The sequence below is a fragment of the Peromyscus californicus genome, unplaced genomic scaffold (genome assembly GCF_007827085.1).
Source record: "Peromyscus californicus insignis strain IS unplaced genomic scaffold, ASM782708v3 Scaffold_18__1_contigs__length_77618521, whole genome shotgun sequence".
NCBI lineage: Eukaryota > Metazoa > Chordata > Mammalia > Rodentia > Cricetidae > Peromyscus > Peromyscus californicus.
In genome coordinates, this window is record NW_026294480.1 from 76388432 (window position 1) to 76532610 (window position 144179).

The following is a 144179-nucleotide window of genomic DNA, read 5'->3' on the forward strand; positions in this document are numbered from 1 at the left end:
ATGATTGGGAGGTCACCATGACATGAGGAACTGTAAAGGGTTGCAGCATCAGGAAGGTTGTGAACCACTTTTAAAGAGTTTTTGTTTGAAAAAATTATTTATTTGATTTATGTGTATGTGTCTGTGTGAGCACACATGACTGCAGTTCCTCTCAGAGGCCAGAAGAGGACTTTGGATCCCTTAAAGATGGAACCATGGGCAGTTGTGAAATGCCTGATGTGGGTGCTCAGAACTGAATTTAGCCTCGCTGGAAGGCTGGAAGAGTAGCAAGTGCCCTTAGCCACTGAGCCATCTCTCCAGCCCCATGTGTTGCTTTTTAATCTGACTTTGGTATGGAGGGCAAGGTGGATTTGAGTGACATCAGCAAGCTTGAGGGAATTTCCTGAGCGCTTGTGTGTGTATCAGCTACGTGACTACGGTCACTTTGAAAAATGACTTCAAATCTCTGCCTCCCAAACCTTTGTGAACTAACAGAGAAAACTAGTTTCGAGGCTGAAAAGTGATTCATTGCCTTTTCTAGAGTCAACAAGGTCAGGTACCACTCATGATCAAGAAGGTCTTGCCAGAAGGGCTGTGACCACATTCTCCAGCTCTCAGGTGAAGGTTATACCCCTGAATGAGTCTGCCCAAAGAATCCCACTCTCCTGCAATACAGCCAAGAGAATGATTAGAAATTGCTCCATGTTCTCAGGCTGATTGGGTTTATGTAATTAGAGGATTGTAGAATGCCAGCCAGACTTTTTATTACGCATGCCCCTTCCCTTCCTGAGGACTGTTTGCATAATGGAGATTTCCTGTCTGCATCTTCAATGTCTAATTCTCTTGGTTGCTCAAGCATTTGTGGCCATGCTTTACTGACTCATGCCCAGATGCCAGTGGTAAAACTGATGACTGCAGAATGAAAAGAAGTCAGCAAGGAAACCCCAGGACTTGTCCCTCAGCCTGCCCCATGGGCTCCTGCTGAATCTTCAGAATAAGTTGCTAACAGTAAACTTTAGAATTGATAGTCCCACTGGCCATTCTTCCTCATGTGGAACAGAGAAAAAGATATGTCACAGGGTACAGCCAATGGCAGTGGTTGTGTCAAACCTTCCTAGAGCCAGGCTTTCAGCTCTGCGCCAGCTGGCTCCCTAAAGCCCTGTCACTGCAGAGGCTTCCCAGGAAATAGCTGAGTCACAACTTTGCAGCTTCTCTACAATTATACGTGTTATCACCTCATCTGACACTGAAAGGGGGTGGGCGGGACATGAGACACACAGTAGAAATAAGCTCTTTGGTTCCAGGACAACTGCTTTCATGAGATGAGGGCTCCTTTGAAAAAGTCTGGGCTGATTTTAAAGACAGGAGAGCCCCTTCCTGTGAGGAAAGGCAAAGAGCGGAGGGTCTCACACACGGGCAGTCTCTCGCGCCTTCTAGGTGCTGTGCTTTATGTTGTTCTGGGCAGCCCAGCACACTCCTGCTCTTCTTTTCTCACAGCTTCTCTGCTGGTCATCTCTGCGCCTTTTATTTTTAATTTTTACAGACAGGCACTCATGTCGCCCAGGCTTGCCTTGAACTCTTTATGTAAACAAGGATGACCTTGAATTTCTGGTCCTCCTGCCTCTACCTCCCAAGTGCTGGGGTTATGAGCTTGCATCACCAGTTTCTTTCTGCTTCAATTCTTGTCCTTCAGAGTATCTTACTTTCCTTCTGAACTGTACACACAGTGTCCTCAGGTCATTCTCTTGGTACATCATGTCTCTGACCCGAGGTTCTTTCAAGTAGAAACAATGCCTTCAAATGTCTTATGTCCCTCACCTCACATTTTCCTGCCCATGGGTGATCTGCAGTACAGGGAGTCTCTGATCTGAGATCACACTCACTTCTTGCTTGTGGCAACCAAATGCCCTTTGAATGAACTCAGAACAAAACCCCTTCCTCCGAAGCCTATGCCAATGGCCCCTAGAATAGCCAGGATATGCAAACTAATTAAATTTCACATTTGACCTCTACCGAAACATGACTTGCTGGTTCATCTCCTATTAGATGACAAATCCGGATGCTTCTATTGCATGGTTGCTATTTGCCACCTGCTTCCTGGCCAGGTTTCCAGGTAACCTTAATGGTTATGTGCTTCTGGGGAAGGAGGAGTAGAAGATAACTCACCTCTTTGGTAAGTGGCTTTAGAAATATAACAGCAGTCACAAGCTATTAAAGAGCAGTCTCTCTCTGGCTGCTAAGGCCCTGTTTGCTCTGTGACAGGAGTCCCTCTATGGCTTCGACAGAAGGCAGGCTGAGAGGGTAGAAGATTGATTTCTTCTTTGTAGGGCCTTCCATCTGGGGTGTGGGAGGGAGACTGCTTGGGGAAGTGGTGAACAAGGTTTCTCTCTCCATATGCTCATCAGGCATGTGTGAAGCTAGACAAACTCCCTTTCCATAACTAATTCCCAAGCTGTGGGGTGGACAGTTTATCTTCTTGGGCCCTACAAAGTGCCAAAGACCTTGAGGACAAGGGGTTGAAATGCCTCCAGCCTTTCTGCCCACTCTCATTTTTATTTAAACATTGCCAGGGCAATGGGCCCAGATCACGTGCCTGTTTTGATTCGCTGGAGGCACCAGGTGACTAATCATCCAGGCCTGCTTTGGTGCAAGCGAGGCCAACTGAGACCTGCCTGTCCAATGGGAGGGAATCCTTTCTGGGGCTTTCCTTCCTGAGAGCAGTGAGCATGGACCTCATGTTTATAAAATCCAAGGTTCTATGGCATCTTCTTGTGAGTGTAGAGAAAGATGGGTACGTATAAGGTGCCCAGTAGATCTCATTTTTGTGATATATTTCTTTGTCATTAGCTGCTAATAGCTGATAAATTGATCTCCAATTTCTCTATCATTTTCTGACCATGTGGCACTGCTTAGGATGACAATGGTCCCGCCATTTATATACAGTCACCATGTTGCCACCCTGTCAACCCCGCTGCAGGTCTTGCCCATAAGCTCCTCCATCTTTTAGTGTATACTGCTTCTTCTTTTTTTTTTTTTTTTTTGGTTTTTCGAGACAGGGTTTCTCTGTGTAGCTTTGCGCCTTTCCTGGGACTCACTTGGTAGCCCAGGCTGGCCTCGAACTCACAGAGATCCGCCTGGCTCTGCCTCCCGAGTGCTGGGATTAAAGGCGTGCGCCACCACCGCCCGGCGTATACTGCTTCTTATAGCTGATGGAGAATTCTGTTACATAGTAACTACTAGGTCTTAAACAAAAATGTCACTGTTCATCTTATATAGTACTTCTATGTAGGACCCAATTAGAATATGTATGTATGGCTTTTAGAAGACACAGAAGTGGGGTCATACAAGGTTTTACATATGTGAACCATAACTACATATGTATTTGGTGTCCACTGATTCTATGAAAATCAGGATTCCAGGTTGTCCTCAAACTGAAGAAAGAACTTCATTAATTGGATTTCAGGACTCTCAAAGTACTGGACTCATCATTTTATTTTATTTTCTTCTTCTATTTTTTTTTTTCGAGACAGGGTTTCTCTGTGTAGTTTTGGTGCCTGTCCTGGATCTCACTCTGTAGACCAGGCTGGCCTTGAACTCACAGAGATTCTCCTGGCTCTGCCTCCCAAGTGCAGGGATTAAAGGTGTGGGCCCCCGGCGCCTGGCCATAATTTTCTTAATTATTTGGAGTCCTTCAAGGGTGGAATAATAGGAACCTAATGGTTTGTGTTGAGGCAGACTGAGGCTTGACAAGGTCAAGGACAGGTCTCCAGCAGGATTTAACTCAGTCCTATCGGTGTTAGTCAGTTTCCCCGGGGAGCTCAGAGAGCAAAAGCCCACCAGACTCTAGAAGGATCTGAGAGTTCTCACAAATCAAAACTATCAAGGTTCATTTTCTACTTCCCTTCCAATCACAACTCAGAAACAAAGGCTATTCAAAGCCACAGATAAATATTAAGTTCTTCAGTGGTGGTTACTTGGTTGATGAAATATTTCCAACTTTGCTCCCATGTGTCGCCATCTTGAGCCTGCACTTGGCTTGCTAGCTTAGCATAGTAGGCAAGGCGGCTGCGGAGGTGACATTGGAGAGGACGTGTGCCCACAGCTGGGGACAGCTCTAGCTAGCCCGCTTAGCCAAGGGCCAAAGAGAAAAAAGGAACTGTTACAGCAAAAGCTCCCGTGTGGAGCTTCTCTATGCTATTTCAAAGCATAGAGAAGAGTTCCTCTCAGTCTCTGAGTGTTGGTGCGCAGTTTATGATTTTACACATTTGTCTTCTGGCTGGATGGCTGCAGGCAAACAGACAGCTCATTAGGAAAATAACCAAAGAGCTAAATATAATAGAGGAAGTAGGCTAGGCAGAACCTGGGCAGACAAGAATGGCTCACAGGAGACCAGAGCCCAAGCCAAACCAGTGTGTGTGTGTGTCTCTGAGACCAGCTATCCAGGGCTTTGTCAAACCAGGAAGGGAGGAAGTTTCAAAGGACCTTTTGTGGAACACACAGAGCTCTGGCCCCTGAGATTCAAATCAGGATCTGGAAACTTGTGTAGCAACCACCTGCATAATGCTTAGAGACAAGCCAGAGTTTGCCCGCTCTACCCCGCCCACCTCCGCCCCACTGATACTACCTTTCTCTTTACGAGCTCTATGGTTTCCCTATTGCTAGGAAAGATCGTTTAAAATAAAATGAAATCTCCCAATTGCAATATAAAATATAAAAGTTATTGGCTTATATACACAAAATGAAACATGGTAGATAATATTTTTTGTTAGGTGTTTTCAACAAACTATATAGGAAATATATTTTTAAACTAATGCATTTTGTTTCTATTATAGATTATACTATGTGGAAGTAGTAAAAGGAGTGCTTTAGAGTACAGAATAATATATATAATACATATTTATTCACGGGCTTCTAACAAAATTTCAAACTCTGTCTGTCTGTCTGCCTGCCTGCCTATCATCTCTAACCAAAACAGACATATGAATAGATCACCATTAAACTTGGTCAAATTTGAAGTAAAACTTAACTTACAGAATCTTATTTATTTTGACCTCCAGTTTCTCTTGGTAGCTCATACCTTCAATGCATAGTATTGTTTTTTCTTTTCTAGAAAACGGACAGCGATGCTTTTGTGTTCTTTCCTATCTTCTGTATTATAAATGGTCTCAGAAAACCCAGGCACTGTGTCGATGCTTACAGTTTTGCTCCTTGGTCTCACTGAGTTGTCAATCAGTACACAGTTCTTGTTTTGCTCAAGCAACTTAGTTTTATTAGAGCACAGCACCAAGGGCTCTGGGCTCTGGGCTCTAGACTGGATGCTGTAAGGAGACCATACCAAAGAGTGGATGACCTCACGCCATGCTCGCTCCTGTCCCACTTTCTCTTCTGTGGATGGTCCTTTGGGTTCTCCGAGACTCAGCTTTTGCAGCTGCTTACCTTACAGAGTTGCTATGGACATCAAACAAAGGAATGGCTGTCAAAACACTGCTCAAACCTAAATTATGTGTTATTATTGGTAAAGTTTCTATTTTCTACCAGGACAAAGGACATTGGTAGTCACTCATTTGGTATGTTTTCTTCCTATTCTTGACATTTATTTAACATGCTTCCCCTTTCTATTTTTGTACATGGTTCTCTTAGAATTTTTATAAGTTTAAATGCTTCTGTCATTATTGAGTCAGAGCTGAGTCAGCCATTGAGAACAAGGATCAGCTGAAACTTGGGCCAGAATTGCCTCAAATCCCCTAGGATCAGACTCTATACAGTCAGTGCTTGGTGGAGACAAAGAGTCTTGCTTCATTGTAAAGTGCTAAATGAAACCCCGAGCTGAAGTTATAAGCACAAGATACTAGGGTATATAGCTAGCGAACTACATGGACAGCCCCTTCAAAGTCAGAAACATCTAGAACAGATGCAGAGGGCAACTTTGAACCTTCAGGCCTGGCAACCTATAATCATCCTTGAAGACAAGAGGATCATCATCTCAGCTGAACAAAAGAAGCCAACCAGTGAATCAGACCTATGGTTACGCAATGGCTAGCCTTGCAGTTTGGAAAGCTTGCTGACAATAGGTGCGCTCTCTCTCTCCACCCTTTCATTGAAGTTTCTTGGCCCAGGAGGGTTGAATCTCTGTTCAAGGCCCATTTCTAAACTGAATTCCTTAAGCATTGGTCATTATTACCTGTCTTGTTTCTATTGTGACTGATGTATTTATAAACCAGCCGTTCAAATTCATCTGTGAAGTCTAACTGGTACTGAGACTCTCAATCTTTGGTTTGGAACCATGGACTCATTTTAAATATGATGTAGCCTTTGGCTCCCTTGCAGAATGATGATGTTGTATGCTTAAAAGAACAAGGCAAAACACACAAGACCTCAAGAAAACCAAGTACGTATATATACTGGTCTACTGGTATGTTTGATAAGTATTTCATATTCAAAATATCGAAGGAATTGTTTTACATAGTTACTTTAAGGTGTTGGTAGCAGCTGTTAGCACCAATAACTATGGTAGTTTGAGACTGAAAGTGGTTCTAAGCTTCATCTACAGCTAGTAAAGACATTTAGGTCCTTTCCATCTCCAGAGTTATGGACTTTCAGACTTCTTCCTCATAGTTCTCTTTCATAGCTATAGGTACTAGGGTAAGCACCCAACCACAGTGGCTTCCTTGCTGCCCGTCCAAAGCACAATCACACGGACAGCACTGCTTATGTCTTCTTGATATATCTACTTTTAAAACCGAGGTTTCAAGGTTGGGGGTGAGGGTCACTCAGTAATATTCTTGCTATGTAAGTTTGAGGACCCAGGTTTAACCCCTCAAACCCATGTAAGTCAGGCCTGGTGGGACACCCTGGTAATCCTATTTTAAGGGATATGGAGATAGGCGGGTTCCTGGAACACATACACATACCAGCTTTCACAGTTTATCCTCAACGGGCCGGCTTTTGTAAAACAGTTTAATGGCAAGAACTGGCAAAGCTGGAATGCACATGGCACTTGGACCAGGGCTTTGCTAAGATGACCAGATATCCAAAACCGACGAGCAAAGTTTGACATTATTTTCACAACCTCTTGACTATGAGGGCATCCAGGCTTTTTAAAGGAAGCCGAGAAGGTTGGCACAAAAGTGGGCCAATAGCCAGCTGAAAGTCAGCTGAGGTTCACATCCATGGGTGCTGTGAGAGTGGGGGAAGGAAGAGATGCGAAATGTCTGGGCTCAGGCATGAACCCAGCTTGGATAGACTTTTGCATAACTTCAGCCCCACGTCCTTGACCTGGGGAGAGTGTGGGCTTGATGAAAAACTACCTTACCAGCAAGGAGATATCACGTGGTAGAAATGCAAATTTAAAAATGCAAGAGTGGTAGCTCATACCTGTGACCCCAGCACCTCTGAGGCTGAGGCAGCATGACTGACATGGGTGTCAGGGTGCTATGACCACAAGGTGGAGACATCCTTAAAGTAAATAAACAAGTCTACAAGGGATGGCTTTATTCTGAGGACTCAAATGAGGCAAAGGAGAAACTGATTTTTACATTAGGCAACTCAACTCAAATAAAAGCAAAAGGACTTAATGGCTTCCAGAAATCACACGCTTTAACCTGTTTAGTGGCAGAGTTTTAATTTTGGCATAGTTCTTAGGAGAGATTGTTATCAATGTCTTTTTAAAATATGTCTAACTTTGTCAGTAAATTATATTGTCATTAGCTAACTTTAATGCACAAAGATAGGTATGTATGCAAAATATGTATCATACACATACTTTATGGTTATTTCTGTGAGCATGTTCATAGGTCCATATAAAAAGAAGCTAGATAAACATCACTTTAGAAAATGGATGAAAGGGTACTAAATGGAAGGCATGATATCAGAGTGCTCATGCTTCCTTGTTTGTCTCTGAGTCATGAGCACGTTCTTTCTAGATAAATATCCGAGGGAGCTACAAGGCTCTGATAGAGGCCGAGTCAAAGCTACACAAGGGACCAGAAGGTTTAGGAAATGTGGAAAGGAAAGCATGTCCAGAGAACAACAAATCTACTTTGGAAAGAAGCCCTTCTCTGAACTGGAGAAGAACATATGAAGCGTTGGCCACTGGCTCTGGATAGTGGGTCTCATGGACTACTGCAACTGTTAGCATGTTTCCTGGATGCCATGTGCTTCAAAGGCGTGTGAGTGTGTCCTATCACTTTCTTGTGATGTCTATCCTTCTGAGGAGCAGTATGTTCTCGTTCGTTCTGAGCTTGATGGTCACGGCATCTTGTGGAAACTCCCTAGCTCTGCTTAGTGCCATCCTGTCCATTCACATGTGCTGAGCCTGATCCTGGAGTTGCTGCTACCCCTTTCACAGAGGTTTATGATTAAAGCCCCAGCCATGGCTCTATACAGAGACACAATTTCCCATTTTGAACATGGGAAATACAGCATCATCAAATTTCGCTAGATCTCGTCTTTGTAACGTTGTCAATGGAACTGTAAAACATTTAGGATTTTTTGCTCTCATGAAGAACGTGTTCCCTGCTTTGCTTTATAGAAGTCATTTCCTTCCTGGAACATAAAAAACAAAACACTGCACACAGCGTTCTGGGAACTGTGGGAGGATTAAGAATGACCTTTAGCTGGTGAGTGAGGCAGCACAACTCCAGAAGATTCTGACCTATTTTCTTTTCATGTGTATCATGTTGCACCTCTGTGGAAAACACGGGCACAATCCCATGCCAGCCTTGGGCAGGTCCTTAGAATTCTCAGCAGACTGGTCTAGTTATGTAAAGTCCAGGGGAGAACCCAGCTAAAGTCTGCGGACGGCGTCCCCTGTTCAGAGTGGGGCTTGATGTCCTTTAGAAAGAGGGGACATAAACTAATGTGCTGACATGCTGATAATACCTTTTTCTTACACTGGGGAGCACTTGATAGCTGGAAGAACACTTTTACAGTAGTGTCATTTGAGCCTTCAGACAGAAGCTTACAGAGCAATATGACACTTAGGTGCTACACAATTACATAACGTAATTAACACAGGAGAGCACTCCTTTTTCAAAAAACCATGTATATATCAAATAGTTAATAAAATAACCTGACAATTAAGGGATGGATCATGTTACACAAGTCAAAAGAAATGAACATTTAAAAATATCCGCTGTGCTGTGAACTGGTATGAAACAGACACATAGACCAATGGAGTAGAGGATAGGACCCACAGAAGAGCACACCAAGTCACAGCCACCTAATCGTTGCCAAAGGTGCCAAGAACACAGATAGGAAGAAACAAAGCCTCTTCTACAGATCGTGTGGGGAAAGTGGGTGTCCACAGGCAAAATGGTGAAACCAGATCCACCCAAAATGGATCAAAAACCTTAATGGAAGACTTATCTTCTAAACTAAATTCTAAAATTTATCGAGGAAAATACAAGCAACATACTTCAAGATATAGGCAGAGGCAAGGATGCTACAACAGCACTGGAAGGAATCACAAGGACGGACAGGGAAATCAAAAAGCTCTCATCAGCAGAAACCCACAGAATGGGAGAAAATCCTTTGCAGCTACTTCTGAGCTGGGATTAATATTCAGAGTTTAAAAATTAGAACTCTAAAAATTAGACTCAGAAAGATAAACATCGGCTACATTCTCTTATTTAGAGAATGCAGATTTAAATTATACACATGTACATGTCTGTATATAGAACATGGAAGTACAAAGTAGACTACCAGAAGGGAGGGAGAAGGAAAGGGCCATAGAGTCCGTGTGACATGAAAGCAGAAGGGGTACTGTTTGGGGGATCAAGTGGCTAAGCAAGGAGAAAGGGGGCTCTAAAGGGGGGGGAGCAGTGAATAAGAAGAAAGTCTAATGATGTGTGTGTGTGTGTGTGTGTGTGTGTGTGTGTGTGTGTGTGTGCAAATGCCGCAATGAAGCTGATTTTTTGTATGACAATCCAAAATTAATAATAGTTAAAAAATACCTGACTACTATGAGCCTGGCACTGCACAGGGATTTTGACATGCATTGTTTCCTTGATCTGTAAATCAGGTTGGCAGTGGTTTTACCTAGGGCCCATGATTAATGGTATGACCTGAGAGGCAAGTCCAGGGTTTATATATCCTCCAAACCTGCCCTCTTGCCATCATATGACCTTATATCAGACTACATGATGAATAAATACTACTCATGATTTCTTCTGTCTTTTAAAATCCCTCAGCTTAATGGGGTCACCCCGTGTCTAACTTTCCGTAGATCCTTTTACCATGCCGTCATTATCTTCACAATCACTGTCCCAACAGTGGAGATTGATCCTTCACTGACCCACTTACTGTATCTTATTACGGTGACTTGTAAATTTTTCTCCTTACTGATGTTACCATATGTTCTTTGAAAGTAGGTCTTAAGTCTTTACTCATTTTTCATCTTTAGCATCATTCTCCCCTCTCCCCGCCCCGCAGTACTCTGTATGTATTTCTCTCTTCAATAAGTGTTTTGAAGAGAAGATAATTTCTTATAATTCACGGATTTTATGAGCTGGAAAGCCTAGAAAAAAGATTATTCTACCTAAGAGGAGGAGGAGGAGGAGGCAGCATAGAGTATGTCTACTTTACTCGTACAAAACCCATCACAGGGTCCTCTTTCTCTCCCTCCCTCCCTCCATATGTGTGTCTGTCTGTCTCTTTCTCTTTTTTGATACAGGGTCTCATGTAGCTCAGGCTGGCCTCAAACTTGCTATGTAGTCAGGGATGTCCTTAAACTACTAGTCCTCTTGCCTGTACTTTCTGAGTGCTGGGATTACAGGTGTGTTTCATTCTAGTTATGTGGTGCTCTGCATGAACCCAGGGTTTGACTAATGCTTGGCAGGGTCTCTTCCAACTGAGCTACATTCCCAGCACCCACAATGATTTCTAAAATATGAAATTTTGATTTAAAAAGTCCATCTACAAGAAAACTAGGAAATACCTAAATGTCTAACCACATAATCTGTCCAATATGGTGAACATGCAGAAAGATGAGGGAGGCGTGAGAACTAGGACCTACCTACAGACTCATCTGAAGGGTGACAAGGGCCCCAGGATGCCCTTCTTTAATACAGGGACCAGGGACACAGATAGACACAGGAGGAATGCAGAGCCTCCCCTGGGACCTGGTTCTGTTTTGCACAGAAGGAAAGGATGGCCAGACAGATGGCAGGAAGTTATTGGGCAAGATATGTTTATTTTCTCTGAAAATAGACAGCCTATTTAGAAGGTTAATGGGAGTATAAAAAGCGGAACAGCAGACAGCTTTGCACCGGCTGAGCAGATTCAAACCACAAGCAAACTAAACAAAAACAACAAAGATGTACAGCTGGTGTGTCTGTCCATCATGATCCTTACTGACTGACAGCCTGCCTGGGTAGGCACTCCTCTGCAGGGTCAGAGAGTGTAGCACATACTGCTAACCATTTTGTGGGCAGTAAGAGCCAATCTGCAGACTGCAGCCCAGTTTGCCCTGCTGACTCATCTCCACAGTGTTTCAACCTAGCAAGCCAGGAGGACCTCTCTCCTGTAGAACTCAGCAATGCTTCACATGTACTCACAGATGTCAGGAACGCCAACCTCAAATGAATGCAGAGTCCCCGAACACTGATGTAGACACTCTGTGCTTCAAAGGATGAAGGATAAACTCTTAAACTTTTTTATTACATTTATTTATTGGGGAGGTGATACATGTGCCCCAGTGCTTGTGTGGCCATCAGAGGGCCTTGAACTTGGGTCATTAGGCTTAGCAGTAAATAGCCATGACTGAGCTATCTTGCAAGCCCAAATAAAATCTTAGGAAAGACTGTTCCAGAAAACCAGAGTTTCTTTTGCATATTTGTCTATGTTCTCAAAAGAAAGAAAGAAAGAAAAAAAGCCCTCTATCACTGGCCCATTTCCCCCACCTTCAGGTAATTACTTAGGTAAATGTTTTCTACCAGCCTGAGTTCTGTTCACCTCTGGAGTGATTTTCATCTTATCTTACTCTGAATACACTAGGGATTTAAAAACAATTTTTAATGAAAATACGATAACACCCGGGTTTGTACATTGCATTTTCCCTTAGTTTTTGAGTGCTTTTCTCTTGTATTAAGTTGGGCTTTAAATTGCTAATGGGTTAAATGAAATTAAATGAAACACAGAAGTAAAGAAATATATGAGAAATACAGTGAAAGGAAAATAGAGAAAAGATAAGTAAGGTAAAAGAATGATGAAATTGAAGATAATGAAACCATCAATGTAATGAAATCACATTAGAACAGATTTTATGGAAAATGCACTCAATGGCTGGAGTCAGACTGCAGAGGATAAAATAGCTTTTAAGCAGGGGGCAAAAAATGAAATTAAGCAAAAAGAAGATGACAGCTGTTACATACAATCACCTGCCAACCAGGAATAATGGTTATCTTTGAAATAGAGAACAGGATAAGGAAGCAGGGAAGAATGGCTGAAGTAAAGTCAAAACTCCACTGAAGTCAAGTATGATGCAACTGTGCACATAAGAGGTCTTAGGCGTCAAAGCCCTGACTGAGATACCCAACAGGGAGGCACATACTAACTAACACCAGTAAGCTCTGATGCACAGAAACAATATAAGGATGTTGTGAATAACTCGGAAAAAGCAAGCTTCATATAAGGGGAAGAAGAACAGCTTGATCTTGGGTTTTTCAACAGAAACAGTCAATTAGTCAAGTGAGGGGGAGGGATATAACAAAACTTTGGTAAATAATGAGTTAAAATACAGTCTCAGGGAAGGGGACTGTAAAGGCAGAGCCTTGGGACATTTGAAACACAGGGCAAAACAACCGCATCCAGAGTCTTGGTTAAAGAACCAAACATATTACTAGAAACCCTAGACCTATAAACACCATGTAATATGGACATGTTATGTAGTACAGTGTAGAGACCCAAAGCCTGGGTAGGGAAATGAAGCAGCCTCCATTTCTTCCTCCCAATTCACTGTGTGGAGCCATAGCTGCCTCTGAAGTTGCCGAATTCAAGAAACAATCTTAATTTCTCACATCTAGAAATTAACAATGCTGTATTAAAAGTTTTTTTTTAATTTGGAAGATTTGAGTATTCATTAAATAATCTTCATAATTTTAGGTTTTTAAGAGATTTTATGAGGCAAAGTAGGGCAGAGACTGTACAAGGGGTCAGCTATTAAATGTAATACACTTAGATACATGAGAATTCCTCTGGATATTGTTGCTGAGAATTCCAGATTTTCATAATTAGGACTAAATAGTCTAAATCTCAGGAATGATTATAATATTAAAATAGGCTATAAATCATGAAAAAACATGCAGCTGTTAAAAGAATAAACCAGGTCATGAGGGAATATCACAGAATAATGTTCAGGCATTGTTAAGTAAAAGCTTACATTTGATATCCTATTTTGACAATAGAAAGGAAACTTCATGGATATGTGTTCCTGTAGTTACTTCTAGCATTTGACTCCGGTGCATTGGAGTGGGGAATTTCTACTTTTACTATGCCCAGTGTTTACTGTTTGGGATTTTGCACAGTGCCTTGCCTTTCCTTTTCTGTTTATTCTAATTCTTTCCTTTTGTTTGTTTGAGACAGGGTCTCTCAATATCTGGACGGCCTGGAACTCACAATGCAGACTAGGCTGGGCTTGAATTATAGAGATCCACCTGCTTTTGCCTCCCAAGTGCTGGGATTAAAGGCATGTACCACCACATCCCACCCAACCCCTCAATTCTTAAAGATTATGTTGGCTACTCTTTTTCCTTATCCAGATTTTCATTTCTTGCAATTTTTTAAAATTTTGAAGTATAATCACATATTTTTTTCTCCCTCTCCTCTCCCCAACCATATTCTTTGATCTTTTTCATGTTCATGGCCTTTTTTTATTGTTACATATATATGTGCACAAACCTAAAAATACCACCTGCTGGGTCTGTTTACTATTACATGTATGCATCTGATTTCAGGGTTAACCATTTAGTATTAGGGGCTCATCCTGGGATGACTTGTTCTCCCTCCCATTAGTTACCTGTAGTTCTGTTTAGGGGGGGGCACCATGAGAGTTCCACCTTTCATGTTAGCATGTGTTATTGTTCAGGTCTATTTAGGCATCATATTGTTGAGGTATCATGGGTATACCTTCCATGTCATTCTAGGAGACACAATTTTGAAGTAGACTTCTTAATCCTCTGGCTCCTAAAATCTTTCCATTCAGTCTTTTGTGATGTTTCCCGAGCCTTAGGCATGGGGCTGTGTTATAGCTGTAGCAACTGGGGCTGGGCACCCTAGGACCAGTTGCTCTCTGCATTTAAGCAGTTGTTGTTTTTATCTGCAGCAAAGAGAAGCTTTTTTGATGAGGACTCTTTTGATAAGCTAGACTCATCTGTGGGTGTAAGGATACATATTTATGATACAGTTAGGAATTATACTAGTTTAGTGAAGTAGTGCTAGGCTCTTCTCTAAGATTCATGATCTCATTAGCCCTGGATAGTTGGCTAGGTTTCCAGTACCATAATGATTTCCCTCCTGTTGAGCATGGCTTACATCCATTAGCGGCTCTTGGTCACCTCCAAGATAGAAGTGCTACTACTGCACTCAGGGATATCCCCATGCTGGCTACTGCTGTGCTTCACGAGCATCAACAGCTGGGAGAACCGATCCCCCATCTCTAAGCAGATGCACAGCACTTTCCCATACTGTGAAAGCTAGTCCTAGGGAGGAAGTTTTGGGTCAGATCCAGTCCAGAGCACACTTCTATCAACAGACTAAAGAAGGCAAAGGCTATGTTTTCATTTTATTCTAGATCACCATTAAGTCATGGGCTGGGAGTTAGAAAGGCAATCAGGTCAAACCACTTTGCTTAAGAGCTCTGTTAGCACATTTCCTGTCCCCATCCTGACCGAGTTGCTGGGAGATACTCAGGACCTGTTGTCCAAATCTGACCCTTTTGCCCTGGCCTGCTTTTGCTGTCATGGGGTGCTCTGACCTGATAGGCCTCCAGCCTCATTATTTGATTTCTAGCATATGCTTTATTTACCTTGGCATTCGGTTTTGATACCTGGTAGTTGTTTTTGCTTGGCACTGCCTTTGGGATTGCAGGCCTTTTGAAGGCAGTGATTATGCTGTGTGTGTCAGTGCGGCCATAGGGCAAATGTGTCATGTTTCAATGGACGAATGATTCTCTCCACTAAGGCAAGAGTCCTAGAGGCAAGCTGTCATACTTCTCAAAGCTGATTACTTGTCTTGTTTCCTTCCTTTTGGCCTCGGGCAGGCAATCAGAGGCAGGACCCTGACTAGGCATATTATAGATTGCTGCTGTAGGGTATTCAGTCCACAGCTTCATACTTTCTTCAGAAATAAGAGATCTGAAGAAAATAAGAATTCTGAAGAAATAAGGAAAACTCTTCAGAAATAAGAGTTCAAGTCTACTATTTATTTTTTAATTAAAAACAAAACATGTGGGCATAGGGCTGCCATCCCAGTCCTAAAGAGAGTGTAGCTGAAGGGCTACAGTGGATCCAGCAGAGAAATGCTCGGCATGTGATTTAACCTGAGTCTGTATCCCATGTATTAGGTTATAAACCACTGGCTTTGGGTCCTTTCATCTTGGTCCTCTCTCTCTCTTCTTTCACTCTATCACCCTTTCAATATGAAGACAATTTCTCAGCCTAGGGACAGTTACACATGGTTGCAGCTGTGGAGTCAGTTGGGAAGCAGATTCTCTGGACAGGTTAAGGCCAGAAACAACTGCAGCTTCAGCCAACAGCCTGCCTCACACCTTTCTAGGGACATTAAGCTGGAGCCAACCAGCTAAGCTGTTTCTCGAGTCCGGATGCTCAGAAACCACATGGGACAATAGATGCGAACTATTTAACCACAGCCATGTGTTTGTAAGTAACTAGGCATTTGTGGAGAACACTCAATGATAACGAAGAGGCAATTTCAGAAAAACCCTTGTAATCACCATCATATACAGCCATTGCAAATTTTAGGTCACCACCACGCCAGACCTCATAGGACACAGGAAATGGTGCAACTGATCATTCTGGAGTTTCTCTGTGATGCAACTTTTCCTTTTTTCTTTTTAGAGAAAGGAAACCCAAAAAAGTACAAAATTTTTTTTTTTAAAAAAATTACATGAAAGCTATATATCTTTAATCTCCTACCTAGGGTTTAGAATAGCTAACAATGAATACTGCCAAGTAAGAAAGTTAACAAAATGAAGACTTCATGGACTACAGTTGTGGGGTGAGAAGAGTATGCCACTTATTTGAGTATGGCGGTCAGCTACGCTGTAACTGAACGCAGAGCAACCATCAAGGCAAAGGAGCAGCAGTGGAGAGTTCTGCTTCGGGCAGAAGGGGTTCCAATATATAATGCAACAAACGCCAGCAGCAGTGGCCATACTTGGCACCAACAGGTAAAAAACCAGCCGGCCATGGAGGGTGGCATCTCACTTCTAGGCAGGGCACGACCAGGTGGGGTGAGGGAGGTGGATGTGGTTACTCACTAGCAGGAGTCCTAGAGGGCTGTCAGTGACCTGTGGAATGGCCTCAGGGGAAGGGTTGGGAAGCAGAAGAGGGCTGCAGTCCAGAAGAGGCAGGTGTTCATCCTCCGAGAGGGGACAGAGCAGTGGGGAGGACGTGCCCCAGAAAGTTTACCTCCTGCCGAAACGGTGTACTTCAGTTTTCCTCAGGAAAAACTAAACTTCATAGAGGAAGAATGTTGGTGGCCTGTGAGGTGTTAGTGGGTCCCACCTTGGGGACTGGCACCGAGTCAGAGGACAAACCCTGAAAGCAGGCTTACAGGAATTGGGGTCTAGTAGAGACACTTGGCCTGTATTCTTGCCTGTCTCATCCAATATAACCCTTTGGGGCCCATTTCTTCTTCGTAGGTCATTCCACCTCACACTAAAGATGGTTTAAAGCAAGAATCAATTGATGTCCGAGGAGCACTGTCAAAGTGGTAAATAAATACTGCCATTCCCCTCTTCCAAGCCTTTGGCATTTTCTTCTTGCTTGGTTACTGGTATCCTATATTCCCACCAATAACATAATCACACAGATGGCCCAGCTCCTGACAATAGAGAGAATCGGTGACAGTTTTAATGATGCAGGCATTCTCTTTTTCTGTGTGGCCTAGATTTCTTGCTCTAACTCCAGAAGCATCTACCTAGAGAAGGCAGCAGCAGAGCTGGCTGTTGTGTGCTCATTATGCACCAGGCTCTCACCTCGTGGAAGACAGGCATCATGACCATCCCTGGGAAAGGAAGTCACCAGCCTTCCCCTGCCCACATCTTTCTATGTGAAGCCTCTTGGGCCAGCTGAGGTTCATTGGCCCATTAAAATGATAGCAGTCCATTTTGGAAGCTTTCCTCTGCAGGAATTAGCAACACAAGAAGGCCACCTGATAAGAAGCTGAAGTACCCAAACACCTCTGATCAGGCCAGAAAATGAAGTGTCTGGCCCTCAGGAGAGCAGCATTCATGTCTCTGGCTTTACCTCTCCAGAAAGGCTGAACAGAGGTGAAGCAGCTCTAGAGGAACAAACCAACAGCAGGAGGAAAAGCCTGCCATGGCTTGTAGACAGACACTGGGTGCTAACAGCTTTTCCAAGTGGTCTCTTTCTTCCTGGTTCTCCCTTCCCAAGCTCCTGCCATTAGCTTCATGCCGCTTCCTTTGCCTGGTGTGCATGTTCCTTCATTGCTCAGCCCCTTATTTCTATTCTCAAAGCCGAACCCGATTGTGTCACATTTACTACAGTCGGAATAATTTTGCAGAATTCACATTTGTCTTGTCCAGTGATGTTTTCCTGTTCCCAAACACAAAACTGAGGACCACATAAATATTTGAAACACAGACTAAACTAAAAAATTATGCAACAAGGCTTATCAGAGGACTTCCTGACAGTTTTTGTTGATGTCCCAAGATGACAGCATCTATCTCTGTCTAACTCCATAATAGAAGCTAGACTCTGCACATTTAGAGGACTTGGCAGAGGGTGTATCCCTCCCTTTCACTTCTGGTTCCTCTCATTGGTCTAAGGAACAGAGCTGAAAAGTCAGTGAATACTAAAGACTTCCTAAAGGTTTCCACAGACAGTGGAAGGCATGCTCTTTCTTAAGAATGGAAAAGCTTCATGATGGCCTCTAAGAATGATTGGTGACTCCTCAAGTTGGGTGAGGGACTCTGAAGTTTGGTGTGCGACTCATGCTTTGATGTAAGTCTATAGCACAGTAGTGATGCATCTGAGAAGTTACTGCATCCTTAGTGAGGGCCAAAGTACTTATCTAAGGGTGAGAACCTAGATATCATTTCTCTAGTTTACACGATGGTCTAGTTATTTAAAAAGAGGTCTTAGATGTCTAGTTTCCTGCCCCCCAAAGCCAAAGATAGCCTATGAGAGGAAGATGCAGGGTGTTGGGGGAGGAGGGAATGGGGACTGCCAAGGATGGCCAAAGGAGGGGCTTGGCCAGCAGCCAGAGGCAACAGAAAGGTCTGAAATGCCCAAGAACTTGACAGTATTTGGATGAAACCAAGGGCAATTTCATAGCTGCCATCCAAGACCTCTCCTGCCCCATGGCTTCCACCTGCCCCTTCCTTTCACCCTGCTGCAAGCTGAATGGGAAGAGGAGAGGGCATGGCAAGTAGTGCTTGGCTGTTAGCCTAAAGCAAGCTGGAGTTGGAAGAGAGGAGAGGCTCTATTTTAAACACACTATAAAAGTTCTGGCTATTATACAAGACTGGACTTATAAGGTACTGAAATGAGACCCATACTATAAGAGACTAGGTAGCTGCTCTGGAGAAATTATGGGACCTGCCACAATTTTCTCTCTGAAGGCAGCTTACAGTGGGGCACGTGAGACCAAGCAAAGTTGCTTTAGGATTACAGTATTCAGTCACTCTAGTTCAGTTCAACAGTGTTTGCTAATCCATCCCAAATCATCATATCCTATGTTGCCAGAAAGGCCAGAGTTGAGGCAAATTGCCCTGGGTCACTTGTTGACAATTCCAGAATTAAGGTTCATGGCAGGATGTAGGCCTACAAAGCATTCCAATTGCTACCTAAGCTTTTGGTGTATTGCTTTGCAGTCCCTGTTTCTGAGCTGGTGGCCTTCTTACTATCTGTAAGCCTTTATCTTTAGTCAAAGACAAATAAATAATGTTAAGCTATGCATATGGACAGAGTGGAGGAGCAGAGTTGTTCATTCAAGCAAGAGAAGGGAGGAGCAGGTGGGAGGTGGTAATTGGTTCCTGCAGCGATAGAGGCTTGTCAACAGCACAGAAGGGAAGGATGAGGGGGGATGCTGCAGTGGCATGCCAGCAGTCCCTAGTGTCCCTCACAGCTGTTCTTAGATGCAGTCTATAGTCTAGGTGTCCATAGACCCCTGGAGACCCTCTTGATTCTCCTAGGCAAGTCTGATGTAAATGAACTCCTTTTGTGAGAGAAGACTACAGATACAAGGAGTCCTTTTCCCAGCAGCCTTGCCCCAAGGCATCTCACCTGCCATGAACCCTCTTAAGGACCCTCTACAAGGAGGTGGTAAGAAGCACTGTGCTTATAAATAAAAAGGCTTTTTAAACTCTGTCCTTTTTGTGCAAGTTGGGAATTCTTTTTGACCATTAGTACAACGAGAATCACACGCAACAAGTCACTTAGAAAAAAATGACTTTAAAAAAAGATTTATGTGTACCTGTGAGTGCCTGTTCCACTGGATCACAATCTGTAGTTTGTGAGTAGCAGAGCCTGGATTCTCAGCCGCCCTGTCTAACTTAACTCCATGCTCTGCACCACTGCAGCCAAATGCCTGTGCTTGTCTGGGATACCTCCTGTGTGTGTGTCAGCTTCCAGTGGCAGCCGTTCCCCTACCTGGGGCCACATCTTGCTCTGCCATGGGCTGTCACTAAGCTTCATCAATTACAAGTTGAAGGCAGTTTTTGGTGAATGTGACTGACGGGTTTCACTATCTTTAGCCTTACAGAAACACCAGAGTCCTCCTATTATCCTCAGAGTGTCTACCATTTGGAAGGCTGAGCAAGTGCTAAATGTAAAATAAATGTCAATAAAATCATGTGTTGAATTTAAAGAAACATTGCTAGAGATGCTGGGATTATGCTGGAAAATTAGCATACCAACTTTAGACTGTTATCTTTTACCACGACCTTGAGAGATGAGAGAAAGCTACTGAGAAAAACCATTGGGCCAACTAGATAGTTCAGCAGGTTAAGGTGCTAGCTGCCATGCCTGATGACCTAAGTTCAATGTCTGGGACCCACATAGTGAAAAGAGAGAAATGACTCTTCAAAGTTGTCCTTTGACTGCTACATGTGCACCTGTGGGAGCACACACATGTGCACACACACATAAATGTTAAAAAAAAATTAAAAATTTGGAAAATAAAATCAGAACCTATATGCAAGTTGCAAGTGTGGCCAATGAAAAAATAGCCCCAAACCATTTCATTTCAGATTCCAAAGGAAACTGAATGAATGGAAAGTATAAATGGAAAGAAATGCCCCCTTTGAAAATATCCAGTTAATCACAACAAAAGGAAGGGCCACAGGCAGCAACCTGCCACTGTGACCAATGCCTACATCCCTACATCCTGACTTTGAGAAGGCAGCAGTAGGGCATAGCCTCCTGGATGACCATGGACTCTTGGCAATAATCCTTACCTTTTCCACTTCAGTGTTAAACACGACCTCTGTGAAGAGTCTGCCTTGCTCATTCTTCCAATACAGCATTAGTGAGCACCATTTCTATGTCATGCCCTAAGCCAGAGGCTGCAGATACTGTAATGAACAAGACAGTGTCCTTTCTGTTGGAACTTAAGAATACAACTAGTATCCAGTTATAATTGTGACAAGTGCCATGAAGGAGAAACAGAATCAAGAGAGCATATATCAGTGTGGAAGGTCAAGCAGAGAGAGTCAGGATAAGGATTCAGCAGAGTGAGGAAGTGGAGCATAGAGCTAGTGGTCCAATGGTTGTTCTTAGCCTTTTAGGAAGGCCTTGGGATGGGAAGAACAATTAGTACTGGACAGCAGGAAGTGAGAGTGGTGAGGCAGAGCAGGGCGACCATGTAACAAACACAATTAGCTGTATGCCCATTGGGGAAATACCAAGTCTGAAGGCCAGGCAACAAGTCCTAGGCCGGCTAATGCAAGCAAGCCAGCTAATCATGTGGGCTCATTTTCAGGAAGCTCTCTCTTGCATTTCAGGGACCTAGACAGGGAGTACTTATTGTCCACTTACAAGCCCCATGTTGTAATAATAATCTAATCATAGTAGGAAAAAGTAGCCTGGTGGGTCAGTTGAATCAGGCAGGCAGAAGTTGAAAATGACATGTCTTGGATTCCCAACTTGAGAATTAGGCAATCATAAAATGTCAGAGCTACCTGCTGTCCTCCCAGTACAACCTCTGAGAAGTGAAACCAGAAGCACAGGTAAGGATAGGCCTAGCATTCAATAAACCCCAACACTCCACCTCCCAACTTCAAGTCTATCTGCCTTGCCCCCTCTGCAGTCAGTCAAAATGGATTGACTCTTGTATGAAAAGCAATGTTTCCACAAACATTCTCTGTATTGGGCAGATATTCAATAACCTAATTTAGGTGGCTACTTTTCACTGAATTCTCCAAAGTTTTATGTAATGAAACTTCCACCACAGCTTTACTTTAGGGTTGAGGACACAAAGATGTCTGATGGTGAAGGGTTGCTGACAAAAGGATGACTTCAGGACCCTCATTTCTCTCTGAGGAACCTTGTAAACTCAGAGTCACTGCTGACCCAACAGCTGCGGATGTTAATGTCAGTGCTGAACTGAGGCCTTTCCTTTCTTCTGTATTATTTCCTCAGAAAACGTTTAGAAACTAGAGTATAGATTAAACTGGGGTAGTCTTATACCTAATCCAAACTGGACATCTGTTAAAGCTGGAGTCTATAAATTCAAGATTTCATGATTAAGGGACTTAAAATTTAGAGCTACACACCCAAGGCAACGGACTTGTTATACACCAGCTTGCAAATGTCACTGCAGGAACCTTGTGAAAATGCAGATACCTGGGCCCTCCCAAGGGACTCTAGTGTGGGTATCGTAAGCCATCTAAGAAGCCCCCTTTTGAGAAACATAGCAAATAGCAGCAGCAATCTCTGGTTAAAAGGCAAACATGTCACTAGAGTATCCCATTGAAGTCATTACCTATAGACTCTGTATGTCCCTCAGGAGACTGCTGTGGTAACATGAGGCCCTAATTTAGCCACAACTCAGCTTTTCTTTGTAAACTCGAAAGTTCGAGATATATGTCCATTTAATAATGGTGTACCAATATTGAGGTCAAAGAGCACCAGGGATCTCAATGGAATTCTCTAGAAGGACCATGCTACACAGAGATGAAGTTTGTGTAGTGGCGTCTTGAGTTACAGAGTGAACGTGATCTTGTCTTAGGAGTTAGAAGGCCTCTGCACTTTTAATACATGAGCCAATTTTTAAAAAAATTTACTTTATGTAAAAGATAATTTTGCCTGTGTGTATGTCTGTACACTGCTGTGGGATGTTCTGTATGGCAAATGTGTTGCTGATTGGTCAATAAATAAATCACTGATTTGGCCAGTGGCCAGGCAGGAAGTATAGGCGGGACTAACAGAGAGGAGAATTGAGAGAACAGGAAGCTGGGTGAGGGAGACACTGCCAGCCGCCGTCAGGACAAGGAAGATGTAAAGTACTGGTAAGCCACAAGCCACGTGGCAAGGTATAGATTAATAGAAATGGATTAATTTAAGCTGTAAGAACAGTTAGCAAGAAGCCTTCCACGGCCATACAGTTTGTAACCAATATAAGTCTCTGTGTTTACTTGTTCCGGTTTGAGCGGCTGTGGGACTGGCGGGTGAGAGAGATTTGTCCTGCCTGTGGGCCAGGCAGGAAAACTCTAGCTACAGTACACCATTGTGTGCTCCTGGACTGAAGTCAGACAGTTGTGAGCTGTCATGTGGGTGCTAGGAATTGAACCCGGGTCCTCTGGAAGAGCAGTTAGTGCTCTCAACCTCAACCTCTGAGATTTCTCTCCAGTCCCAGTTAATGTTTCAGAAAAACTCCAGAGAAGAAAGTTAATCAACGTATTCTGTCACATGACCTCAATACTAACATTTTTTAGTTTACAGTGATACACAACACAGTTACTCACTTTTTTTTGGATGCTGGAGACAAACATCTTTATTAAAGATACTACCAAAATTTTGGCAAACATTTCAAAACAGATTTGTAAACATAATGCTTCCCTTTTCAACCGGCAGCACTTTGAAAAGACAATACAAGACAACACAACCTGAATCAACATTAGTTCAAAATCCTTATATTCTGACCACATAACTTATGTTCCCACATGATAAGACGAGATAGTTTAAATCAACGTTAACAGATAAACTCCATGAAATGAAAGTTTGTGCTGTTTGATGAATCACAGTATGTTATGGTTAAATATATCTACTCTTTTTTTATAGTCCTGGTATCCAGGATGAAAAAAAATCTCTTAAATATACATCTGATGTAGGTAATAGCTTCTTTGCATATCTCTCTTCAAAAAATACTTTATAGCAGTATATAAATAGGTTACCTACACATTTAATTTTATCATTTTGCCCCAAAACTATAGATCTGTTTCATTTTTATAACATATCAATTTTTTTGCCCAACATTAATAAAGCTGACAAACTGTTGAAATGGAAATGCTTTGTCTTCTACAATAGAAGGAGCAATTTGACAGAAACAAACAAACAAACAAACAAACAAACACCAACAACCTACTGTAACACTCATCAGTTGTTTAACCTGAGCGTCCGGCCTACTGAGGAGCAGCCTTTTACCTTCATACAGCTCACATCCACATCGGTTCTGCAGACATACAAGCTGAACACAACACGCATTCTGACGCTGGTAGGCCACAGTGTGCTTCCTGTGGCTGTTAGCACAGGGAAGCAGTGTAGCTATTGATTAACCACACGATGTACACACTAGCAAACACCTTAAGGCAGTCATTGCAATGGGGGGTTTTACTTGCAGGGCAGATTTAACACTCTAGAGCCAGTCAGCCCATATGTATGTATGTATGTATGTATGTATGTATGTGCATAGGAAACTACACACATATTCACACAACTTTCTATTTTTCAACCCTCCAAAACAATGTTTTGATTTTTTTGAATTTTGTGCATATGTCTAAATATTCTACCATTTAAGGCAAAGAGTTTGCATTAAGAAAGGTCAGAAAATAGGCTTATGAAAAGCATTTCACCTTGCACATTACTGTTTTGTTTTGTTTTGTTTTAAACACAAGCAACTCTTAAGTGTGGACATTGCATCCCTGATACCTAAAAAATCATATCTAATGACAAACACAAGTTTTCAAGGAAAAATTGATTTAAAGTATAGACACTGGATCCCCAATATCTAAAAAAATTGCTTCTATTAAAACAAATTTGGGGGTGGGGGAGAGGCCCAGAAAAAGAAAGCAGCTTCAAAATTCAAGGAAGCAAAGTAGAATGAAGAGACAAAAAGTAACTCAAGTTTACTAATACTGAAACTTCCCATAAGCAAAGTTTCATCTTTTAGATCTAGAGCAACTCATCTGGAATTTTAAATAAATAAGTTTAAGTTTATTCACATCTTCTGGTCCAAACAGAGTTCTAGTGCCATGACTCTGCTTGCTGTTGGTCAAATTCACCTATTAGTCTTTTGATGTGAGCCAGCTTGTTATGAAGATACTCGCATCTGTATTTTTCTTCATGGTAATTGGGACTGGACTGCAGACAAAGAAAACAGTGAGGAATTAGGTCACAGAATCTATAGTGCTTCTCACTGCAGGCCAGGTGGCACAGTGGTGATACCCACCTGTTTGATCTTCTGATATTCTTGTAAGACTTCTTCATGAACATTCTGCAAAATTAAAAATTAGAAATGAGAAGAGAAGACCTTTGAGGGGCAGTACAGTATCTAACCGGCATCTGGCAAGGTATGGGAAATATTGATGAGGAGATGTAACTTGGGACATTTTTATGGAAGGCAATTTGGCAGAAGCTATCAAAATAGCAAATGCAAAATTGACTCAGCAGTTCTACAAGTTCTGCAGGTCTATCTGCCTGAGCTTATGATGCAGACAGACACAAGGCTAGCAGCTCTGCCTAGCAAAGGACAATACACACTATGGGAATGCCACTCTGGCTACACAAGGGATATCAAGAGGACAGTGAAAACAAACAAACAAGCAAGCAAACAAAAAGTGCTTTCTGGGCTGATGTAAAAATTCTCTATGAAGCATTGTACCAGTAGAAAGAAAAATCAAAGTACAAAATAATATGGGTAGTTTGATACTATCATTAAAAGCAAGACACAGTACTATATTTTAATTATTCAATAACTTAAGATTTCTTCTAAATTTAATGAGAGCAGGAAACACAATAACGATTTAAGTTACTAGAATGTAACACATTGGCGTCTCTTACAATTGCAGAAAACATACTCTACTTAGTTGTGTTTTGTATGCTTCACAATACATTATATATTATAATGGAATACATTTTCCCCCCTATTGTGCTTACTTAAGAACTATTTCAAGTACATTTGTTTCCTAAAGCAAGACAGCTTGCTCTAAGGCTAATGGGATGGTGAGAAATGAAAACCAGTCCAAGAACATTCCACCTACCTGGTACTCTTTTGAACCTGGAGAAAGGCGTTTTCGCTGTGCATCCAGTTTAATAAACCTCCTGGCTACAGTCTCCATCCTGGCATGCAAAGCTCTGTACTCGTCATACTCCGCATTGAAGTCATCCTTGTAGTTCTGGCGTTGCTCATAGGAGACAATAGCAATGTATTTTCTAATAAAAGAGAGAGAAACAGGATAAACGGAAAGAACAGGCATGGAGGCAGGGATCTGGGACGCCGTCTTCTTGCATGTGTCTCCAGTGACTGAATGCCACTCTGCTCTGGTTTGTTGCCAGGGCACCCAGAGAGCAGCCCTCAAGAGTGTCCATGGAGAAGGAATGTGGAAAAGATCCTAGCGGCAATGGAGTTCAAAGGGAACCACGGAAAATGAAAAGTGTTCTTTCAGACTTTACTACCACAGCGGAGGAGACCGAGCCATCTGTTAGCCGTCACGGAAGTGCAACAAGAGAATGCCACACTGCCACTGAGCACTCAAGTCAAGGCTGGGCCAGGATCCTGGGCTTTACTCTCTCCATTCCTTTCTTGACATTTCTAACTAGGCAAATTAAAGAAAACATTTTTGACAGAGAGTGGGGCCCTCTACCAAAGAAAGTTTCTCTAGTTTTATATATACCCCCCTTCAGATAAAGAAAGATTTATTTAATCTGGGTGCCTGCATGTATGTGTGTGTACCACATGTGTGCCTGGTATCGCATGGAATCTAGAACAGGGCACTGGATCCTCTTCAACTGGACTCATAGACAGCTATAAGCCACTGAATATGAATGCTGGGAACTGAACCTTAGTTCTTGAAGAGCAGTAAATGCTCTCTTAACCATGGACTCATCTCTCTAGACCTCCCTGTTGGGTTTTTGGAGAGATAGCCTCATATTGTCCAGGTTGGCCTCCATTTTACCATGTAGTTGAGGCTGGCCTTGAAATCCCCATCCTCCTACCTCTATTTTCTGAGTGCTAAGATTACAAGTGTGCACTGCCAAAAGCAGAGGATCCCTCCAGCACTTTCTAACACTAAGTTACACTTACACAACAGAAGGCCAGCACTGTGCTGCTGAGTCTAATTCACTGTCTTAAGAGGATGCCGCAAAGCTGCGACTAGTTCTTAGAATCCAGTAAGTAAAGGCCATCTTCACCATATGCTGGGTGATTCAGAGGAAATCAGTTACAAGATCATTTTAACAGTAAAACAAGCAGTATCATTAGTGCACATTCTGCCTTCTTTTTTGCCCTCTGTTTTCCTGCCAGGGAAGGCCCAATTTCCTTGATTATTCTGGGTAAAAACTGAGATCGGGCAGCTGGTGAGCACTGCAGGATCCATCCTGAGGTGCACACTTGGGCCTTCTGGTGGTACATCTTGGAACTGGGGCCTTTCCAGATGGTTTATATAATCCTACCAGTTTTATTTAAGTTGCTGTATCACAGATGCCTTGCTGGGAAAGTGAGAAAAGTGACGCGCAGTGTGCAAACTGAGCGGCCTCATTAATATTTTTATTTCTGCTGAGTTAAGACAGTGTGGAGGTTGGGTCTTCTAAGTGTAACTGAGACAGTGGTAGTGTGCTGATTTAAGCTGCCGGCTGGTCTCAGCTGCAAAGGAATGCTGCCAGCCACACGGGGAGTGGTCCTCCCCAGACATGCTGTCTTATAACACAATGGAGGAAGCCCTGAGGGTGAATGAGGATCCTGGGAATAAGCATGTACAAATAAAGACTAAGCCAATCTTGAAACTCAGGTTTAAGTCATTGTGTAACACATTTATTTCACCTTTAGTATTTTATCTAAATCTAAACTTGAGTTAAAATCTGACCTTTAGTATTTTATTTAACAACTTTGTTAAGGAAAAATACCAACTAGGCCAACAATTGTGTTGCTGTTTGATACTGGCATTTTAACAACCAATATTTTTAACAAATTCTTAGGATTTTGCAGTTGGTTTTCAATGAGGTGACAGAGTAAAAATGCACAAATACAAGCAACAAAAGCACTCTTGGTATATAAAAGTTAGTAATATTGCAGTTACATATGAATTATTCAAAGACTGACCATGGATGGAGGTTCTATTGAGTCTCCTTTTGGTTTTCTTATGAGATAAGTTCTGTGTTCTGGAAATGTTCCTGCTATTTTAGAAATTAGCTGTACTGGTTGGTATAAAACTTAAGCTTTTAGTTTGGGTAGAAGATAGTGCTTTTATTTAAGCAAATTAAGCACACAAGAAAAGCCTTAGAAATGTGACAAATATACAAGGCTTCACTCAGGCGGAGGACCAACACTTCTTAGTGATTATACTTTCCTGCTGAAAGCCTACATAAACACATCAGGACTAACCTAAAACACTTCTTAAAAACAGTCAGCCAGTTAGGCTGGCAAACATGGCAAGAGCTTTGAATCCATGGCAGAAGTTTTAGGATACACTATTTTATATATATCACTACTAATAAAAGGATTTAAAATCTATCACAGGAGAATGCTGTGCTACTCCAGGGCTCAACTTTCACAAGTCTAAGGAGAAGCAGGTGGGTGAGAGGGTGAAAGCCCTCAGCAGTGGGTCTGTGGGTCTGTGATGGCAGGCTGGCTGCTCACCTAAGGCAGAGTACTGAGGAAGGTTCCTCAGGCCCCGGTTAGCTGAGGGGTGATAATTAGCACCATGTTTTCTCATTCTCCAGCAACTGTAGCTTTCTATTGGTGGTATGTAGAAGTGACAGCTTTGTCCAGCTACATTGTTCTCTCCTCTGCAAGAAGCAAGGTTCAAAGTATCTCCTAACTTTGCCTACTGTGAGATGGCACGAAAAGAAAAAAAATGTGCAGATAGCTCGATCATATCTTCATGCTCTATGCTGTACCTAGTTTGCAAATTCGTTTCATTTTGAAAGCTATCTGCTATCAGAGATTTTTGCTTTGCCATGCTCCCCTTTCCAGGCACTAGCAACTTAATTATTTTCTTCTTACACAAGTCTTTTATTGTATGAAAAAGCTAGAATTATATGTCCAAGTTATAATTTCTGTGATAAGCACTTACAAAAACATTCCCAGCTCAGCATTTAGCAACTTGTTGTCACAAGAAAAACTTATACCTGGTACTAGAGTGAAATGAGCTAACTTATTAGTTTTTCCCCTTAAAATTAATTTGAGAAAAAGACTTTTATTTACATAAAAATGAACCTATGCCTGCTCTGTATTGTTCAGCGCACAAGTCAAGCACTCTACAGCACTCTGGGCCCCTCTAGGGGCTGTGCGTTGATGGACTAACTGTCAGCTTTGGAGGTTATGATGCTCAGCCTGGCCCTGGAACAAAGACAAGCTTCCCTGTACTTACAAACCAACGGACACTGCTCTGAGCAGGAGGCACAACCTGCCCCTGAAGACAGCGGTGCCCTGGAGTCAGCAGGCTTAGTGGCAGTCTTCCATTGCAGAGGTGGCTTCAGGACTCATATTTCTGGAATTTCTTACTTTTTTGATTTGCAAATTATGGGAAAAGAATTTGCAAACTTTCTAAAATTAAACAGCTCTGTCCATTGGCAGATGGAAAACTTACATCAAATAATCTGGGAGTTCAATTGTTGAAGAAGGCTCCATGGAGGCAGTGCAACCTTCTTTAACTCCTATGAAGGGGAAAAAAAATCAGAGCGTTCATCAACCAGAATGGTTATCAAATGCCTCTAACTTTCAAATAGATTAGAAACATCTGGAACACTTTTCCTCAAATTCTTTTCTTCCACCTCAATAGGCAAGAGCAACAAGGAACACAATGGAACACAACAATGGAGGCCTGTGAGCAGAGCCAGCAGAGCTGACGCCAGGCTTTGCACGCACCCCGGCTACTGCAGTCTCTGCACAGCAAAGGAATTCCATCTTAACCCAAGGTCAAGCTGCTATTCTTTCATCAACAGTTGTGGCATCTGCCTGGCAATTCAAAGACTGTGGTGGCAGATGCAGCCAGACAATGAGAGATACAAATTTTACAGCAACATCTACTCTTCATGAGATTCAAACAGGGCAGAAGAAATAATAAGTCAGGTAGCAGCCTGTTTGAGTCAGTGTATTTTTAGGTAGTGGGACCAGATAGGACATTTTCCTATCAATTCACAACAAGGCATTAATGAATGTGGATTCATACTTCTCTTACCTTTGGCTCTCACAGTACTAGACAGAGTTTAGGGAAAACAACAAAAAATGTTTAGTTACTCATGGCAATGCTGTTAAAAGTGGGTAAATTCTCAGTATTACACTGCTTAACATACAACTTCCAGGGGCTATGTTTAAATATTTTTATTAATGTAACTTTTTTTAATTCAAAGCACACTTAATAACTCAAACTTTTAATTTGCTGGCAAAACATATGTCCACTATAAAACAAATGCGAATATCTGACAATTTCTCAGTCTTTTGAAAGATAAAATACACTAAATAAATTACATAGCCTCAGTGGGCTTATTGTTCACTTATACAAATTTGACTCAGGTGGGCCACAAGAGCCTGAGTCTTCAAGGCAGAGCATCAAGTATAGAATCCTTCTTTGCCATAAATGGCTGACCAGTTCTAACGGGTACAAAGGACGTGGGTCTGGACCTGTCTTCCACTTGTGATGATCATACTTGGTTCTGAAACGTTTCCTACATACACAAAAGAAGGATCTAAAGACAGTAGGTCTGTTTATCCAGATCTCTAACCCTGAGAACATACAACTTTCTGTGGTAGTCTCAGCACACTGGATCCAGTTCTCTTGGTACTAGAATGACTCAGATCACCCTATAAGGATGTAAGTGTGGGAAGGAGAGGTACTCTGGAATCTGGCTTATTAAATGTAAACATGAAATTTTACTTCAGGGTTTATCCTGACTTGACAAACTCAAGTACAAAGAGTGGTGTAGGTGGGGGGAAACATCTTATACTTGGGCCATTATCTACTATTATGCTGATCTACACACTTCAAGAGATATGCTTTGCTATGCAATACACCCAATCCAGGTCAACTGTATCTTACTGTAAGTCCTCTGCAAATTTCACTAAGAGAAAATAATGACAGCTCTTTCCATTCAGCAGAGATGGTCAGTTAAACCTCAGGATTTCAGGTCTTCAGTGTTATGAGCAGGATATGGAGTAACAAGTGATGTTAATTTACTAACAAAAATACTCAATCTCTATCAAGCTAATAATAGCCAGGAACCTTGTGAAGTAAATTAGTTTCATTGCAAATGACGATGATGTGAGCTTGCCTGTTTTACAAAGAATTTGACAGTCTTTCTGTGCTAATATTAACTACAGCAGGGGTACCTCTGGCTTTTCAAAAAGGAGGAAATGGATAATTCTATTGCCTATTGTGTATCTGTTTAAATTAGTTCAAGAATGGCATGTACCTGTTACACTGAGGTTACACAATATGACGGAGAAGGAAAAAGCACCAAAGGGGAGTCTTTGGAGAATGGTAAAGTCATTTTAAAATGCCATTATAAATCTACATAAAGAAATCATGTTTAATACTTGGCTAAAGAGAGATTGACAAGATAGCTACAAGGTGGAGGAAAACAATGTGCTACAAAAGCACAATATTAAGATTAATTCAATAGAAGGTCATTTGCTTAAAAAGCACTGTTCGACAGAACGCCACCTACAGCTCATGCTCCTCCAGTTCATGTAACACAGAAAGCATTTTTTGATGTTTCTTTTAAACAAATGTAAAATACCTTCACTGGGATTCGGATTGGAGTTCCTCAACTTGGCAGTTTCTTCTCTCTGAAGGTCTTCCTCCTTTTCTTCCACTGTCTCAATGTCATGCTTTTTTATTTGGTCCTTTTCCTTGTGTTTTTTAGACTTCTTTTTGGACTTCTTGTGAGACACTGGGTGGTTTTCTTCCATAGGCTTTGGACACTTTAGCAGAACTGAGCCAGGGGGTAATGTTTCCAGACAAGTCCTAGAGGTATATTTGTCTTGCTGGTCCTCAAAGATGCTACCATTTTGACTAAAACTGTCAACAGGTAGGTCTTGAGTCCCCCGGCCTTCTGGAGTGCTAGGGGAATTGGAGTTGGAATTTACAGTCTGAGGAGGATTTGAGACAGGCAGGTGGGTTGAAGGCAGCGGTGAGGGTGTGGGGATGGCAGCAGCTGCAGGGGGCGGTAGGAGGCCTGCAGAAGATTTTTCACTGGTGGGGTTCAAATGGCCATTTAATGTTGGTGGGACTCTGTTAGTCAGGTGAGATATTCGAGCTTTTTTGTTCATCAAAGGATCAATGAAATCTGAATCCAAAGGTCGTTTCTGTGGGTGGGGAGAGAAAAGGGAGAGATTTGACAGCTGAGCAGCCTTATTCATCATACTATTACTCTAAGCTTACTCAAAAATGAACCTCTCCCAACACACACACACACACACACACACACACACACACACACACACACACACACACACACACATACACACTCCCTCTAAGAACCCCCAACCAAATAAGAAATCCAATTTTAGTTCTGTCAAAAGCAGAATGGGGAACAGAGCCAAATGGTGCTTTTAGGTCTTGCAGGCAGGCTACCCTAATTGCCAGAGACTATTCTGATTTATGTGCATTAGGCCACTCGTACAGTACTAAATAGAAGTACCATCCTCAACGCTAGCTGCAGCTGGCCTAGTTCTAGCAAGTGAATGGAGATGGTGCAGTTTGCACCATCTGACTCTGTACTAGTAAGGTTGGTAAAGGGCAGTGTGCCCACATCACAATGTGAACTAGCTCTCTTTACATTAATTTCTCTAAGTACAGCTAGGTATTGATATGCCATTTTACGTTTTCACAGCACATATATGTTCACAATGTTGTAAACTAAGTCTATGAAGACTGGCTCATTAAAATGGGGTAGATATACTTTAAAAATCTTGTTGTATTAGCTCAATCCAGTACTCACAATAACACTATACAAGTTACAAAGGAAAATGAACAATTGAAAAGTATAAAATTGCAAACCAGTTAAAATGTTTTTGTATTGTGGCTTATAAGAAAATAATAGTTAATCAACCCATTAATTCATTTCTGTTTTCACTTTAGCATCCTGTATGTGATTTGGTCAGAGTAGAAATAGCTACACAGTAGTTGGCATTAAAACTAAGTCTCCACAGACAACTGACACCTGAAGATGGGCCTACTTAGCTGTCCTCTGGCTGCGTTCCTCTGAGTGGACACATAGTTGGCCTCTTGCTTGTGTTCCCTACACATCTGTCTGCTTTCCCCTAGTTCTTCAGGAGGATACAGAGAGAGGAGGTACTGTGTTAGTAATCCTGGTGTGGTAGGGAGGGGTCTGACAACATTGGCCCAGAACACTCAGGATAGGGGAACTCTCTGAAATGTCCCATTGAGATGATTCTGATTATGATCAAATTGAAAAAAAAATTAAGAAAATACATTTAAAACGTGCCACCATTTTTTAATTTGCCCCAAACGTATTTTCCACAAGAATGTTCTTCCAGACACATTTCTGATAAAATCAAATATCTTCAATTTTCCATATAACTTGAGAATTGGATTAGTGACCAAACTAAAAAGCAGAAAATTTTACAATAAATTTTGAAAGTGACAAGCAACGTTCGCTTTAAGCCCTCAAGCAGTGCAGCACTGTCTTTACACTCTATTCTAGACTGAGGTCAAAACTGAAAGCCTGGCCGTGAATGAGTTCTGGGCTTTGGGCAGGTCCTATGTAGTTTCCCTCACTTACAAATTAGAGAGTGACTGAGTGCTGAGCTGCAGGGCAGGCCTAGGATTTTGTAACTTCCTGACATACCTGCGGAGATGAGGCAGCATCTTTGCTGGAACACATGGGAGACTCTGATCGGCTAGTGCCAGCATTCTGAGATGGATTTAGTTTTCTGTAAAGGAAACACATTTTCCAGGTAATAAAGAGGACTCTGAAACACACGGAACAGAAAACTACCCCTGCTTCTCTTTCCCACCTCAACACTAAATACCACTGACCGGATATAGTAATATCTATACCAATTTTAAAGACAAAAGGGGAAGAAAAAAGGAGCTTACCTAGAGAGCACTGACTCCAATGACCGTCTGTCTGTCTCACTGTAACCCGGCCAGTCTCGCTGGAGCTCCTTAAACACATAATCCTTTAAGGTATAGGAGAGGTCCTTAGGATTCAGATTGGCCACCTGGAACACAGGATGCAAACAGAGCATTAGCTATTTTCGTTGACTATATAAATCTTTTTTATGATCCTCCTGGGAATATATCCAGAGGACCCTACATCCTACCACAGAGACACTTGTGCAAAATGTTCATTACTACTGTACTCATATAAGAAAGGAAATGAAGCCAGCCTAGTTGTCCGCCTTCTGTTGAAGAATGGATAATGAAAATGTGGTACACACACACATACACACACATACACACAGTGGAATTTTATTCAGCTGTTAAGAAAAATGAAATTTGCAGGAAAATAGATGGAACTGGAAAACACTATATGGAGTGAAGGAATCTAGTCTCAAGAGGACAAAAATCCTCATGTTCTTTCTTATCTGTCTACTTGAACATTTGATGTTTGTATGTACATAATGTTGTAAGCTAACACAAGCATGGCACCCATAGGAGGACAGCTATGTGGAGTCAGTTCTCTTGTACAGCTTTGTGTGGGCTCTGAGGATCAACTCTAATAACCAGGCTTGCAGAGACGCACTTTGACCCACTGAGTCATTTTCAATGCTGCTGAGTCACAATAAAAATCCTTGGCCATTTCTATTTAAGCAGAAAATGAACAGGACCCTAATGGCAAGTTATAGCTTCTCAGCCAGCAGCACAAAGTATCTCTACAAATACTACCAATTTTGATAATCCTGCTCTTTACTTCTTTTATGATAATCAAGTTTATTTCTTTTATCTGCCAACTTTCCTGAAGAACTATTTATTCAAGGTCCTTGAAGTCCCCTCAAACCAATAAAGTAAATCACAAACTAAAGGCTCCTCAGATATCTGTTAGAGGGTTTATTCCCAAGTGAAATCTTTTCCTACCCCTTAACTACAATTTCTAGAATGTCCAGGTCAATAATCTACTCGCTACACAAATCTATGGACTTAGGCCAAACTAAAAGTACTTAAAAATTTTTTTATTGACAGTTTCATATTTTATATAATGAATTTTAGTCATTTTGATCCCGTATTCTCCTTTCTTATCCCTCTCAACAAGTATCCCTCCTAAACACCAAAAATACTTCTTAAGCCTAGAAAATCCCATAAATTTGGGAATGGTCTTTTCAGTAATTTGACTTCCTGTTGTGCCTTTAAAACGTACTATCAGATTTAATAGTTTGTCTCATATGAGCACTAATTTAGTATTAACGTTGTCATAAAGCAGCCTTTCAATCTTGTAAATAAATGAATACAAGATGCAAACCAGACTTCCTTTGAAGTGGAATATACACAACAATGGTTTTCTTTTTCTGTTATCTCTGACAATGTACAAAAGTAACACCACATCCCCACCACAACCACCTCTTGAGGTTTGTGTATGGACAGTCTCCTGGTCATTACCCTTCCCTCAGGACCTTTCTTAAGTCTCCAGTGCTCATGCCTTATATGGGGATGTGTTCAGTAACTGTCTTCTGCTCTATTTTCTTCATTCTTCTCCTTCCCGAGTTCGCTCAACGGTAAAATTTACAATGCCCGATCTATACACTAATTCCTAGATGAATGGCTCCAGCTCCAAATGTCCTCTGAATACTTATGTGCGATTACCTACTGATATCTATTGGACATGTCTAATCAACATTTCCAAACCCACCACAACCCTTACACCTGTCCCTTTCCTGCACTTCTCTAATCAGTAGCTCAACATCCACTGAACTGCTCTAGTCAGAACCTATTCATAACAAATGGCGCCCAACGGCTCGAGTTTCCACCTTAAACCTGAGAATATTTAATAAGCAATTCTAAACAGAGCCAAAACCAAGTTCCTGCTTCATGTCTCATATGGGCAGCTAGAGGCCACAAAACGCGGGTTTGAGCTACTGGTGGGTTCCTGGTGTTTGCGCTTGACCTGCAGTATGGTGGGAATGAGGCATCTGCTAGCGGCACATTACGCTGTGTGGTAGATTAGTCTTTACTAATATATATATATTCTGGGCTACACGCTGCTTTGATAGAAGCATAGACCCACTATTTCTGAGAGTTGATGGCTCCCAGAGCTGATGGAAAATGTACCACCGCCATTTTGGGAAGTTGAAGTGGGTGGAGCCAGCAGCCACAACACTGTTTCAGTCTTAGAATGCTGCAGTTTAAAGCAATAGGTTCACAATAAGACTGATTCAGATGGAATAGTTTACAATGTATGTAAGAATGTACGTAGGCTTGAAAGAGAGAGAAAAAGGAATATATAGTTATATAAACAAATAGTTTTTAAAAATAAAGTCTTTAAAGAAACAGTAAAGGTAATAAGCCACGTAAAGATGGCTATCACACAGAGAATCTGGATTATGTTGTCTTTGATATTCATAACTGAAGAAAAACATTTGATTGTAAAAGCTGTTGAGTTATGCTAAAATGTATACTTTAAAGGTACCTTGACTTCAAAATTTGGATGTAAGGATATGCTGCTTTGGAAAGGAGGCTCTGCTTTTGTTTCCACAGAAAGCAAGAGGCTATGGATTTATTCCAGATTAAGATACATCAGGTTTGACCAACCAAGACCCCCTGAAAGGTCTCCAATGACACCATGGCCCAGATGATCCAACATCCAAAATGGTTTCAAGGCAACTGGCTCAGACAATACAGCCTCACGGACTACCCCATAAGCCTAAAATTTTCTTTGTGTCCCCATAAGATACAGCGCCCCCCTCCAGCAGGAAGTAGTAAGAGATGCTACGCCCAAATTCCCAGATATACCAAGCTGGCTTTGGAGATGGAATTGGCTCACTCCCCTTCTAAACCCAGACATATTGCTAAAAAAAAAAGGTTAAGAGATTCTTATGTCCCAAATCAGAAGAGCCCTCTGGTGTGGGACAGAGAAAAACCAGTATTTTATTTAAATCTGGTTGATTATAAATGCAATCTCTTTCTAAAGAAGAAAAGGGGATATGATATAGATATGATAGGATGAAAGGATAGATTAATGAACCTACTTTTAAAGAGTAACTTGTTTAAAATGTTTTACATTGGTATAGATTTTAGTTTATTGATACAAACTTAAAGTTAATTTTGTTATACTGTGTGTATATTTCTACTCTTGTTGAAGGTGTTATGTTTGTACAGCTCATTTAAAATTGTAATGGAGAATTAAAAATAGATTAATAATTAGTTATCTATGATAATCATACTCGTAGCCATGTTAGTTAAGTCTTCTAGGTATACATAGATATATTTCAGATAGATAGGTAATCTTCAAATACTTCAAAGACCTACAGAATATGGCATTTAAAATATTTTAAAAATTTAGACTATCTGGACAGTGAAACATGTCTGCTTCTGACAGCACTGACTTACTTCAGAGAGGAGGATGGGCATCGAAGACACTCCATATGGAGTTTATCTTCACCTTGGCAAAAATAGCCATTTGGGCAAGAAACTGTTCTTGCCAGGATTGCTTGATCGACTGGACATACAAGACCCATAAAAAGGTGACCACTGAACTTTGCTAGACAAAATGGTCCTTCAGGTTCCTGCTTTGCAGAGGAAACTGCCAGACATTCTACAGGACATTAAAAAAAGTGACTGAGAGACTCTAGGCCTGTGGGCTAAAGACAGATGCCCCAACTTTACAAGAGAATTTTGGATGACTGTCCAGGCTGCCAGCTGTCTCTTTCTACACTGCAAGACTCCCAAAAGTTGCTTGCATCCTTCTCCCATTTCTCAAGTAATAGTATATCCTTCTGAGGTCTTTGATGTAGTTGAAGCTAGATAGCTACAATTTTCCTTAGTTACGATAAAAGATAAGTTAGATATAAAACCTTAGACTCACAAATATAAGATAGATAGGATATCTTCTTTAATTTTGCCAAATAAACTAGTTATTATAAGTACACTAGATATTATTACTGTAATTCTTGCTTGGTAATTGTTTTGTTATCTGTAATTTTACTATGTAAAAGTTAAAACCTTCCTTTTTGAAAAAAAGAAAAGAAAAGGGGAAGTGCTGTGGATATCGTTCTGTATAAATAAAACACCGATTGGCCAGTGGCTAGGCAAGAAGTAGGCGGGGCAAGGAGAGAGGAGAATTCTGGGAAGTGGAAGGCTGAGTGAGGGAGACACTGTCAGCCGCCGCCATGACAAGCAGCATGTGAAGATGCCGGTTAGCCACGAGCCACATGGCAAGGTATAGATTTATAGAAATGGGTTAATTTAAGCTGTAAGAACAGTTAACAAGAAGCCTGCCATGGCCATACAGTTTGTAAATAATATAAGCGTCTGTGTGTTTATTTTATAAGTGGGCTGTCGGACTGCCGGGACTCAGCGGGACCCGGAGAGAAAACTCCAGCTACAACTGCAGGCCCCTTTCTTTTCTTCATCTCTGTTAGAAGGTTTTCTCAAAAACGTATCTCTAATCTATGAAACCAATTCTACCAGACCAAGCTGCCAACACATCATACCTTGACTTCTGCAGTAGATTTATTTAAGTAGTTGTTCTCTTCCATTCTCAACCCCCAAAGCCATCCTTGACACAAAGTGAGTGGTCTTATTGAAAGTATAAATCAGATTATAGTATATTGCTGCTTAAACTCCACTGCTACTTCCCATCTCACTCAACATAATCTCCTTATCTGATCTGCAATGCCTTCTGAAATTTAGTAGTCTCCATCCCTTCTACCAGGCTTCCAGAAATGATGACTCTTCTTGTCTTTTGCTTTTTATTTCAACTAAGAGATAGAGGTTCTCTAAACTTCCCCTTTATAAGCAAATCTCTTGAGACTCCATGAGAACCATGAGACTCCACACCTACAATGTTATCTGGTATAGTCCAGGGACAGTCATCCCTTGTGTTCAAAGGGATGACCCCAGCCGGGCGGTGGTGGTGCACGCCTTTAATCCCAGCACTCGAGAGGCAGAGGCAGGTGGATCTCTGTGAGTTCGAGGCCAGCCTGGTCTCCAAAGCGAATTCCAGGAAAGGCACAAAGCTACACAAAGAAACCCTGTCTCGAAAAAACCAAAAAAAAAAAAGGATGACCCCATTTAATTATGTAGATTTAATGTATCTTTCCATATACTATAAATAACCTCAAGGTTACTTACAACAACCAAGAAAATATAAATATTATCTACAGGGTTCTTATATGCTGTTGTTTGAGGAATAACGACAAAGAATAAAGTCTATGTATGGTCAGAATAGATGCAATTAAAAAACTGTGGTCTTCAATTAGTTGAGTTCATAGGTGGACAGCCTGTTGATACAGAGAATCAGCTGTACTAAATAAACAGAATGAATGAGCAATGAATGTGAGCTTGACTAAAACATCCTAAGATTAAGATTCACGTTTACTGAGTTTTTTGATTTTTTTAAAAAGGTTTTCCAGGAAAAGTCATTCTAAGGAAAAGGAAGCTATATATTCGTATACTAACTTCATGGTAACAGTTTTAAATCACATCTAGTACATTATTAAGTATATTCTAATTAATAACACTCACAAGGTGCTCAAAGAAAACTACAATGTAAGTAACAAATCAGCAAAAACATCTAGTGGCACTGGCAAAACAGAACTGATCATTTTATCTAGTATGTTTGTTAACTAGCTGGTGACAAAATAACCAATTTTTTGATCATCTGCTTATTCTGTTACTCTACTCCTTTTAATGTCAGTTTTGGTCAGTTCATGAAGCAGAAGTTGTATTAGCTGCTAGGAATGTTCAGATAAGGAATGTATGGGTAACTGGCTTAAGTCCAAGTTCTTAGTATGTGTCTGTTTTCTTCCTTCTAAAGATGAAATGATATGTGCACGAAATGCCTAGCCATACTGTGCCTGGCACATAGTATAAGCTTCCAAAATGGTAGGTGTTACTGGCTTCTCTATCTGTTTTCACTAGGCTAGTGGTTCAGCTCATATCAAACACCCAAATTACTCAAGGACTTTATACAATTTGGTGCTCACATCCTTCTTTCAGATGCTTCACTGATTTGTGTGGAGTCGATTCTGGCATAAGCACTTCTCAAAAAGATATTTCAATATTTGGGATATTCAAATATACAGCTAGGAAAACTATACTCAATGATTCTTCAAAACAACCCAATCACTAACTCTCATATCCAATTGTTCAGGGTCAAGTTTATTCATTTTAAGATACAGCTATCTATACTCACAACACCACAGAACTACTGCCAGGTACAGTAGTAGCTTCTATGAGGCTACTCTCCATCTCTTTTCCCTATTTCTCTTCTATCTTAGAAGGTAATTCATAGACTTTCTGTAAATGCATTTACCATGTATTTTGTGATATGCAACCTGACTCTCTTTCCCCAACAGAATACTGAACCAACACACACTCTGTCTCACTTTCATATTAATTTCCCTTTTATCCTTTCTCTTTAGTTTTAATAAGGGCTATGTGCCACGATGATGGTTTTTTTCTCTTATAACATCATAGTACTATGTTTTGAATGTAAGATATGACTGAAAATAAACTTAAAACGATTATTTCTTTAGTATCAGATAAAATATGTAATTTTAAAAAATGATGAAATTTAAGAACAACTTTGAAAATGTCATTACTTTTTTAGAAAAAATAATAGAATTCTGTTTATGATGGATCTGAATGTTAATTTACATTTATTACCTGAAGTATGAAAAATATAGGAAATCACTATCTGATATTTCTTTAATGAAAAACAAAAAGCCTGTAAGACTACTTCACACTATAACTTGTGATTATAAAGTAACTGATCACAGTTGCTCTTGAAACACTCTTATCCCTTAATAAAAACAAGTGACCGAGCTTAGCATACACAATGGCCAAAAAATACTAAGTAATAAGAGCTTCAAAGAATATGGAAGTAACAACACATTCTAAACGATTCACTAGGCAAAAGTATTATGCCTTACACCACCTGAAGACCAACATATGACATTATACAACTTTGCCTCTATAAACAGTGAAACATAGGTGACAGTTTAGGTGACTTAAGATGAAAACAAATAAAAACTTCCCCACTTAATGAAATTTTGGGCAAAATTGGTTTTAGCCAAAAGAGGACAATGCTCACATTTCAACCAGTTTTTAATGAAATGCTCTAAAGAAAAGATGACTTAAGCTAGGAATAGTGGTGCATACCAGTACCATCAGCATTCAGGAGGCTGAGGCAGGATGATCACTGAGTTCAAAGCAAGCCTGAGAAACTTAGCAATCCTCCATCTTAAAAAAAAAAACAAAACCAAAAAAACAGCCCAAGATGTCCTGTAATATCAAAGAGTTATATTTATACATGAATTTTCCCTATCTCAAAAATAGTGGACAATATTAATGAGAGCAAGCAGAGGTTTTATTTGCTGTTTTTCAGACAGGATCCTACACAGTCCAGAACTCACTCTATAGCTCAGGATTATCCTAAACTTGTAATGATTCTCCTGCCTCTGCCTCCTGAGTGCTGTCATATAGGCATGTCCTGCTTTTGAGGTCCAAGGGATCGAGCACACTCTATCAACTAAGCTACCCCACAACCCATCACGTGCTCTTAAGAGAGCCAGCCCCCCAGAAGGCACACAGACGCCTCTTTCTAGTTGTCCTCACCTGTTGCAGAATTGCTCCCAAGGAGTTCTTGTCTTTTTGATTGACACCATCTTTCTGCAGGCGAGCAAGCAGCTCAGGTTTCTTGTAGGCTTTTAGTGCCAGTAAGTGAATAACCCTGTCCCTGTACGGCCTCTGAGAAACACTGCTGCCACCGTGTGTCTTTCGAATTGTATTTGCAGGGTTCATGGGGGTTGACCTTTTCCTCTCAGGCACTGCATCTGAGATGGCTTGAGGCGCTTTCCGAATTTGCACTCTTTTCCCTACAGTCCAGTGAAAAAGACACGGTTACAAATCTGGGCGTTATAATATAATGAGCCCTTTAGCTTCCATAACCCAATTTAGCTAATTTTTTATTTCTAGAAGAAATAAAGGTCATTTTATTTCAATTTTTACTTTAAAGGAAGATGAGAAAGCATTCTAATGAAGTTGCCTATAATATGGAGTAGGAATTTTTAATAAGATTATTTCTTAAAGTAAGTACGTATTATAGATGTACTTTTGCCATTTAGCTACATGTGGACAATAATTAGTGATACAAACAACAGAATAGGAAATTCTAGATTGTTGACTATTTGATGACAGGTAGAAATAAAGTAATTTCCTGCGTTACTTCACTTAAATCTGTGTGTAATACATCACTTATGAAAAAGTGAGAAGAAACAGGAACTCATATACTAAGGAGACATTGTCTCACAATAACATGGAGAAATACACGTCAGACTTCATAAGAAAACACACTTGACTAACCCAGACTGTGATAAATTCATAGACACAGACATCAAAAGAAGTAGAGAACATCGACCAGACTCAAGATGGTCTTTTTTGATAGGCAATAACATATTTGGTAGGCAATAACACCAACCAAGCACACACTCTCAGAAGACAAGACAAATAGATCTGTCTTTATAAACTATACAGGCGGACCAGACGGTGGTATGGACAATGGTACAAGAAGACACACCACTCCCTCAAGGCCAGTGTCATTTGTGTCACTAACACTTTCTGCTTGGACAGAAGGCTGACAGTTGCCAAGTGTGTGTCACAAGTGACGTTAGAACTCTCTATATTCAAATCTATCCAGATAGAGCACCCCAATCAGCCTCTAGTAACTGTTCTTTAGCAAGGGACAGAAAGTAGTACACAATCTCTTTTCATTGTTTCGGAAGTAGAATCTCTTAGCTCACTTACTACACATTATGTCCAACTCCGTCCCCTCTGTTAAGGAGAGGGGAGAACTGGAGACGATGCATTAAACGGGGGGACTGCACTAGGAGGGAGACTAACAAGGAGGAAGGACAGACAAGAAAAGCAATTCTCACGAGCTGGGTCTAGAGATAAACTGGCTTCAGGGACTCTGCTTATTAGTGTTTCTGTTCAGCTGGGTCCAGATAAAACTTAGATACCATCCTACTTCATTTCTGGGAAACTTCAGTCAGTCGGTACACTTCTTTGCAATTTGGACATAAGTGATGGTAAGTATCAGATTAAATTACTGTACAGTGAAGGAACACAACACTAAAGGGATACTGCCTCATGATAAAAAAAAAAACAAAACTAGCTATATAAAGTTTTAAGAGATAGACTTAAAGCTGTTTTCTATATATTTTATAATTTAGAAAAAGCTGGATCAGATGGAAAAGGACTAATGCTTATCATGTACCAATTATGGTGTAGTGAAGGGAAGGCTACGTATGCTAAGGGATTCATGCCAGTAATTTCTTCAAGGTGAGCCTTATTTCCATTTCACAGTTGAGAAATCTGAGTTTTTCAGTGGGAGATGCTCAAAATAGTAAAGTGCTTACTTAGCAAGGTGGGAAGGTCTGTGGTTACGCCCAAATCTCCTCACTTGTACCTCTTCGTGGGAACGGATTTATGAACAAATGCCTAATGCTTTCCTGTCGTTTCCTGTTGGGCTGGAAGCTCTGTGAGGGCAAGGCCATGGCTGCTTTCCACCGCAGAATGAGTCAGTCCTAAGGACTGCAAACGACAGCAGCAGCAGGCCAGCGAGCAGAGGCAGGAGTCAACACAGCCTGAACTTTCCCACACTGCCAGACTGCCAGTCCAAAGACACACAGAAATCTACAATGCAAACCCTCTAGTCTATCATTTCTCAGCTGTGACAGTATTAATGTCACATTCTTTGACCATTCAATGGAAATTTCTGGGGAAAAAATAGGGTTAGTGTCATGAAAATTTAGGAACTTCCCTAAATTCCACACTTCCATCAATTCCCGTAGCAAAGAACCTGCTTAACTCAACCAAGCTGTCACTCAGAAGTCACTCAGCCTGTCACTCTGTTTCTATCTGATCTATCTCAGACCCTTGCTCTCAAAATGGCTCCCAGGGATTGCTCGGTTTGCTCTCACCCTCCCAGAAGGAAGCTCAAGGAAAACCAAGGAGGCTACCTTCGCCGGAAGAGGGAAACGAGTATGATGTTGGAGAGGAAAATGGCCTCTGATGAAGGCAAGGTCTTAACTGAGGCCTGGTGCTGGGCCCTCTGATAACTGCTCTCAATATACCACCTGAGTCACCATTCCTGCAGTCGTCTGGTCGATGGGTGACCAATGATTGAAAGAATAACCCAACAACACTGGCACTGAATTACATTTAAACACCACTTGCTTCAGTCTCTCCAAGCCTTTTGTGCTTATTCAATCAGGATGGAGACCCAAGACTAAGGAAAGAGAGGCAACAGATGAAGAAAACCTAGTCATGTAAACAGTAATAGGATTGTGATGCTAAAGAAAAAGAAAGTAAAGAGGAAAGGCATTAGGTTCAAAGGAGGCAGGTGTATTTTTATTTTTAATATTTGCCTCAGAAAGGCCCTTTAATAAAGCCTGTGGGAAAACCTAATTCTCTTCCCAGACTCAACTGCTAATCAATTCCCCAGGCTCTTTTATATACAGCAGCAGTGGTACCAACAGAGTTGGCTAATCTGGGACTGTATCTGAGTCACTGTTACATTTATGAGTCCATCTCTGGTTCCTCCATTTAATACTAGATGGTAAAATTATCCTTCAGCCAATGGCTCTGAGTCAACAATGTGAAAGAAAATTGTTAACACAGCTATCAGAAAGAAATTAGCAACTATAGCCATCTTCTGTAATTGTTTTTCTGCTTGACTTCCGGAAACTGGCCAGCACCTTTAGCAACAAAGACCTAAGGCTGCAGATACTATCGCAGGGTAGGAAGGATGGCTTGGACTCTGGTTCATTATATAATCTATACAACGGTCTCTGCTAGTACCATTGGGCACCTGTGGTACTTTTTCAAAGTTTCAGTACATGCACACACACAGGTCTCCAACAGGCACAAAAACAACAGAACTACAACAGATCTCAGATGATCTCTCATTCAGATATTCCTTATCTAATATCTGAGAAAATTAAGGTAGTCAGTGACTAGTTCCATCACTTAGATATATGCTAACTCATCAAAAATAAGGAAGATGGAAAAAATAAGAAGAGAATCATAGATATTAGAGCTGCTGGGTTATTTTATACACCTGCATAAGTATCAATATATACAAAGATTGGTAGTTTAATGAAATTCCAGAATTTAGATAGGAGTCAAGAGGTTGATTTAGCATATTAGGGAACAAAGTGGTGGGGATTAGGGACTTTTCCTTATGAAAAATATGATAACGTTCACTACTGATGTAAACATCAAGAGCAGAAGTGGAAGTGTTACAAAACAAGTTGCCATCATGCTGTGTAAGTAAAAGCATCCCTAGTTCCTCTCCAGGTAAACAGGGTTTGCTCTGTTCCCCCCCAGTTTTCAGAAGCTCACAGCTCAGAAAACTAGGCAGGTGACCCCTAGACTCCTAGCAGTGCGGACTTCATCCCTTAAGCTTGGCTTGTGGCCTAGCTCAGCTGGCAGAGGCCCAGCCTGGCACTGTGCCACACCACACCACAGCAGGACCAGCAGGACTCTAGTCTGCCTCCACCCAGGCTCACACCACTGAAAGGAACCTTGTTCTGCAGGTACCTTAGGCTGGCATAGGTGAGCGTCTGGTGTCATTTTACATGGCACAGTCAATTATAAGCTGAGTATTTCAGAATGAGAACACAACTTGTTCATGAGTACATGCCTATATCATCATTATTATTTTTTTCTGAGCCCGACAACTTGATGTGTAAAATGGGGAGATAGTCATAACCTACTTCATAGAATAATCATGAGATTAAGATGAGGAACTACATACAAAGTACTAACATGTACATTGTATATAATGAACACCCAGTAAATACTGGGTAGTATTAGTACTATAGGTTGATTGACTAACATTTTAAAGAACTGAATGAGCTAGGCATTACAAAAAGTAGGAAAATACAAATTGAGCTGCTCAGCAGGGAAGGATCATGTTGTAAAGAACAGATGATAAAAAGCTCAAATGCAACTTATCCAGGTAGAGTAAAACTCAAAGTAAACAAAAGAAAGTCCAATGGGACCCTAGCGTCTTCAGAGTTGATCTGGCTTTGACTAACAGTACTATTTGGTTCTCAACTTTGAGGTGAGGAACTGGAGGCAGTCCAGATATTACAATACAAATAACTAGAAGGTTGTGACACAGGCCATATTAAGGGGAGTTAAAAGGAGCCTGGGTTATGTGACTCAGAGAAAACGCCTGCGGAGGTTAATGAACGAGACTGATGAGCAGAGAAGGGCACTGGGATAGCTGAGCGGTCAAGAACTGAGGACAGAACTGGGAGGAGAGTGAGAAAGAGGACACACAGGACGGCAGAGATACCTGCAGGGCTCTCATGAGATGAGGGAGACAACATTTTGTCAATTTATACTTTGATAAGTTTAGGTTTTTAGGATTGATAAGATAGGTTACTCCTAAAGTACATGTAAATTATAATCCCTATAAGAAAACTTGCAAACTCTAAAATTTCTGGAACCACTAGTGGAGGGATTCCAGATGCTGAAATGTTTGTCATACGAACTGGATATGGGGGCTCATGCCTGTAATCCTAGCTCTTGAGAGGTCATGAGGCAGGAGGTTTGCAAATTTGAAGCCAGCCTGTTTGACACAGTAAAGTCCAGAGTACCCTGGACCATGGTGTGAGATTCTTGCAAGGAAGCAAGCAAGCAAACAAGCAAGCCAGCCAGTCAGCCTACCCACCTTATAAGCTAGATGTATAAACTATAAGTGAACTGACTCAGTCCCCACATTATCGAAACATACAAAATTCATCACCAACACAAGGGAAATTTAAGTACCAATCATAGGAAAAGTATATTAGTCTTTGCTGATTTTCAAACTTTAGAATAAATCTAGGTAAGAGTTCTCAGCTAGTTATATTAGGGGAAAAAAATCATTCTGATGATTCGAGTCCCTACAGTAACTGCTTTATTGTTTATAAAATGATGGTATTAGATTAAAACACTTTTAAAAATAGTGACAGATAATTCACATTTTATAGTTAAAATGTTAAGTGGAAGAATATCTTATGGATTTAAAAATAATTCAGCCAATTAAGTTATTTAATAAGAAGAAAGGAGAAGAAAGAAGGCTGAGAATTGTTACTTCACTCCACAGGAAAGGGAAGGTGAGAAATCTCATTGTTGGTAACGTACAAGTCAGTGTACTGGGTCCTGTGGGTACAGATGCCTGGGGAAGCCAGGAATTGTTGTTAAACCAAACTAAATGTATCTAAGCTGAGCACCAAGTCCCAGGAGCATTGGCTTTGTTCCAGAGACACTTATTAAAGGCACTGGTGGAGGCTTTCAAAGTTGAATGTAACATAGCTGGGTCAGCAATACAAAACCAGAGCAGAGTTACACCAAACCTGGAGAGGCGCTGATAAGGGATTTGGGTCTATTAAGAAACTGTTTTTGGAAACATTTACTTTTCCAAATTAATATCTATTCATCATTCACACTTTGGTGATTTGAGTTACAAAACCAACCAGGGACTTGAACAGTTCATCTTTACTCTATCATTCTGTCCTTGCTAATCACTATGAATTGATCTATTAAAGCTGTTCAGGACACTGCTCACAAAAGAGACACTCACCTTGCTGATCTGGTCTTACTTCCCTTCCATCTGATGCATATTTGAGTGAGTTGATGATAAAGACAATGGGTGTGGGTTAGGGTCTTAATTAAGGGATAGATGAGGATGGGGATCATAATTGTAACTAGAGAATCATCATCCTGCTGCTTGGCTGTGATACTCTGCCATAAGCACACTTTATACTTCTACAATAAAAATTGTGTAATAGTCTTCTGAAAACACAAGCAAAATCTGTAATAAGGAGGTTATCAACTTACTTTTGTCTAATAGATTTTGATTATAAGAATAGCTCTGTAAAAGTACAAACAGGAACCACACTGTCCATCACTGAACTCACATCATCCAATGACAAAAAAAACACAAAGGACCACTGTTACAACCTCATGTAGTATGAGTATTGGTAAGTAATAATAAGTAGCCAACAGAAGGTTCAAGAATTGTAAAAGTCATAAAACTTTAAAATATGTCCAACTTACCAGCAACCTGAAGAAAAAAGAAATGACTCTTTGATGTCCTGAAAATTAATTTCTGTGTTTTCATTCTTAGTATTACCAGTATTTACCTACACCCATCCTGAATTAGTCCAATCAAGCAGTGTGAAGGAGAAATATGTCCATACAAACCTACATATGGTCCACCGGGTTTGATAACTTTGGTGCTTCGATTACGGGATTCCTCCTCTGCCTGGGTCATTCTTTCTCGGGTCATCTGATAGGAGTCATTTGTTGCACACACTGTAATTTTATCTTGTATAAATCCCAGGCAATTGAGCTGGGAGGCTCCAGAGCTGTCAGGTGAGATTGTGGCTTTGTTAGAGATGACTATCGTTTTTACAATAAAGGCAAACAAGAATTTTATTATCCTAAAATCGGTAGCTTAAATAAGTTAGCAATCCTAAAATAACTGATGCTAATTTTAAAATATGATTATTTAAAATGTTTATGCCCTTATTATTTTTTTTTTTAAAACATCCTGAACAGAATGAGTAAAATGAGCTCCTGGAGACCAAATCGAACTTTTAAACACAGTGCAGGAGCGGAGAGCAGGATCCCAGCAAGCCCTGTAGTTCCACTTTCACTTATTAGTCAACTGTTTTTAAACTTTTTTGCCTGAGAAATGCTTAAAACCTTACTTTTTTAGAGAAAACAATGTACATATTTTAGAAAGAACAACATAAGACCTTGCCCATGATTCTTTTTATTTCCAATAATGTATCAGTAGTACAGCTAAAATTTGTAGAATCTGTATTTACCACTTCCTTAAATCTCTACATAGCAAATACTGAAAAATTTGGGGCAAGTGGTTCTTCCTGAAACATTAAACAAAACAAAACAAAACAAAACAAAACACTGAAGTACCCTGGATATTAACATAAGACTTTGAAATGGCCTTGCTTTAAAGTATCATGTAAGTTTGAATAAGTTTGCAATCCTAAAATCACTAATATTAATTTTTAAATGTAGTGATTTTTAAAAATGTTTATGTCATTATTTGTTTAGAGATCATGGTAAAGTCACAACTAATATTTAAAAGAAAATACTACATAGCCTTAAAGCAAATGGGAAAATATGTAAAGAGAATTGGCACTCCTGCTCCTCTATTTCCAAACTGAATTGGAAACTAAAAAGTTGATTAAAATTTTGTAAATTTTGCTAATAACTCTCTTTACAAATATTATTCTTTAAAAACAGTTAATTCATCTCATAAATATTCGGCAGAACAAAACCCAGGACAAGGACAAGGCAGAAGTGGTCCCTCCTTCAAGGAGCTGCTTCACAAAGCAGGGAGTGATATGCATCGTCAAGTGGCCCAGAGCAGAGAATTATAAAGCATCTACAAGTATGCACTGGCTTTAGGGACAAGGAAAGGCACTGCCCACTCAAGGGAGCAGTTATAGTGAAATGGTGGGGACAGAAGCCAGACTCTGGGTGGAGAAGTGAATGAAAGGAAAGTTGTTTTTGTTTCTTGTTTACTTTTTTTTTTTTTTTTTTTTTTTTTAAATAAAGACTTGAGTATCTCTGAATACTGATAAACCAATCAAAGAGGACCAGGAAGGAAGTTTAACTCCTGGAAGAGAGGGGGAAAAAATGACTTAATGAAGTCAAAGTCTGGTATAAGGGAGTCTGAGTTTTAGCATCTCTCCCTTTTTCTAAAAAAGGAACACACACAGGGTGAGAATAAGCTGAATTCATGTCAGTCATGATGAACTAAAGATCTTAAACAGTGCTCATCTGGGGAGGTCGGAAACTTTGCTCCACAGAATTCTTTGTGTTTTTCAGCTTAGTTATGGGAAGATTTCAGTTCACCCGTACAGGTGTTCCTTTTGTTTCTCTTGGGCCTGGATCACTGTTCTCCACACTTGAGAGGGCATCACTATATCTTTGCACATTTTCAATAAGCTTGTGCATAAGTACCTTCTTTAAGGAATCTCTGAAAGGTAATTTTGACTTGAGATTTCCTCCATTTTATATGTGAGAAAGTTTTGAAGGCGTAGAGAGAAATCAAAGGAGACCAGTTAATATTTGCTAAATATCCATTTATTGAGTTTCTATGTAGAGCTCAGCCTGTAATGAGAAAGCCTGGGCCATTGAAGACATGGCACTACTAGAGTCCAGACTAGAAAAGATGGAGCTAGATGACAGATAACTTACTTATCAGACTGAGAATTAAAAGGTTTTTGTTTGTTTGTTTTTTTGAGACAGGGTTTCTATACATAGCCCTGGCTGTTCTGGAACTCACAGAGATCAGCCTGCCTCTACTTCCAAATTATGGGATTAAAGGTGTGTACCATCACACGCAGCTGAGAACTAAAATTTTTTAGTGCTTTTGTTTTCTGGTGGAAAAAAACCACTAATGTATTTGTCTGAATGTTCTCACAAAATTTTCCGTTTCTCTTCTCTTGCTGCATCATAGACAGTTCTGCATATAATCAACCTTAAATCTTTCTCTAAGTAAGTACAATACAAATAAATACACAGTGCATATGTCATGTAACGATAACCCACATTACTTATTTAAATATGTTTTACATTAAAATTTTCATTTTGTGTGTGCACATGTGGGTGCATGCGTGCCCCAGTGTGTGTAAGTCAGAGAAGAACTTGTAGGAGTCAGCTCTCTCCTTAACCAGGCTCAGGAGATGAAGCTCAGGTGGTCAGGCTTGCTGACAGCACTTTTACCCACTGAGCCAAATATATATTACTTTTATGATAGAACATAGGATTATGATGTGCTATGGTTTTGAAGGAAGAACAAATTTTTCATAAGATTTCTCAGGGGATAAAGTTCAATTCAAGTCCTTCAGTATAATCCAGGGTACTTTATAAAACAATGTGGTATAGGTATAAACTGAAATTTATCGCCATGAAAACAAAAGTATATCATCATATAGTCAAGCACCATAGTCAGACACTGGTATGCCTCTGCTGCATAGGGAACCCTGGGCTAGACGTCTGGAGAACAACTCGTCTTGCTCAGCCACAAGCTAATAGTTACATAACTACAGATAAGTCACCTGTTAAATGAAGACCCTGAGAGTTGGTGATTCCACATTCTATTGCAATGCTATCCAGGAACCTCCTGCAATGGTAGAAATATCCTGTATCTTTGATGTAACTGTGGTAACCACATGTGCATTTTGAGACTGTGAAATGTTCGTGTGAGTAAACAATGAAATTTTAAGTTTTATGTAATTTTGAACAACTGAATATCACAACCACATGTAGCCAGTAGATACTAAAGTGAAGGGAATGTAAAAGGCTATCTAATCTATAACGTATGCAGTTCATACCCAAGTTTTAGGGGAGGTTGTTTTAAATCAACACCAATATGGACTCAGGCAGTTTAAATCACATGGAAAGAGTAACTTGGAACTTTCAGGAAGGTGTCTTTGTCTCCTGTTTCAGCTTTCTTTCTCATGGTGGTTCTTACAGATTCAAGTACTATGTGGATGAGCCACAAACACGGACCAGTGTTCGTACTGTGCTTCAGTGTCAAAGCCTTACACTGGGGGACTGATACTCACAACCTTCCATCTTCATCGGGGCAGAATATAAACTCCTGCTCACGGGTTCCCACTTTACCACAGACAACCACAGCAAAACAAGCAAATGGTTCATAGTTTCCTGAGTCAAAGCCAGTGAGGAGGTCATGGCACCCGGGGAGGTGTCTAGTCTTTTGCCCTTTTTTTATTTTATCTTAAATTTTTTCTTACATTTTTTTTTGTCGGAGTTAAATGTCTAGTGTCCAGCAGGCTGGTCAATAAAACTAAAAGAAGTCCCCCTAGGCAAGAAGACTTGATAGAGCAGAGGTGTAGGAAGAAGGCACGCAGGATACATATTTTTCCTCCTTATCTTTACAGAAAGCCTTGGGTACAATGTAAGACAACCTTACTTAAATACAGCAAACATTTTAAAAAAATCTTCAAAATTTATTTTAATTTAAAAACTCATTTTATAGTATTTTTGAATTTTATAACTTTTGTGATTATACTCCAGTGACACACACAATTACTAGTATATGATAGGTGGTTAATATGTTTAAATAAATGAGCTGTGTAATTAAATCAATAAACATCGAGGGACTAGTTAATTTTGTTAATTAAAAGCAAGCACTCTGAACTGGAAGACACCCCCTTCAGCACGTCCTGGGAAGTACTCACCTGGAGAGTGTTTGCTGGATGCAGTCAAAGCTGCCCTGAGGGTTATCTTTCCCCACGTTTGACAGGTAGAAGTTAAAGTTGTGGACTTCACTGAGGGGATCATTCTTGGGAATTTTGACAAGCTAAAAGGTGGGAGAGAGAGAGAAACACTTCAGTGCTTATGAAGTTCTGCCTCACTGGTTGTCCAAGTCAATCATCCATCTTCATAGCATTTAAATGACCAAATAGTTCAAGCAATCTGACATGCTTATAACTCATCACAATCTTTCTTCATTTCTACCCTTAAGTGTGGGTATCACTCCTGTTCAGACATGAGAGCTGCTGAACAGCTTCTAGATGATATAATGGTCTCTGAGGTATATTCCACAATCCAATCTTTTGCTGTCTTAATACATATTTCATATCTTTATTCCTTACTTTTTTGAATAGTACTTTTGAAGAATAATAACTAGCAACACAAAGCATAAGTGCAGTTTGGGGTGTGTCTTGATGTCCCATGGTTCCCTCATCCACTCTCATGTTTATGCAACAGGGTCAACAGCCCCCAGAAGACATACTGCAAGTCCTGCCCCAGCTGAGCTCTGCGCAACACTCGGAAATGGGCAGGCATGGTTTTCTTTCTAGTTGTTTTTGAGACAAGGCTGGTCTTCAACTCATAGAAGTCGAGGCAGGCCTTGTACTCCTGTCTTCCTGCTTCTACCCTCCCAAGTGCTGGAATTAGAGATATCTGGCCAGGTTTTTTTTTTTTTTTTCTGAGGCCTTGCTCAATTCTTGTTTCCCTACTAGGTGAGACTAGAATGCCTATCAGCAAGGATTCCTTTTGATGCTCTGGGTCTGAATCAGATATACTTCCTGTGCTCAGTAAACTTGTGTCAAGGAATTAGAATCTTCTATCAATTGCTTCTCCTTTCTCAGCACCTGAAGCTTTTCTTCTCTTTGGTTTACAGGGCTGCCACCATGTTTAGTGATGGTTATAAAAAAGGATATGTAGGTATGCAAAACATACTGGATCTCAGTAACATAGCAGGCAAGTAGGAAGGGACATCATGTTCAGCAACAGCCATTCTGCTCAAAAATACATCCTCTCTTTGTGACTGATCACAAAGAGTTAACTGGCTCTACACATGTGTCGCAACCACAGATGTGCTAGTGAGTGCATCCCTGTGTCATCCCTGTCTGAGCAGAGGACACCCCTGACTCAGGCCATATAGGGAAGTTCAAGCTAAGATGGTCTTGCAGCCACCATCTCCAACTCCCAGAAGAAAGGAAGGAAAGCTAAGAATGGACTAATGTCTGTTGTCTGGAAATGGTAATCATGTAATAATTAACTGCTCAAGGAATGAGAACTTGAAGAGACGCATGTTTTCCACAGAGGTTCAAAAGATTGTGTAGAGCTAGAAAGATTGTTGAATATCAGATAATCCATACAGCTTTTATTATCCATCAGTTTCAATGATCTTTGTCTCTTTATTGTGAATTAGTCCCAATTCCTGAAGAACCAAGTGTCCACTTATTATTTACTCTATAAATATCTGGGTGGGGGGGGGAAGGTTGCTATAGTTACTCTCTATTTCCCTTATATTTCTACCAGTTCTAAAATGCATTACCTTTGTGAACATGTCTTAATTTACTATGTTTATAGGTACTTATCAAGCTTACTTAGCAGGTGTACAAATGCCATCCCTAGTTGGTATATATGCAACATCTCAATCCTTTATTTCTGAGGAATGCAAGAGTCAAAAGGATGCTATCACTGAACACAGGAGTACATAAATTCCACCTTTGTGCTAGTGCATGCACATACTCACACAGTGTTCATTTGTTTCTTTTCCCTGAGAGGAGCAGGGTCCTGCTGACAAAGGAGTACCACAGCCTAATGCCTTCCTAAGGCCTGGGAGAGGAAGTGAAAAGGTTGGAAAGGTATGGACTTCTGAATGAAATCCTCCTCAACCATGATTCTTAACTTATATCCACTCTCAAGCCTAACCCTCCATTTCAGTTTGCAGAAACTGACTGTTGGGGAGATTTTTCCTAATGGTTGAGGTCTCATTGTCAGGCTGTGGCCTAAAGTTTTTCCTTTTGTGAATCTCAGACTTGGAAATACAATACCACTTTTCTGCTGAGAGTACAGAAGATTTATCCTACTTATTAGATTTTAGCCTACATTTAAAAAACTAGAATCATATTTATATTTTTCATTTTTTAAAGAGAGTAGACATACATAAATTTTACAAATGTATATTACTCTTTCACCAAAAAGTTTTAGCTAACTCACATCTTTAGCTCAGATGTCTAATAAACAGAGCTTCACAGAATAGCTCTATGTCTTTTAAAAACCACACACACACAGGCCTGAGGTTGATGATGGTGGCTTCTTTGACTGCTCCCCACTTTATATATTGAGGAAGGGCCTCTCACTGGACTTGGAGCTGACTGTTTCAGCCAGTTTGCTTTGGGGCTTCCCTGTTTCTACCTCGCACGTGCTGGGATTACATGTGCAGCCAAGTCCACCCAGCGTTTTATGTAAGTTTTGGGTATCCAAACTCCTGTCCTCATGCTTCTCTGCAAGCACTTTACCCACTGAGCCATTTCCCCAAATACCCTGCAGTCTTTTATACGAAGTATATATTTTTCCTTTCTTATCTTCCAAATTTCTAAAGTAACACTGAGAGTCTTAAAGATGAGACAATTATCTTCTTAAACATTTACTTATTTAACATGCATGCATGTAATTAGGCTATTATCTCAAATTGGAGAATCCCATCACAAATATATTTTGCTTGAAGTAATCACTGTGTACACTACTCACCATGTTCAGATCTGGCCTAAGGTAGATTACAGGAGACTTTCATATTCTCATTCTTTAAAAGTCTCTTTGAGTGGTGGAAAAAGCTATGCTCATTTGAAAAATATGATCATTACCAGAATAGGAGAGAATCACAATGAAAAATATGTTTGTATAACTGGCTCAATGCCCTCACTGAAGGGTTTGAAATTTATTACACACAGGTTCAAATGGAACAAGGGGTGATTTGGCCACCCCTCTAAGAGGTCTGGGAAGATATTTCTGGCACCTAGTGGGAAATCAGAGATACTGATGAAATACAGTGCACAGCCTCCGAATTGCCCAGACTGAAAAGCCAAAGATCATACGGAAACTTTGGGTTAGAAACAGGTTTAAGTTGATGCCTTTAAAAAGAAGTTGGAATTCATAGTCCACTGACTTCTATATAAGAGAAAACTATGTTTTTAAAGAAATAAAGTACCTATTTCAAACAAAAGGAGCCATTTTACTTTGAGTCCTTAGTTCAGTCTTATAACTTCCAGTGAGAAAATTGAAGAGCAGGAAAGATTAGTAAGAACATATGAGCCACGGAATAGCTAACTATTCTTTGAATATGGCTTATGCACATTTATTTGCTTTTCTTTCTCTAATTGGAAGTCACAAAACTTAAGGTATTTAGCTAAAAGTTTCAAATAGATCATGAGTCCTTAAAGACATTCCCCTGACTAGAGGAGAAGCTTAAAATACTCAAAATTAAAATGGAGAAGTTCCTCTCTCACCAAGGGACGTTCTTGCAAGATTGCTTCTAAATCAGGCCCCAGAGCTGATTTCCCACGGTAGTTAGCCCAGTCCTCACGGCTGAGCCCAGGTCCATGCAGAACAGTACGTGTCCTCCCACACCCCACTGCTTCCTGTGCACCATACATCTGAAGGCTGGTACTTAAATGAAAATAAGGTGCTATCTAGATAGATGATAGGACAAGATCCCTACGTCACAGCAGAATGGTGCATACTGTCAGTTCTACTGAAATTCTAGCTCTCTAATGGCTCTGAATTAAGGTCTCAGACCCACCCCAGATATGGCCTTCACTGGATTCTCCTAGTTTAGTCTTTTGTCCCCCACCTGCTCTAATTGACATATACAACCTGTCTTTTCCAGTATGTCAGTTTTTCTGCTCAGGGGCTAAGGTGCTAGACAGAGATGCCAGCTGGAGACCTAAGTGTTACTTTATACGGCCATTTCATTCTTGAAGGCCTACTTAAATATCTAACAAATAAACTGCATCCAATTTCTATCTTGAGAATGAAATATTATTTAGAAAGTATTAAAGATTGCTGGTTTCAGTTTCTTATTTAGGATTAAGGGTATAGAAATGTATCACCATATCCACATAATTGGAAAAGTAGTTATTAATTTTCATTACAAAAACGAGACTAAACATCAAAGGCTCAGGTCCACAATCCACAACCTTCTTCGCCAACAGCAGTCTGCCCTCGATAAAAAGCTATGAAAAAGTTCCAGGAAACTTTCAGACATTTATAATTAACATAGGCACTGTATACCATGGTGTGTAAGTCAAGGCTTCTAATTATTCAGATACAGGCTCAGGCATGTGGCAATGGAGTACTGTCGAAAGGTCATTTCAACATCAGTCACAGACCTGCTACCTCAAGGATCTAGGGCAGAAGTGCATGCACACACTGCTGAAACTTTCACATGCATGCACACTGATATCTGCATAACAGTGGTTGGTACCTGTGCAGCAGAGGTCCCCTACTGTTAAGTAAAATACTTTCCACTCCATATTGGATCAAAGTATATGCTACATTAAAAACAAAACCAGTAAGGCCTTCTCATTTAATTAAATGTTTTGTATTGTGGATATTACAAAAGACTTAAATGGCAGTGCTCTTCTTTGGCAGTAATTATATGAGCGTTAATACCTAACCTTTTCTGCTACATTGACTGTAAATGCTCAATAAGACATTTATGAACCAGCAGTGCTACAGTTTGATATGGCAGCTCTTGGGGTTGAAGCTGAACCACAGGACAAGGGGAGTCCAGGTCATTTTTTCACATTTCTTCATTTTATAAATTAGAGACAAAGAGGCTCAGTGAGCTGTTTGAGGTTATATTCACACTTAAAATTGCCACCCCTATACTCTCAGACCACTTTCTCTGTTCCATGGCTGTCTGAAACACTCATTACCTTGTAATACTAAGATATTATGTTTATAGCATTTCTTCCCCCACTAGAATATAAGCTGTTCAAAGACAGACACCTTTGTGTGCTTGTGAATGTACTGCCAGCATCTTAAATGGTGCAGAGCACAAAGTAGTCACTCACTATGTATTTGCTGAATGAGTAAAAATGTTGATTAATGTCTCAGGCAGAACTAGAATTGATGTCTGCTTTCTTTCCCCCAGTATTTCCAAAATATGTTGAAAAGTTTTATTTAAAAAGGGTATTCTATCCTCAAATAAGTTTGGGAATGCCCAGTTAAACAAAATGACTGTAGATTTGAACCAAAGAGTCGCTTCCCAATTAGTGTGACCTAGAAATCTACCTCTTCCATCCCTCTAGTATCTCAGAAAGCCAGCATGTATCTTAGTATCATCTGACTGGTATACTTACCACTCAACTCTACAGCATGTAGACTGTACACTAAGCTTAGATATAGGTGAAACTTGCTGTAAGCATGAAAGCATTCTAATTCTCTATGGCTTTCAAATTCTTCACAGATTTTTAATGATTCTGATTTCCTAACAACCTAGAAAATGGTTTAGAGATGTCTATTTGCATGCACGATACAGGTCCCACAGTACTGGGGCAGAATAGATAACCCAGAATCAGGACAGAAAATAGAAACCTCAACCTGAAAGCCAGAACAATGAGAGCTGCTCTAGGCCCAACATGATAGGTTTAGGGAAGTAAAGAAATGGCCTCAGAACAACCCAGATGTACAAACCAATGTGGGGGCAGAGAAGCAGGAAGTAGAGGTACCCACTGATGACAGCAGAAAAAAATTAAGTACAGAAACACAAGAAAAAACTAAGGGCAGAGGCTGGAGAGATTCTAATACATGCTAGAAATATCTGGAAGTTCATGACAGATACTTTGTTGATGAGAGTAGTGTAAAATGTCAAATGCAACCAGCACAAAGAGAAATCCTGGAAATTCTCCAAAAAGTCATGTCATGTAGCAATTTACATAAATAATTCAGGATAATATAAATTCATTTGCTTCTTTGATTTCTTCCTTAGCAAGCTGCATGCTAAGGAAGGAAAATAGGGCAGAGAATAGCTTTCTTTCCTAGTCTCCATAGACCTCACCTGGACCCAGCATAGCCTTTCTGAAGTAGTTTGGGGTTAAAAAGTGTAGCAGCCCCAAACTGAGCTATACCTTTGCTGCTGTTGCTATTTTGGTGGGGTAGAGATTGACTAGAAAAATGATTGCCTAGCTTAACACTCTCACCCCTTTAATGTGTTCTTTTCAATTCATCACCACTTTAGAGGAAACACTGATGGCAGTATTTACAACTGGCATTATTTGTAAAACTACAGTTTCACTCATCTATTCCACAAATATTCAGTCAATGCTATTATGCTGGGCACTGTTTGAATTTCTATGGTATACTATTGAATAAAACTGACTAAGATCTCTGCCACTGTGTATATGTACAGATATCTAGCAGTGTGATAATGGTGGCTAGGAGTAAGAGATAGGGAGCAACAACAGGCAGCAGGACTCCTAGACTAATAAATGTGAGGGAGAGGAGGAACTAAATGATGACATGGTGTTCTGTCTGAAAGAACGGAATTGCTTGAATGTGTGCATACATAGGAATGTCCTACCACCTCCTTCTTTTCTCTCCTTCCAGCCATCTTTCATCTTGAAAGTGATGATCAATACCTTAATGTAACTGAGCCCATTAACAAGCTGGGCACATATCTTAAATACAATTGACCATAGTTGGTTTCACCAGCTAAAAAGGGCTTCAATATGAGTTCTGCTATGACTCACTTTGCAGCTTCATGGCTAAAATTACTTAGAAGACACCAGGTGGCTAGGAGTAAGTTGGCTAGTAGATGGGTATTTCCAGGAAAAACTGGGGGTGGGGTAGGGTGGGCAGTTATTGTCAGAGGAAAGATGCAAATAATAGATATTAGAGATACACCACAGGAAAGCTATATGCCCTAAGGAGCATGAGAGAATAAAAATTTATATTTAAAAATGAATGGAAAATTGAACTGCATGCTAAAGGAGCTTTTGAAAGAAAAGTGAGAGAGCCATGGGAAAAAAAATCTAAGTAGTTTGTTCAAAATGCAGTCATGGCTAGACTAAAGTCTTTGAGAGCAAAAACTCAAACCTCCCAGTGAGTTCAGCAACCCTCAACATACTTATTTTAGAAATCATTTAAAAAATCTAAAACATCACACAGAATTGATGCTGACATAGAAAAGAACTAAATTATCTTCACATCCCTGAATAATCTCCTACTACAGTACCTGGTTTAGATACCGAGGCCACCGTTTTCCTGGCGACACAGTCTCCACCCCTCTCCTCCTCGAACACCCTTGATGTCCCAACTCAAAACATTCACACATGCTGCTTCTCCTCCCTGATTATTTCTTAAATGTGTGTTCTCATCTATCTCCCTTGCTTTGGTTCAAATCCTCTTGTGCCTTTGGCAATGTCTTTCAGCTTCCATTCTGATCCCTTCCCAATCCCATCCTTAAACTATTCAGCTCTTATCCCCTAAATAACTCAACTTTTAAATTAAAACTACTCTCACATGTAAGTCTGAACACATCAGTCCATATACTACTGATTTTTTTTTCATTCAGCTCCCTCCTATCCAAGAGTGGTAGATCAGAGCTGCTTTATAGACACACACAATTCTCTTCCACTAAACCAGCTCAACTGGACCTCACTCTCATTGTGTCCTTTGTCCCTGAGGCAGCACCATGTCACCAGAAAGCACTGGGCTATGTTCCTACTTCTTGTTTACCTTGTGGTAACATTTTTTTTTTTTTTACTTATGACTCAGTGCAGGTCCTTTTCTCCTTGAGGGAGCCTTGCCTTCCGTGGTGAGGTGGGCTTAGTTTCTCCTTTTCTAGATCCCCACAGTCTCCTCACCCGTTACTGCTGTCTTTGCTAACTTGAACACTGAGTACTGACTTATGTCTTTCTCTCTCACCAGACTGAGTTGTTTAGAATCAAGGGCCAAGGTCTTATTAACTTTTATTTATGTTTGGGACACTGTAGATGCCTCATAAATACTTGCAGGATTTATCTGAAAAATAAAAATAAAAAACATGCCAGTGATTTAAAAAAAAAATCACAAATGAATTTGAAATAGCTCACTTAAGGGTCTTTGGAAAACCAGGATGCCCCAGAGAAGACACAGAGGGAGGAGGGTAGAGTTGCCTGCTGTGAGGCACAAATGTCAGGATGAGGAAGTTTCTAACCTCTTGTGCTATGTTTAGCCCAAAACTCTGGTTGAAGTGGCTGCTCGGGTTTGTGGTACTTAGATTTATATTGCACCCTTGTCTTTTTATTAAAAAAAAAAGTGTAGTTCATCTTTACATAAATGCAGAAACTCTTGTCCTCACCAATTCCGTTTGAAAACACTCCCCAACCTCTTAAAAAAACACTGCATCTTAAAGAACTCAAGGAGAGACTAAAAACTTCTCAAATGAAGCATTCTCCTGGTCAATCATAAAGCAGAAATTTGTCTGTTGAAAAGATGGTTTGTTTCTCTGAAACAAAGCTCAAATCTGAGTTCTACAAGGAAAAAAAAGTTACATGTGATCGACAAGTTCCAAATCCCTGCAGGTCTCCTCTCTTCCTGCTCCCCTGTGGTTCTGAGGAAAGCACACCATGCCAAGAGGAACTGTAGGCAAATGCTGGCAGACCTAGGGTTTGTGCCTGGCAGTCACCAGCAGTGGTGTAAATCTAGTGGAGAGACCGAGACCTGACAGGTGGGAGCTGCCCTCAAGATCAACAGAAAGGTTGGCCTAGGCCCGAGATTTTGCAAAATGCATGGTTTTAGTCCAATTCAATCAACATCACCATGAAAACTTGTATGCTCACTAACATAAACAACTCTTGGGTTTGAAGAAGGATATTTCCAAATTGAAACAGAGGAGTGGCAAGCTCTTAATTCTGTGTTCTACTTTCAATCTCAAGACTTTTTTCTTGGACTTTTTTTCTTTTTAAAGCTATCTAGATATTTTTTTTTAATTAATTTTCAGCGAGCTGTGTGCGTGAGGTGGCACACGTCTCTGACTCCAGCATGCATCCTCCCTGGTTGTGTAATGGAGTTAGTTGGTTGTTTCTACTCTCCTGTCATTATTCTCTCCTTCCTTCCGACTTGACTCCTAGAAGCAGGTCGACCAGCTGGCCTTTTAAATTAAAATAAATGTAAAAGAATGAGGTCAGTTAGTTGTTTAATTATTATTACTATTTTAATAAATATTTTAAAGGAGGTTGACTACTTGGGCTTCCTTTTTTGTTTTTCACACTTCTTGTATCAAAACACAGTCCTAAAGATGAATGAGCCGCTAGTACTTGAATTTTTATAAACCTTTCTCCTGCTCTGAAAATAATTCCTGTGGTAGACTATACATACATAATTCTACAAAATGTATTTCTATTTAATTTTCATAAGTCAAAAATCACATGCTAAACCTATAAAGGAATAAAAACTATTTCTGATTTCACAGCTACTGATACAGAACATCAAGTGCTAAATGAGAGACCATAGTTTTGATTCCTAAAGAGACAAGGCAGCTTGATGTCATATAGGAGATGTAAAGAGGAGAACCTGTCAAACCTCCAGATAAATTGATTTATGACTGTAAGAACAAAGGGTTAAAAGATGTCTAGGGATGGTATGGCTGGTCTATTGGGAGAATCATTAAGCCAATGTCTCCACACACAAGAAGAGATGCTGTCAAAGGGCGAATACTTACACATCAACAAAAAAGCAATATTGCTTGTGGACAATGCATACGATGAAACATGTAGGTGATTATCCTCTGGACAGGCACATACTTCTAGCAGGGCATAGCAGCACCACTCACCATGCAAGCACTCCAGGACAACAGTGCTGTGTGAAGTAGTAAATCGTTTTTACCTCTTCATCAACAGCCAATAACTCACTGAATTCCTACAGTGTGCAGACATGTGAGGAGGTAAGCTTTGTAAGTTTGTAATGTTCCTTTACAGGAGACAGCCATCAAAAGGAGAGTGCAGAAAACCAAGCATGTTAAATTATTAGGACTATAAACAATGGTGTGCTGAAATGTCAAAACAGTAAACTATGTAAAAGGGTACATAAGTACTATAATTATCTCATAGGTAATTATCTCAAAGAGTTGCTTACATTATGAACATAAAGACTATCTCCACTATGTTGGGGGAAACATGCATAATATAAATAGAAAAGAAATCAAATACACTCCTTCTGGCATTATCAGATAGAGACAGGCAAATATCTGGTGATACTTCACGGCATCTAAAAACACCGTGCAGTACTTAGCATATATCAGATGTTATTACACAGGTCACACTGTCAGTTTTTAAAAAAGACATCTTTTATTTGTATTTATATGTATGTATCTCTCTCTGTGTTGTGCCTGCAGAAGCTAGAAGAGGATGTTGGATCCCCTAGAGTTATAGGCAGTCAGGAGCCATCTGACATGGGTGCTGGGAACTAAACTCAGGTTCTCTGAAAGAGCAGCATGTACCCTAACCACTGAGTTGTCTCTCCAGCCCACCTGGTAGTTTTTAAACATTATCAAATGATTACTTTGAAAACAAAACAAAACAAAAAAACAAACATGCATTCAATATTGGCCAGGGGAAACATCTCCTGAGAGCACTTAGAAAAGCTGTGGTAACAGAAAACAGCATCCTTTCTGATCTAGTGTGTTCCACATCTCTGAATCTATCCTACGGAAACAGAGATGAAAACAAAATGAATGCCCAATGATGTTCCATATACTGTTATTTTATAAGTAATCAAAGAATAGCTGAATGGGTGACAGTATATTCATACAATAAAATGTTGGGCAGCTATTTCAATGTAATCTTTACTATAGAAAAATGTTCCTAATTTATAGCTTTAAAAGTAGAACATTTAAAAAGTAATCAATAAATACACTGCCTATGTAATTTTAAAACTTCATTTATTTAGGTTTTTGGTTTGTTTTGTTTTTTAAGATGAGGTTTCATGTAGCTCTATCTAGTCCCAAACTCACTATGTAGCTGAGGTTGGTCTTGAACTCCTGATCTTCCTGCTATCAACCCCAAATTCTGGGATTACAGACTATCACCGCTGTATCCAGGTGGCTCTGCAACTTTTAAAAATGTGAGTGAGAATGGAAAAAAAAAACTAGAAGAAATCCAACAGAATTGCTTTTGACTGGTCAAGACAACGCTTGTCTCATCTTGTCTATGCTTTACACAGTCCTAAAACGTCCATTCACTTTGTTTCTCAAACAGAAACAATAAAGGATAAATAAAAATGAATTAGATTCTAGGCTATCACTATGAAACTTACTGTTCATGACTCAATCAGCTTAAATAGTTTGAAAACTGCATTAAAAAAAAGTGTCTTCAACTGTAAAATGTTTCTCCAACATCAACCTTGGACTTGTAAGTCTATTTTCTTCAAGTTCTCCAAGGAAGACACAGAACACTACCTTCCCCGAAAAACAAGAAACAAAACTGCAAGTATCCCTAGAACTGTTTTTCTTTAATAGCCAAATACAGAACTTTCAGACAGCTGTGGCGAGACAAGTCAGTACTTGCTCACTGTCCAATGGAAATGGGACCTCCCTTCCTAATCTTTGAAGACAGACTTTAGTGAAGTTTAATCACTAAACTAAAGTTAAAAAAACTTTAATCAAGTTTTTCTCAACTTGATTGAGAAAACCAAAAGCATCCACCTGAGCTGTACAGAAGTGCTCAGTATTGGTTAGTCGAGTATTACTATGTTCATAATGTGGCTATGATTTCTGTTTCCACTCTGATATATCCTCAACACAACACAGGACTATCAGCTTTTGAAATATTTCAGACTGCTCTTCTTCTAGGGGGGCTGAGCTGTTAGCCTACTGGCACAGACCCAATTTAACTTTTAATCACTTTCTACTGAATTGAGTTTTGTTAGCCTAACTCTGCCAGCACATCATCTCTGCAAATCCAACCAACTGCTGCAGTTTATTCCCTAATCTGTCTTTTCCAGACTGAATACCCCACCCCTCAGCAGCCTTCACAATACCACTGCCCTGAAGCCTTAACTCAGAAGGCACACACCTCTCCTCCCACACCTTTGATAACGCTAGCAACTTCGCCTGGGGAGAGAGCAGAAAGGAGGCTTTCTCCACTGATAGATGACAAGGCAGCTCTATCGAGTAGCTGAGAAGCACAATAGTCAGCTGTGTCTAACTACAGATAAGTTCTCAAGACCTGCCTTCTCCATCCTCCTTGTCAGCTTCTTTTTTTAAAAAAACTTTTAATATTCAGCCTTTTACCTATATTTTCTGACATCTTAGAAAATTTCTTTTGTGTTTGTTTATGTACATTTAGAAAATACAGTTAACAAATTGCTTTTTGGAGACGTCTATTGAAATATGTTCTAGATTTCTTTTACATTTAACCCATGAAGATAAGTAATTATATTTAAAATTAGTAATAGCAAGGGCAAACTTTAATTTACATATTTAATTCTATAAATAAATACAACTTGACCAAGTTGTATTTACAAAGCTTGACACCTGTCCCAGCACCATGGCAGCAACCGGGTCTCCTCCTCTGAGGCTCCGCTGCCTTTCCCTCCCAAACGTGACCAGTACTGGAGCTTCTGCAGTTACCACTGTGCTTGCTTTTTAATAATTTTATCATATGAAAACCACACCATATACCTTTTGCCTGAATGGCTACTCAAGACTATACTCATTTGATAAAAAGACATTACCCTATGTGGTCTTCTGCTCACCTGACAATTTCACCGCCATGTTGCAGAGCTATAATGATGTGCATAGCTGTTGTGTTTTCTACCACGGAGTTAGGACACAGCCCTCTCTAATCTGTTGCTGTTCTTAGTAGCAATGCTTATTTAAGTATTCATAAGTAAAGGAGTATTCTCCACAGCTGAAAAACAGTCTGTAAGTGCAGTTTCACTTCAGAATCTTCTCTATAAAGCTGCCTCCTCCTTTTACTAGAAAAAAAAACCTACTTTGAAGTTGCTTTTTGAAAACCCTTTTGGTACAAATTTCTGGTGCTGATGGCAATGAGACAGCTCCATTTTGACAAAAGAAGACTGGTAGAGCTATGGAAGAGCTAACTGAAACAACTCCTACACAGCATGACCCAAACAATCACCCTCTCATTTCATCCACTTCAATCCTGAGTAAGGTATCTCCATCCAACCAAACACTCAAGCAATACACGCAGAGCTATCCTTGACTTTCCCATTTCAACTTTCCCATTCACCTCTTCTCTCATCACCCAAACAAAGCCTGGTAATCTTGTCAGGCAGCTATTGGCAAAGCATGTTCAAATGCAATCTGACCACATGACTCTTAGACTAAAACTTAGATGATGGTCTCCTGCAGTGTTTGAAAGACACTGGTTGTAGCCTACTGGGAGATAACGACTTTAGTTCAGTGGACTGTGATTGGGATTCTTTCTACTTTTATTTATTTAGGTGTGTACTGTGTGTGTGCCTGATGCCTGCAGAAGCACAAATTTTAGTTTTTAATGGGAAATAACTAACAAAACCCCCAAACCTGTCAATGACAAATTTGATCATAAACAGTGTACTACATGTCAGCTAGGAGTAAGAGCTAGATCTGAAGGTCCCGATTGCCTTTGTCATCTGCACTGTCCACCCTGGTGCCTGGATGTTGCTGAGTGAAGACTGGAATTAGCAATTTATAGTATCTGTGACCCTTCCAATCAGTCAAAAGTTCCAGTCACTTCTCAAAGTGAAGAGCAGAGTGGGGTGAGCACTCCTCTCCACACTCAGCTTTGGGGACCTATCTTACTGTACCCCTTATTGGGGTCTCTGCAAAGTTATAGTCAGAAACTACTGTCAGGCAGTTCCCTGAGGCCCTGCAAACAGACAGTCATCTTCCCACTTTCCGCCATTCTCAACTCCTGAGAGGCAAGGGCTCGGCTCGGTTCTCTGTGTCTCAGGGCCTGCAACGATACCCACTAACGCTGTGAAGATACTGAAGTTAGCTCATTGCCTCTGCTCATTTAGAAAGCCCAGAGGCTAGTCCTTATCCAGAAAGAAAAGAAGGGCAGACATGAGTGACAATATAAACTTAGAGAAGCTGGTTAATTTACAGTAGCTTCAGAGTATGATTTCGTTCGTTCGTTGGAGATAATGAGTGTCTGCGGGCAGCTCATATCCTTAGCTAAATGAGATTTAAAAAAATGTTTGTGTGCATATAAAAGTTAAATAATTAACTAGCACCTTAGACTAATTAAGATGCAAAGAATTGTAATTCAATATAAATATTAAAATGAATGTCTCTATTAACCACTATAACATTCAAAATGTTAAAACAAAATATCATTATAGGAGAATATAACTTTAACAGTCTTTTAGTATTAGTCACATTCAGAGAAAAGAGTATCAACCCCTAATCAGCAACTTTTGAGCAGATGGACTAGACACAATTGTTGGCAAAACTAGTGGGCTAGCCAAACCAGAAACAGCAGGGGAAAGAAGCCAGAGGAAGGCATATCATCTAAGAGGAAAGGCAGTGCTGGGGATTTATTTTTGTCTTTGCTGCTTGTTCCAAGCTGATAGTTATCGTTGCTTTCCAGGTACCAAGTCGGGAAGGGAAGGGCAGTCTGCGGGAAGCATATTCAGGGTGGGTTGAAATTGCCTACTAATTTCAAATGCTGTATAATTTAGTCTTTTAGATCCAATCTTCTCCCCAGTCCCTACAAAGTAAAATAAATAATTAGCAAAGTATTTCTGAATGATATGCTAAATTCAGAGCTTAAATAAAAAAATTTAAAGCAAAATCTAAATTCTGTGCTTTGGAGTTAATGACTCTACTGCAAGAATTTATAGCACTATTCAAGCTGTTAAAGCTACCAGTTAAATGGATTCAGGAGGTCACACTATGCCTTTTTGGAAGGCATACATTTAGAACTTTGTTTGGCTGGCTTGTTCTGTCTTGAAAAAGTGATGTGTGACTGTGTTTCATTCTGTATACAAAATATATAGTATATAGAAATTTTTTATTTTTATTTTTATTTTCAACAGCCTTAAGATAGTTTCTAAAAATTGTACATGCAAAACTACTATTAGTTATAGCCTTTGGAATTGCTCAGTCTGAAAGTAAGCAACTAAAAAGGCCTTTTAGCAATCTCATGATAAATACTGAGTTAATATGGGTTCCACAATCTTTTACGGTGACAATGTTAACATTATTTCTCATTTTCTTGGGGCAATCACTCTCTGGGCATTAGTCCTTGGGGCCACAAGCAAATCAATTGCAAGGGCACCACTTGCCAGCAAATGTGGCCATTATTTGCTATTGAAAATCTTGCTATTTCAGATTTTACCCCAATTATCACATTTCTCACATCTATTTGTGTGTGTAAAATGTTGTGTGTATACACAGTTCTTAATTAGGCATTTAGAATTTTATACATTTATTGCCAAAGTAGAACTTTCCTTTTTCTTTTTTTGGTTTTTTGAGACAGGGTCTCTCTGTGTAGTTTTAGTGTCTTTCCTGGATCTCGCACTGTAGACCAGGCTGGCCTCGAACTCACAGAGATTTCGAGGCTGCCTAGCTCTGCCTCCTGAGTGGTGGGATTAAAGGCATGCACCACCGCCGCCTGGCTCCTTTTTCTTTTTAAATACAATACCATGCTGACCCTGAACTCTAAATTTTCCTGCCTCAGCATCCCAAATGCTGGCATTACAGGCATACAGCATCATGCATAGCTAATATATAACATTTTTGAAGTCACAAAAACTTTTGATTAAAATGTTGATTCACAGCAGTCAGAAATACACACAAAGCCTTGTTATTGATAGTCCCTACAGAATAGTTCTATAGAAGTGCTGTGTGAGGGTTCTAGCTAAATTCTTTATTTATTATTAATTCTTTCCTAAATGTTAGTCTGCCATGTATTTGTCAGCTAGAAATTCTGTAAGAGTGAAGACCATGTCTTGTCTAGTTCTTTCATAGTAATGCAAAGCTTGGGCATGCTAGCACATGCCTGTAATCTTAGTGTTTGGGAAGCCAAAACAAAGGATCTCAAGGTCCATGCGAGCCTAGGAAATATGGGGAGAGCTCACAAAATAAAAGTGTCAGCTGAGCAGGTAACTGAATGCCTATAATTCCAGCACTGGCAGGGAGAGGTCGGAGCTTTGACTCTTTCAAGTTTAAGGTCAGTCTGGCCCACACTGAAAGTTCCAGGCTAGCCTGAGCAACACAGACAGGCCACATCTGAGAAAGCCAAACTCAAACAAACAAACCAACAAAACTAAAAAAATACCATAAAACCAAGAAGCAAGCAGAGTAATTAATAACTTATCGTATTAACTATGTCAACTAGGTCCTAGTTTGTGAAATAACTGTTAGTTGTCAATTTTATCAACAGCTGACTTCATTAAACCCTGAGTGAACTTCCCAGATACACTCTTTTGGAACTCTCCAAAACAGTGGGAAGAGTGTCGTCCCTCCGTGTCATGTCCTGTCCCGTGTCCCCCCCCCCCCCCCCCCCCCCCCCCCCCCCCCCCGCAGTATAGTTGGCCTCTACCAACTGTGTGCTAGAAACACCTAGTCCCCACAAACCTATACAGGTTGGTTTTTCAAACTTCACTTGACATCCTTGGAAAGTCACCTGCCTCACTTTCACTGTTTAACAGGAAGAAAGAACGGTGCTATTTATTCTTCATAAAGTTTGCTTGACTTTGAAGATGCAGCTTTTGGAAACTGGTATACTGTGGTGTCATTTTCCTCTGAATATTCTAACTTAAAGATCTCAAGTAACCCTGAAGTTAGAAGATAACTGGCTGACCCACACTCGAGAATAAATGAGGATATTTTTAGTTGACATACTCAGTTCCTAGCATTCATGAGGTCAGCAATCAGAACCAACTGCTTCCCTACAGAAAACACCTTCAGTGAGCATCCAGTTTCCTATGTGCCCTTTCACACTATGGGAAAAGGCTGAGATGACTCTGAAAGACATAGTTTTCATTTTCTGCTAAGAAAACTCCTGCCCAGCTATAGAGGTGAAACTGAAATAATCAATGACTCTCAGAATTCCACTCTTACAGTATATTGCCATACTTTCATGTTTCAGTCTGTATTTATGTAGAAGTTAACATCAACCTAACAGAACATGTTCAAACGGAAAAGCAAATAGGCTTAAAAGCTAATCTGCCAAGCCCTAAATTCTGACCTATAGACATTACCCAAGTGGGGGAAAATCCTATAATTAGCAATGAGGAATAGCATAACCATGCAAACTTAGCATGAATCTCATCAGGCAAACAGGAAATATCTGTAACACAATATGTTCACTTTTAAAAGGATACTTAACAATGCTTCAGTTACACTTCAAATTTGCTTACATATGGCACTATCATGGAGTTAAGGTACATTTCCAATTACATTTGATATAAAAAGACAATATCTCTCACTAAGGAACAGTATCTTTTGGGGGAATTCTAAATTTAAACCTTCCAATTTAAAACGCTAAACATTTTCCAAACAGGAAAACTCTGTAAGCATACTTCTGAAGGGTTTTAAAAGCAATCAGCACAGGCAATGTTAACTTATCATGGCTCTAAAGAAAAACAGAGGAGCACTGTATAGAAGACCCTCACAGTTATGGCTCTGCATATTCCCTGTAGGCTGTGCCAACCCACTCTCTCCCCTGTAATGAGTCTTTGTTTTTACTAAGTCCCAACGGGCTAGGGAGAGCTCTGCAAAGGGAAGGGGGAAGGGCAGATGGAATGCAGCTGCAGGCTCTAAAACAATGCTGAGTCCATAATTTTGTTCCCAGGAGAATAATAAAAGGGCCAGGGCATTGATGAGATAGACAGACAGCAAGCAAGGTAGAGCCAAGCATTCCACTCTTCCAGTCTATAGTGTATCTAAGCCTCCTTTACTACACAAAGAATTCCAATTTATTTGGGCTCAAAGCTTACCTGTTAATCTGTCATTTTATAACTAAATTACCTTTGGTGGCAAACTATATTCGGGCAAGAGATACAGGCACAAAGCAAAGGTAAGTATTGGGGAGAGGGCTGGACACATGGGCTCAAGGATAGCTGTGCAGAGAGGTAAGGTATTCAGAAAAGAAAGCACAATGTCTCAACTGTGAGTTGCTTTGTTGTACCCAGGACCTAGGAGAGTAAGGAGTAGACTGCAGAAACCCATGCCTCTGTGGAGACTGCATGTCAGAATCAGAATCAGAGTTTGGTAACCCCAAGTATTTATTCCCTATCATTTGGCCATTGAGTCTAACTTGGTGCCTCCTAAAAAAATGTCCTTTATTTGCAGTTTCTTAGCCTGAGATCTTAACCAAGTTAAAGAGAAAATTAGGAGATGTGGCAGTTCCAGAACAGCAGTGGCCCTGCCAGCTCTGAGAAGCACAGCTCAGACCTTAGTTTCTTGCCTGATGTGTTGCTCCCCCCGTTTCCTGAGAGCCCAGAGCTTTCCAGGACTCTAGGACTCAGGTCTGCCGTTGGAGCTTTCCTCCAAATATTACTGATGTCATTAAAATGTGCAGAAAAGTCCAGAAGCCTTAAAAACAGCAATTGAACCCCTCAAGTACAGAATCAGCATGCAGTAAGTAATCACCACCTAGAAGGCTGTACAACAGATTCAGAAGAATGCTTGTTTCAATAGGATCCTATCCATGAACACTTAGTTACTAAGAGGAAAAAAAGGACTTCATTGTAAAGCTGACATCCACACAAACATCTCCTTCAAGTTAGCATTACACAAAAGAATCAGAAATACTGGACTTTTAGTCCACTGAATGATATAATTAATCGGGCTCCAAAGATTTTCAAATTCTAATGTTTGGAAAGACTGCATTTATTCATACAGGCACATTTTCATATTCCTGATGTTACAAAATGTCACAATTAAGTAGACTTACAGTGATCAAGCTCATGACCCTCCTCCTTGAGCTCATCTTTTCTCTAGAAGCCCTAAAGTCCACTTATATGCTATAGCTAGCATATAGGAATAAAAATACTTATTAATTCAAGCAAGGAAGCAAACTAAACATCTATTTAGTTTGTTAATGTTAAATATCAATAGCAACAATTAAAAAATAATACTAGGACTGAAGAGATGGATTGCTGCTTCTGAAGAGAACCCAGGTTCCATTCCAGGCACTTACTTACATGGTATCTCACAACCATCCATAACTCCAGCCACCCTCTTCTCACCTCCAAGTGCACTAAGCATGCATGTGATGCGCATATTTACACACAAGTAAAACATTTATACACGTAAAATAAAAGTAATAAATCTAAAACAAAAAAAGTAACACCAATGCTATACCTATTAAAAACACAAAATTCACAGGTCCACTTAATTAAAAGTTATATATTAAGCTTATTGGCTTTGGTACATCCACCTCCAAGCTACACCCTGGGTGTAGAATAAAACAGACATACAAAACTGCCTATATTAGCAAAGCTCATTCTCTACTTATACATTTAATTCCCTACCGTGTAAAATTAAGAGATTAAGCACACAGCTACATTTTATTAACATGAACAACTGTAGTGTGGGAGTCCAGTTCCAACCTGCTCCCACCTATTAAAGGGTTCTTAGGTGGAGGAGAGAGGAGTGAGGAATTATCAGATAGAATAAGAGACCTAGATGGCGAGAGGAAAGACAGAAACACAGGATAGTTTTGGGAGGGCCTGGATCAATTCCACCAGCCCAGAACTTTATTCAAAAGGGCTTTTTATAACAATGCCAAGGGGCGAGGCAAAGGACCTCCCCCCTTGCTAGATACAGCCAAGTGTAGACCCTACCAAACACGTGGTACCCAGGCCCATGGTCCAATCATTCTCTTATGTAGTCCTGCTGGGTAAAGCAAGCTCAGATCTCACTAGGAAACCTCTGTGGGCTCCCACACTGTAGTACTAACTTGCATGAAATTCTTTGTTTAGTTGTGGTAAATACAATATATTTCCATAAAATCGTGATATTTAATCCTCAATGAAAAGGTTCAAATACAAGAAACTCTGTAACTGGCCCTGAATTGTTTTCTACCACGACATGAAGCTCACAAAATGTGTGATTGATTATATTGACAGTAAAAGTGAAAGCAAAATTTTAAAGCTTTATGGAAATACGACAATTAGATTGTTTTTCCTAAATTGATAGTACTCACCCCTTGGAGTCCCTGGAACTGAATTGAAGGTCGAAAAGGAATTAAATTCTATAAAAAAAGAAAGTAAACTTTAGTTACTATGACACAGAACTAAATAATTAAACCTCAAATCTATGTGTTTTCTTCATCTCACAATATAAAAGAAATCGTTTTATTACATGCTGACTTCAGCATGTAATCACATTAAGAAGTTTTAATGAGCTGCTTACATTTCTATAGTTAATACAACCAAAAGTAGATTTTGGCAGTATAGCAATCATGATTGCAAACTGATTGACATGATTTGCAAGAAAAAAAATACAATTCATCTTTCATAAAAAAAATTCGTAGTTTCCCATTTTTAATAGGAGAGGATAAAGGGAAAGGATAATTGGAGGAACTTTGAAAAGAACACAACAGAACGTCACAACATAGACACAACATAACAACATAAATGCAAAATTTTAAATATCCAGGAATCAACTGTAGTTCTCCATCCCTCTCTCCATTTTGTCAGAGACTAGCTTTTACTTAAGAGTCAAAAAGGCTGCCAATTCGCTCACAGAATCCTTACTAGGAGAGTATAATTTCTTGAGAACTGCTTTGGCGATTTTTTAAAAATTATTTATTTATTTATTTATTTTGGTAACTAACATTTTATCACAGAGCTGTACATTTGGAGGAACAGCTGTATTGGCAAATATTCGGCACCATTTCCAGGGATCCCCAGTCTATGTTCCAAGAGAAGGCTTTCCAAATTATTAAGAGAGTCACAGGGAAATTATAGACTTGAATATTATTAACAGGAACACATCAGCTTGTTAAGTACCTTTCATTCCCTGATATTTAAACCCAATGAACAAAAATAAAAAGTGCTGTCTGTCTCATTTCTGCCTGAAATAAAAAGAGAAGCATCTATGTGTCCCTTCACCCCACCCCTCCCACCCCTGCGTCCCCACTCAGCAGCACAGCACACACCACTTCTGTTACTTCCCAAAGCCTTTGCAGATTGGAGTTTATCAGGCTTTTAACAAAGTAAAGAGGGTAGAAAGAATGGGTTTTCTGTAATGATGGGAATATCAGAATATAAAATAAAGTGGTGTTATTATTTATAAAAATGGATAATGTCCTAGGGAAACATTACACTAGAATGGTATTTCAGTTCTACCCCATAAGGTGATATTTAATTTCAGACTTAGAGAAAGAATCATAAAGCTTCCAGGTGACAAATTTACTTCTTGGTGTAGGAAAAGTAAGGCTCTTTAAAAAAAGAAAGATTAAAAGATAATTGTTGATTTGGAAAAAAAAAAGTCAATGATGACTCATTCTAATTCATAGGCTCTCATGAAAACAGAAAAGTATGGACTACTTTTCTTTCATGGGATTCTTTCATAATCTCACCCCAAACTATCTTCCATGGCTAAACTTAACACTTCCTGAAGTAAATAAACCATGAGCGGCACAGAGCCTGTGGAGCCCCTATGTGTGGAATTGGGGTGGCCCTCCCGCCTTCTGGACTCCCCTAGTTACAGCACTCAACATTCCCTTGGAGGCGGATCAGGATAGGCTTGCACTCCTGACTCACTTGCTGCAGCTAAAATTCTCCATCAAGTTCATCAACTGCTCTGTGCCATTTAAATGCAAACTACTTTCAAATTGCTGACTTCTCCACTGCATATTCCCTCTTCTTGTGCTAAGAGATACCAGCCTTTATTTCAAAAGCTAGAACCTGCCATTTCCTCATTCTAGATCAGCCCCACCCTGCAGGCCTGCTACACTTGTACCATGACAACTGGATCTCTTTTCTATTCCTCAGCTGTCTTCCAGAAGATGGTTGCTTATTACTGCCTACAGGACAGTCATTAGAGACCCAGTGGCAGCAAGCGTTCACTACTGACAAGCACTAACATAACTCTGTGACCAATCTGGCAACCCTCCTACTTTTCTGGCAATGGCATCTTGGCTCTCGAGGCTCACAACCCCAGAATTAACTTACAAGTTCTTCTCACTCTCCCACATCATATTCTGTTAGTCAATTTCTTGCAATTAGAATCACAGAATTCCAAATACAGAAGACCCAGAAATCACAGTTGATGTCCTCTCCTCCATTCCTGGTCCTGTGTTCCATTAATAACTCAGTTGGTAACAGAACCTAGGACTTAGTGCCTTATTTCATCCTACTTTTCTCATCCACACACATCTGCTGTAGGAGATATGAGAGCACGGGGGCCTAACTCTCCATGCCAGAGTTCACATTTTTGGAGGGAGAAACCTGAGAATGACCAAGCACTAGGTTTTAAGTTTACCAGGAAACAGAGTCAGAATTCTAAGGAAGTAGAGCATATGACTTAGAACAGATACTAGAAAAGCCAAAGGGACTATGGGAAAGGTAGATCTTGAGTAGCTGATTAGAAAAACATGCTCAAGGGAAAGAGGTTTTTTTTTTTTTTTTAAGGAAAAAAAGCAATGGCCACTCTGTGGGCAGTTGGTAGGTCTTCAGCACAGAACTCCTGCCTGTGTTCTCCTGTCCTTGATATGTCTTTGTGTTTAGTTCCTGTCTGCCACAGAGTAGGTAAGACAACCTAAATTTCAGACTTCAAGGTCTCTGCTCAAAAAGTGTATCACCCTGTTGAGTAACCTTATTCCAACCCCTCCTGACTCCCTCTCTGATGCTGCCTGAGCCTGTCTTCAAGGAGATAACAATTAAAGCCTAGCACTCTCCTGAGTAAGAAAGTGATCTGAAAAAAAGGAAGGACGAAAGGAAGTTGTTGAAAGAAGTATTTTTTTAAGGAAGGCAGCTTTTAAAACATGGGAAGGGAGATGGTATAGGGTAGGGGAATGCTGGGAAAATGGCTTTGAAAACAGCTCCAAGGGGATGCTTTAGAATACTCTGGAAGTGATGATAAATGACTCAATTAGTATGACTTGCATTTGAAGCCAACAGGAACTGGTGAACCCGAAGACATTCCCAAGGTGGAATTATAAGGTGTATTGATAGTTGGAGTATCAGTCACCAGAGAAAAATGATATAAGGTGGTTCCAGGGCGAGCAGTCATCCACTCCAGTCAGTCTGCCCCAGAATCCCTCAAATTAAACTTTTAGTCTCCGTTGGAGGTTCATGGCCCATTTCAGGCATTTATTACCTGGCAACCAAATAAAGGCCTTCCTCTGTACCTCTAAGTAGATGACTAGCCAGCCCTGTTAGCACTCTTAGAATATGTCCCATAGTCCCACTGCCTGCTAAAACAAAGTGAATTTTACAGACATACACATACTTATTAACATGACCATTCCAAACTAGGCTTGCTATCAGGAATTGAAGTTCTTAAAGTAAATGCTGCTTGGCTGGGTGGTGGTGGCACAGGTCTTTAATCCCTGCAGAGGCAGACGGATCTCCTAGAGTTCGAGGCCAGCCTAGTCTACAAAGGGAGTTCCAGGACAGCCAGAGCTACTACACACAGAGAAACCCCGTCTCATAAAACAAAAAACAAACAAAAAAACTAAACAAAAACAAAAAAGGTACTCTAAGCAGATATTTCAAACATGTTAGTTTTTTGTCCCAGTGGGATTTTTTTGTTTGCTTGTTTGGTTTTTTTGCCTAGTTACTGTTAAAAGAGCTATGTTCAGGGCTGGGGAGATGGCTCAGTGGGTAAAGTGTTTACTGTGCACACATGTGGGCCTGAATTCAGATACCCAACACCCACAAAAAAGCCAGGCATGGTCGTACATGCCTGTAACCCCAGCACTGGAGACAGAGATAGCTGATCTCAGGGCCTGACTGGCTAGCCTGATGAACTGTAACCTTGAGCTCCAGGTTTGGCAAGCACTTCTGCCTCCAAATAAATAAATAAAATAGAAAAGCGACTAAGGAAGACATCTGATGTCAAACTCTGGTCTTCTTACATGCCTGCATGGGAGAGTTGTGTGGGTGTCTGCACACACACACACACACACACACACACACACACACACGAAAAGGAATAATGCTCAAATCATTGCATATTTAAAATAAAATATAAAGCCAGGTGGCGGTGGTGGTGCAGCCACATGCCTTTAATCACAGTCCTTAGGAGGCAGAGGCAGGTGGATCTCCAAGTTTGAGGCCAGCCTGGTCTACACAGCGAGTTCCAGGACAGCCAGATCTATACAGAGAACACTGTCTTGAAATAATAATCAAATAAATAAAATATAAAGTGTAAGTCAATTTCAAAAGATAATTCTAGGTGGCCCAATATGATACAGCATGCTTTACAATAATGCTTAATTCACTAAACACATTCCTGTTAAGTTTCAAACCCAGGACAAAGGGCCCAGGTGCCTATTTAACATATCAAAGCAGACTCTGGCTGCCATGTTCTCCCAGCATCCCTCAGACTCTGCCTGTTAACAGGGCCCTCCTAGCTAGCATGCCCCTGCCCCACTGCTCCTACCCTGAACTACTCTCTAGCCCAGGGGGCCGGGCTGTCCTTCCTCATATAACACAAACATTTTGGTTGCCCTTTCTTGTATCTTTGGGCGTCCAGGCTGCTGCACCTGGTTCCTCTCCCCATCTCCCTATATGGCTCAGGGTCATGTCCGCTCTGGACTCTCTCAGATGTCCCTGCCTCTAGCTATGCTCTCCCATATATCTATAATAAACTTTCTCTTCCATCACACCTAGTTGCAGTCACGTTTGTTTCCTTTTCCTTTTTACTTCTTTTTTCATTCTGTTCCCATTTTGGAATGGGCTTTTTTGGAGCTTCATTCTTTGCTCTTTAGCTTTAATTAAATATTTGCAGCACGTGGCTCTTAAAAAATCAAGTAACTCTAGGGCAGTGATTCTCAACTTTCCTAATGCTGTGACCCTTTAATACAGTTTCCTCATGCTGTTGTGATCCCCCCAACCATAAATTTTAGTTGCTACTTCATAACTGTAATTTTGCTGTTATGAATTGTAATGTAAATATTTTTGTAGACAGAGGTGTGCAAAGGGGTTGAGACCCACAGGTTGAGAACCACTGCTCTAGGGTTTAACTGAGCATCATCTGAGCGATAAGCAAGATAGCGATTTGATGTCTACATCCAGCCAAGAAGCACAAGGGCAGATTGGAAACAGCAAGGAAAATGACTTTTGATGTTACTAGTCGAAAAGAGTCTCTTAACCTTTTAGTAGTTTCACTGAATTTATCCCTTAATCCAAGCCTGTACACAACTTACAAAAGAGACTCTTAAATACAGAACAGAAATAGACCCTGGCTTCTTAAAACCTGGGTCATGATCTCTTATACGGGGTTGTGCAATTGAATGCAGGGGAGGGGTGCAAAAAATCTTCAATAGTAAAAGGTTTCTGATCGTTCAATGATAAAAATTATTTTCATTTATGAGACTCAAACTCACTGTGTTGGAATACATGACTGCATGGCAGCTTTGGCTCTGAACACATGACAGATACATTTATGCACTGTGCATGCTGTCACTTTACACAATGTCAATGGATACTACTTGAAATATCTCAGCTCATATTCAAAAGTGCTGTATGCCAAGAACTGTAGTGCTTTTTGGTGAATATACTACAGCAAAAAAAAGGTTTCTGCTCTTACTGAAATGGAAACGTTTAGTTACAGAAAGCAAAGACTCTTGACTTGGGATTAGGTTAGGATTTCCAACAATTTCTAAAATGGCTGTAACATAACTGCTATCATTTTATACTATGTGCTCTTAGCACTGACAATTTTAAACTAAAAATACTGACCAACTCTGAAAAACTTTGAAGATGTTTACATCCTGCAGTATCAAAGATTCTGTTAAAATTTTAATTCTTTGTGTAAAAACAAGCATCCAACCATACATTAATAAATACAAATGATTTTGTTTTAATAAATTTAATTATATGTACACAAAAGAACTGTCTTAAAACAAATTTAATTTATCATCAATGTTCGATTTATATATCTAATTTAATATTTATAAACTAGGGGCATGTAAAAAGGTTTTTGGACAAAAAGGGGTCATGAGTGAAGAAGGTTTAAGAAACACTGGTGTAGACAACACTGAAACACTAGAAGTCCGGGTAACTCTTCCTGTTACCATTTCAAGCTGAAGCTACGACAAGATTTATGACCAAAGACATGTATGTCCATATAGTTCCAAGTACTCAAAAATACATCAGAGTCATAAAAGAACTCTATCATTTACTACAAAATTATACTAAGTGGCAATAGTCTTTCTGTGTAACTCTGGGTTCTGACATGACCTGCAGGGGACAGACAGAAGCAAAGCTCAGGTTTCTTGGGAGCTGAATAAAAAAGTCACACACACCCTTTTTTGCCTCAAATCCTCAAGAGATGTTAGAGTCACTAAGCTTCACAAATCCAATCTACTGTTCTGTCTAGTGAGTCAATCCAACCTCAGATGGGAAGGAAGAAAAACCCTCTTTTTACAGATTTGGGAGAACCAAGATTACACAGTATTTTAAGTAGTAATTTCTTTAGCTATTATAGCTAAATTACAAAAAAAAAAGAGTAAAATAACTAAATTTCAAGTAAGAAGAGGACAACGGCCGCCCCCCCCCCCCAATCTACATAATGCAGTCCTTGTTTTGAAATAGAGCTTTTGAAAAACTGTACTTAATTGGGTTTAATTAAATAATTTAAATAAAATGTAATTTAATTTAAATTGAAGGCCAGATTTAAAAAATACATTGTCTTAAATCTTAGGATTTGAAACAGCTCTTTGAACATGGAAGATAAGAGTCTAACCTGAAAAACCAGCCAAAAAGTTACTGTGACCCATACTTCTCCAACACTTGAAGCATAATCCCATCATTTCCCCCCAGGAACCGAATGTTGGCTTTACAACTGTATAATAAGCTTAATGCCAAATATAACTTGTAAATAAAGGCAAATAGAGCCTGTCCCCAGGAATCATGATTGTTGGAATAGAAGTAGTGAAATAGAACAAGGTTAAAATATCTGTAGCAGCTAAGTCACAAAGGGAGCCATTATAGGAGCTGACACCGGGACAGTTTGTGATCATATTCTATGTTTTTAAAGACCACTCTAGAGGCTAGGTCTAACAGACCATGGGGAGAATAGTGGAAACCCAGAAGCCAGCTGCTAGTCCAGGGATATGGCCCTGAAGAGTGATGATGGGGCTAGCACTGGAACGGTGATAATGTCTGGGGTCAGATTCCAGATATTTTAAAACTGTCAGGACTTGATGACAGATCAAACATACCAAAAGAAGAGACAAATCAAGGGCTATGAGTTAAGTTCTAGACAACTGGAAAATGTGGTCATTAACTGAAATGGGGCTCATTCAGGTGGCACCAGATCAAAAAGTGAAATCAAGTCAGAGGGAAGATGGTGAGTGGTGAAATCACTAAAATCAATTACATGAATGATCGAACTGTCAAGCAGTACAAGAGCTGTATTTGATTACAAATTTTAAGTGCCTATTAAATGTTGATGATTAAATGCCTAAAGCTGAATAGAGCATTGTTTTTTGGGTTTTTTCTTTGTTATTGTTTGTTTGTTTTTGAAGACAGATTCTCACAATGTAGCCCTGGCAGTCCTGGTACTCACTATGTTGTAGACCAGGCTGACCTCAAACTCAGAGATCTGCCTGCCTCTGCCTCCTGAGTACTGGAGTTAAAGGCGTGTAACACTGTTCATGGTCAATAAAGTTTTTTGTTGTTGTTTTGTTGTTATAGTTAGTTTTGAGCTAGGCAACTTGCTATGTAGACAAGGTTGGAGTCAAGTTTGTGTTGATCCTCTTGCCTCTCTTCTTGTGTGCTGGGATTAAAGCCATATACCACCACACCCACCTTAAAAAGGTGTGATCTGGAGATCTGCAATTCATTAGTATATAGCTGCTATTTAAATCCTCAGACCTAGATGGACTCACCTTAGTGAGAGTGAATAGGCAGGAGAGCTGGGACCTGCAAAGACATGCAGGAGCAATCTAAGCAGAGAATGGACAGCAGAGGAAAGAGAAGAGAGGGAGGAAAATCCTATGACTGTTTTTAATATAGAGATATGGTCATACATGACAACCACTTTAGTGATGGCAAGGGCTATCCATGTCCTACTTAGTTTCATATCTTCAGTAACTCATTCTATGTCTAGGTAGGTCAGAAGATGAATAAAAATGTTTGCAGAATGAAAAAAAAATCTGTATTTGGTAGTTGTACCTGTTGTTCCTCTCTCTTAATCTTTCATTACAGGAAAAAAAAAAATACAACTGCGTTTTTATGACATGGGTACCTCTCCCGATCCCTTCAGGCAGCATGGTTTCTCACATGGAACCAGAAGCAATGATACTATTACCTAAAGATACACACAGGCTACTGAGATGGCCCATTGAGTAAAGGTACTTGCCACCAAGTCTGACAACCTAGATTTGATCCCTAGCACCCTTATGGTGGAAGGAGAGGACTGACTCACACAATGTCCCCTGATCTCTGCAAGTGTGCCCTGCCCACTCATATGCACACATAAATACACAGGCAAACATACAATAAATAAATAGATATAATAAAAACTTTAAAGATACACTAACAGTTAGGTACCCAGTTAAGAATATTAAAATATCTAGGCCAGTAGTTCTCAACCTGTGGGTTGATATCCCTTTGGGGTCACCTAAGACCATCGGAAAACACATATATTTACATTATGATTCATAACAGTAGCAAAGTTACAGTTACATAGCAGCAATGAAATAATTTTATGGTGGGGGGGTCACCACAACATGAGAAATTATATTAAAGGGTCACATCATTAGGAAGCTTGAAAACCCCTGCTCAAGGCAAATCTTATAAGAAAAAGTTCAAGTGTGGTGTTACACCCTTCAATAAGCTTGCTATTGAAGCCAAGGTTACCTCCATTAATCAAGAACACTGAATCTGTTCATCAGTGTTTAATGCTCAGAGACAAGCAATTAAGGAATCAACACATATTCTCTCACGTCTCCTCTCCTCTCCTCTCCCCTCCCCTCTCCTCTCCCCTCCATTCCCCTATCCCCTCTCTTTTCCCTGTAAGTGTTTCCATGGGGTACAGCTCAATGGTACAGCAAGTAAGTACTTAATTCTACTCCCAGAGCCAAAACCAAAAGAACCCACCCAAACAGCGAGAGGTAATCTGGAAGTAGTGCTGGCATATTCAGGGCCTTCAGCCTTCAGGAATTAGGATATTTAAGAATGACACTTAAAATGTTAACCCAGGTATGTTATACAGAATTACTTAATTTCAGTAGTCACTAATGACAGAAACAACGGAAGTTCTGAATTTCATGCTAAAGTCAAATTTGATTTTCATATTATCTATGTCCTATGATAGCCATATTAAGGGCAATTTATAGAGGTTATTAAATAAAGGAAGTCTATAAAAATACAAGCAAAAGTGTAAGAACTCTATTCAAATCAATTTTTTTTCTAACTTCAATTTTCCTTAAAATATCAACAACATCCACAATTTCCATCCTATAAAGGAACAGGCATGGTATATTAAACAAACCTATCTGCCTCAGACTCATATTTTTTCTCTCTCCTCTCTCTCTCTCTCTCCCTCTCTCTCCTCTCTCTCTCTCTCTCTCTCTCTCTCTCTCTCTCTCTCCTCTCTCGTCCCCCCCCCCCCCCAAAAGGGTCTCTAATTCCTGTAGCCCTGCCTGTCCTGGAACTCACTTTGTAGACCAGGCTGGCCTTGAACTCACAGAGATCCACCTGCCTCTGCCTCTGGAGTGCTGGGAATAAAGGTGTCCACCAACATACTGGGCTTCTCACCTTTATTTCACTTTATCTATTTAGGTTTTTTTTTTTGGTTTTTCAAGACAGGGTTTCTCTGTGTAGTTTTGGTGCCTGTCCTGGATCTCGCTCTGTAGACCAGGCTGGCCTTGAACTCACAAAGATCCACCTGGCTCTGCCTTCCGAGTGCTGGAATTAAAGGCGGGCGCCACTGCCGCCCAGCTCTCATCTTTAATTTTAAATATAGACTATCTAATCAACCGATGTCTTTTGATTACCAAACAAGATGGAATGAATTTTCACCAAAAATGACACTTATTGCCTTAGCTCCCCTACTTCCCACCCACTTCCATCTCAAGCTCCTAACTGTTTTTGACTTTCCTTTTTTTTTTAAAGACTAAGGTACCCTTATTATTATCAATGCCAAGAAATCCCAACATGCTCTTCCTCCTTTAAAATCTTGTTAAGGTCTAGTGACTCTGTTCATCTCTAATAAACACCAACAGACCTAGCATAGACTGCACAATCATCTCTGGCTTGGACCACCACACTCCTTCCTAACTCATCTCCTTACTTCCAGATGATTCACATTATAGTCCTGAACACCAAACCCAGCATGTTAAAGCAGCACTCAGGGCACCTTAAATTTCCACTCAGTCTCCCCACAGTAATGAAGAACAAAGTCCAAACTCAGTAAGATAATCAGCCTGCTCCAACCTGCTGGTGTGCCCTTAAACCCAGCTGTTTTTTCCTCCCTCACTTGGGCTTAAGAGAAACAGGTTCTTTCTGGCAATTAGCAGAAACTGCTCCAGCTTTTCTACCACTGTTCCTTACTTACCTATGACACTTGGTATGATGGAGATGTGGTCCCCCAGACCAGTTTCTAGTCACCACAAATCTTAATGCTCAAGTCCTTTAATACCCAAGGCTTATTTCTAAACTAATAATACAAAAGACTGAAGGAAGCAAGGAAGTCCATGCTAGCCTAATGATGTAATTACTCTGAAACCAGTAGCCAAATGTCCGCAGAACAGAGGTCAATGCAAGGTGCTGATCTGACTCATGAGTTTTTAAGTAGCATGTAGATTAATACGATCTTCCCATGTCTTCTATTACACAGCCACAGCAATTTGAGAGAGGTTTGGACTATGACGGCAAAGTACTAGTAGAAACTCTTAAACCAGTGCTTTCTGAAGTTTTAACTTATTCACAAGACCCCTAACACCACAGCAGGAATTACAGATGGTAGAAATTTAGGGAAGATGAAAGGACAGTTTTTTAAAAGATGAAAAAACATTAATAAAACAAAGACAGAGAAAGGAGTTCTGTCTGGTGAACCTGACCTGAATTATGCCATGTCTTTTAGCTTTAATTTGGCAGTAGAAACACAACCATTAAATTATACTATCTTCCAGACTGGCTTTTCTATATTTCTGCTTAGGTCATAGGAAATGTTCTATACAGCTGTGTGGTGTGTAAGGGAGTCAAATGTGGGGCTCTATTATATGCTTTTTTCCCCTTTATTGTAAAAGCAGAAATGCCCATCATACCATATTTTAGAGCTATCTTCTCAAACATTCCACATTTATCCTCAAATGGCTGGATGATGGCGCCAGCTCCAGAGCATCCTTATGGCAAAGAAAAGGTTCACTGCAAATTACTAAAAATGACCCAGCACTGACTTCATCTGGCCCTATCACCAACTGCCTGGCAAGTGCTCCAGCACAGCCTCTGTAGTCTTCCCTGAGTGTGAAAGGAGCAAACGGAAAGGCTGAACCTAAGGACTGTCCTTGGTAAGCCTCCCTGGAAGCTATTCCAAGAATGCTATACTCCTTTTAAATTCTTTTCTTGAACATGTTCCAAGCCTTCACATATGATCCTTTTCTCTCTTCACAATCTGGGTGCCAAGGTCCCCTGGCTATCTTTTTAGGCAATCTGGCTATTATTTTTCTTCAGGAAGGAGCACTCTCCTTTGCACTGAGAACTGAGCATTTGGATAAACTTTTCAAGTAATACAGAATTGGGGCATGAACTTATCTTTCCTTGGTTAAAAAATAACAGCATGTGAAGCTCAAGGGCTGACTGAAAATGGGTCTAGAAGTAGGAACATTTGAATTAAATGAAATCTAGCTACATTTTTGAAGCCAAATAAATGGAATCTACAGCAAACCTCACGGTATTACTCAGTAACACCCGACAACACTGGCACTGCTGTGGCACAAGTCTAGACCCCAAGGTGGCAGCTGGATTTACACAGCAGACTGCTGAAAAGTAATAGACATAATTATTTGAGAACAAGAAGGAAGCATGGGATGATTATTTTCTGTGCCTTTTAAAAAATGACTTATTTCTTTTTATTTTGTGCACATTGGTGTTTTGTTTGCAGGCATGTCTATGTGATGCTGTCCAATCCCCTACAACTGGAGTCACACAGCTATGAGCCGCCATGTGGGTGCTGGGAATGGAACCTGGGTCCTCTGGAAGAGCAGCCAGTGCTCTTAACTGCTGAGCCATCTCTCCAGCCTCCTATTTTCTGCGTCTTAACCCACAGTGAATCAATTGCTGAAAAATTTATCTGGAAGAAAGCCTCAGGGTGGAAGCTTGTCCTACCACCTGCTGAAGCAAGGGCTAAAGAAAAAAAAGATCAAGTGACACACAGTCTGGAGCTTCCATGAAGGACAATGACATAGCAGGCTAACTAGAAATAATATATGATTTTAAAAATACAGATAATGAACTCCACTCAAAATTAAGTACACTTGTAAAAAAGTTTCAAACTAACATTTTTCTAAATGACAATAATCAAAGCAAAATAATAATAATAATAATAATAATAATAATAATAATAATAATAATTTCAAGCCAATAGAGCTGACAAAAGAATTAAATGATTCCTACTAAAAGGCAGCTGCTATTTGATCTTCAGGGACACAAAACGAATATCTATGCTCCCGAAGGCAGCCATGTTAGACATTTATGCTATAGTTGGGAAAGCATAATACTATTTGAGCCAACTACTTCTGAAGGCTTTTGTTTCTTGTTTTTTGAGGCAGGGTTCTCTGTGTAACCCTGGCTGTCTTGGGATTCACTCTGTAGACCAGGCTGTCTTGGAACTCACAGAGATCCACCTGCCCCTGCCTCCTGAGTGCTGGGATTAAAGGCATGGGCCGCCATCACCACCTTGCTTCCTTTTGAAGCTTTAAGGAAACATTTTTATAAAAGGCTGAGGGAAGGGAGTTACAAGTTCAAGATGTACCTGAACTACTGAGTAAATTCAAGGCCAGTTCTAGTACCTCACTGGGATTTGCCTGAGTTATAGAGAAGTTCAAGGCCAGCCCTAGCAACTCAGTAAGACCCTGTCTCAAAACAAGGAAAGAAACAGGAGAGCATAGCTCAGTTGGGAGTAGAGTATTTGGCCTAGCACACAGGAAGCCCCATGTTTGCAGACCAACACTCCTTCAAACAGTGGAAGCGGAGGCAAGAGGATCAGAAGTTCAAGGCCATCCTTAACTATATAGCATTTTCTAGGCCAGCCTGGAATGCATGAGATTCTTTTTCCAAAAGGGGTTGGGGCTACAGTTCAGTGGTAGAGAGAGTGCTTGCCTAGCACATGTGAGGCCCTACATTCAATGTGAGGCCCCGGGAATCTAAAAAAAGACCAAATTGATGGGCTCAGCAATAACAAAACTCTAAAAACAGCGTTTTGAGATCTTTTTTTATTATATAAGTATATTATTAAAATGTCAAAAGAAAGAAGGCTGTATTAGTAAGAAAGTCAGCTAAAATGTATTTTGATTTTATATATAGTTTGACATTTGGGGGAAATATAAAATAGTAATATAAGCTCTTCTCACATATGCTGAGCACAGGCAGACCACACAATCACAGACCATAAAGCTGTAATTTATGATGATTTTGTTCTTTGTTCTTTTAATTCAAAGTCATCTAAGTTTAGACAAAGCTTGACATCTAGGTATCTGTATTAAAATATCTGATTTCTTTCTGTAAATCATGATAATAACCTTCCAGTTATTATTTTATATATAAGCACTTTTGAAACTAGTTCCATATTCCAGCAGCCATTCATTCCACCTGCAACTCCCAGCATGCCCATTCACATTCTCCAAATTTCTTTGAAAATAGAAAACTTGAATAATGAAGGCAAATGAAGTTTCGTGTTATGAAACAATGAAGAATTGTGATCTGTGAAAACCAAGATTTCAGCATCTCTATCAGATTCTGTTTCCATGAGCCCTGAGAACCCAGAATTTGTGCTTCATTATATCTATAGAATTATATACCTTGCCTAAATCATAGCTTCTAAATTCCTAACTCCACTTCTGTAGAGCCCCATGCCAAGTGGATTATTTAGAAGAGCAAATCAAACAGATAAAATAATATGGACAAAAAGAACTCTTGACGCTTAATTTAGCAAATAAAGTCGTTAACACTGTTGGCCCTTAGAAAGTCATTAAAAAATTCATCATCCCTTTTATTAAGTCAAAGCTTCTTGGTAACTATTTGTCATCAAGTACCCTCCTCTACTAGTACAGGAGCAAGTTTATGTAAGAAATAAAAATCACCCCCTAGCCCAGAGAGATGATAAGCTTAACTACCCTCAAACTTTTCCATTATCTACCACAAGCCAACAGTCTCAAACAGCAGTCACTTCTTAGGATGGGAAGTGAAAAAGACCAAATAAATACCCTTGCACTGGCGGAGGAAAGGGGTCAGCAGATGCCCGCTGCCAGCAACTGTTTCTGTGCCATGTGGGGAGCCCTGGTCTGGCTGAACCAAGAAAGACACCCAGGCAAGCCCAGGGGCGGTTCAAGCTCTGTATTTCAGAGAAGCCTGCAGTAAGTGGTGGTGAGAAGAAGCCTTCAGTGCTGCATCTTCTCCCCATTTCCCTACAACAGGTCTGTCATCGTCACCCTAGGTTAGACTCCATTTTCCGAGCCTCTTAACAAGCGTTCCTTAAAAAAAAAAAGTATCCCTTAAGTGACACAACTAAGGACAGGGGCTGATCAACCCAGGGACAAGGCGGCATCCAAAACAAGTGCTAAATGAGCTTATTCAACCCTCCCACCCACAGCATACCACTGTTTCCATCACCAGTTTTTCTGGAGAATGGGAATTCTAAGGCTAATTTAACCGACCAGGCTTCACATTTAGAAAAGTAGAGACACGTGATTGATCCGATCCATTAATTTAAATGCCAGAATGGAAAAATGAGTGATGACAGAAATAGGCATTAAGGACAGTTAAGAACAAAGCCACTGACTTTTAGTATTTAATTAAAATAAACAACATTAAAAAATAAAAATAATCAACTAAGTAGAGGGTTGACAGTGAAGTAATTTTAGATCTGGAAAGATACTGACATGTAAACAGAGGTGAGCTGACCACTCTAAACACCCTGCAAAACTAAACTTCCTGTGGAAACACCAGGCAGAAGCCAAGGCCACACAAACGGGAGAAAACAAACTCCCTTCTAGGGCTTCAGGGGACATGCAGACCACTTCAGTTATCCTGGGCACTACCTTCTCTTTTCTTCAACTCCGACAGTGTGTGGTGTAATATCACTGTTTAACTGTAGGTTTGCCTGCGGTCTCCCAAGGTGCCTGCCAGACGTCCAGTTCCTGGAGGTGACCCCCCGCCCACTGTCCTGCAGCCTTTCCTATCCCCAGGTCTGTTTTGTTTTTCAGCTGGGGCCTAAGCTCCTCTTCTTACACCCCTGACCTACCTTCTTCCCACTCCGTTCCTTCCTATGCCCTTTCCTTAGAACCCACAACCTTATCGCTCCATCTTGCAGGGCTGAATTTCTCTCCACTGTCAGCCTGGGCCCCGTGCTTGCCTGTACATCTGGCTTTCCCCAGATGGGCCTCCCACTCCATGCTGGTGCTGGCCTCTTTCTTGCCTGTGAACCTGTCTGGAGAGCAGTTCCTGGCACATTCAGTTTGAAATTTCTTTCTGGGTCTTTACTGGTGGCTGTATTACTGGCCTCCTGGCCACATCTGAGGTACTCTCCCAGGGCATTAAGAAGGTGTATTTTTCTCTGTGCCCGCACTCCTCCCTGCTGCCCTCATCTCAATCCCCCACAAAACCTGTGACTACTTTTCACCATATGCTTCTCTGTGCATAACATGTGTCCAACCAATTCTTTGGGAGCCTCCCGAGAGTATGCTCTGAATTTCCCTTTTCTGCTTATAAATACCCTGTCATGTGGACTCACATACTCCCAAAATGTACACAACTGTTTGTGCCCTCCCTCCTCCGGGTATATGCATGTGTGTGGGAGCCTCTGCTGGCCCGGGTTTCTGCCTCTCTGGTGGCTTTGCTTAAGACTATTTTTCTCTGTATGCATTTAAAGTGCCTGGCACTAGTGGGAGCTCAACAGATGTTAATTCTTTTCTCCACTTTTATCTAAGTATGTGAGGTCTAAGTCGGGTGTCCCTCTGCCGAACTGTGCCTGTTTTATGAGACGAACTGGAATATATTCTTGAGTAGACACTGAGCTATTTCAGAAAGCCCGGCGGGGTGTAGTTCTGTCTCTCTGAAGAAAATGTCACTGGTCCCACATATGGTATAGCTTTCCCTTCGACAATATATCCACTTTCGTCTCCCTACTCCACATCCCCCTACTCCACGTCCATAATCGGCTTCCTTGTACCCCCAGGTAGTTAAGTGTCTTTTTGGTGGCCCACTCTTTCAGTGTGAAAGTGCCGCTGGGTTTGGACTCCAACTGCGGGTTTTGTGCCTCTGAGCCTCTTCCTGTAGAAGTGGAGAGGGGCGCTCGGAGTATGGTATGAGAGGGGCACGCAGGTTTCTCCCCGGGGCCCGGGAAGAGACCAGTGTCTCTGTTCAGTATGCCCTGTCCCCGGCCTCCCCCGCCCAACCTTCGGGCTCGTTCTTCATCTACAGATGGCGAGTCAGCACAAGACGCGGGGCGCCTCTCGGCTACGCCGCCAAGCTTCCGAGAATTCCTTTCCCCAGAACCTGCCGTCCTGTTCCCGGCTATACTTATGTTTTGAGTCTTCTGGTGTCTCTCCCCGGGATGTGGTGTAGGTTCGCTGCCACGCGGGACGCCGTGCGTCTCCGGGAACCCACCGCAGAGCGCCGGAGTCCCCGGGAGTGCAAGGTGTGTCCCCCTCCCCCTCCCCGCAGCGCCTGTGTCCCGGCCTTCCCGGGTACACGGTGTACACTCCCGCCTACACGCGGGGTGCCAGTGTCTCCAAGTCCCTGAGACTACGAGCCGTGTCCTCACCCCCATGGAGCGCCGCTGCCCCTCGCTCTGCGGCTTCACCGCCCCTCGGCGTTCCCCCGAAAACTCGGACCGCCGGCCGGCCCTCGTCCTTTACTGGTAGCTGCGCGCGCCCCCTCCGTGGGTAGGGCGGTCGCCGCCGTACGTCTCTCCTCGGGACCAAACAAGTCAGGAACCCCGCGGGCGCCGTCGGAAAGTCCCGCAGCGGCGGCGCAGCCCAGACCGGGCCGACCCCGCCGCCAGGGGCCGCCCGCCCGCCCGCCCGCCCGCACGCCCGCGCCCTCGTCCCCGCGGCCCCGGACCGCGGCGTCGGCGTCCCCGGCCGGCCCCGCTCCGCTCCCCTCCGCGGGCGCCGCGGCAGCAGCGGGAGCCAGCGCCCCACCGGCGCCGCGCCAGGGGCCGGGCAGAAAGCGCAGCGGCCGCCGCCTCCCTCCGCGAGCGCTGCCCGGCCGGCCGCTCACCTTGTGGCTCTGGTAAGTCTCCAGCGCCCGGATCGCCGTCTCGGTGAGCTTCACATGCAGCACGGTGATGTTGTCCTGCCCCAGCCGCCCGCACGCCAGCCCGTAGCGCTGCTCCTCCCGCAGCCCCGCCGCCCCCCCCGCCGCCATCTTAAACTCCCCGGGGTGCCACCGCGGACGCCGCTCGGGCTCCAGCCTCCACTGCGGCCGCGGCTGCTCGGGCTCCTGCAGCCGCCGCCACAGCTACGGCCATCCCGCTGCTGACGTACTGTCATATACTGCGCGCAGCTAGACCTCGGGCTTCCACGGCTGCCGGCCGCCCCACCCTCGAGCTCGCGCCCCGCCCTGGCCTCTGCTCATTGGCCTGGGTCCCCACAGGGCCTCCCTCATTGGCCGCCCTTCACCTCGAGGGGGCGGGGCCCAAAGTCGCCGGAGTTTTGCTCCGGACGGGACGTCCGACAGAGGAGAGGCTGACGTCGGGGTGACGCGCCGAGTTAATCGCATCTGACGTCACGTCTCGTCTTGGCTCGCCTGCGGCGATTGGCCGAACCGTTTTGGGGACCCCCTGCTAATTGGGCGTCAAGGTTACCAGATCTGGTCGTCTCAGTTAAAGCCCCGCCCCTTGACGGGTAACAGTGGACCGAACGCAGTAGTAGTCCGTGGTGAAGATCCCCGTCCCGTACCGGTGAAGGCAGGACAGGTGACCAAGTACGGATTTTGCCTTCCGACAGCTGCGGAAGCTTTGGACCTTGATGTCCCTCTGTGGGGCGGACGCAGTAGGCCGTCTCCAGAGCTTTTCCTTAAAAGGAAGTTCGGTAGAGGAGTGGAACAGAGGATACTTCATTCCAGACTTGAAATTACGTAGTCGGCTGTAGTCTTCCGTCGTTGTGTGGAGCAACTTCAGTACAAAGTTATGCCAGAAGATTAAATGTGTTTCGTGCCGTAGGCATGGTACAATAAATAGAGTTGGACATCAAAGCCTTTCAAACCAACTCACACATGCGTGTGGTCTTATAGGAACAGAATATGGTCTGGCATTCACCATATGATCAGGATTATGCCTTTTATGAGGCATGGGAAAGCCAGGCCGTTTGGGGTTTCTTCTTTCAGAGGACCCTAGAAGAGTAGAACTGACCTTGACCTCGGTGAAAAGAAACATGGACACCCGTGCTCTGAGTCTGTTTGAGATCTCTACGTTTCATTGGACAGGGCTGGGAGAAAACCTGGCTAGGCTTTAGGCTAGTAGAAGGTCTTACTGAGGTTAAATGGAGGAGGTGGAGGCCAAAGTGTAAGGAAGCTTGGCTTACTTTCCGGTCCGGCTTATGCTCTGTGTGGGCATGGCTAGAGGAGAGTGCCTAAGCTCTTCAAGCTGTGTGTGGATAGACGAGATAGGTTTTCCCTGAAGAGGCCAATAATTGGGTGACCAGAAACACAAGACAAAGTCGGGATGTAATATATGAGAGAATAATAATAATAATAATTTTAAAAATACCACACACAAGACAATTGCTGAGCTGAGGCTGGGGGATTGACTGTGGAGGGTTCTAGGCCAGCTGGACTACAAACCAAGCCCGTCTCAAAAAACAACAGCAACAAAATAGAAACAACAACAACAAAAAAATAAGCAACAAAAAAGAATCAAGTGAAAGATTTGAAAGCTGGGATAGGCATTCTGTAAAAATACCCCCTTTTCGTTTTTTGTTTTAAAATTTGAGACGTTCATTATTCTCAGATTGTAAAACCTTACTATGTCTTTGTTGGGATTCTTTTTTTTGTTTGTTGGTTTGTTTGTTTTTTGAGACAGGGTTTCTCTGTGTAGCTTTGCGCCTTTCCTGGAACCCACTCTATAGTCCAGGCTGGCCTCGAAATCGCAAACATCCGCCTGCCTCTGCCTTCCGAGTGCTGGGATTAAAGGTGTGCGCCACCACTGCCCGGCTCAGGGATTCTTTTTATAGGCATTTAATCAGTATTTCTCTAGCTTTTTAATACAGATGGTGCTATGATCTCTTTTGATTCCTTATCCACTCCACACCTGAGTAAATGCCCCCCCTTTTTTCCCAGGCCCTCGAGCCTTCTATGTTTATACTGCAAGTCTCAGAAGGAATTATCTTTCTGTAGTGTAGGGATTAGATAAAAGCACGGGTATCTAGTGTAGTTTCATCAAGAGAGATCACTTTGTAAATTGTCCTAATTTCAGCCCACTAGTATTAGTTCTATTAACATATGGTTTACAGCTGTTAACTTGTGTCAGTTCCCTTAAATTCATTGAATAGGGCAATTAAGGCAATAACAAAGGATGAATTACAAAATTTACAGGGGAAAATAAAAGCTTCATATTTCCTCCTAAAATACCTTACTCAAATACTTCATATCTAAGTGAAATACAGTCTGGAAAGAAATTGTACGTGAATTCTTTATTTTTGTCTTCTTTACTTCTATAGGGAAGAACTTGCCACACGTCTAAAGCCTTAGTTATTTGGGGGTGGAGTGAACATGGAGATGGGGGAGGTTTGACTGGAACAAGCTAAGCCTGTACCCACTGCTTTTCCGGTGAGGGTGGGTAAATCCCCGCCCACAGGAGATCCTAACTTAGTCTCCTCTTACTAAGAATTCTGATGACATCCAAAGGGTGGGGGAGTTTTCACTGTAGTTTTCAAACATCTAATGTCTGCCCCATTTTCTAGTAGCTGATTATTTTCTTAATTTTAGGTAACTTTTTCTCACTCCTTATTTTAATGGGAATCAAACATTTTAATGGGTAATATGGTGTTGTAGTGAGTTAATGTTTATTTGCACATTCTTTTTCTCTTTTGAGGATGAGCAATGTCTAATAGACTTCTTGATTGATTATGCCAACCCAAATCAGATGGTCAAGTTGTGCTGCCCGTAAAAATAATTAATTTGAAGAAGGCTGATGAAAATCACCCATTGGGATGGTTACCACTGTATACATGTTTTCTGTATCTTTGTTCAGCTTAAATAATTATTCACTAAATGCCAGCTAAGTGTAACATGCTGTGGAAAAAAATTTAAAAATTAAACGTTATGGTTTCCAGGGGAGTTTTCTTCATAAATGTGAATGAACCAACACACAGCAAAGCAATTAGAGAATTAGTAAATGCTAATTTGGATATGTTGGTGATGAGCTTAAATCATGCAAAGAAAGAAGTCTGGGGAGGTTTTGTTGAGGTGGTAAAACTTTTAAGGTCTCTTGACTGCTAAGTAGATTCTTGATAAGTAGAGGTGGTACAGAGAGAGGCCAATAAAAATTACTGTAATAATCACTCTAGATAAACCCATTCATTTTGTGAATGAGAAAACACAGACCCCATTAATTTAAAAGCAATGCGCCTAACCTATTATAATTGGAAGAGATGATTCTGAGTCAGCTTTTTAATCTAATGCCTATGTACGCCAAAGAGATACTGTTGTGTTTCACTGAAGAAACCCACCTTAATGCCACAAAAGGACAACGGGAAGTAATCTGAGCCAGGGCCTACCATGGCTTTGATGTGTACATGTGTAGTTCAAGCAGAAGCTGCCTGACCATTAAACATTCTCTGGCCTTCAGATGTAGGAGCACCCTCATCTGTAGCTGCTGCATATTTAAGGACCATTTCCAATGTTTCTGATATCTTCAGGACCCATTTGGTACCCAAATAAGTGAAACGGGACCAAACAAAATGTCATAGGGATAGTGGTACTAGATTATGGTAAGCAGGGATTATTTAAAGGCCTGATAGTTTCTTGGTCCAGCAGATTATTTTAAGTGATCTTGAAGGGGTTCAGTATTGACAGATTTAATTTTTTTTTTTTTTTGGTTTTTCGAGACAGGGTTTCTCTGTGTAGCTTTGCTCCTTTCCTGGAACTCACTTGGTAGCCCAGGCTGGCCTCGAACTCACAGAGATCCACCTGGCTCTGCCTCCCGAGTGCTGGGATTAAAGGCGTGCGCCACCACCGCCCGGCGACAGATTTAATTTTTAGGCAAAGCTGGAAGACAATAATTTTTACTCAAACCTTTTGATTTTTATTAGCATCTAACCAAACATTTTAATGTAAATTCTCTGTGTACTAAAGTCTTTGAGGTGGGCACAGTGACAAGCCTGCTATCCCAGCACTTGAGAAACTAATGTAGGAGAATTAAGAGTTCCAGGTCAGGTTGGACAACAGAGTGGGGGCTTGTTTAACAATTTCTTGTTAGAAAGGGTTAGAGGTGGACTGGAGTGCTATGTAGATAAAAAGAACCAGAGGCCTTGGACTGAGGTGAGTTTCAGCAAACATCTTGTATTTCTATCGAATGTATGTTTATCTAGGCTTGGGTTAAGAGTGGTATGTATATGGATGTTTGGAAGGGAAGTTGAGTCTTTCTGTAGCCATATATACAGAGAAGGCCCAAGACAAATGGTTTTTTAAAAGGGACTGCCCATCATGGCAGTCCTTCAGGTACCCACTTCCATGATCATTCTTGGATACTAGAAGGACACTGGGATTGGTGTGTGCATACCCTGGCACAGGCAGCCCCTGCTTTCTCCCACAGGCTATCCTCTGAACATCCTCCTCTATATTTAGTCTCCTTTTAGGACAGTGTGACACTTTTAAGTGTTTGATCTGGATATAGGGAAAGTTGGTTAATGTACCATATCAGCTATGCAGCATCCTGCATCCTCTTCTGTTCTATTCCCTCCTTGACACTGGGAGCTGAGTAGTGATAGTGTAGGTGCACAGGGTTATCTTTATTCTTTTTAGATCTATTGAACACAACAGGTTCTTTTCCAGACATATAACACTTCGTTTTTTACTAATACCATTGTAAGCTGTTTACTGCTCTAAAGGTGGTGGCACCTGGGAGAATGGAGTCAATAAATGAGGCAGGCTAAAGTCTCATCAATAGCCAACTTTATTCAAAGTACCAGGCAATGTGTACTCTGAGGGTTAAGAAGAGTCACACGAGTAAAGTGTGCAATCACAACAGCAAACTGAACATGGCGGGCAAGCCTCAAACAGTACAAACATGTTTTTTCATAGAAGCATATAAACAAATAACAATAGCCAGTTGTAATGAATAATCGGAAGTAAACTCACTACTATCCACTATGCCTGGGAGGGGCACGAAAGAATAATGAAGAGCAATTCTGTGTTTTTGAAGAAACTGAGGTCACAAGAGTCTTTTGTTTCTTGGAGTTTTTCACAAGCACCCAGAAATCTCCCCACATGACATAAGCTTCTTTCTCCCTAATTTTGTTGTTGTTCTTTTTTTTTTCTTTTCTTTTTGCCTTTTCTCATTTGAAGAGACATCTTTAAGAGGTTGTGTGTCCTTTGGAAAGAAAAGTCATATTTTATTATCTTGCTTACCAAAACAATAACAGCAAAACTAACTCCTGTCTTGATGAAGGGAACCCTTCATAACACAATGACCAACAATCTCTTTTTCATACATGACAACTGCTTTATGGCTTTTCAGCATAGTGCAAAGCCCCAAAGGATGTCAAATAGACTCTAAGAAGAGTGCTGCAAAGAAGCTCAAATGTTTCCAAATAAATTCAAGATTTAGGTAGAAGGGGAATGTGCTGCTTGTCTGCCCAACTTTGCACCTCTAAACTCGTTAACAGTGAAATATTACCATCAACACTAAGAAATGGTCAGGATGTAGAGCTCAACCTTGCCTCAAACTCACTGTCTCCAGTCTCTTGAGTGCTGAGATTACAGTCGCTTCCCACAGTACCAGGCTTACTAGCTTATTCCTGATAACGCTTTATAGTTTAAAAGCAATTAAGTTATATTATCTCTGAATTTCTTTCTCCTAGAACTTTGTGAGGTAGCTATTGTTCTAGACTCTCTGTACTTTTGAGATAAACGAGACTCAGAGAGGTTGTGTATGATTCACAATATGAGTAACAGAGCCAGGCCAGATCTCTGGCTTTGTTTTCCAAATCTATCAATCTACTTTTGGACATGGCTCAGAGGTCTGAAGATTTAAACTGAACATGAGACGTTGGACCCTCGTAGGCACATTGGGAACTGATTTTGTTGATGCTGTTGAAAGAACACTGAATCATCTGAACCATCCCCTTTCATGATATACACTAAACATATTTCTAAATAGCAAGAAAGAAAAAAAAGTGATCCATTCAGTTTTGGTAACTTATTGAGATTTATGAAAACTAATTCTAGTGTTTGTGTAAGTCATGTATGATTTGTGCTGCATTGCAACCTTTTGTGTAATAAGTATGCAGAGTACATACATGCCCATTTGAAAAAAACCTCACATGATATTTCAAATTATTAGATTTATAGTTCTCATATCTTTGCTTATATTGCATGTCATTCATACCCATGATTTATTTGACAATGTGTCTTTGGTCAAAAGTACTCCAATGATATTACCTGTTCCCATGGGGAAATGCAGTTACTTTATGACATAATTTCTAGTACTTACTATGCAGAAAGTATACAATAAATATAGCTCACTTATAAACTTGGAAGATCTTTGTGGTTCAACTTAGAGGGCTAGAATCACAGCTGTGGTTGGTCACGTTTTATATTCAGTCATTCAAATACTGATTCAAGTGTTTGGTCCTGGGACCTTTATAGTGTACTGTTTGGGAACCTTTTGCTATTGCTTGGGATTTGGGAAATTAAGCAACGTGATACTTTCAGGTTAGAATATTTACAGAGCTAGAACTAGGCAGTGCAGTCTAACAGGAAATAAGCTACAAGGATAAGGCATGTTATGCAAGAAGCGTTGTATAGACATCAATTAGTGACATGACAGCAGTTTTAGATTGCTAGAAATCATTCAGCTCAGCATGCAGGAAAAGCGTCATGGAAGAGTTAGTGTTGGGATGTAAAGCTTGTATTTGGAAGTAAAGTCTTCCCCACAGGCTCATAGGATTCAGTGCTGTCCCCAGCTGCTGATGCTGTTTTGGAGGGTAGTGGAACCTTTGGGATGTAAGGCCTAGCCTGCAAATGTAACTACTAGGGGTGACCCTCAAGGGTGATGTCCCGGTTTCCAGTTTGCTTCTTGACCTTCTGAAATGTGAGTCAGCTCCTTCTAAAGATATTACACTGTGAACAGAGCCAAGCCAGCCATCATGCCTTCCCACCACAAAGACTAGTTGATAGTCCCACAAACTGTGAGTTAATATAAACTTCTTCCTTAGGATGCTTCTGTCTGCTGACTGTCACAGTTATGAGAAAAGGAACCATTGTGTTTTTTACCTTTGATAAAGTATTAAAACATTTTAAATATAAGGTTGCTATATTTATATAGGAGCAGGTAGGAGATGAGTGGGGAAGAGACAGCACTTTGGTTTAACTGTCATATGAGACACATAAAGGTGCTTTCAAGAGACGATGGAGAGAGTTTTTCCTGTTGGTTTAAGGAGCACAAATTTGCTAGGCAGTGGCAGCACACATCTTTAATCCCAGTACTCGGGAGGCAGAAGCAGGGGAATCTCTGAGTTGAGGCCAGCCTGGTCTACAGAGTGATATCTACGACAGCCAGGGCTACACAGAGAAACCCGGTTTTGAGAAACAAAACAAACAAAACAGGAGCACAGATTTGTGAGCATTGGGGTGCTAGTGGAGGCTCTTTAATTGGAGCTCTCTAATCCAAGGTGGAGCTATTCAGGGGAATGAAGAATAAGTAATGGATGATAATGGGAGATAATTGAAGAAAGAATCCAAGTTAGAAAGCAAAACAAAATTAACCCCATAGTCAAGTACTGATTGGGAACAGAACGGAAGAGGAGGTCATGAAAGACTCTAAGACAGGAGGAATGACTGGTTTGGCAAGGCTGTTTAGGCATGAGAGGTGAGTACGTACCAGAAATTACTATCTTCGTGTTTGGTTTCCTAGGAAATGTGATAGAAAAAATAAGGAAATCGGGAGAAGAGCTGGCTATATTAGAGGTACCGTCAGACTCAGTGCCTGGCAAATATTTGAAAATGTGGGTCTAAGACCTCAGAATCTACACCTTGGAGTAATAATAAAAGGTGGAATTGATCAAGTTTTCTAAGGGAGATGATGGGAAAGAGGATGAGAAAGGAAAGAACTTGGAAGTCTTCCCAAATTCCAAGCCCACCCTAAGTACTACACACCTCTCTTCTATTTAGAATTATGGCAACATGGACTACTCATACTGGCACTGATATTTGTTGCCTTGGTGTGTGTGTGTGTGTGTGTGTGTGTGTGTGTGTGTGTGTGTGTGTGTGTGTGTGTGTGTGTTCCTGTGTATATTTCCATGATCTTCCTAGCTTGACATTGCTTGCAGTCACTTGCATACAGATATGTTATATTTTTGGAATGGAGGAAAGAGGAGTTGGCTTCATACTGCTCTTTAGGCATTATGATTATTTATTATGATACACACCCATAGAAAGTTGTCTTGGCTTTGCACACCTCACAGGAAGTATGTGCAAGTAATAGTTTGAGAGCTTGATGGCACTTTGATCTGGAAAGTACAGAGAACAAGAGATTACCCGGGAGAGTAAGCTGACAGACCAATTACCAGGTGATGTTGTACTAGAAGTTTGAAATAGGATTTTCTAGTGAGATGATGAACAATTTGAGTTTTAAATAATTTGAAAATATATTTAGTAAAAGCTCATTGCTATTAATCATTATCATAACTTACTAAATAAAGTTTGCTGAGTGTACACTAAATTCTATCTGTCCTAACTGGACCAAAATTTCACTTCAGTCCAACTAAATTGTATTCAACTGGGAAAGGAAAGGAATCCATGTAGCTCCAGGGTCTAGTATTGATGCACAGTACTAAAAGTGATGTCACTTTCAAATTGTTTTAGCAAATTAATTTTCTTTCTTTTTTTTTTTTTCTTTTTTTTTTTTGGTTTTTCAAGACAGGGTTTCTCTGTGTAGTTTTGCGCTTCTCCTGGAACTCACTTGGTAGTCCAGGCTGGCCTCGAACTCACAGAGATCCACCTGGCTCTGCCTCCCGAGTGCTGGGATTAAAGGCGTGCGCCACCACCGCCCGGCTGCAAATTAATTTTAATAATGTCTAATTAACAGAAATGTATCTGGGACTCTATAATTTGGTCCCAGAAGCATGACCATTGGCTGAGAATAAGGGGAACTTTTGTTTTTGATTCTGTTCCTCTAATTCTTGCCCTGGACAAATGACTTCTGTTATGTAAGGAAATGATTCTAGATAATTTAAAAGCTCATGCTATTTGAACTGCAATGTTTTTCCCCCAATATCTCTCAACTAAACCAATGTAAAACACACAAAAAGTATAAGGTGTGATTTGATTTACCTGCACAGGAGTATTAAGTTCTACCAGAGGTACTCATATTTCTTAAAAACAACAAGAATGTTGATTTCTCATGACTGTGACTGAGGGTGAAGCTCTGAGACTGAAGTCAGCAGACTATATTGAATTTCAATAGTATAGACAGCCAGGCAGCATGATTTTACTTCATTGAAAAGTGTGCCTTACATAAAGATGTCAGAGTTAAGTGGATTTTGATTTGCTAAGTATCTTTGCCTCACTTTTAAGTTCTTTTTCTAAAAACAGTTCTCTCCCATAGTTTAAGAAATTAGTGTATTTTATGCACCCACTCTGATATATAGCTTTGAGCAGATTGATTGCATACTCATTTTGAATCTTTGACAAAAAATGTATTGGACATTTAACTTAACTATATTAACTGTGAAGGAATTTTGGGGGGTTTTGAATGGTAACTATCCCAAAAGTTTATTATAAAATATTCAAGTACTAGAACAAACTTTTCAAATTCAATCATAATTTTTATATGGCATGTAATTGACAAACAATGTTAATTTTTTTCCCCATGCCGTTGCTTTAGTTAGGATTACTATTGCTGTGATGAAACAGCTTGTCTTGTATAGCCTAAATTACAGTCCACTGAGGGAAGCCAAGACAGGAACTCAAACTGGTCAGGAACTTGGAGCAGCTGATGCAGAGGCCATGGAGGAGTGCTGTTTAATGTCTCAGTCTTCATGACTTGCTCAGATTGCTTTCTTACAGTGTTCAGGACCACCAGCCCATGGGTAGCACCATTCACTATGGGCTGGATTCCCCCCACATCAATCATTAAGAAAAGTCCCTACAGGCCTGCCTGTAGCCTAATCTTATGCAGGCAATTTCTCAATTGAAGTTTCCTCCTCTGAGCTGACTCCAGCTTGTGTCAAGTTGCCATAAAATTAGCTAACATGGCCACCAAAATTTTCCTTGAAAACATGCTATCCATTTGAGTTTAGACCATCATCCAGTATGGCTTTTTCACTAAGCACAATGCACTTGAGATTCACCCGTGTTGCTGTATGTACTTATAGTTTATCCCTTCTTGATGCTTAGAAATATTTGTGTATGTGTGTGTGTGGATACAGTGTATATAATGGTTAAAGGATATTGACATTGTGTCCAGGCTGGGGGCATTATGTATAAAGCTACTATATACATTCATTAATGACTTTTGCTTGAACACAAATATTATTTCTCTTGGGCAAATACCTACAAGTGAGCTAAGTATGTATTACAAGCATGTACTTGGCCTTGTAATAAACTGTAATTTTCCAGAATGTTTGTACCATTTTGTGTTTGATGGTTTAAGTTTTTCTGCAACTCTAGTATTTGGTAACTTAATATTGTTAGGTTTTTATTTATTTTAGTTGTCTTAGAGCAGTGGTACTCAACCTTTCTAATGCTGTGATCTTTTAATACAGTTCCTCATATTGTGGTGACCTCTAATCATAAAATTATTTCATTGCTACTTCATAACTGTAATTTTGCTACTGTTATGAATCATAATGTAAATATCTGATATGCAAGATATTGGATAGGGGTCATGACCCACAAGTTAGAACCATTGTCTTAGAGGATACTGAAATAATTTCAATTTAAACCTGGATTGGTACGTGGCCCCAACAGCTCCTGTAGATAGTAAACTATATCCTAGCTTGGAATGGAAGTAAGTTATAACCTAAACTAAGAATGTACCGTTGTCAATGTTTTTTGGATTAGGGGTGTGGTGCTGGCTAGTTTTATGTCAGTGTCTTAGTTAGCTGTGAAGAGACACCATGACCACAGGAACTCTTATATAGGAAAACATTTACTTGAGGCTGGTTTACAATTCAGAGGTTTAACCCATTATCATCATGGTGTGAAACAGCAGCATGTAGGCAGACATGGTGCTGGAGAAGGAGATAAAGTTCTACATTTTGATGTGTAGGCAACAGAAGGATACTGCGTACCACACTGGGCAGAGCTTGAGCATATGGGACCTCAAATCCTGCGTCAGCAGCAACAGACTTCATTTATCAAGGTCATACCTACTCAAACAAGACCATACCTCCTAATAGTGTTACTCCCTATGGGCCAAGCACTCAAACACATGTGTCATTAGGAGCCATACCTATTCAAACTACCGCATTCAGCTTGACACAAGCTAGAGTTATCTGAAAGGAGGGAACCTCAATTGAGAAAATGCCTCCAAAAGATCTGGCTGTAGGGCATTTTCTTAATTAGTGATTGATGAAGGAGGGCCCAGCTCACTGTGGGTGGTGCCATCCTTGGACTGGTAGTCCTGGGTTCTATAAGAAAGCAGGCTGAGCAAGTCATGAAGAGCAAGCCAGTAAACAGCACTCCTCTGTGAACTCTGCATCAGCTCCTGCCTTCAGGTGTTGTAGAATATTATTTCAAGGTGTGTTACTTTTGTTTATGCTCTGAAATGTTTGTCTAATGGTGCAAAGATGTGTTTGATTAAATCAAATTCACTTGCAGTGAATTGTCAGGAGACTGCATCAGCTACTAGCTGACAGGAAGTGGTAGGGAGGAGCCAGGTGAGAAAGGGTTTATAAGAAGGGGCGAGGAGCCCCATGAGGGCTTTTTGGAGGATGCAAGCAAGGAGAGGAGTTGGGCTGCTTGCTATTCAGCCTCTCCGAAGAGCAGAATTCCACCTTAACTTTTGAATCTTGAGTTCTTTAGAGGGAGGGAGGTTTAGTTAAGTTCCTTTCATAGCTTTGCGAGAGTTGGAGTGGAGGGAACAGATTTCCCTCCGTCTACGGCCCTTGCAGCCTAACCAATGCTGGTAGCATTGGAGTTGCAGTTGCTGATTCAGACAGCTGTGACTTAAAAGGCAGAAACCATTAAAAAAGGACAACATTCAGGTTCCTGTCCTGACTTCCTGTGATGGTGAACAGTGTGGAAGTGTAAGCCAAATGAACCCTTTCCTCACCAAGTTGCTTTGGTCGCTGCTTTTCATCACAACAATAGTAACTCTAAGTAAGACAGGTTGTTTAATTTGAGACAGTCTTCCTATGTAGCCCAGGTTTGCCTCAAGTTCCTGTTCTTCCTTCCTCAGCTTCCTTAACGATGCCATTATGTTTCTGTATCCTTAAAGCCAGGATTAGAGAATATCAAGCTACTAAATCTCAGCCAATTGCAGGCTGCAAAAGTTACTCATTTGATCAATCAGGTTGTTCTCCTTCCTCCTCCTCCTTTTCTTAGAAACACTTAATAGTAATTTTGAAAAGCATTCCCATATCCTAGTATCCCATGGGTTTTTAACAGCAAAGACTGTAACTTGTGCAAGCCAGAATCTTGCCAATAAGCAAGAGAGTTTTTCCATGAGGTTGTTTCTTATGCATAATATTACTTTGGCTATGAATGTCACCTGCACCTGTGGTGTGTGGGGTTTAACGGTCTTTGGAATAATGTGTGTTTCTACAACTCCTTTTCTTGGTCAAGTATACTTTGTTAGATTTAACTGGTCTCAGTTTTTCTTTTAAGAATAGTAATGTCTCAATTGTGTCCTTAATTTGCATTTCCCCAGGGACTAATGCTACAGAGCTGGTTTCATGTGCTAACTTACCATGTGTTTCTCATTTGTAAAAGTCTTCATGTCTTTTGTACTTTTGAAAAATTGGATATTGAGATATTTTCATCTTAAGTTTTGTTACACACACACACACACACACACACACACACACACACACACACACACGCATGAACGCATGCATGCACTTTTTTTGTCAGTAGATTTCAATATTTGCCCTGGGTCTCTGCCTTTATTTTGTTATCCTCTTAAAACTCTCTTTGGCAAAGCAAACTTGTTTTTAACTTTGATGAAGTACAATTTATCAATTTTTTTCCTGCTATAGATAATACATTGATGGTATATTTAAGAACTCTGCCTAGATCAAGGTTACAAAGATTTTCTCGTGTGTTCATTTCCCTTCCAGTCTTAGAACTCCCATTGGTATTTAACTCTGTTGCTCATTTTGAGTTAATTTCTGTCAGAGATAGTGTCTGGCTTCACTTTCTGGCATTTGGCATTGCACTGTTTGTTAAAAAGACAGTTCTCCACCGAATTACCTTTGCACCTGTGGCAAAAATCAATTGACTCGTATCTGTGGGCCTATTTTTGGCCTCAGGGCCCTGCATCGACCTGTGTGTCTGTCCTTCGTCAACATTGCAGTCGTGTTTATTGTAACTGTACAGTAGAGTCAGCTTTGGAACATCACTGCTGGAAGATCGTCTGGGAAGTACTTTAGCCAATTTTCCTTTCAATAGTCTTAAGCAAATGAATTATTTCTCAACAATTTTACTGTCTCTTAAGTTCAACTTAGATACTGGTTATAAACCTAAAATAAATGGTAGCCATTCCTCTTTTACCCCTTAGTGGATATTGTGAGATCTCAGCCACTGTGGCATTTATATTGTGTTTTTCCAAATCAATGTCAAAACAAAACAAAACAAAAATTACAAGAAAACCATCTACTAAACTCTCACCTCCAAAATCTCCCTTGAGGGGCTTCCCAAGAAGTCGCCACCTCTGACAGGCCCTTGCATCTGCCTGAGCAGCCAGACTGTGGTAATATCTTACCAGTCATTAATAAGCAGGTTTCTGTCTGGAGGAGTGGCTGTTGGTGGGGCCCAGCTGTTATGACTCACCCTATTTAAGACAGCCTTTGAGGAGCGATATTTATAAGTGAAATTGAATGATGTCTGATTGGGAGAATTTTCTTTATAAAAGTAGTTTGATTTCTAGTGCCTGGGAAATTGAACTTTTCGTCTTCTTAGCAGCTATGCTCCGATTTCCATTCTGTGTGTGAGCTTAGTGAATAGATAAATGTTATTTTCATCAAGTATTTGTACCAACTATTATTTTCTCCCTGAAAAACAAACAAGCATTTCAATTTCTTAAGAAAATAGAAAAAGACAAGGAAAATACTTTTGCATTATTTTTTTTAAAGTAGTTTCAAAGCTTTGTGTCTTTTGATATTCTCCCGAAGTCAGGCTGTGATCTGTTTTTTACACCTGGAGATGGTGGGAGATTCTTGGGCTCCCCAGGCAATAGGTCTTCATGCCTTGAGAGTATGCATGCCTTTCTCCTGGGTTACTGAGTGCAGCTCCTGTTTTATTTTGTATTTGTCATTTTCTTACCTCTGACAGGCTTAGGAATATTATTTTAAAAGACAGACTATTTGTTTGGGAGTGGAAATCTTTATAGTCAGAGGATAAATTATTATAAATACACTGAAAAGGACAATATTGGAACAGTATGCCTTAAAATGTTGGTCAGGAAAGATGCACTTTAAAAATTAGTTACAAAAATAATATTTTTCTGACTTTAGAGAAATGAAAGCGCATGTAAAGAGAAAAGAGCGTGTGGTTAAGCTTGAGACAGGGCACGTGTTGAGCTCACCTGTTACTAGCAGCCTTACACGGGACAAGACCAATTTCCTCAGCATCTTTGGTCATAAATAACTATATCCCCAGATAAAAGGAAATAAAATTGCAACTGAACTGCTTCTAATACTAAGAAGTACTGTTTTCCTGTGGCCAATCAAAGTTCTGCTGGAAATACAATATTTTCTAACACTTGGTGATAACAAACGATTTTTAGCTGTGGATTGGTGACACCCTAGGGCAGAAGTTCTTAGACCTTACTATACATGAGTGTCACCTGGGAGCTTGTTAAAATTTAGACCACTGGGTCTCAGTGCTAAGAGAGTTAGCAGGTCTGGGAAGTAGTCAATAATCTGCATTTTAATAGCCTTGCTTTCAGCACTATTGGTCATTTTTCACAAGGTTGCCACATTTTTCAAACAAATTCTTTCGCTCCTACTAAACTTTAAAAATTTTATTTCATTTAGCATAAGTATTATGAGATTGAATGACTGAACTTTAGGCTTAGTGGTAACTAATTTAGAATTCCTAGGTGTAAGCTAAGGCATAGTATTCAATACACAGACTTAAGCTAGACTTCTTTCAATTAGAAGTTATTAGTTACACAATTTCCACTGTCAGGTTATCTGTGCACCCGCAGATAAGGGTATAGCCTGGGTATAGCCCAGGCACAGATACCTAGGGAATTTCACAAGGTTCTTTTATAATCATTTATTGCCTACTGTGCCCTTAATGATGTTACTCACTATCCCATTAGTTTAGTTGTGAGTTTAGTAATTGGTCCCCTGATAATAGCCAGGGGGTGTCAAACTGTGTTGCTCCATCCCATAATGGTCATGGTGGAGACAAGACAGAAGTTGCTGCTTTCTACCCTGTTTCCTTTCTAAGAATAAGGCACACTGCTCATAGGACATTTTCCATAATACAACAGGAGTCTCTAGGGAGTGATAGGTCTCTAACTCAGGAATGTACCCATGACCTACTTTTAAAAGTAATTTGAAGATGCTGCCAAACATGACCAAAACCTGGACTACCCACTAGCTATTCTGAAGAACTAGAATAACATTGATTTTATCTGCCACATCAACAGCTTTAGTCCATTTTGAATAAGGTTTTCTCCTAACTCTGTTGATACTTAGACGAGATGAAACATGTCTAGCGTCTGGATTCAAAGCAGTTGCACAAACAAACTCATGTAAGTTGTTTCTATACATATACAACAAATGCTTGTTTGGATATGGAGTATCTCCTAGAGAGACACTGGCTTGCAGCCTTGGTCTCTAGCTGGTAGGCCCAATAACTGAGAGGTGATTGGATCATGAGAGCTCTGACTTTGTCAATGATTTAACTGATGGATTTATAAATTGATGCCAATGTTAAGAAGTAGTAGAAATATTAGGAAATGACTACTGGGGTCATGCACTGGGAAGATATGCTTTGTTCCAGCCCTCTCTGCATCGGCCTCTTTTCTATGGTGTTGCTCCAGGAGAGTGAGCATCCTCTCCCACATGTGCCCATTGCCACAATGTTCTTTGTCTCTCAGGCACAAGGCTATGGAGCCACTAGACCAAAACTCCTGAGACCATGAGCCAAACTCAGTCTTTCCTTTATCAAATTGTTTCTGTCAGCTGTTTTGTCTCAATGATAATAGCTGACAATCCGGGGCTGAAGAGATGGCTGGGTTGTTAAGAGCCCTTGATGCTCTTGCAGAATATCCAGGTTCTATATACCCACATCGATGGTATCTCACAAACATTGATAGCTGTATTTACAGGGATTCCACACCGTCTTCTGACCTCCATCATCACTGTATGAATGTGGTACACATACATCCATGGATACAGGACACTCATACACCTTCAGTTTTAAAAGATATTTTTAAAAATAGCTGACAAACCTAAAAGAATAATCAGATTTGCTGACCTGGTATTTATATTCAGAATTCCTCAGTTGGCAGATAAGAATCCCAAGAATCTTTCCCTGTTGAAATGAATCCAGTGCTTGTGGTTCATTTATAAATACTTGGCCTAATAAAACATTTCTGGATTTTTGGAATCCCCAGTTTGCATCATTTAACAGTCTTTTGGATTGTGAACTGAAGGAGTTCTACTCTTGCCAAGGACTCATTCCTAATCACTACCAGCAACACGGTGCTGACTCAACTTTAATTGGTTCAAGGTGTTTCTAAATGACTGATCTCATCTATCCTATTTGTGCTGGCATCTTTAATAAAATCAGTCTGTATTTTCTCAAGTTATTCACCTAAAGCTGTATTTTTGTTCAGCAGAAACTCTATAACAGCAGCAGCAGCAGCAATAATTGTGTGGAGTTCTGTGGCTCTGGGAACACGGGCTGAAGGACCCTGGGAACACGGGCTGAAGGACCCTGGGAACACGGGCTGAAGGATCCAGGGAACACGGGCTGAAGGACCCTGGGAACACGGGCTGAAGGACCCTGGGAACACGGGCTGAAGGATCCAGGGAACACGGGCTGAAGGACCCTGGGAACACGGGCTGAAGGACCCTGGGAACACGGGCTGAAGGACCCTGGGAACACGGGCTGAAGGATCCAGGGAACACGGGCTGAAGGACCCTGGGAACACGGGCTGAAGGACCCTGGGAACACAGGCTGAAGGACCCTGGGAACACGGGCTGAAGGACCCTGGGAACACGGGCTGAAGGACCCTGGGAACACGGGCTGAAGGACCCTGGGAACACGGGCTGAAGGACCCTGGGAACACGGGCTGAAGGACCCTGGGAACATAGGCTGAAGGGCTTTGGGAAGACGGGCTGAAGGTCCATGAGAATGGACAGCCTAATCTAGGTACCATAGAGCCTGTGTGTGATATTCGATCTGTTGCTTTATTGTCTGAATGGGCTAAGTAAATTTACTTTGATAAGACTCAATTCATCATAAGTAAGTGAAGGTGACAATAGTCCTTATGTCATGGGGTGAAGGATTAAATGATTAACATACGCAAAAGCACTCAGAACCGTTGACTAATATTGGTGAAATATCTACTGAAGGGGACGCCTGCATAGCAGGGCTCCCTTCCAGGCCCGGGGTTAGGCACAAACCACACTGAAACACCTGTTTTCACAGAGAGAGCCTTTACTAAGTGGGGAAGAAAAGTTAGTGACTGCTTTCTTTCTCGGACAAAAAAAAAAAAAAAAAAAAAAAAGAAAATGACCTGGCAGGTGTCATTAAGAAGAGAAAAAAGGGAGGTCTGTGGTAGAATGGTCTAGGGTCAGTGGTAAAGGAGATAGGGACAAGGGAGAAGGGGGAGGGGAGAAGGGAAGGGGCAGGGACAAAGGACTGCCTCTGGATAGAGAGGAGACAGATGTGGCACATAGGCAAATGGCTGTCTATAAAAGTAATGGGGGAAATCCCATGTTAGGATGAGGTATTTAATTTTAACTGGGCATGTTAGTTAGATGAACCCAAGGGGGCTTCTGATTGGTGGACTTTGGTAGTCAGCCTCAGGAGGAAGAAGTGGCCAAATAAGAGAATAGACCTTGGTGGCAAGCTTTAGGAATGTAATCTAACAATTTTTATCAAGGCAGAGGGAATCGGGGAGAAGGGCAAGGCCTGCCAGGGTCACATGTTCAAGTGGACCAGTGTCCCTTCAGATACCATATCCAAAACTTGTCCTAAGATTTTGAGCAAATTAAATTTGGGGTAGGGCTTAGGCATTGGTATATTGCACAAATTCTTACATGGCTTTATTGTGCAGTTAGGTTTTGAGTCATTGGACTAGGGTCTCAAAGTCTAGGCTAATAGATGCTGTTATGGTGTATATACTTACGCTTTTGTTATTTCATTTTTTACTGTTTAGAGCTGTTTGTGTTATTAAGTTCTGTTTAGAAGGCATGACACATTAACAACAAATGCTCACTAGCTATACTTTATAATGGAAGATTCTTCATTACTCTTTTTTACACACACATATTTGTGTGTGGGTGAGCACACATGTGTATGTGTATATAGGCTAGAGGGCAACTTTGAGTATCATACTCAGAAAATTCATCCATGTGCTTTGTGACAGGGTCTCCTGTTAGCCAGTTTTCAAAAATTAGGCTAGTGTTGTATCCTTAAACTTTACCTGGGGAGGTGCTACATACTGTTCACCCCAGATAGGGATTCCATGACAGACAAAGTACTTATACCACTAAAGCCCAAATTGATGAACCAATGAGTTTTATTGGGGTTACTTGCAGGAGGAGAATGACTCAAAGACAAAAGCATCACTGGAGCCCACCCCAGCATGGGTGCCAGCTAATAAAAGCTGGGAACCAGGAGCACACTGCACAGTCTGCAGGCAGTTCAACAGGTTGGAGAGTGCCCTTTCCAGGTGCCTCACTTGGGCTAAACCTCTTCCAGGCAGCTCTGCTGGCTGGTTTCTGCTTCTCCAACATGACTGGTCTGGTCTCAGAGTCTTCTTTGTAGCTCAGTTTCCTTCAGTCTTAGAGGGACTCTAAGCTTTTGTTGTTCACCCTGGCAGAAAGTGGTCTAGTGAATCTGGTCAGGTTCAGGGACTTTTCAAAGCTTTTCTGGGTTGTTTGCTTTTCTGTTTAAAGAGCTTCCCTGTGGGATGGAATGTTTCAGTCTTAGAGGAAACTATTACACAACAGCTAGACTGGCTGGCCAAGGAAGCCCAGGGATACGTATGTCTCTGTCTCCCAAGCATTGATATTATAGGAGTCATTTAAGTGAGATCTGGTGGAACTCAGGTCCATGTGCTTGCATGGTAAGAAGAGATCTATCTGCTTGCCTCTACCTCCTGAGTGCTGTCTATAAAGGTGTCCATCGCCACACCTGGCCCCAGCTCAGATTCTTGATGATTTTAAGTCAAGCAGTTTTTCTAGCTCAAAGCATGGCAAGTTTTACACTTTAGCAACTTAAACTCCCTGTCCAATAACATCGTATGGAAATTCATAGCCTCATAATAAATATGATTTTGTTACTAAATCTATGCTACTAAATTCAGGCATGCTCATGTAGAACAGAAGAGTATATTGATTGAATATTTGCAGTCTGATGAGTAGTAATGAGTTGGGTTACTAGGTGGCTACTTAATTATGCTATTGAATGAATTAACACTTCTCAAATGTGGGGAATTCACACCTAGCTTTATTGCCTCTTCCAGTGGCAATAAATACAGAGAAGTAGAGAAAAAACAGCCACTACCTAATTACCTGAAACTCTATAACCTAAAACATTATCACTAAGAACATTACATACCAGTTCTTTCTAGCATGCATATATATGGTGAGATTATACACACATATGCAAAAGATTAGTCTTCAGGTCATACCATAGTTGAAAATTTGTAAGTATGCTATTTTAAGATATTTTCTGAGCTGGGGGTGGTGGTGGTGGTGGTGGTGGTGGTGGTGGTGGTGGTGGCGGCGGCGGCGGCGGCGGCGGCGGCGGCGGCGGCGGCGGCGGCACACACCTTTAATCCCAGCACTGGGAGGCAGAGGCAGGAGGATCTTTGTGAGTTCGAGGCCAGCCTGGTCTAGAGAGCAAGATCCAGGAAAGGCGCAAAGCTACACAGAGAAACCCTGTCTCAAAAAAACAAAAAAAAAAAGATATTTTTAAGTTTTATCTTTAGTATAGTATGCTAGATAATATCAACTCAAGATAAAGAATGTAAATAAATGGAATAGTGATATTGCTTGGGGCAGATAAACAGGATTATGAAGAATGCTGTATGTTATTTCAGAACATCATTTTACCAATAAATTATTTATAGTTAAAAATGTGGGGTTAAAATTATGGAAAAATATAGGATCTTGAAAGTGCTTCCAACAGAATTAGTTTATGTTCACTGTTGGTTTTTTGGGAGTGTCTGAATGCATAACTTATTTATATGAATGGATTTAAGAAATGTTAAATATATAAGAATATAAGTATAGGCTCTGATATGGCTTGAATGTATTTCTCAAAGTTAATTTGTTGGAAGCTTGTTCCTCAGTTTAAAGGAATGAGAAATGTAAGATGATGAGGTCATGGATGGAATAATGTTATTGCGGGAGTGGCCTTTCTATGAATGTAGTTCATCCTTCTCCTGTTCTCTCTTGTCACATGAAGTTTGTTAATGAATAGCCAGAAGAACATCACCAGGTGTGGCCCCTCAATTTTGGACTTCCTGTCCTTCAAATCCATGAGCATATACATTCTTATTCTTTATAAATTAGCCTGTCTATACCTGGGCATGGTGGTACACACCTGTAATCTCAGCATTTGGGAGATGGAAGCAGAAGGATTACAAGTTTAATGTGTCAGTCTTGAATGCATAGTGAGCTCAAGGACAGCCTAGGCTATGTGGCTATGGTAGACACAATTCCCCTTACTAATTATCCATCCTCAGGTATTCTGATACAGCAACACAAAAGGATTAGTAAGACAGTGCCTATAACCTTGGACCTTGGGATCCCTTCCAGGTGCATATAGATTCTCTCAAGCCCTTACCCTGAAACTAAGCACTCATAGTGTTGTAGGAATTTAGCAGAATCACTGTATGGGGTAGAGATTAGAATGAATAGCTGTTTTTATTTTTATTTTTATTTTTTTAGAAGTACTTTGACCTTGAAGAATCCTTGTGGAAAACAGGGATTGATTCCCATGATGTGTAGAATTGTTTTGCTGAAAGGGCATTGCAGCCATCCACTGACTTTGGTCACAAATATTATTGTGTATTGTGCACGATACATAGTAAAGGACTAGAGTCATAGAGGCATGTGATGGTCTCCTTCAGTAAGACATTTAAATTAAGACTAGGGACCTTGGTATGAGGAAATACTTTGTGTAACTTTCAATAAATACATCTTTGTACAGCTGTTTGTGGTTCAGTCCATCAGAAAGGCTCGACCTTCCTGCTGCCACATAAACCTTAAAATTTCATCTTGGAGTGCCATCTTTCTTCAACTAACCTGTGATACATGGTGCACCCTGACATCAAACAACATATTGGCCACTTTGTTCCCTCCTTCTGTCCAGTAGCCTGAATCATGCCTGTGTTTTAGACATTTTTCTTATTGTTGTGACGAAAGCCTTGACAAAAAGCAATGTAAAGGAGGAAGGGTTAATGTAGGCCTACTGTTTGAAGGGTACAATCTGTCATAGCTGAAAAAGCATGGCAGGAGTGTGAGGAAGCTGGTTACACAGTCAACAGTCAAGAAACCAAATGCAGATGTGCTTCTAAAACAGAATGAGTGAGTTTGAGGGAAAGGCATGGCAGTAGGAGCATGAAATACACAGTCACATGGTATCGACAATCAGGAAGCAAGAAGGTGACAGGAAGTGGGGCCTGGCTATAAATCTCAAGATCTACGTACAGTGTCCCACCTCTAACAAAGCTCCATACATTCCACAACCTTCTAAAACAGTGCCATCAGCTGGGAACCAAGTATTCAAATACATGAACTTACAGGAGACATTTCACTTTCAAACCACAATAACCTGGGAGACAGTAGAGAAGAGGTATTGGGCATCTTTACTTCGTGCCATCCAATGCCTTTAGTAACCTCCAGTGGCCAAAGATGTTCAAGAATAGGAAAATCGCTATGCTGAATATGCCATATATCTAGTTTGGAAGGTGAGTAAGAGACTGTCCTCTCTCTGCCAATGGCCATGAGAATCCCATAGTATTGCCATGGGAGAGAGATTGCTGACCCTGAGATGTCTAAGACAGCTGCTTAACCTACTAAGTCTTGATGTCAGCAGACATTTATGGGTAAGGACATGAACAAAGAAGTTAGAGTTGCGAAGTGCTGGAATACAAGGAAACAAGTAGCTAGAAACCCATTCTAGCAGGCTGACATGTCTGTGGTGCCACTTGCCAGGACATGGGTTAGTCCAGTGAATGGCAACTAATATCATTAAAATTTGGATTTGGCCTATCTCAGATATCTTCTACTAACAACTGTACCATTTTAAATTGTTATATCCAAACACTGATCTCAGCAAATTTTGTATTGAACATGTATAAAGGATAGTATCTTTAAAAGGTAAGACCTTGTTGTACAGACAAGGTTAGGCATAGACTTGTTCAAGTCTTTAGCCAGTAGTAATTAAAGACTAATTTTGAAACATAGGCAAGGACCTCTCCTTAATTGTTTCTTCATCTGTAGTCAGAGGCATAATAGTACGTACCCTCATAATTTTTTAAAGAGTTAATAAATAATCTATTTAAGATTCTTGACTTGAACTGTACAGTTTTAGTTATTCTGTTCATTGATTCTTGGTTATCCTAGTAAATTCAGATAGATTATGAGATTCTAAGGTTATTTGGTACCACTAATTTTAAATTAAATAGAAAATAATGTCTCTCTAGCTCAATGGCTGGTGACATTTAGGGAACATTGGGAAATCCTATCTGCAAATTTCCAGCTGTGACCTTGACTATCACTACTTCCAGCATCCATCTTCTTTCTGGCAATTGACCCCAACTTAAAGAAGGCATGTGGGCCTAGAGCTAGAAACCACCCATTCTCGACTATCTCATAACTAGCTGTGGTCATTTTTTCTTGATTTTGCATATGTGTTTGTAGGTGCATGTGTGTGGGTATGTACATGTGTTCACATCTGTGTGGAGACCAGAGGTCGATTTGGCCGTTGTTCCTCAGATGTTGTCCATTTTGTTTTTTGAGACTATATCCTGGAACTCACTGGTTATGCTACTCTGATTGGCTAATGAGCCCCAGAGCTCCACCTAGCTCACCCACCCTGGGTGTATGTACCACTACACCCAGATTTTTACATGAATGCTGTGGATCAAACTCACGTCCTCGTATTTGTACAGCATGTACAGTAAGACTCTGCAATCATCCCAGCCTAGGGACGATACCGTCTGGCAATGGAATGGGCAAACCTCTGTTCTTCCTCATGAGAAATTATTTATTCTCAATTTCCTATTTTATCTTCATCCCTTCTGAACATATGGACATTGTGAAAGAATAGACTCTATGCACAAAAAATAACATGTTTCGAGAAATCTTGGAATCTAAGACAGCATTGATTTGACTGCATAGACAACTTTTTGGACTAGAGCTGTGTTCTCCATCCTGGCTACTGTACATAGCACTAGACTGTTATATAAATGAGAAATAACCTGTTTTGTTACCATGACTGTAATTTGAAGTGTCTTGGATCAAGAGTTGGGGATGAGGGACTTCAAGAAGGCTGGCAATGTTTTACAGTTTATAGTCTGTGTGGTGGTGTTTGGGAACTTACCTTATTGGTCTGTTCATTACATGTGTATATGTTAGATTTCATAATGATAACTATTTGAAAACATAGTTCATAGTTCTGCATATATATTTATGTGAAATTTCACAAGACCACATACACAGAAAGAACTATGGATTTTCATTACTATTTTTAGGCTGTAAAAATGTGGAGTAGGGAAAACTTTACTTTTTTTTTCATGCAGAGGAGCCATGGATTATATTCTATATGTTCCTTTGGTTGTAGTTATGAGCCATAACAAACTTCAAATAAGCAGATGAAATGCATTTACAAGATGTAGAACGCAGTGATACTGGTAGTGATGGTAGCACAGCGGATGTATTAAATGTCACTGAGCTGTTCACATAAGGATGATGATGTGATGGGATGTGGATTTTCCCTACATTTTTAAAAATATTTTTATTTTATACTTAACTTAATTTCACATATCAGCCATGGATTCCCCAGTCCTCCCTCCTCCCATACCCAGCCTTCCCCCCATCCCCCCCCATTCCCACCTCCTCCAAGGCAAGGTCTTACCTGGGGAGTCAGCCCAGCTTGGTAGACTCAGCCAAGGCAGGTCCAGTCCTCTCCTCCCTACACCAAGGCTGAGCAAAGTGTCCCATCATAGAACCCAGGCTCCAAAAAGCCAGCCCATGCACCAAGGACAGGTCCCAGCTCCACTGCCTGGGGACCTCCCAAACAGTTCAAGCTAATCAACTGTCTCACTTATCCAGAGGGCCTGGTCCAGTTCCATGGGGGCTCCTCAGCCATTGGTTCACAGTTCATGCATTTCCACTAGTTTGTCTATTTGTCCCTGTGCTTTTTCCATTCACAGTCTCACTATCTCTCCCTCATACAATACCTCCTCTCTCTCACCAATTGGGCTCCCAGAGCTCCACCTGGAGATCGGCCATGGATCTTTGCATCCGCTTCCATCAGACACTGTATGAGAGTTCTATCATGACAGCCAGGGTGTTCGGCTATCCAATCACCAGAGTAGGTCATCTCAGGCACTCTCTTGACCATTGCCAGTAGTCTACAGTGGAGGTATCTTTGTGGATTTCTGGGGACCTCTCTAGCACTCAGCTTCTTCCTATTCCCCTGGGGTCTTCATTCATCATGGTATCTCCCTCCCCATTCTCCCACTCTGCTCCTGATACAGCTGGTACCTCCTGCTCCCCTAAGCTCTCTTTCCCCCTACCCTTGTTCTCCATTACCGGCCCTCCCACCCCCAGTTTGCTCATGTAGATCTCATCCATTTCTCTGTTATTGGGTGATCCCTGTGTCTTTCTCAGGTCCCTCTTTACTAGGTAGCCTCCCTGGAGTTGTGAGTTGCAGTCTGGTTATGCTTTGTTTTACATCTAGTATCCACTTATGAGTGAGTACATACCATGTTTGTCTTCTGAGTCTGGGTTACCTCACATAGGATGATTTTTTCTAGTTCCATCCATTTGCCTGCAAACCTCATGCTGTCATTGTTTTTCTCTGCTGAGTGTATATGTACCACATTTTATTTATTCATTCTTCAGTTGAAAGGCATCTAGGCTGTTTCCAGGTTTTGGCTATTACAAATGATGCTGCTATCAACATAGTTGAGCATGTATCCTTATGGTATGATTGAGCATTCCTTGGGTATATGCCCAATAGTGGTTGGTACAGCTGGGTCTTTAGGGAGGTTGATTCCCAATTTTCTAAGAAAGCGTCATATTGATTTCCAAAGTGGCTGTACAAGTTTGCATTCCCATCAACAGTGGAGGAGTGTTTCCCTTGCTCCACATCTTCTCCAACATAAGCTGTCTTCAGTGTTTTTGATCTTAGCCATTCTGAGGGGTGTAAGATGGTATCAGATTCGTTTTGATTTGCATTTCCCTGATGACTAAGGATGTTGAGCAATTCCTTAAATGCCTTTCAGCCATTTGAGATTCTTCTGTTGAGAATTCTCTGTTTAGCTCTATAGCCCATTTTTTTTTTAATTGGACTGTTGGGTGTCTTGATGTCTAATTTCTTGAGTTCTTTATGTGTTCTGGATATCAGCCCTCTGTCAGATGTGGGGTTGGTGAAGACCTTTTCCCATTCTGTAGGTTGTCACTTTGCCTTGTTGACCATATCCTTTGCTCTACAAAAGCTTCTCAGTTTCAAGAGGTCCCATTGATTGATTGTTTCTCTCAGTGTCTGAGCTACTGGTGTTATATTTAGGAAGTGATCTCCAGTGCCAATGCATTCAAGACTACTTCCTACTTTCTCCTTCTATCAGGTTCAGAGTAACTGGATTTATGTTGAGGTCTTTGATTCATTTGGACTTAAGTTTTGTGCACAGTGACAGATATGGAACTATTTGCAGTCTTCTACATGTTGACATCCAGTTAATGCCAGCACCATTTGTTGAAGATGCTTTCTTTTGTCCATTGTATAGTTTTGGCTAATCTTTTGTCAAAGATCATATGTTCATAGGTGTGCGGATTAATGTCAGGGTCTTCAGTTTGGTTCCGTTGGTCCACATGTTGGTTTTTATGCCAGTACAAAACTGTTTTTATTACTGTAGCTCTATAGTAGAGCTTAAAGTCAGGGATTGTGATGCCTCTAGAGGTTGTTTTATTGTACAGGATTCTTTTGGCTATCCTGGGTTTTTTGTTTTTCCATATGAAATTGAGTATTGTTCTTTCCAGGTCTGTGAAAAATTGTGTTGGGATTTTGATGGGAATTGCATTGAATCTGTAGATTGCTTTTGGAAAGATTGCCATTTTTACTATGTTAATCCTACCTATCCGTGAGCATGGGAGATCTTTCCATTTTCTGACATCTTCAATTTCTTTATTCAGGGACGTAAAGTTCTTGTCATACAGGTCCTTTGCTTGTTTAGTTAGAGTTGCCCCAAGGTATTTCATATCATTTGTGGATATTGTAAAGGGTGATGTATCTCTAATTTCTTTCTCAGCCCGTTTGTCATTTGTATATAGGAGGGCTACTGATTTTTTTGAGTTAATCTTGTATCCTGCTACATTGCTGAAGGTGTTTATAAGCTATATGAGTTCCTTGGTCGAATTTTTGGGGTCACTTATGTATACTATCATGTCATCTGCAAATAGTGAAAGCTTGACTTCTTCCTTTCTAATTTGTATCCCTTGATCTCCTTATGTTGTCTTATTGCTCTGGCTAGAACTTCAAGTACTATATTGAAACTTTACTTTTATAATTTGCATTTTCTTTGATAACCATATGTTACTTTACTTAAAATGTCTCTTAAAATATTGCATGTGACTATAGACTACTATATTTTGATCTACTTCTATATTATTTACATTTATTCACAATCATGTTACTATAAAAACATGTTCTCAAAACTTGCATATATGTTTATATATGTACACATATGTGTATACTATTCATATACAGTTATGCTTTTAGAGAATTCTGGGATATCACTTCCAACAGTGGTCACTGCTAACAGAAGCACATGGGGATAATGCTTTGAGAGAGGAGAACTTTTACTTTTATTATAGAGAATTCTGATTTGTCTAAATATTTTCTTTAACAGTGTGTATTACTTTTAAATTTATAGCATTTGCTGAATGCAGTACATTTTGTTTTCTAAGAAGAATTGTTTTGAAGGAATAAGAAAGAGTCATGGCGCACACCTTTAAGTCCTAGCACATGGGAGGCAGAGGCAGGTGGATCTTTGTGAGTTCAAGGCCAGCCTGGTCTACAGAGCGAGATCCAGGAAAGGTACAAAGCTACACAGAGAAACCCTGTCTCGAAAAATCAAATATATATATACATATATATATATATATGTATATATACATTATATATCAACTTTTTTGGGGGAAGGCTCGTCTACAGAAAAAGATATTGTAGAGTAAAACCCTCATCTCCTCTGCTCACCCCTCACATGGCAGAGCCTCTGACAATGGCCTATTTAAACCTTTGGAATTAAGCCACAAAGACAGACACTCTTGAACACAAAACATAATTCCTGGCCAGTAGAAGGTATTCAAGAGCATTTGTTGAGTTCACTGGAAAACAGTACAGTGGTTAAATGATATGTGACCTGTTAAAATTTCACTGCTTGCTATAGTTCAGATTTTTTATTTTTTATGAGAAGGTTGATGTATAGAACAAGATTTATAGAAGGCAAGTGATTGGTTGCTGCAAAATTAGTTTCTGTAAAAATAAAAAATAAAAGCATTAGCCTTTTGGGTCAGCTAGCATTTCAATACTATTCAAAATGCACTAGATATTTTTAAACTATTAATTCATAATTATATTGTATCCCATTTTTTCTGTGAAGTTTAGAGTCAAGACCTAACAACCAATCAAGAAAACTTTATTTGAAAACCAAATGTATTTTAGGGAGATGAGCTGCTATTAATCAAAGGTCTGACATCGAAACTGAGTAACCTAGGTAGTTTACCATTTAATGCTGATGACTGGATATTGTTGGTAAGTAGTAATCTTTTGTAACAGAAACAGTTATACAGATACAAAATTGAACTTCTTACCAAAGTAGAAAGTCCTTGGAACAATGTCTAGTACTGGTCTAAAAATGCCTTGCCCCAAACACTATCCAACAGACATATGTGCTTGTTGAGGACTTGAACTGTGTCTGTGAATTAAGAATATTTTTATCAATTACATAGCATGATGAAAGATTGTAAACTGTTAGTAATATTATCAAAGTAGTAGTATTTTTATAGAGATTATTTGTTGAGTTGTTAATTTGAATATGCTAGGATGAACAAAATCATTATTACAATTCATTTTCCTTGTTCTAAAAACATTTTTAAGTGTCTACTGAAAAATTCAAGATAACATATTGTGCTTAAATATTTATTTCTAGTGCCAGAAGAGGATTGAATTAGAAGCAGACCAAGAGTAAATAATCTGTCCTCTATTAATTCCTAGAAAGGGAAAGGACCTTCAAAGAGAAGAAAACCAGTGGGAAGAGCTGAGATGCTGGGCATCTGTCCTCTGACTCTGTCTCAGTTCTTCAGCAATTCCTTTCTCTTCATGATACAAGCAGTAGTTTAAAATTTGGGAGATCCTTAACAAGGATTGGAAGTAGAAACTGGTGGGGGCTTGATATTCTATTTTATACACCTCTGTAAACTCTTTGTTTGTATGAATTTCAGAAAGAAAAGGGAAGCCTAAGGGATAAGAAAACAAAAGAATTTAAAAAGTAGTCATAGCTTGACATTCAAGTCTGTTGGTTCCTTAAGCAGCCTTTTCTACTACTACCTTCTTTCACATCTCTGTTTATTCTCCCTGAACCCTTGGAGTTATTTTATTTTTACATTACTAAAGCAAAGCCAAATGGAACAAACTACTTTTTCTTCAATCTGCAGCTGTAGATGGAAGAAACATAAATCTGTTCTTGCTTTTGTAAGCAGAAGGCTGATGAGAATGATTGGTGATTTTGCTTTAAGAAAATAAAAGTTCTGCCTTCTAAAGGGCACTTGTCAACAGATGAGATGTTTCTATCTTTGCAGATTTTTTTCTTTCATTGCTCTAAGAGCTGTTACTTGTCAAAGCATATTGTTAGAATGCAAGTCCATTTAGTTCCAGAACACACAGACTCCATGTTGGAGCAGCTGGACTGAGTTCCTGAATGGAGAAATGACTTCCCTAGCACATTTTAGAGCCACACATCACTCCTAATGATATTCTAAAATACAAATTATTTTTATTTTTACTCCTTTATTGTATAAGAGAAAGAAAAAAACTAGTCTGGCATTTTCTATTTTGATGACAGCTTACTTTAAGCATTTTCATCTGTTGACATTCTCAGTCCTGAACTTGAACCAAATGGTCTCTAACCAAAAATGCAAGCGGCCTCTACAGGGCTCTACAGGGCTCCTGGCATAAGCAAATGCTACAGTTTTTCTCTGTTCATCCTTTTAGTATTCTCATTTTCTTCTCTTATTTCATCACCCTCAGTCAATTTGGCATCTGGATCAAAGAAATAATTTGTCTTAAATATTGATATCATTTTCTCTAACCACTTTTGTAGGACAAGTGAAAATGTTGATAAAGTACTTTTAAACACATCTTCAATGTGAATAATTCCAGTTGTCTGAATTCCAATATCTGCTTCTGGCCAAGAGGCTAGCTCATTTGGAGAGTGCAAACACAATGCCCTAAGTTTATTTAGCAACACTGCAAAACATGAAAGAGCAAAACAAAAACGATTCCACTCACTTTACAGCAACGTTTATAAGTACTTCTGTGCAAGTGTAGGGTAATATACACTGGAAGTAACCTTGGCAGGATGAAGAATGAAGCACAGAAGCTTTTGGGCCACTTCAAAAGACCTTCGGGATGGCAGGGAGGGGAACACAGGATGAGCTAAGAAGTCTGAAAAACTGAGTGTTCTTGCATTTAGGAACAATGCAGTGCTTCATGCTGTTAGCCTGGGTCTGCTCTCAGATTTCTTTTGCTACCTGGTCTTCTGGTTCCTCAGTTGAGCTTTCCTGGCTTGTTATGGTCTTCTGCCTTACATTTCAGAAGTCAGAATATCTACCCAGAAGCCTAGACTCCACTGTAAAACACAGCAACAGCCAACAAACCTACCACAGCAGACCATGAGTATTGCAACATAGCTGAAGCACAAGAAAAAGCCTATAAGATAACCTTTACAAGTATGATAGAGGTCCTTAAAGAGGAAATGAAATCTATGAAAACATAAATGGTAGAAGGAAATTAATTGAATAGATCAAGACCTGCAAGTGGAAATAAAATCAATAAAGAAAACAGAAACTGAGGGAAATCTAGACATGAAAAATTTAGCAACTCAAACAAGAACCTCAGAGGCAAGACTCACCAACAGAATACAAGAAATGAAAGAGAATCTCAGGCATTAAAGACACGATAGAAGTATTGGATAACTTGGTCAAAAAGATGTTAAATCTACAAAACTCCTGGAACTGGACATCTAGGAAATCTGGGATACTATGAAAAGATCAAATTAAGAATAATAGAAATAGAAGAAGGAGAAGAAACTCAGCTTAAAGGCACATAAAATATTTTCAACAAAAGTTCCCTAATGTAAAGGAGATGTGTATCAAGGTACAAGAAGGATTCAAAACCTCAAATAGACTAGACCAGAAAAGAAAGTGCCCTGGGCACATAATAAAACACTAAACATATAGAACAAAGGAAGAATATTAGAAGTTGCAAGGGAAAAAGACCAGGTAACACATAAAGGCAGATCTACTAGAATAAAACTTGGCTTCTCAGTAGAGACACTAAAAGCTAGAAGGGCCTGGACAGATGTTCTACAGATTCTGAGATACCACAGATACCAGCCCAGACTACTATACCCAGCAAAACTTTCAATCACAATAGATGGATAAAATAAGACATTTCATGATAAAATAAAATTCAAGCAATGGAACATCTATCTACAGATCCAGTCCTACAGAAAGCACTAGAAGGAAAATGCCAATATAAAGAGGTTAACCACACCCAAGAAAACACAGGTAATAAATAATCCCAGATGAGCAAATCAAAAGAGGGGAAATCATCATCATCATTATCATCATCATCATCATCATCATCATCAGCAGCAGAACAAAATAACAAGAATCAACAAACATTGCTCATTGATATCTCTCAACATCAATGGTCTCAATTCCCCAATAAAAAGACGCAGACTACAGAATGTATGCAAAACCAGAATCCACTCTTCTGTTGCTTCTAAAAAACATCGTACCTTAACATCAAGGATAGACATCACGTCAGGGTAAAAGGATGAAAAAAGATATTCCAAGCAAATGTGCATGAGAAGAAAGATGATGTAGCCATTTTAATATCTAGCAAAATATACTTCAAACCAAAACTAATTAGAAGAGATAGGGAAGGACACTACAAACTTATCTAAGGAAAAATCCACCAAGAAGACATTGCAATTCTTAACATCTACCAAGAGGACATTGCAATTCTTAACATCTACGCACCATACACAAGATCACCTAAGTTTGTAAAAAATACTACAGCTTAAATCACATATTGACCCTCACACACTGATAGTGGGAGACTTCACTACCACACCCTCACCAATAGACAGGTCATCTAGATAACAACTAAACATAGAAATGAGGGAGCTAACAAGTAATGGAGCTAGCATTTTACAGAACGTTTCACCCACTATACTCTGTACCTCATGGAACTTTCTTCAAAATTGGCCATAAACTCAGACACAAAGGAAGTCTCAACAGGTATAATAAGAAAATTGAAGTAACACCCTGCATCCTATCAGACTACCACAGGTTAAATCTATATATCAAGAACAGAAACAAGAGAAAGCTTGCAAACTCACAGAAACTGAATAACTCACTACTGCATAAAAAATAAGTCACTAAAGAAATTAAAAAAAAGGCTTTCTAGAGTTGAATGAAAATGAATACATAGCATACCCAAACTTATGGAACACAATGAATGTGGTTGTAAGAGGCAAATTCATAACACTAAGTGCCTAACCAAAAAAAAAAAAAAAAAAATGGAGAGCTCTCATACACCTGAAATTTCTAGAACAAATAGAAGAAATCACACCCAAAAGGAGTAGACAAGAAATAATCTCAGGGCTGAAATCAGTAAAATAGAGACAAACAAAAAATTACAGAGAATCAATGAAACAAAGAGTTAATTCTTTGAGAAAATCGATAAGGTTGATAAACCCTTATTGAAATTAACTGAAAGATGGAGAGAGAAGATCCAAATTAACAAAACTAGAAATGAAAAAGTGGACATAATAGACACTGAGGAAATTTAGAGAATCATAAGAACATGCTTTAAAAACCTGTACCCTACCAAATTGGAAAGTCTAAAAGAAATTGTTAATTTTCTTCATATATACTACTTAGAAAAGTTAAAGCAAGATCAAATAAGCAATTTACATAGGTCTACAACTCCTAGTAAAATGGAGCAGTCATTAAAAGGCTACAAACCAAAAGCCCAGGGCCAGATGGTTTTAGCCCAGAATTTTACCAAAACTTTCAAAGTAGAGTTAATGCCAGTATCCCTCAAATTATTCCACAAAACAGAAGTAGAAGGAACATTGCCAATTCTTTTTATGAGACCACAGTTACCCCAATACCTAAACCACAAAAAGACCCAACAAAGAGAATTACAGACCAATTTCCCTTATGAACATAAATATAAAAAGCTATGTTCATATCAGCATTGTTTGTAATAGCCAGAACATGGAAACAACCTAGATGCCCTTCAACTGAAGAATGGATAAACAAAATGTGGTGCATATACACAATGGAATAATACTCAGCACAGAAAAACAATGACATCATGAGGTTTGCAGGCAAATGGATGGATCTAGAAAAAATCATCCTGAGTGAGGTAACCCAGACTCAGAAAGACAAACATGGTATGTACTCACTCATAGGAGGATACTAGATGTGGAACAAGGATGACTGGACTGCTACTCACATCACCAGGGAGGCTACCTGGAAAACAGGTCCCCAAGAAAGACACGGGGATCGCCCAATGACGGAGAAATGGAAGAGATCTACATGAACAACCTGGATGTGAGTGGGGTTAATGAAGGGCGAGGGTCGAGGGAAAGAGAGCTTGGGGGAGCGGGAGATCCCAGCTGGATCAACAACAGAGAGGGAGAACAAGGAATAGGAGACCATGGCAAATGAAGACCACATGAGAATAGGAAGAAGCAAAGTGCTAGAGAGGCCCATAGAAATCCACAAAGATATCCCCACAACAGACTGCTGGCAATGGTCGAGAGACAGCCCGAACTGACCTACTCTGGTGATGGGATGGCCAAACACCCTAATTGTCATGCTAGAAAGCTCATCCAACTACTGAGGGCTCTGGATGCAGAGATCCATGGTTAGGCCCCGGGTGGAGCTCTGGGAGTCCAATTAGTGAGAAAGAGGAGGGTTTATATGAGCAAGAATTGTTGAGACCAAGGTTGGATAAAGCACAGGGACAAATAGCCAAACGAATGGAAACACATGAACTATGAACCAATGGCTGAGGGGCCCCCAACTGGATCAGGCCCTCTGAATGGGTGAGACAGTTGATTGGCTTGATCTGTTTGGGAGGCATCCAGGCAGTGGGACCGGGTCCTGTGCTCATTGCATGAGTTGGCTGTTTGAAACCTGGGGCCTATGCAGGGTCGCTTGGCTCAGCCTGGGAGGAGGGGACTGGACCTGCCTGGACTGAGTCTACCAGGTTGATCTCAGTCCACGGGCCAGGCTTTGCCCTGGAGGAGGTGGGAATGGGGCGTGGGCTGGGGGGAAGGGGAGGGGGACGGGAGAACAAGGGAATCCGTGGCTGATATGTAGAACTGAATTGTATTGCAAAATAAAAAAAAAAAAAGAAAAAAATTCTCAACAAAATACTTCCAAACTGAACCTAAGAACACATCAAAAGGTCACCTGACTATGATCAAATAGACTTCATCCCAGAGAGGCAGAGATGGTTCAATACACATAAATTCATAAATTATTTCACCATAAACTGAAAGAAAAGCCACATGATAATCTCATTAGATGCAGAAAAAGCCTTTGACAAAATCCAACACTGCTTCTTGATAAAAGTCCTTGAGAGATTAGGGATACCAGGGACATACCTAAGTATAATAAAAGCAGTTTACAACAAGTCCATAGTCAATATCAACTTAAATGGATAGAATCGCTCTGTCTCCCCAATTATTTTGTATTTCATTTAGATCACTTTCCAGGAAGCTTCTGCCATATTAGGATTCCATACTGCCCCTCAAATGGCCCTTTCTCATGAAATTTGCAGGCAAATGGATGGAACTAGAAAATATCATCCTGAGTGAGTTAACCCAGACAGAGCCCCAGTTGGACATCTCTTGTCACCAAATGGAGCTTCCAGTACTGGGATTGGGTTACATCTGATTGAGTTGTTGGCCAAAGGGTTCCATCGCAAAGAATCTAGCTGTTGCCAAGACTGTAGGTTGCTCTCCTACTGACAGCAAGGCTCCATTGCTGAAGACAACACCTACACAACTCATTGAACATAGAGAAGTTGAGCTGGTGCCTTCGTAGAACCTTCACCCCATGTGCTTGGGTCTTTGGTACAGGAAGGTACTCTTCAGGATACCAAAAGAAAAAGGTAAATATCCACCCAGCCACAAATTCTTTGATCTACAATGTGTAGAGCCTGCAAGATTTGCTAGGGCAACAATGGCACAAAATTTGTGGGAGTAACCAACCTATATTTAATTTGACTTAAGTTCTACCCCACAAGATGGAACCCATACCTGACACTGTTTGGGTGACCAAGAAGCTGAGGCTAGATAGGCCAGGGATCTAGGGTAAAACCAAATACTACTGTTCAAAAAAGAAAAAAAATAGTAATAAAATGACTCCTAATGACATTCTGCTGTACTCATAGATCAGTGCCTTGCTCAGCCATCATCAGAGAAGCTTCCTTCTGCAGCAGATGGGAAGAAATACAGAGACCACAGCCATTATGCAGAGTAAGAGACTTTGGAACACTCAGTCCTAAAAGGGATGCTTCCATCAATTCCTCTCCTCAGGGCTTGGGGAACCTTGCAGGAGAAGATGCAGAAAGAGAGTAAGAGCCAGAGGGAATGGAGGACACCAAGCAAACAAGGCCTTCTAAATCAACATGATCAAAACTCATATGAACTCACAGAGACTGAGGCAGCATGCACATGGCTTGTATGGGTCTGCACCAGGTTCTTTTTGTATATATTGTCTTCCAGTTTAGTGTTTTTATGGGATTCCTGAATGTTTGAACAAGTAGGTCTCCGACTCTTTTCCTTCTATTTGTTTGGTTTTTTTGTTTGTTTGTTTTTCTAGACAGGGTTTCTTTTTATGTAGCCCTGGCTGTCCTGGGACTTGCTCTGTAGACCAGGCTGGCCTTGAACTCACAGAGATCCACTTGCCTCTGCCTCCCAAGTGCTGGTCAAATTTTTGTTTGTTTGTTTGTTTTGTTTTTTTGTTTTTCAAGAGAGGGTTTTTCTGTGTAATAGCCTTGGCTGTCCCAGAACTCAGTTTGTAGACCAAGCTGACCTTGAGTTCCCAGAGATATGCCTGCCTCTGCCTCCTGAGTGCTGGGATTAAAGGTGTGGGCCACCAAGTTAGGCTACCTGTTTGTTTTCTAATGAGAGACATAAAAGGAGCGGAGATGGGGAGGAATTTGAACGAGAAGAGAAATTGTAATTTTTATGTGGATATATTATGTGGGCAAAGAGATCTATTTTCAATAAAAAGAAAAAGAACCACAAAATATAGGTAGATATACATGCAACCAGTGTTGAGGACCACTATTTATGAAAACATCAGATCTTGAGAGGGACTGATATATTTGTAAAATCTAGAAATTACCACTTGCTAGTTATATATCCATGGGCAGGTCACTTAGTTTCCTTAAGTCTCAATTTTCTTATCTGTTAAATGGGGACATATATGTACCTTCCTCAAGGTAGCTGTATAGCAATTATCAGGGTTCCCCAGGGAACAGTGGTTAAAGTGGGTCTCAGCTGTTCTGCCTAATGCAGTAACCACTTGTCACATGTAAATGTTTAAATTATACAGTTAAATTGTTTCTCAAGTTTCACTTTCACATTTCAAGTGTTTATCAGTTACAGGTGGCTAGTGGCTACCACAGTGTGCAGTAGTGATGTCCAACAATGTTTTTTTTTTTTTTGTTTGTTTTTTGTTTTTTAATCTTAGAATGTTCCATTCACTGGAAAACTACTCTTTTAGGCCTGCTTCGATAGGATCCAATTATCCTCAGAGAAAATTCATTTCTAACCCTGTTTGGGAAAATCCAGCATTTCAGCCTCTACAAATTATCATCGGACCTTCTGGCTTGGGCAGAGATGTGAAGGAAATCCAGGAACAAGGCTTTGTGCCAATACTTTTGTCTCTTGTTCCTTTAGACCCATAAATGAGCTTACCTGCAAGTAAACAGGCAGTGGGAACATCCAATCAATTGAGTACACTCTGATCTGGCTCCCCTTCCTGCCTCATTTCTGAAGACACACTCACCGTTTTTGCTGTTTAGTAAGTTTGTTAAGGTGGAACATTAACTGCTCTGCTATTTGTCACTACCACTGGCAGTGTACTGTGAAGCTGTTGCTGCTCTGTGTGTGTGTGTGTGTGTGTGTGTGTGTGTGTGTGTGTGTGTGTGTGTGTGCCTGTGTGAGTGTGTGTGTGTGCCTGTGTGAGTGTGTGTGTGTGTGTGTGTGTGTGTGTGTGTGTGTGTGTGTGTGTGTGTATGGTGGAAAGTGCAAGAGACAGATGATAGAAAAACCTGGCACTGATAAGAAATATTACAGTCAGTTGGAAGGGAAAGACCATAACTAGATATACCTTAAGGTCTTAGCTGTAATATTTATTCCAGGTATTTGGTAGGTCTTCTAGCCTAAAAAGTCTTTACTACTATTTCGGTTTGCCTGTAGTATATAAGAGCATAAAGTTCTGAGGCTCAAACCATGTACTAATATTGGTTTGATAAGAGACCTAGGATGATTTTCTTAACCTTTCTAAGCCTTGATTTTTCCATTTGAAAAATGGGATCAGTATTGGTATCTATATCTCATAGAATTAATTAAAAATTTTATATATATGTATATCCTTATAATACAGTCCACTACTGGGGAAATTCTCTATGAATTAAAAAAAATATTGTAAGATTAAGTTTGGGATGGTGGTGAATACCTGTAATTCTGGCATTTGGGAAGTGGAGGTAGAGTTCAGAGTTCAAGTTTAGCAGTGGCTTCATAGCAGGCCAGTCTGAGCCACAGCTGTCTCAGACAAACAGACACCAGATAAAAAGACAGACAGAAAATAAAAGATTATTTTACTGTCAGTTGACAGACAATGTGACACTCCCACCAAATATTACACATAATATTTTACATATCCTCAACAGGACTTGAAAGTGTATTTAAAATCTACTGTTCTCTTTTAGAACGAGGAGGCCTATTTCTCCAAGAACATTTATAGCCACTGTGTTACGTAAGCCCTCACTGTGCTACTGTACGGGTAAGGCCTAGCAGCTGGGAAAGTAGCAAAGTCTGAAGAGCAAGTAGAGCCTGCTTAGAGTCACTGTGTGATAAAAATTGCTAATAGAATCAAGCAGTCTCAAGACTAAGTCTGGTAGAGATTCCTGATGTAAGGAGACCATAACCTGCCTCTCAAACTTGTTTTGTCTCGCAGAAAGGATGTTTTTGTTGGCAAAGCTACTTTGTTATTTTTTAACACTAAAACATGGCATAGCTTTGGGATTTTAAATTATTTATGTATTTCACACTATTTCGTAACTCGTGAGACTGTGTGCAGTACCTTAAAGCACTGAAAATCAGTCCAGCGAGTTGGGGATTGTCATTTATTTTTAGTCGGGAAGTTGTGCTGCTTCATATAGCTGTTTTCCCAGCTGAAATAACACAGCAGATTGGTGATGTTTGAACACTGTTAATTGCTGAATGTTCTTAAACTAGTAAATAGGTCTGATTAACTGGAAGCCAAACAGTAACCCAAACAGACCAGAGCACGTGTGATAAGATAAACACTCTATTAACCTTAAACCTCCCCTTTGGATCATTTTCTGGTGGTGTGAAATGTTAACCTAAAATGTTTTATTTTCCATTTAGGAAACTGTTCGGCATATGAAAAACTAAAGTGTTGATGTATGACTAGTAGTTGGTTATTAGCAATGCTAGCAGAATACCATTTGTTTATGAGGATTAATAACAAAGATTAGTTCATCTCAGAAACCCCTGATTTACAGTTCATCCTGTACCTTCCCAGTTCTCTTTGGAAGATTACAAACAATAACAATTTAACCAAGAACAAAGAGCTTTCCATACAATGTAATTTGGGTTCTTTATGAATCATTTTTTATCTCAAGGCTAGAAAATGTTTTAGAATAAAACTCTACAGCCAGGCAGTGGTGGCGCACTCCTTTAATCACAGCACTTGGAGGCAGAGGCTGGTGGATCTCTGAGTTCGAGGCCAGCCTGGTCTATAGAGTGAGTTCCAGGACAGCCAGGGCTACACAGAGAAACCCTGACTCGAAAGAACAGAATAAAACTCTACTTCTGCTCACACTTTCAAATAATCATTGGAAATATAGCTGTAAATTTCCTTCCATTGTCTGTGTTCCTGAACATTCATGTTAAAATTAGGTTTGAGCTTGTATTTTAAATTAAGCATTAATGATGTGAACCATGCTTATTCTTTTAAACATGAGACAGAGGTTGGACAAGAGTGGCCAGATTACAGTGTAATGTCCAATCAAGAAATGTCATGTTAGAGTAATGTCAGCTTGCCTTGTAAGCTTAAACAAATGTTTTAAACTGTTTGTGTCTTGTATTGATAAGGAAACTTCCTCATTAATAATACATAGAGACAAACTAGTTTTCTAAAATACTTTCTGGCCCAGAAATTCAATGTGCTTAATTCTTAAAAATTTGATGAAACTCACTTCCTTGACTCACTATCAGAAAAAAAGCAAGTGGAAAAAACAAAAACTTCTAAAAGTACCGTAAGCTACAGTTAAGGATTCAGAAATGTTACCTTCCAGGCTTTTGGTCTGTGCTTTAAAAGTTAAAGTTGGAGGCTGACAGGATGGCTCTTGCTGACAAGCCTAGAGATTCACAGCAGGAAAGAGAGAACTGACTTCCAAACGGCTTGTCTTCTGACTTCAACACAAATGACATGGCATATGCACACACACACACACACACACACACACACACACACACACACACATACACATACACACACACACATCCACACAACACACATCCACACATACACACACACACATACACACACCCCCACACACCCATACACACACATACACACACACACACATACACACACACACAAATCCACACACACACATCCACACACACATCCACACATCCACACACACACATACATACATCCACACACACACACACACATCCACACACACACACACAAATCCACACACACACACACATCCACACATCTCACACACACACACACACACACACACACACACAAATCCACACACACACACACACACATACACACACACACAAATACACACACACAACACACACACATACACACACACATACACACACAAATACACGCACACCCACACCCACACACACACATACACACACACAAATCCACACACACACACATACACACATACACACACCACACACACACACACAAATCCGCACACACACACACACAAATCCACACACACAAATCCACACACACACACACACACACAAATTCACACACACACAAATCCACACACACACACACACAAATTCACACACACACAAATCCACACACACACACAAATCCACACACACACACAAATCCACACACACACACACACACACACACACAAATCCACACACACACACACACACAAGTAAATGTAATTTTAAAAATAGAGTTGAGCTTAAAAAACATATACATATCCTTAGTATATTGTTTAGAAGCTATTTATAAACATTTTAAAATGATTGTGAATATCAGCATGTATTTTCCTGTTGGACATTTTCATGGTATCCTTTAAAAATATCACAAGACTGAGGTAGTACTGCTCATTGGTAGAGCATATATGCACATTCACATTTACAAATTTTAGTATAAGGGTCACTCATTTCTCTGTCTTAAGCATTATGTCTAAAAGCTAGAATCTCAGGCTAAAAGTAGAATGCCAGGTCAGAAGGCTGAAAATGTTAAGGTCCTTCTGTATGTGCTTTTCCAAGGAACTAACTAAACTGTACCATAAAATTACACTATAGGAAAAATAGCAATTTTACCACAATCTGGACAACATTGAATGATTTTACCAAGAATTCAGTGTATGATTGTCTTGTGTTTGGTATGTTAGGATTTGAAATTTTAACTAATCGGGAAGCCATTTATTCCAGATGGCCAGTTTGCTCACACTGAGAAGAGCTATATCATGGTCATACAAACGGTGAACTTTAAAATTGCAGGTTGGCTTGTCACAGACTGTGATCATGATCCGAGAGCACCTAAGTATAATAACACCATCTTTTCATTTATTTTACTCTGGCCACTTTTAGAAAGTATTTGAAGCAACGATGGGTTCCACTTTCAGAAATGGCTGAGATAGATATTGCTGAGCTTCCCCATTTTAGATAAAAACCAAAGACAGAGAAGCTAGAAGTGGGTATTTATGGTACAGGAGAGCAAACAGAAGCATAGGGGCCCCTCTGGAACATTCTTGCTTGCAGAAGTGATGAAACTTAAGTAAAACCCAAAAGCCAAGGACAAGCTATTTAGGTTATCTGATTTCATTTTCACCATTAAGCTATAGTACCCAAACTGTGTATTATTGGCATAAATGCAGAAATATAGCAATGAAATAGAATAGCAAGTTCAGAAATAGATCCCCCCAATGAGGGGAAGAAGAATATATATCACAGTGTTCAACCAACCAAATAACTGTATGGAAAAGTGAACTTTGACACTTCAGCACTTATACAGACATTAACTCAAGATGGATTAATGCAAAAGCTAAAGCTATATTTATGACATTGGGTTATACCTGTAGTTCTCAGAAATTTCATATCCCAAAGTCAGTTGCCAATGTATGGAGATATATTTGGTAGTTATAGCTGATACAACTGGTATCTAAAAGGCAGTGGCTTCTGTTATATTCTGTAAGGCATGGGATATCCTTCCAAGAAAGTTCAAATATCAGTAGTGCCAACTTGGAGAAAGTCTAGTTCAAGCAACAATTTCTTAAGTGAGTTATAAAAATTATGCATCATAAAATAAAATAACTGATAAAACAGCAAAGCTTAAGATTTTTGTTCTGTGAAAGATACATCAGAAAATAAAAAAGTCATCAGCATAAAGGAAATATTTGGAAATGTATCTGACAAAATATTTGCTCTAAAATATATGAAGAGCTCATATACAGAATAATAAGGAATAAACATTACACAAAGTTTTTTAGTCAGTGTCTTAGACAATAACATACACATATATCCATGAAGGTAATGAATAGTTGCTTAGTGCCACTTGTCAATGAAATGTAAATTAATGTCATGATGTGGTGTCATTGCATACTAACCAGCATGACTACAGTGAAAAAGCCTGACAACATGAAGTGATGACAAAGACGTGGGCATTGGAATGCTCATCCGTTGTTGATAAGGTTATAAAATGGCTGAATTACTCCAAAAGAACCTGATACTGTCTCACATTATAAACATATACTGACTTCACCACTAGCGTATAGAGATTTGTTCAAGAGAAATGAAAAATTATGTGCATATGAAGAGTTGTGTGCCTGTTTTTATAAGCACATTATTCACAATAATTTAAAGGGAAACAAATTAGTTGGCTAAAGGATAGACAATTTCAGAATACTATTTTGCAAGAAAAACAAAAGGAGATATTGATGTACAACAGTGATAGGGAAAAATTCAAAATGATAAGGATAAACTTAAAAAGCTATGCTAAGCGAAGGAAGGTACAATATTGTATTTAGTATAATCCTATTTACATGGAATTCTAGAAAAGGTAGAATCATAGTGACAAGAGAGCAGTAGACTGATGTTGAATGTTAAGGGGGCAGAGATGGGAGAGAGAGAAAGAGAGGGAGTTTGAAAAATGATTTTGCTATTAGATCAGGCTGGTCAGGCTGGCCTTGACTTTGTTATCCTCCTGCCTCAGCTTTCTGAGTGCTGATATTATAGGCCCATGCCACCAGCTGTCTAAAGAGGACATATTTAAGGCTGGTGCTAAGAATAGTTCTATAATTGTGTGCAATATTTAGCTGCAAGGCTCAGTAGCTAATACAAAAATGAAACCTACTTGTGAGCATTGGCTACTTTTGGATAGCTATGATCAAAATACCCAGCAGCACAACTTAAAGGAGGAAAGACATAGTTTGCTTACTCGGTCAGAGGCTTTGGTCCATGACTGCTGGGCTGCTGAGCCTGAGCAGAGCATCATGGTAGTAGGGGCATGTGGTAGACAAGGTTTCTCACTGTATGTCTGGCAGGAGGGCAGGGACCCAGTGCCAGACACAACCTTCAAAGATAGGCCTGCAGTCACTGCCTTCTTCCCACTAGGCCCCATATCCCCAAATGAAGCCACCATCTGGGGACAAGAGATTATGATGTGAGACTGCATATACAAAGCATAACAATGTGCTATAGACTGCCTTTCTTTTTCTTTCTTTCTTTCTTTCTTTCTTTCTTTCTTTCTTTCTTTCTTTCTTTCTTTCTTTCTTTCTTTCTTTCTTTCTTTCTTTCTTTCTTTTTCTTTTTTCCTTCCTTTCTTCTCTCCTCCTCCTCCTCCTCCTCCTCCTCCTCCTCCTCCTCCTCCTCCTCCTCCTCCTCCACCTCCTCCTCCTCCTCTTTTATTCTTTTTCCCTGAAAAGGGTTATTCCTAACCTGGAATTCTCTAATGTCTTCCCTCACACTCCCTCCTGAGCTCTGAAATCATGGGCATGTGTCACATCCAGCTGCTTTTCATAAACACAAGAGTGTTGGTATGTCTCGATGGTAAGATGTGGGAGGGAAGAGGCTGGTCCCAAGGCATTGCTTTGCTGCTTTCATAAGGGTGGCAGAGGCAATGATCTCTAACTAGTTTTTGAGTATATATTAAGATAATACTAAAACAGTGCCTCAAAATTGGCTGAGCAATCCTAAACTTTTAGCGGTAAGACCCAATACTCCTCTATGATAATTTTCCTCTCCCTGGTGAATCAATCTCATCTTTCATGCCCTCCTTCACAGTGATAATTATTTTCTTGATTCTGATAATGTTATGATAGTTTGTCTAGAGACCTACTTATTCTAAAATTTACTTATAAAAATATCAACACTGAGAAGTTTGTAGAAGGGCACACTGGTATGTAATTATACTGAACCAAATGAAGACATCTATTATTACTGTCACAGTTGTTAGTGATATGAATCTGAGTCTCTCATGTCATAACAGCTGTTTTAGAGTTTCTATTGCTGTGAAGAGACACCATGACCATGACAACTCTTATAAAGGAAAACATTTAATTGGAGATGGCTTGCAGTTCTGAGATTTAGTCCATTATCATTATGGCAGGTAGCATGGTGGCATGCAGACAGACTTAGTGCTGGAGAAGTAGCTGTGAATTCTACATCTTGATCTGCAGGCAGCAGAAATGAATGTCATACTAGACCTGGCCTGAACATTTGAGTCCTCAAAACTTGCTCCCCTGTGACACACTTCCTCCAACAAAGCACATTAATAGTGCCACTCCCTATGAGCCTGTGGGGCCATTTTTATTCAAACTATCACAGCAGTGATTAGCAAACTTGGTGAATGTAAGAATCAACTCTATCATATATTTGGATATATATACATATATCTATATGTATATATTATCTATATGTATATATATCTATATGTATATATCTATATGTATCTATATCTATATCTATATCTATCTATCTATCTATCTATCTATCTATCTATCTATCTATCTATCTATCTATCCCCATGCTCCCTAGACAGATAATCTGATTCAGATTGGCTGGACTGGGGCTGAGGATTATTCCTTCTAATAACTTAATTAGAATCCACAGACAGCACTTTTAAAACATTGGCCTGTACCTGAACCTCTTACATATCTTCAAACCTTATTTATTCCCACTCATCAGTGTTAGTCTAGTGGTACCTACTAAAGTATTTGCTTAAAGGCTCAATGTATTGATAATAAGTAAGTGGCAAACTGTATTCAATATGGTAATTAATACACTGGTGCGGCTCAAAAATCTCTAAACAAAATTATTATAGTGCTTTAGTATATAGTGATTTAACAGAGTATCTGAGGGTTGGCTATTGGTGCAGTGAGCTCCTACTAAAGACTGGGTTCATTTCCTGTGAACTACATTCTGATGTTTGATTCACATATTTACCAGGGGAAATTAGAGCCATCTGTCAGACATATTTATCACTAAAGAGAGTGTCTTTTTCCAGAGCCTCTGCTTAGATTTCAACAGGACTTACCCTCCTCCTGCTCATCTCACCTTCTCTTCTCTGACACTATCTCCGTGTATCAGAAACTTACCTTTGAAAGAAAGCATTTGTGAAACAGAACCTTCTTACACATGGTTATATATTGATGGTGTAGAGATAACTTAATCACAGGGTTCCAGATGAAAGCCTGGTTATTTCTCTTAGCCTCTGTTCATTGTCTGCCCAAGTCTATTTGAATAGCCAGGTGTGATAACAGAACTAACAGAAGGTAGACGTGGCTTGGCATGAACAGAAACTGTAGGTATAAAAACCCTTAGTTCAAAGCACTCAGAGAGGCTGAATCTACTCACTGACTCTGTGGACAGGAGTCTCTTGCTTCCCATTTCCACCATGGGAGTTTCGAGTGCTGTCCGCTGTCATTTTCACTGTCTTTGGATTTTCTTGGTCTTCCATTACCTATATCCAGGAGGACCTTGCCACATGTGGAACCTCTGTTTTATAGTTATTTCGTCAAAAACTCTTTTCTGTAGAAATGTCAGCATACTGAAGACAAGGTATTGAGACTGATTAAGAGTTCTGTAAAAAGATAAGTCAGCTGCTGTCAAATGGCTCATGTGTCTTTTCTCTGGATTGGAAGACTGGAAAAAATATAACATGTTCCAGGGACTTCTGAGAGATGGGGAGTTGGAATGAGTAGGTGGAAGACTGAAAAAAATATAACATGTTCTAGGGACTTCTGAGAGATGGGGAGTTGGAATGAGTAGCGAGAGTAAGAGTCATAAGGTTGAGGAGAATAAAGAGATTTTGGAAGTTGTACTCTGGTTCCATAATGGAATACTAAATGATAAAGAGAGAAGGGACTCAAAGGATTTAGGAAGGTCAATGATCCATTTACTTGACTTTGTAAAACAACAATTCTAGTGAAGTATCTTCTGCATATCATAAAATACCCATTTAACATGTAAAATTCTATAGTTTTAGTAACTTTTCCTAGTGACACAACCATCACCATAATTAGTTTCAGAACATTTTCATCCTCCCAAGAAGACACCCTTATTGTAGCTCTTCTCCTTTCCAAATCTAGGTCCAGGACACTACTATCTACTTCCTGTCTATAAAGCTGGCTTTGTTGATATTTACTATAAGTAGAGTTGCACAATTGTTGTTTCTGGCTTTTTCTTTGTATAGTAGTTCTGAAGTTCATCTGTAACATAGAGTTTATTGCTGAACAGTATCTTATTGCATAGGTAGACACATCTAGCCTATCTGATCCCTGCTTTTAATACATGGTTGTTTCCAAATTGGGGATGTTATGAATAATTCTGTTGTAAACATTCTTGTATTAATATTGGTATAGATGTATACTTTTAAAAAATCTTTGTAAATACCTAGAAAGCGGAATTACTAGGTCATTTGGTAGTTTTACAATTAATTTTTTGAGAAGCTGCCAAACTGTTTATAAAGCTTTAGTAACATTTGTTACTCTCTGCCTTATTTACTGCAGCCATTCTGTGCATGTGTATGTGTACTACCTCATTCTTGTTTTTGTCTTCATTTCCTTAGCTAAATGGTACTGAGTACCTTTTCATGTCTTTATTAGCCATTATTCACGTGTATATCTTCTCTAGTGAAACATCTGTTTGTATAGTTTGTCCACTTTTGGTAAGGCCCCTTGTTCTTCTCCTAAAAACAACCCATGCTATAAAATTATGATGCTCTCCCAGTGCCAGGCACTGGAATACTCCCTTCATGTTGTTGGTCATGGGAGTACAAGAGATTACACAAACAATATGAGCTATTACCATTGGTTGCCACCCAAGAATTCGAAGGTAGAAGGTAAGACACTGTTGTTGAAGACACTTTGGACATAGGATTTGGAGGAATTGAGCTGGAACTGACCTGGAAGCTTCCTCCATGAGGACTAGCTCTCATAGTAACTGAAGGTGCTATGAAAACTGCCAAGAGAGAAAAGCAATCAATGGTGCTACCTAACTATAAAGACTGTGAACCATAACAATGACCACCTTAGGAAGATATCCCCAATGATGCAATAGTGACACTTAATATCTTGGGGGGTAACCAACAGCCATCTAGTTGGACTTAAAGTCTACTCAATAGAATAGAGTTCATGCCTAGTGCCATAAACCCATGACTGGCGAGGTCATAGACCCTAGAGGAGAACCTACATCTGCTGCTTTTTCAAACCAGTATAATTTCTAACTGCATTCTAATACCCACTATTATACCCACAGGTAGTGGTATCTCTCACTTCTCATCAAGTAAGTTTCTTTTTCAATTAGACAGAAACCATTACAGAAATCCACAATGGTCAAAATGCCGAGAATGCCCAAGTGACTATGGGATGCTCAACACCACTGATACATCTATTATAACAATTCCTAAACCTAAGGCTCAGGGAATATCACAGAAGAAGGTGAAGAAAGATTGTAGGAGCCAGATGACTAGACAGCTGCTGTGAGACAGTGTCTTCTATACATGACAAGGAGTTGTACCCATGAATATCGACAAAATGGTCACCTAAACCAGTCCAGCACAGTGACAACAGCAGTTGACATGCCTACATGGATGGGGAAAATCTCACAGGGCCCCATTCCTAGATGGAGAGCTACAGGCAATTAATTGCTACTGAGACAGGAAGATTATGTCTTCCCCAGGCACAGGCCCCTGATGGGTTATCGAATCCCAAAGGGCCAGCCTTATTAAACACATGTGTGTATGAGCAACACTAAAGTAGACTGTGAAGGATGCATCTATAAATTGTGTGTGTGTGTGTGTACCAATGTTAAAAGGAGTCATGAGTTTGAGAGTGAGAGAGACATAGGAAGAGTTTGAAGGGGTGAAAAGAAGAGTGAAAATATAAATAAAAAATAAATGTATGAAATTCTCAAAAAACTTTTTAAAACTAAAAATCATATAAGATTTCTTCATATATTTATTTTTCTATAAGGTATTGTTATGTAGTTCAGACTGGCCTGGACTGTCCTCGCCTCACCTCTTGAATGCTGAGAACACAGGCATGTGCTACATACCACTATGTATGTATTTGCAAATATTTTCCCGAAGTCTACTGATTCTCTTTCTATTCTACTAATTGGTGTCTTTTGTAGTGGGAATGTTTTACATTTGTATGGGTTGTAATTTATCTAGATTTATATATTATATGTTTTTGATATTGTATCTAAAAGACCTTCACCTAATTTAAGGTCACAAAGATTTTTCTCCTGGTTTTCTTTTCTTTCTTTTTCTGATTAACTCTTATATTTAAATATATGATCTGATCTAATTTTTAGTTAATTTTTATATGTGGTATGAAGAAAGGCTCTAAGTTCATTTTTTTAAAAATCTAGATATCCAATTGTTCTCCCTTGTCTCATAAAGAGATTTCAGAGCTGAGTGCTTGGTTTTGTGGTAGGCATCACAGACATAAAGGAGAATGACACGATTTCCAGCTCCACACACCGTCTTTATACACAGCAAGGCACATGTCCACAGCCCCGGAAATTACAGCACAACTCAAGCTGGTACTTCAGGAAGAAGGAGTCTGAGCTTCAAACAACAACAGCAAAGGATTGGCTTTGGCGTCTTCATGAAAAGACAAGTATATGTGAGCTTCATACAACAAAGTGGCTTCAACTTCTTTGACTTCTTTATTTTCTTAACATAGTAGATGGCCACTGTTTATTTTGATGTATACCTAAAACTTTGAGATTAATAAAAATTCAAGTATTAATGTTTGCTAATGAGTTCACACTGGGTATGCTTAAAACTGCAACTATAATGGTGTCTTAGTCCTAATTATCCCTCATGTTGTGCATCAGAACATGTCTTCTATGTGGACATTATAAAAAGTGCCCCCAAAATGGCTGAATGGATGAACACTGGGTTAGGAATCAAGAGACTTAATCTTTGCGCTCTTGACCCATCATCTCAGATGCATCAAACCTAACGTCTCAGCCCTTCATTTGCTTTCAGTATAAGAAGAGAGTTAATTTCCAAGATATTTCTAAACCACAGTTCTATTTGTTCCGTCAGCACTTGTTGAGTCCTCACTGTGAGCCCAACAGTGTGAGCCACTGTTAAGCGAGGTAAGACACAGCGTTGTACTACCATAGACAGGAAATGGGATGACAGTGTCACATTTTGTGCTTGCTCTGTGATTTTCCACATCTAGAAATGTACGTTTCTTTTTGAGAGTAATTAATTGGGGAGGAAGAAGGAAAATGGCCCAAGATGAGCTAATGGGATGTATCTGCAGGAGAGAAGTTCGTTTGTAGATGTGTAAACTAAGAATCCAGTCTGTGTGACTATCAGCACCCTTTGGAAAACAGTTCCTCATACTGTGATAAGGAGGTGTATTCATTTACCTAAGAGAAGTGAAAGTGAAAAATATAAAGACTTGGAAGTCTATAACAAACCGTGGTGGATACTAGGCTTCTAATTTTCTTTACTGTACTAAAAGTCATGTATTTCTGATACTTTTCTCCTGAAAGAACAAACCTATAATAACAATATTTTGTTAAGAATAAGTTCATTTTAATACATTATAAGAAGACATATCTGACATAAGTCAACTTCCTAATACCCCTGTCAAGATTCTGAGTTACCTTCTTGAATACAGTTTTTAAAATGCTGCATGCAGCACCTTCAAACTTGAGCTTAAATGTCCCAGTGATCTGTTGTGTGGCACACAGACAAAAAGTTTTGAAAACTTTTGATACTTTGATTGGAGTTCTCTCTATAATTTTGCCTAGTTTACCTCTGTGTACAGCCACACACCCACACCCACCACACCCATGTTACTTTAGTTGTAGAGAAGTTAGGACAGTAGTTAAACTGTAAAGCTATAAGTAAACTAAGCTTATATTACTTCCATATAACTATGTAATCTTGGTTTGGCAAATGTAAAAATTAGGATCAATCATTGTTTAAGTGTTCTTTTATATGTCTTAATTATGCATTGTATATTGAAATGCTTTGCCTTAATCTATTAGTCCGGGTTAGTTGCAAATGATAAAAATCTCATTCAGAATAGCTGAAGCAAAAGTCATATTTATTGTTGGCTCTTTTAACCACAAAGTCTAGGTGTGGACTTGGTAACATAGCTAAATCCAGGAGACTTATAAGAGTCCTGTGTCCTGTGTAATTCAATTCAGCATTCCTCTAGGTATCAGCCTCATCCTTGGGCAGTTGCTCTGTAAGTGTTACTCACCGATGACATTGCAGCTCTAGACTTACTCTGTGTTTGGATGTTAAAATCAGAAGAGGACTCTTCAGAGTTTATACAGATGTCACCAGAGGCTCTGGTGAATCCAGCTTGAGTCCTATGCTTACCTCTTGCACCAATCCTCATATAGAGCAGAAGACTGGCTAGTCTAGGAACCATCCCGGCTCCTGAAGCTAGGAAAGAGAAATGTCGACAAACTCTTTAGACATACATAGAGGAGAGAGGATCAAGTCTTGTGTATGTCAGACACAAACACAGGATGTGCTAACATGTGAGAAGGTACTGTTAAAAATCTTTACATGTAAGTAGCACTGGTGTTCACTGGCCACGAAGATACAATTCTGTTAGTAGAATCATTGCATTATTATCTCAAATATTATAGTCTATTTAACTTATTCCTTGAGTAATCTTTTTTTGTGATAATATTAAAGCTTTCATGTAATTGACATACATTTTGATATTAATTTTCAAATTGTATCATTTTATGAATATTCTATCAAATTGTATTATTTTATGAATATTCAATATCATTGAATTTTCTTATATAAACAATGACAATTTCATAATAAAGCTACAAACCATAGTGAGAAACATTATTAAAACATAGCTGTCTCTGATAACTTAGATCTGCTGATGGTAGATAGTTACTGGAAATTTAAAAGTAATTTTAATGGAATTTATTTCAATACCTTGTTGAAGACTAAAGAAGAGTTTTGTAAGTAACCACAATTATACACCTCCAGTAAACCACACTTCAATGTTTAGAATATTTTCATTCTCAAATCGTGACTCTGATCAACTTTTAGAAATTGCAGAATATATACTCATGAATTTTAAATAGCAAGTCTATATACAGTGTTTTCATCTTATCAATTAGGACAACAACCACTTTCAGTACCAAAAACCATGTCGTATGTACAGATCAAATGAACATTTAAATATAACATAGTAGAAATCTTTGCCTATCAAAGACAAATAATAAAATGTAAGTTGACTTGGGCTTTAGAAAAAGTGAAGGATAGAGGGAGAAGTACATTCATTGTTACAATAGCCTCTGTTCTAGTATTATCATTAGGTCTTCTTGGACCATGTCCAGAGCGCACTCTCTCTCTCTCTCTCTCTCTCCTGTGTGTGTGTGTGTGTGTGTGTGTGTGTGTGTGTGTGTGTGTGTGTGTGTATGCATGTGTATAACCAGAATTCCCATGCTATGGTTAATTTTAGCAAGCCACATCTCATTCTTTTAATCTTTGCCGTATAGTCAGAAGCAGCATGTGTGAGGATGTCTTGTTCCTAGGAAACAAATTGACATATTTAGTGGGATGGGTCAACTTACTCTCTGATGGTTTAGGACAACAATGATCATAACATGATATTCTAGCTAATGAATGTCCCATGATTTAACTAGCCCTATGCAATAATTATATGTGGACACAGATGAGAAATCTGGATAACCAGCTCAGGTGATTAGTCTTTCTTCATGTGGCTTTATTATTTGGCTGGAAATGCTACACCTTCTAAAATTTTATTCCACAGTCATAGACAGTAGGGAGGAAGGATGGAACAGCAGTTCAATTAGAAATGGCCCACTGGGCCCTCGTGGCAGTGACTGAAGATATTATTGCAGGATAAGGCTTCACCACATTTCAGCTCTATGAGAACAGAGGGAAATGCAGAAAGCTTTCAGATAGACAAGGTCAATGTGGTAGGTAATAGAACAGGTCATGTTAATGAAAACATTGAAAATACAAGACAGAACAGAACAGGAGCACCAGGTAAGAAAATGGTTTCCAAACAGAATTCTATGATCAATAAGTTAATCTCAAGGGCAGCATGAAGATAGTTTTAGATGGGAAAGACTGATAGACATCATCTTCCTTGAAGCTTTTCCTAGAGATCTACGGAAATAGACAATTCAAGAAGACCGAGTCCTCTGCCCAAGACACAGAGATTCAACACAGAGATCATCAAGAAAATGTCACAAGGCAGCAAGTCTGGGGACCACAAGTGACCAACTGAAGCAGGAGACTAGAAACTTCATGATGCCAACAGAGAGAGGGAGTGACAGGGTAGCTGATCTTGCAAGGCTATGGCACTACGAAGTGATGACAGTGTGGTGGAGCTGATGGAGCATGTCAAAGATTATTAAGGAATTTTAGCACAAATATCATTTAAAACAGTTTAATAACTAGAAGAAATTCCTATACTCACAGAATTGATTAGTTATGGGAAGAGTGCCTAGAGACTACTGATAAATGGGTTACCAGATTTTTGCTACTGTTTATGTCATCAGGTATATCAGTTATTTTGATGAAAAATTAAAACCAAGGTAAAGTTGAAGTTGTTCAACATAAGATAAGCTATTTAAAGATACTGATAATAGGAAAAGCTAGATGTGGGATAGATGGGAACTCTTCACAATTTTACTGTAAATCCTAAACTGTTATAAAAAAGACAGTTGTAGGGCTGGAAAGATGATGGCTCACCTGTTAAAAGTTGGGCTCACAACAACAATGAAAAATAAAGTTGCTTTTAAAAGTCAGAGAAACAAAATGAAACAGTGTGATATACATAGCACTTAGTACATTAAATATAACACAATAGATTTAAAGAACATAAACATGTATTATGTTGTTAATAAATATTACCTGTACACATATATTTCAAATTATTCAATATCCCCCATGTCAAGTTATTATTTTTCACAGAACCACAGACTTTAAAAATAATATCTATGCTTAATTAATTGGCAGACATTTTCCCATTAGTGGATTAATATAACCTTGGATCATAACTATTCATTTTCCCCTCTTCACTCCCATTCCAGTGTCTTAAACACCGTCAGTTCTGCCAGAGTGATTGGGGAGGGCATGGCAATATAACATGACTGAGAAGGGCTCGCCATATCTACAAAATGTGCTCTCTGTGGAGTCTTGCTGCTTTCCGTTCTCATCAGTTTGGCTTAGATCAGTGTCAAAGGTAATCGGTAATGGTCTGAAGGTGTAGGGAAGGAGGAGATCTGATGTTGAGACGAGGAGTGCACCTCTGGCGTTGGGTTTCAGTGCTTTATAATGCCCCTGGTTGCTGTCATCATACAGGCACAACATAAAAAGACCAGTGAAACAAAACCACGCTGAACAGCCAGTGTTCTCTAGCACCTTTTAAAGGCAGTTTTGCTTATTTCCTTATTTCACATAACTCTAAATCCCCTTTTATGTTTTTAAGTACTACAATTTTCAGGAAACACCTCACATACCCTCTTTTCTCTTGGCAGACCTAGCAAATGGAAATGAGAGCCCACAGTAGCTAAATATCGAAGCTTTAAAAATATATTATAAAAGCCCTAATTGGCATAATAACCTATAATTTTCTTGTCTTTTTTGGCATTACCCATGTTAAATCTTGTACTTCCAGTTTCCCTCAATCACATAATTATCAGATATTCTTGTGAGTTTTAAAAGCTGGTTTTAAAATCATATTCTTCAATTAATTGACCAGTGTGCTTCCATCAAGTGTACTCTCTTGTGCTTGGATGGGACATAGTCTAGGTTCAGTAGTAAGACACTGTGAGGGCTTTTCCCAACATTTCCTTGTTTTGAATGGTGCACTAGTGGCTAGCTGAAGTGAGGAATTTTAGAGGTAGTTCAAAGTAAGTTCTTATTGTACATGCACATTGAGCATTTCTGGGAACAAACTGGATTGACCATCTTTGGTTTTGTTGATTTTCACCACTTCAGTAATAACTAAATAAACATAGTTTCTTTGGCCTTTCCTTGATTTTTGAACTAACTTGTTATAGTTAAGAACAGAATGTCTAATTATCTCACCTCAACCGGCATTTATATGCTGAGGCTTTTACCTCCAATGCAATGGTATCGGGGGTGAGGTCTCTGGGGAATGGCTAGGTTTAGAAGCAATTATGAAGGCAGACTTTCAAAGGGGTGGGGGGCCCTTAGTATGCTTAAGAGGAAAAAACCAACCAGTACCTTTCCACTCTTCCTGTAGCTTCATACCAAGGAACGGTCATGTGACCAGAAAGTAGAAGATGGCTGTCACCATGCCAGGGAGAGGGCCCATAGCCAAGAGCCAAACCTTCTGGTTTCTTGATCCTTGACTTTCTAGACTCTAGGATTATGACAAATATCTATTGATTAATCTACCCAGTTTATGGTATTTTGATATAGCAGCCTGGGTTTATTAAAACACAGGACATCTCCTACATTTCCAATGTCATGTTGAATTCAATATAAATACAATAGATGTAGACTCCATATAAATGGGGTAGGGCTGATATTACTGTTGAACTTCCTTGGACCTAGTAATTAAGGTAGCTCCAGGACCATAAAACCAAATAAAATTGACTATTTTGGAGGTTTCCATA

At 40.2% G+C, this 144179-nt stretch overlaps 1 protein-coding gene across 1 annotated transcript; it reads right to left on the bottom strand.

Annotated features, from left to right (window-relative positions):
* Positions 1-23146: 23146 nt before the first annotated feature.
* On the bottom strand, positions 23147-92646 carry Ell2 (elongation factor for RNA polymerase II 2). The gene is made up of 12 exons (XM_052743736.1): positions 89663-92646; positions 72244-72291; positions 52039-52160; positions 48002-48165; positions 41357-41616; positions 33680-33804; positions 33429-33513; positions 31356-31923; positions 29207-29273; positions 25661-25832; positions 24850-24894; positions 23147-24761 (listed from the first exon to the last, which is right to left on the bottom strand). Exons 1-12 carry the CDS (start codon positions 89807-89809, stop codon positions 24645-24647), a joined length of 1920 nt encoding a protein of 639 aa, XP_052599696.1. The 5' UTR covers positions 89810-92646; the 3' UTR covers positions 23147-24644.
* Positions 92647-144179: the final 51533 nt, after the last annotated feature.

What these genes read in the sequence shown, in the direction of transcription:
- Ell2 (XM_052743736.1), bottom strand. Translation starts at nt 89,809, where the DNA reads ATGGCGGCGGGGGGGGCGGCGGGGCTGCGGGAGGAGCAGCGCTACGGG. An exon ending in AGTTCCAGGGACTCCAAGGG is followed by an intron (nt 52,161 to 72,243) that starts GTGAGTACTATC and finishes CCCACCTTTTAG; the next exon opens with CTTGTCAAAATTCCCAAGAA. An exon ending in CAGGTTCAAAAGAGTACCAG is followed by an intron (nt 24,895 to 25,660) that starts GTAGGTGGAATG and finishes TTAATTTTGCAG; the next exon opens with AATGTTCATGAAGAAGTCTT.